A 109,243-nucleotide genomic window follows, 5' to 3' on the forward strand; every position below is an offset into this window, starting at 1 on the left:
TTACTAATTTACAAAGCGATTTATGGAGATGGACTCGGTGATGTTGTTCAAGGTCTATTTAAAATGATAGCCCCAAAAGCAATACCTGGGGAGATTGTGGTTATTTTTGTTGTCGTTCTATTTGTTGCTGCGGTTGAGGAATATTGATAGGAAGGTTCTTGCTGGAAAGAATCTAGTTCATCTTCAGTTATAATTTCTTGTTGTTTTAATTTTCTCAATTCCCTTTTAAATCTTTGAAAATCTGAATCATCATCCTTGAGAAAACTACGCTTAGTAGAGATGAGATACAGATTTCTCTCCCAATCATCTTCTGTTAAAGAATCAGTATATTTTAATCTCACATAACTACCCCCAACTTCTATATATTTAGCAATATCATACACTTTCTCCGGATCTGCATTCGCTATTTCTTTAAAGACCTTTTTTGTAAATTTATCTTGAAGAGAAGGTTATATAGGTTTAGATTGTTCTTTTAATTTTTGCTTAAGTAACAATATTTTACTTATTTCCGATTTATATACCATACAATCAATATCATCCCCTCTAGCTTGCTTACTTCCCCTGTATAATCGATATATCCAATTTTCCCAAGTGTCTCTTGAAACCGGTTTATCAGTATGTTCAGGCTTTAAAAATGTATCTCTGTTACTATTACTCGCAACAGCAAATTCAGCTAATTATCTTGGCATTTCCATTTTTCTTGCTGTACCAACAATGTCCTTATGAAATTTATCAAATAATTTATTCTTTTCTTTTATTTGGTTCTCCACCAACAGCACCTTCTTCTTTAAGTTAAGCCAGTGGTTGAACGTCTGGAAGATTTTCCAAAATAGCACTTGTTTGTCTAGTTCTTCTTGCTATCTTCTTAGTTTGCTCAGCAGTTTGTTTTACTGCTGGAAGAAGCCCTTCAGTTGCTTCTGCAACTCTTTCACTAACCTTTGTAATGGGTTTGAATAATTTGTCTGTACCTTCTGCATATCCAGCTTGTGCTTCTTGACGTTCTTTAAGTTTTTGTCTAAAAGAATCACGAATAGGCAAAACAAATTTGATTGCTTCTAATCTTTCTCGAGATGATCTAGCATTATAAGATTCTGTGCCAGGTGTCATTATTGATATAATAATGATCTAATTATAGCAACAGAGAAGGCGCGACCTCAGTGAGACGTCCGGCGGGTAAACAAAAACACATACAAATTTCGACAAAAATAAAGCAACCCAATTAGAGAAAATCTCGGTAAGTTAAAGGCTTTGGTTTAGCGTTAGTGACCTTATTTTTTATTTCATAGGAAGCTTGTATTTTAAGCAAATGACGTTTCAGCAAAAGGTCTGTTCGACTCCTCTGCTGCTACTTTCTACAACTGTGACACTTATCACAAGGTCAAAGATGAGAGCCTGTGTGTCCCGAAATGAAAGACCTTTGCTTAATAATGATTATTCCCTCGTATCCCGACTACACAGATATTAGTAATTAAGTATAGTACTGGTCTGACAGTTCAATACTCAACTAATCGAGTGTGCCTTCTTGTTCACGTTAGGGAATAACCATATCAACGTGCTTGAAGTATCTTCTGAAATTAATACTACATGCCTTGACGAGGATCAATTTTTGGGGTATTTTCTAGAAATTGTTACATCTAAATGAAGTGACTGAAAGTTTTAGTGTAGGTATATATCTGAACCGGCAGAATCAGAGTGGTTTGTTTCAGTATCGCACGCAAAATATAAGAATCTGAAACTGAATAAGCATTTCTGTTTGGGCTTTAAGGCATCTTTGCATAGAAAGCAGGTAACACTCTTTACTAATAAGCAAATAATCAGCAAAAATCTGAAAAATATGAATGATTTTCTTATTAATTACAATATGATTGCTCAATAATTTTATTAGCTCAGTTAGTGTAGTGATTCCTTAACATGGCTCCACCAGATAAGCACTCATGTGCTGTTGAAAGAACACATGTACACATGCATTGATGGGTAAAACCAAAACATATACACATGTACAAACTAGAAGACATCATTGAAAGTCAGAAATGCTGGACATAGTTACAGTTTGGAAGATTTATATGGAATACATCTAGATTCAACGAAGTCTTCATTCTGAAATACGTTATCATAATTAGCCACCACCAGTTGGTACATCCGGCTGACATCACAGCTATCCTCGTGATATAGATATGCATGTGGTGCCTCCTTGCCTCAGAAATAACGCAGCAAGAATACATGGAAAAATCTAAATTCAAATTAATAAACAAGATCCTGTGAACCGAAGTATAATATATCCACAGTGAACTACAAACATTTTTTCTCTAAAGGACAGGTGGCCTTAATACAGAAGTTACCAATAAATACAAAGGTAACCCGTATATGTCCTTTGTAAGCGGATGATCTCAACATTGAGGTTCAAAATGAATATGTGTGAGATAGGTGATGAACAAAACGTATTTATTAAAAGCATATGTACATACTACAGTAGTTGGAAATAATTATATAGAAGTGACTCAAGAATGTTGTTTTTATAAGCATGTGTCATTGCGATAGTGCATGATGTATGTCACGGAATTATATAAATTATTTTATTTATTAAATACATGTCCTCAGGTTTCGTATTTTTTGTGTGTACAATGATACCCGAGTTCGGTTCATCTTATGCCGCACGTGCAAACTGCTTTCGATGGGAAAAAAACGAATACTTCCAGCGCAAATATATGGCGGCATCGTCTTTGTATAAATTCCTCACCGTAAGACTAAATCTACACATTACGGAACGTCTTGTCAGTGAGCGGTCTACGTTAAGGACTTGCACATCTTCAGCTGTAGAGGAATGTGAGTTATTTATTAATTTCTTGTGTAAAAGTTATAACTATAGTACTACCACGTTCAGTTTTGTATATTTTCTATGTAGATTCGGCTTACGTAGTATAATGCAAATATTTTCTATTCTTGTGTGTGACTTAGCAAGAGATTTATATTAGCAATATAAAGTTACATTTTTAAGAAACGTTTAGTACCGTAGGATTAATATCGGGCACGGGTATGTTTACTTCTGAACTTGTGTATTGTTTTGTAATTATTGTGTCGATAATGTAATATGTATAACTTACTGTGTACATCGTCACTACGTTTTATGGTATATACAGCTACACATAATTTGAGCACATCCATGTAAAGTCCTAACGTCACATGTAAGCTAAGATGAATATAATTCATTGAACATTGTCATGAAACTCGATAGGAAAGTTTTGGTTTCAAGTGTACATGGACTACGTGACAAATAAAATCTATCAATTGTTACAAACTCCTTGTTTTTCCAGAGGATTGACCTTACCCGGGAATCTGTTTTGCGTTTTAGTTAGTGTGGAAGATTCATATCAAAGGCAAAAATCTTCCATCCCTCAATAAAATTCACGGCAGAAGTTTCCAACTCAAACCACGTTTTCCTGGACACAACAAACAGACTAGTAGAAAACAAACCCAATACAGACATCTACTCGACAAACACCAGTATATCCTCACAACCAGCTATCATCCAAGACACTGCATTGGGAACACCCCATATAGCCAGACACTCAGGATACGAGGAATTTGCTCCGATAATGAAATATTCCTAAAAAGGTCTGAAGAGCTATTTAAACATTTAAATTACCGATACTACGAAAAATACCTGATTGCGGAGTCAACCCAATGGGCTAAACAAACAAACCGCGATGACCTACTAAAATACGGAAAGAAGGAAAAGGTTGATAGGATACCATTTATCCAGACCTACCATCCAGACAACCCCAAAGTAGATAAAATCATCGAGAAACACCGGCCCATCGTGGAATCGTAGGATGCACTAAAGTTAAGCCTCCCTAACAAACCTGTATTAGCCTACCGGAGACTAAAATCCTCAAGGACATCTTAGTCAGGGAGAAGCAAACGCCAATCACTAATCAAGACCACCTTAGTCAATATGGCCCATGTGGCAATAAAAGGTGCTAAACCTGTCAACATATGACAGAGATCAGTACATTTTCTAGCACAATGACTAGCAAAAAAAAAAATAAACATACATGACCCAAACATAACATGCAAAACAGAGAATGCAATTTATCTTACCACATGTAAGATCTGTAGCCTTCGGTATGTCGGAGAAACTGAAAAGCGTCACAAAAGGATCGACCGTCATAGATCTAATTGGAAGACAAAGAAGCTGTACAGAAGCCGGGTCGCAGAACACTTCTCTTCCGCTGGCCACACTTTGATTGCTATAACACTTATTGCAATTGCTCGCAACCCCAACTAGAGTTCCGAAACTAGGAAAGATAAAGAATGTTACTGGATACGTCACCTTAGAACATTGAAACCAAGCGGTTTAAACCAAGAAGACTAGAAAAAGACAGTCATTCACAAATACAATTATCTCTTGAAGCCGGCACATTTTCTTTTAAATAATTCTCTAAATTTGCTTAATAGTCTATAATTACTAATATGACAATGAAATATCCGGGATATAATGTGAGCTTACATAAATTTACATAAAACAACAGATGTCGTTATGGCTCATCGATTTCTAGGTCAATAAAAATAACTTCTAGCATCCGCACTGAGTTGAAATAAACTAGTTGAAACATGATACATTTAAAGGTTTAATTCCTATAGAAACAGCCATGTAACGTTTTGCAAACACAACGGTTTTTGTGTTTTATTTGTTTGTCTTGTATTGTCTCTGTTTTGTATTTGCCTTTGAAAAAGACTCATTAAGAGTCGAAAGCGCTCAGGCTAGTTAGATACTAGTTGTGGGCTGTTCGTTGTCAGTTTATTTCATTTTTCTTAATCAATCTCCTTGCTGGATCCAGTGCTTTTGAAAAGACTGTTATTCGCCATATGATTTGTATATGATTTGTGTTCTTTATATAGCGTTATGGGAGCGGCATTCCCCTATTTTGCGCGATCTTTTTGTTTCTTGCTCTCGCCATTGTCCCCCGCATCTGTATAACATGTGTTCACTCGCTTTTTTATTAGCACTGCACCAATGTTTATACACACATATATAGAACAAATGCATAGTTCTATAATGTACAAACAGAATTTTAGACATTTTTTGTTCAGTGCAATTGAAATGTGTAAATTGTGCTACATTCAAACAGAATTTAGAACGCTTGTTGAGGGAATGGAAAATGTATATGCTTTAAGTCAATGACTGAAAAACATATATCCTGGTTCAAAACGTGAATAAATTGTTTCATTGTAGTCATACAAAAATAGTTTTTATGCATATGCATATTCTTGAAGAACATATTGCTTTTCAGTGTCTCAAAAGTACGTGATAAAAGAGTATAAAATAGAATATAATTACACTTTCAGAGCACAAATTAAACACTACTGATCCACTTTGCGGTAAATTTTTAACATTTAAATTGGAAAGAGTTTATGAACACAGTGCCTTCTCACAGCATGTTCAGTGTTAGAATATGTATCATATTATTTGATCAGCTGGTTTCTTGGGGTTTTAAACAAATATAATTATACACTAAACTTTCACTATGTTATGTGTATGGTTGTTGTTATGTAACTTTCGAATGTATTTGTAAGATTGTTGACATTTTTTGCATTATATGATATAACACCACAAGAGCGCGTTTTGATAAGAGTGATAGAATACGTGTTTCATATTTTGTACCCTTATGTCACTGTGGCGATCATGGTTAGAAGTTAATAACTTGACTGACTACCTTTTTTTCGCGCCTCCACGTAACCATAAATATTACACTGCGAGTCGACCAAGAATGTTAGTTTCCTTGTAAATCCAGCTAGTGTTTGATGATTAATGCCAACGCATACTTGTAAGTTAACCTTTCCTTTCCCTCCCGAACACGTACGGATACATCTTTCTATACTTATTGGAAAACACGTATTTTTATTGCTTTAAATGAGAAAACTGTACTCCAATTTACAACTACTATGTCAAAGTTTAGGTACATCTAAAGTCGAAGATGGGCGGGGATACATTTGATTAGATTCCTTTGCTGGTGTGATACGAAGGTCCTCTTTTGCTTAGCAATATTTTTTAGAGGTATAAATTAGTTTATTAGTTTATTTCACTCCTTCAATTAGCATTTTTCTAGACTACTCTTATAAACAAAAATCAAACGTGGCAATCATTACATGCTTGAAAGGATAAACCGTACAGGCGTAAACATAAACGTTCTCTCTGTAAGGGATTTTGTAGGATTAATTTCATATCACAAAATTAATACCATATAGCTATAAGAAAAACAATGGACCGCATAAGAATGAAATGTGTATTAATAAATGTATAATAAATGAAGAAATTGGACATAATCTCAATGGCAGACCTTTTAAATTGTAATAAGGGGATGAGTCCGGGTAATGTTTTATTTCGGCGCATCATCTTGGGGGCAGATCTTTTAAATGTCCCATGTTGGAGGAACGGACTTGGGAACTTTTTATCCCATGCAAAAGTATTTTAGTTTCCTTTCAGTCGTCTTCGTGACCTTTGGAAGCAGGGGTAGTAGGGTGAAGGACTCTGAATATTATGACCATGAAACCGAGTGCCAAATGCAGAATACCAATCTCATATAAACATTTCTGGTAGTTCAAATTATGTCTTCCAGGAGGCATACGTCAAATAAAAAAACCTTGTTTTGCCATTGACATTTTGTACTTTGTTAGGAATTGTTTTCAGCCCCCTTATAAGGACGGAGAAATATGGACTCTAATGACGATTACGGTATGATGTTTAAATTCTGTATGACTGGGGAAGGATCTATGTAATTTCTTGTCGCATGATAAGTATTGCTTCAATTGTGTTGCCCTGTAACGGATTCCTCAACGTGAATAATCAACCCCATTTCACTTTTTATTTACATTTGAGTAAATGTCCATAAAGCGGTACACAATTTCGAGATAAGCATCCTAAACCCAGATAGCTTGTCATAAAAGTACTGGATGAAGAAGAAATTATGTATTCGATGTTAATAAATGCACATATTTGTATTCAGATTAATGTACAGTACAAGTCGAGAATCTCGTAAACGTTTTAAATAAACGGGAATTGCATTGTGGTTTCATCAAGTGCACTGCAGCAAAATTCTTCAACGAATTTGCCTATTGCCCCGTTCAGATTTACAAATATGAAACAATATAGCAGAGAAATTGCTTACATTGGTACATTGTTCTTCAACAAATTCGTCTTTTCATTCTATTAACATTGCGCCGGTAAGAAACTACACAGGAATGGCAGTTCATTGATTTATGTTAAGACGTGTCTTACATTGATACCGAGACGTTGCAAACATTTTTATTTAAGTCTAAGGTTGCACGGTTCACATTTTCTACATGGACTTCTGGATGGACAAAAATAATATATCAACATTGACACGCCCTCTCCGTGTATCTCCACCGTTCCCGCCTATGGGCTCATAAAACTTGTCGATTTTAATACAGAAAGATGTAATTATCATCAAACGTTTTTTAGTCTTTAAGTCATGAAATCTATTATACACAGTGTTGACGCATCGCGATCCTTAACAACACAAACATACTGATATATTATCATACATGAAGTGTACGGATAGAAACAGGCTGGAGTACTTAAATACTTTACACATACGACATACATATATACATCACCTCTAAAAAGTGTAGAATCGTTTACACACTGTACATACATACTCTCATACTATTGCACACAAAAGAGTAGAAGTGCTAACACATGCACACACACACACACACACACACACACACACACACATATCTGGAGGTTTATTGTTTAACTGTGAGATATAAAAACAAAGACATAGAGACATAACAGATCTTTGGCAATAATTTGATTAGTATCTCATTTTAAAAGCGATCTGATTGGTTATAAAAAGGAAATTACAATGGGGTGTTGTATTGGGCAGTTGATGAAAGTGACATCAGAACAACCATTCTCCCGATCCAGGTTCGGCAACAAAGGCTCTACTACTCGACGTTTTTCAATCTGAGATATAATGTCAGAACTTATGATCATTTGCCTTCAACTCACAGTTTTCCACCTGGGGAGAAAGACGCAGCTCTTGCTTCTGCTGCCGAATTTAATGCCGCTGCTCCTTTCCTTGCTTCATCCTCCCATTGCTTCCATCTCTATTAAATTCCCTCATACAACTTTTTTTAAGGGACTGAAATTTAATCTCCCTCCTCTTTTGCTGCCACATCTTTGCTTTCAACCAAACCCTACTAAACCCTATTAATTTTGGCCGTCTCGGGGCTAAGGTTCCACAACCCCGCCAAATTATGTGCCCTACAGAAAGTGCCACAAAGTCGTAGCATCCCAATCGTAATTCTAAATTTCAATATTGTCTTCCATAACAACTGATGTTGTCCTAGCGAACTCATCAAGTGACGGAATTAGCAGATTTACAACGTTGCAACCCTGGGTTCATATTTAGTCTCATTAGCATATGTTGCAATAATGCTTGCTATTTAGAAGAGAAAAGAGGAACATTCAAAGAAGGTAACTTCTGGTAGTTCTATATTCTGGAGACTGTCAACTGAAGAGTTTCAAAATTGGTTCTATGTTAAGAAACTGCTTAAAATCACTGAGAACTGAAATGGATTCTTTTGGCTTTTGGTGTATCCACGTTACGGAAACTGCCAGAATACATTTGAAACTGAAAAGGATTCTTTAAGCTTTTGGTGGTGTATCCACACTACGAAAACTGCCTCAACACATTTTGAAACTTAAATGGATTCTTTTGGCTTTTAATGTATCAACGTTACGGAAACTGTCAGAGCACATATGGAACTGAAATGAATTCGTTGGGCTTTTGGTGTATCCACGTTATGGAAACTGCCAGAACACATTTGAAACTGAAAAGGATTTTTTTGGCTTTTGGTGTATGCACGTTACGGAAACTGCCAGAACACATGTGAAAACTGAAATATATTATTTTAGCTATTGGTGTATCCACGTTACGGAAATTGACAGAACACGTTTGAAACTGAAAGGGATTCTTGTGATTTATGGTGTTTGTGTCCTCCGAAATCTGGTAAAAGCTTTGGAAACTGGAACAGCTTCTTGTAGAAACTTAGAACGGATTTGTTTTGAATTTTGTCAGTTTCTTGACAATACACCAGGATGAATTTATATGGTTTCACACTGAAAATGGCAAACTGCCTCATGCAAATCTGTTTAGACTTTAAGTATGTACATATCAAAACGTTAGTTCACCCTTAACTTCACATTAACTGTCAAAACTCACGCACATTATTATTATTAATATTTTATATAGTTGTTTTAGAAAGAGGAGAAAAACATTTGTTGAGCGGACAAAGTTACCTGCAAAGTATGTTTTAGAAGACATTATAACATCTTCTTTACTGGAGTTGTTTTGTCACGCATTGGTATTTTGGGTATGCTTTTTTTTCTTGAATTAAAATAATCATTTCTTTTTGGACCGTCTTTTCTCATCTTATTACATTAACGTCCACAATAACACGATCAAATCGTTGACCGGGTACGCGCGATGTAAATATAATAATATTCCCGACAATATTGGACTGTCCGAAAACAAGCAGGATAGAATTTGACTAAAATAGGATGGAATTGAATTACACTGAATTACGTCAAGCAATCGTTTAACTGCAGTGTAATTGTTCCTACCAGCTTTGTAGTCATTTTGGAACTGTTTCGTTTATTAAATAAAACGGGATTTACTTATATAAGTAAGACTATTTGCATTATATATTAATTATATTTAATGTTCTGAATAATATTTATCAATGTGTATTTTACTATTTTGAATGTGTATCTATTTCACATTATCACAAAGTTTTTCAACATATCCATCTGAATGTGCATATTTTGCTTGCTTGTCTTTTTCATGTGTACTCCCTGCTGAGTTTACGACATACTTATAGAGTGACCTTGTCACTCAGCCTCTCTATGTGATCCATACAATGCAAATTTATGGCACATTAATTTTCTCATACATTCTTTTAAACCATTTCATAATGGCGGAACTTATTTCAAGTATATTTCTCGCTGTTTTCTATGTAGTGACAGTGAGTAGACAGTAAGATGGCTCTCTAATTGTACCTAAGGAAAATGTTAAACATATATATCTCATTTTTAGATCCAACCTCGTCCGTTGGTAACAAGGACCTTAATTATCAACACTGAAGAAATGTCTTTATACTAACTGGCTTGTCCTAAATTTAAAACAATTTATAAATATCACTATAGTTGTCTCCTGCACACACTCCTTTAAAACACTATAGTTTATTTCTTTTCAAAGATAAAATTGTAGCATTTCATTTCGGTTTCAAAACCAGCTGCTGTAAGATATTCTCTGATTTTACTATGCACAATACATTTTGAAATAATAGAAAGAAAAATAAATATGAAATGCAATAATATACTGCTTGCAATCATCTAACGCAATATTAATGTCTGGCTGATTGTTCAGGTGATTTACTATAGTTAAATATTTATGTTATTTCACAAAAGTAACAAGTTTGTATCTGCAACCACACTAAAAACTAAAATATTATTGCTAATTGTTTAGATTCCATTATATTTGTTAGGTGAACTAATGTCATGCTGCGGCTCTAAGTAATTCATATACCATTCATTATGAAAGACATTTCTCGTGTGTAGTCTGGCAAGTCGCCGAAAGCTAAAGATATTTATCTACAAAATCCCATTCAAATACGGTGCAGAATGTACTTGTACTTTAGTTTGATTGGTCTCGTAATTTTAACTTTTTTCAAATTACCCCATGGTTCTGTGGTTTTTAATTTGATTTTTAATATTTTCAAATACACAAATTAGAGACGAAATAAATATATTGATATAAAATGGCACATTTACACTACTGATGGTACCAGTTGTTGTTGGTTGGGTTTTCTACGTACCATTGGCTATATGATGCTGCGGACATGGGAGTAAGTGGTCTTCCCAGGAACACACAGAGGCAGCCTACCGTAACTTTGCTGACCAGGTAGCAAACTAGCGACTCTTTGATTACGAGTCCGAATGAACGCTTTATCTATGGGTAAAGCTATCAAGATTATCTCGATATAGCACGTATCCGCGTTTAGCACAATCGTTTAGATTTGACAATTTTGATCTTACAAACTCGAGCTAACCGCCTTCTAAATTGCTTGTTGTGTGCTATCCATCGAAATGAATATAGCATGACCATTTACTAGGTAGGGGATGACCATACTTTCTTCCTCGGAGGGTAAACTGATTAGAATCATTCCTTATCGGGTAAAGCAGGAACAGTTTAACTCCCATTTCAATAAAATATGAAAAATTTGTATTTTCATTTATGTATATATGAGTTGGTGATTTATGTATGTAATTGCACGTCATGCATTTGTGATTTTCTACCTTTTCTCTATTGTTATTAAAATGGGAATTAGGGATGAATGTATGACTAGTTGAATTAGCAACATTATTTCATCGGCCGGACTTTGGAACTAGCAGTAGAAATATTATTAGTACATATATGTGCGCTATAGTTCATTAGTAATAATAAGGATAATAATGAGGACTTTGTATAACGCCTAATCTTTAGAAGCTCTAAGCGCTTTAGAACATTCGACAACACACAGTGACATGATAACAAAATTTGGAAGTGGTGTATATTTGTTCCTTGACATCAGCTTTTTAGTAATCTCGAAGAGTTCTTTGCAGCTGGAACTTTCCGTGATCTTATTACTGAAGTGGGCTGATTTCACTGCATGGACTATGTTTGTGACATTCTTCTTAGCGGATTCGAAGATTTGCTTATGAATAGTGAGTCTGGTGGAAAGCCAGAGCCTCTCAGCTTTATGGCGGTCTCTTTTAGCAGTGCGAAGCTGGTCCCTAAAACTGCTATACCACGGAGAACACTTTTTAATTGAGACTTTTCACTTGGTTGCTGGGGCATGATTGTCAAGCAATGAACACAGGCAGTTATCAAGTTGATCTTCTGTAGGAGGTAACCCATTTGTTAGGTGTACTTGGATGTCATGCATTAGTTGGGTTCTATTTATCATACGGAAGTTTCTATTAGCAGCAGATAAAGGTGGTGTGTTCGGGACTGAAACGTCAAGATGGCATATAATGCAGAGGTGGTCTGATGCAAGTTCGTGGGACACCAGGGAGGACTGTAGAATATTATCATTAGGTCTATGAAGAACCCAGTCTAAAATGTGACTATGTTTATGAGTGGGTTAGGTAACTGACTGTTTGAGGTTGAAAATTTGAATTGAATCTATGAGTTTTTGTGTGTATGGGTTTCCCGGACAGTCTAAGTGAAAGTTGAAATCTCCAAGAATAATCAGGTTGCCACCTTTCGAATTTCCATACTCCAGGAGATTCGGAAAATGCTCCAAAATTAGAGATTCAGTCAGCTTGTTTTTTCTACTAGGAAGGGGGCGGTACAGGCAGAAAAAATGGATTGACGTTTGTTCCAGTGTGCGTGTGGTTTGGACTAGTTCCAACAATGTGTGGTGGAAATCGAAGGTTGTAGTGTGGTTTGGACTAGTTCCAACAATGTGTGGTGGAAATCGAAGGTTGTAGTGTGGTTTGGACTAGTTCCAACAATGTGTGGTGGAAATCGAAGGTTGTAGTGTGGTTTGGACTAGTTCCAACAATGTGTGGTGGAAATCGAAGGTTGTAGTGTGATTAAGATGGCTAGATGACAACAATTCCACCACCGCGAGAGTGGCGGGGGAATAACTTGATGGAGTAACCGGTGAGTGCTAGATCCGCGCACTTGGGCTCATCGCCAGATGTTTTTAGCCATATTTCTGTCAGAAAGAAAACTCGATATTCTGACCGTTGATAAAATTAACTATTTATGTGCGCTTTTCCGGTGGTCCTATTGGGTGAGCATTGACTAATGCGTTACGCAGTGGTATCTCTTGGATAGTTGACATAAAGGTTGACGATTTAATAGGGATTTGAATTAGGTTATCTAAAATAACGGCCGAGTTTTAAAATTGCTGTGCCGGAAAGGGCGAAAGGGAGATAACTGGAATTATTCCTGTTCTACGCCGGCAAGCTTTGAAAGAACGTTTCTTTTTTCGCTTCAGTTTTCATTTATCTTATGTTACGTGTTTAGGCTCGAATAAACAGTAACAGAAGAAAGGTTGAAAACATCAAGCCTTGAAAAAATATAACATTTAATTTTCCTGGAAAATTATGTAAAAATAAAAAAATATTAACTTACGGTTTTAAGAATCGAAGAAAATTAATCGAAGAATAAAATTTTAGGAGTCGTAAGAATAAAATGTTCTGATGATTTCAAGTTCGAGTCCCAACGAAGAATCCAAGATGGAAGACGATGACGTATGCTATAATCTGTAGTGTTGAAGTCTACAGTTCCTTGTAGAAACAAGAAATATCACTTCTGTTTTGGAAATCTGAATAAATTTGGTAAGAACTGTCTTTGCTCAGGAATTTCATTATGAACACACGTATTTTCCAGGATAAATAATTAATCCTTTTGAACCCAAGTAATTTTAAATAACTCCAAACAGCACAACATACAACTTCCAGTGTAACAGCCCAACTAACACTGAGAATATCTCTCCAAAACAAAGGTTATATCGTATTCTAAAACGCAAAAGGGGGTCACGTGATCATGTTTCAGAACCTAGTAGAAATTATGTACTTGTTAAAGATCACGTACACACAGTGTGGTCTTGACGAAAACTAATCATTTTACTCTAAGAAAATTGTTTACATCTTAAGTCAGTACACCCATCATGACCTCGACAACAACCAATCATTTTAAAATAAAAATTGAACTTATTTACGTTGTTGCTACTAATTTTGAATCTCTAGGTCAACACCTGATCTTTACTAAAACAGTCAAGGCCAAACTATTTTCTGGGAAAAGTATCATCTCCAATGGATACATTTACATTACAATAGCATGTAATGAAAAATATAAAAAAAAGATAAAACTGACAAACAATTAAATTGAAATACATATATATTAAATCAGATATAATTAAATCAAATATACATAACATTTAAGTAATGATGAATGTAGTCCCAGATCGTTTAGTCTAGAGTACAATGTAGTGTGGAGAGCCAAGGAGTGGTCATTTAAAGCAATTAATGACTTGCGAGTATCACGTGATGGCGGTTTATTCCACAAGAAAGGAAGTTGTAGCAGTGAAGCAAGATACCTGAGAAAAAGTCTAACTGTTCTCGTTTCCAAAACAAGAAGATGAAGAAACACTTATAACAGAACAGCCAATGCAGGATGAACACAATAAAGTAGACGAAGACAGACAACAAGCATATATATCGTGGAAAACATCACAAATATCCAGAAAAGCTGTCTCAAGCCAGTTAAGCGATAGCGACCATCTTTATAATAACAGCAGCAGCTGAAGTAACACTGATTGTTGGTATAGCAGCCCTTATTAGTACATGTCATATTAGTAGTAATAGTAGTAATAATACAGAAGAATGAGAAGTAACAACATTTTCTCGCGCAGACCCATTAGTAGATGTCACAGTAATAGTAGTAGTAGTTGTTGTAGTAGTATTAGTAGAAGCAGAAGTAGCAATAGTTATTTTTGCTGCAGACCTAGTAGTATTAGTAGTAGTTTGAGGTGGTAGAGGAATGTCAATAGCGGTAGGAGAATTTGATAGACTGACAAATAAATAAAAATATCGTGAATGATAGATAGACAATCATACCGACAGAGAGACAAAGGAATTGACCTAGGTTGCTACATTCAAAGATAAATGAATGCCACCATGGAGTTTTCCGTCATTATTTATTTTGTCAGCCATATTAAGTGCACAATTACACGCAATCATCGTAACTGCAGCTATTTAAAATTTCTCGAATAGTCATTGTGGGATTTGCTTCAACATGCCAGATAAAGTCAGCTATTAAACATTTGGCTTGTTGCCATCTTGACGAGGATTGTCGGCAATTATTGGTTAGTTGGTTTTTTTTTCTTTTTCTATAAGAATAATTCTGTGCGTAAGACAACCTGACTTTATATGAAGACGTCACAGTCAGAAAGAATACACTAGTTAACTTGGCAAATTTACATTTCGATGGATTTATAGATGTTCTGTAAGTATGAATCTACTATTTACGATGATAAAAATACGTGTGTTTTCTATAGTACAACACAAATACATATTTAGTTTACCGCTGCTCACAATTGTGTGAACTCCTGTTGAGTCAATGTTTAAAATTGTAATAACGTTATACTAAATGTTGAAGAGTCGTACGTTTACTCACATTAAGATTGCTGAAAGTGCCCAGAACGGTGCAGTTGATGATAAATCGGTAATTGAATTCAGAGAGTTTAACAGTTTATCACGATTAGGTTAGTGAATGAGCATAGAGTTGTCCAAGTTTAGAGAGATATTTACACATTAAAAGACAGTTATCTCATTCATAGGTTATTTAATGAAAAATAATTGTGTTCATTTTCAACTATCGCGGTTATGAGGAAGAAATATCATGTACATGTCGTTTCCAGTTACTGAGGTCAATTAGACTAGATGAAGCTTCTTTAGCAACAACCATCTACAGCATTTAGGCCCGCAATTAACCAACCACAGTATTTACACCCACTACTTACTCTCCATCCACAATATTTACACCCGCCACTAACCACTAAATCCACAGTATTTACACCCACCAATAATTTCTCATCAACAGCATTTACACCCACCCCTAATCTCCCCATGTACAGTATTTACACCCAACCCTAATCTCCTCATCTAAAGTATTTACACCCAACTCTAATCTCCCCAACCACAGTATTTACACCCACTACTTACTCTCCAACACAATATTTTCCCCGCCACTAACCACAAAATTCACAATATTTACACCCACCACTAATTTCTCATCAACAGCATTTACACCCAACCCTAACCTCCTCATCCACAGTATTTACACCCAACCCTAATCTCCCCAACCGCAGTATTTACACCCAATTCTAACCTCCCCATCCACAGTATTTGCACCCAACTCTAATCTTCCCATCCACAGTATTTACACCCAACCCTAATCTCCCCAACCACAGTATTTACACCCACTATTTACTCTCCATCCACAAAATTTACACCCGCCACTAACCACGCATCACATACTCCCCGAACAGAAACACCCACAGTGGTCAGTACTTTGGCCAATTATTGTGTACTGATATGGCATGTTAATGCTTTTAACTTTGTGGACGGTAAGGTTTCCATCACTCTGGACTAAAAAAAATTCTCTCTCTGTCTCTCTCCCTCTCTCTCTGTGTCTCTTTCTCTGGACTAAAAAAATTTTCTCTCTGTCTCTGTTTCTCTCTGTCTCTATCTCTCTCTGTCTCTCTCTCACTCATGCGCACACACAGTAATTGCAAATACATGTGCGTGACTGATTCCTGTGCTTAATATAACCTTTCCTTTCCTTAGTGTCTTTACTTTCCATTAGTTGCTGGTACACTGGATGAATCAAATAGAATGTTAAATTGTATTGCATTAATTATGGTAGTTCAACACTCTTGTCCCTTCTGCAAGTAAAACAATAGCACACAGGCTATCTCTTTGCAGATGCATGACGTAAATACCTTCATTTTCGTCAAGTTAGTTACGGAAAAGTTTTACTTAAAACCTTTTGGACATTTTATTTTACGAACAAACTGTTATCTATTTAATAACTTATGAATTTAATAGTGGTTATGTAAATGACATAGACATGGGTAGAATTCTTTTCTCTCTATTTTACAGCCCTGTCCACACGTTAACATTGTAGTAGGTTGACAAAACACTTCACTTAGAGCCAAGAACCACAAACCACTGTCTGTGAAAACAATAACATGACCACAGCAGAACAGAGAAAAGTTGGATGCAGTCTGGTCACAGCTGGGACTCTGACACTAGAAAACGGTAAGTAATGGATAAATGTGTTCTAGCAATACAACACAAAAACTGGTTAGGGAAAAGTATGTATGTATGTATGTATGTATGTGTGTATGTGTGTGTGTGTGTTTGTATGTATGTATGTATGTATGTATGTATGTATGTATGTATGTATGTATGTATGTATGTACGTATGTATGTATGCATGTTTCTAAAGCGTTCACCTTTACCGGTCACTGCCATGTAACCTCTGTCAGTGTGGGTTCGAGTCTCGGGCTCAGCCGATGTGGGTATGTGAGACAGCTTGCCAGTAATTACCAGCGGGTCGTTGGTTCTTCCTTGGGGTTTTTCCGGATTATTCTTCTAGTAGTTAGACTAGCTGCCATGTATTGCCTGTCATGTGCTGAAAACCTGCGCGTATGTTTTAGTGTTTTCTAGTGCCAATAAAAGGTTAAATTTCCAAAATGTAAAGATGAATTATACAAAGATTAAGGAAGAAATATCCTTCTAAAACACAATTAAAAACAAGATGAAATATAAAACGTAAAGATGTTAAAATTCTTTGAAATGTACATGACACAACAAATACAAGTAACACGTGTTAAATCATTAAAACACGATTCAGATCTGCTCTGTGAACCGCAGTCCCTTATAACCTCAAAGATTTTCTCGGGTTCAAAGGTTACGTACAAATTCCTTCAAGCAGTTCACGGCAAAATAATTCTGTCTCGCGTGCAGGAAACTGACACACGGAACAAGAATGTGATTCACTGACAGGGTACATGCTCCGTTTAAGGTGCATCCTTTGTAGATAAGCACGAATTAGGTATGTGTGTCTGATACTCGATCGGCACAATACACCTCATCTCTTGCGTTTGTTTTATATGATCAGTGTCATTCTCCAACAATGGGTTTGATGCCGTTCAGGTTTTTTGTGGAGTTTTCATTCCAAATATTCTGCAAAGTTTGACGAACATGATGGTTTATAGAATATTTTACGTCAGTTTATGAAACCATACGGATGACTGTAGGGCATCTTTGGCAGATTTATCTGACATTTCGTTACCTTTATGCCAGAGTGACTAGGAAACCAGCAGTACAGAATAATTGTAACAGATTGTATGAGAGAATCATGTTTCTCTAATATCTGGTAAATTAACGGGTAGTCACTTTTACGATTCAGGAAAACCTTCAATGTGGAAACGGAATCTAAATTTTAATGTAACTTGTTTTCATAGGTTTCAAAGTAGTTCAAAAATTTAGTTACGGCTGTAATTTCTGCAGTAAAATTTCAGGCTTTATCTGGTGTTATGGGGCATTGCAATGGCAACTCGAACTTTGTCTCCATCTATCCAACTGTCTGTATTGTTATTTAAGATCTGATTTCATTGAATTTACTCTGAAAAAATATGTATTGAAGAGGTTTGTTTATCCCCAAAGGTCAAATATTAGTTTTTGAGGTTTTGATCACCACTGCGGTGACTTGAAATGCGTACTTTTGCAATATTTCCTATGCATTTCTAAACGAGGACGAACTTATATGTCAAAAGATGGAATGAAGTTTGGTTTCTTAATGTGTAGGAAAACATATCAAGGCTGGCTACGAATAAATATGGAATTACTAAGCGATCTAAAAACTATAATATCATTTGTATTGTGTAATTGCTAAATCATAGGTACGGCTGAATTGAATCATTCTTTACCTGAATTTACGTCGTCATAATGCATAATCGATACGTCCATAGGCTGAACATATCTACAAGATGTCATTTGTTTGCAATTCGATATTCTAATTGGCCGCTTGGCAAATCTTTTTGTTGGAAATATGTGTATCATTTATTTGTATTAAACTTCTCAAAGATGACATGCTCTAATGACTATACAAAGAAGAGGAATTCATTCAGTTCATCTGGTCCTTAATTGTTAACAAAAGTCAGGAAAATATGGTATCAACAAATCAACGAAGCCATACATAGGGTTTGCGTCATACTAAATACATCCCCAAAGATATGCACATGTTCATTCACAATCCACATTTTTTGAGACGACCAAATTAATAAATAAAATTAAAAAACAAGCATATTTTATTGACTGAGATGGTTATTTAAAACAGCAAAATAAATATTATTTAAATTTACACATACACAAACACATATGTAACACATAATTCTGCAATTTATTCAACTCGTTTATTTGGTCTATTGGGTGGACATTCATATGTAAATGAGCCGGTCGATATTACCATATGTTAGGTTTTGTTTTTGCTGATTTTTTTACGTATGGTGCTAAAATGTGAGATCAGAAGAGATGTATTAGTTTGCTTTCTTTTATAAGGAAAAAATTGAATGTTCAAAGACATTTATTTTATTCACTCACGGTACGGTGTCGCGTTCAGACTACCTCGATATCCAAGCTGATTTTGGGGTCGGGGTGGGGAATATAGTAAATATAAACCCTAAAGAAGACTGTGATGACGATGACGACGATTGTGTTGCTGATAGAGCATCATCAGACAGAGGATATAAATGTCTCTGACATAAATGTTGCTGACATAAAATAGATTATAAAACATTTTAACATAAGTTCCATGTACGAAAGTTCTTAATAGTTTGGAAGCGAGATGTCACAAGAATAAAATATGTATTTTGATAGGTTATTTTTCCAATGCGAGTCCCCCTCCTCCAAAGTTGCGGGTGTTACTTGGATGGTTTCTACTATTTTTCTCCGGGTTATTTCTGCACCGTGTGTACCCGCAGCCATCAATAGCCTACCATGTGCTGAAAAATGGTATTAAGCCCTACAAAACTTAACCATTTCATCTTCACAGAACATCAGGATGCCATCCATTCCCTATTGATATGCAAAGGGTGCGCTTAGCACCTTTGACATGAACGGATAGGATAGGTAATTGAGACCTTTACATAAAACGACGCTGACGAATTTATCAAGTAACACAGTCAAGCTATGATATTATACATTATATTGATAGTATCGATTACATATTTTAAGATAATATGTGTTAAAATGTGTGGTATCATGCTTATATTTTGGATTTATGATATCAAAAATCGAATATCTGATATAAATTAATTTTGATCTCGTAAAATGATATCACAATTATATTAGTTGCTATAGTATAATAATTACACATCAGAAAAAAAATGAATCACAAAACAAGACACAAGGTAAAACGGCATCACATATTACGAAGATTTATATGGAATTTTGAACAAAATATTTGGCATGTGAATTTATATGGACTGATTATGTACGTGCTATTATACTGATATGTGTAGAAACTAGATGGAACAAGATTGAACTATCGCTCCAAACTAACCTAACAAAAGAAGGGGTTGGTATGCGCTAATGTTGGCTGGTCACATAATTTTGTGTAGCGCATTCAATGGTGCTCGAATACATATATCTCTGTTGATATCAATTCGAGCAGATCACATTCGTTTAGGGTCCATATATGGTGTCAGGATAATGTGGCTGGGAGGGAAACGTGCTACATGTCTGCGGCATGATGCCCTAGTGCTAAACATAACTATAAACTGCCACATTGCAGACATCGTAGCGATATGACTGAAAAAAGTTAAAGCTACGTTAAAAATCCAAAAATCACATCATTCATATATATATATATATATATATATATATATATATATATATATATATATATATATATATATATATATATATATATATATGTATATATGATACGTTATATTTCAAGTATCATAAAATTAATTTAAGTTAATATATATTTGAATTTGATTGTATTAGATTTATGATTAAAAAATCAAATATATGATGTAAATTAATTTCGATTCGCAAAGCAAGCAAGAAATTCAATTAGTTGCTATAAATAATTTTATATCTCATAATAAATATTACTACCTAAAAGAAGGAAAGAGGTAAAATGGCGTCTCATAATACAAGATCTGAAATCGATTGATGAACAAACTGTTTTGCTTTTAAATTACTATGCGCATATTATGGATATGCTATTATTATGTTATTCTGTCGAAGCTAGAATGAATATGTTTGAATTATTGCTCCACCACAACTCAACGTCAACCAGGGTTTGGACTGGTCACATAAGTTTGAGTAGTGTTCTTGAACAATTATAATGTGTCATAGTTTTGAGTTCAGCACATTATTTTAGGACCATATATGAGTGTATATTCACTAAAATACTGAAATATATGTCCTAAATCCCTAGACGAGCCGTTGCTTTGTTACGTGGTGGATTTGGTTATCGTTATCTGATCTTAGTTCATCCGTTGAGAAGACGAGGACCACTTTAGTCATCCGGTGCTTTTAAGGGGAACTTATCGGTCTGTGGGTGCGCGCTGAATGTTTTCATATGCGCCCTGAATGTTCTATGGCACTGTGCACTGAGGATGTTCTGTTGCAGCTGTCCCATTGGCCTGGCAAGCTGCAGCATCTTTTCCGACTGATAAGTGCCACACACTCCTGTCGTGGGCAGTCTGCTCCCATGTGTCAATGCCTATACCAAAAATGCTTCTAAAACGTCTTCACGCTGTCCTTCTAGGGTTTCCTCTGGCATCCTTTGGAGAGTGTTCCTTGCTGGAGCTCACCGTAATGGAGTTGTTTTGGAAGCCCCTGTTCTGGCAATTCTATTCAAACAAGTCCTTATATTTCCTGGATGAGGGCCTTATGATCTCTATAGTGGTGTTGTAGACAAGTCTGACTCCACGTTCTGGAGGAGTGGTTTGAAGAAAGTTTTCAAGAGTACTAACAAAGGACTGTTGGAGCTAGAGTACTTCAGTTGGAGATGTTCAGCCATTTTGGAATCTTCTTGCCTTGCTGGCGTCTCTTAGTTTGGATACCTATGTTTAGCTTGGAGACTAGACTTGGTCACACGTACATCCCGCCTGTCCGTCTCCTGTCTATCAAGTAGTCGATCAGACCCAGTTGATCCATGTGAACCTGTAGCTGTAAGGAAGATAGTGTTAGTGATCAGTTCATGCGAAGGTCTGAATTAATAGGAAACCATTGCAGTTTCAGCAACCGACATCATACTTTCCAATGGTACCTTCCCAGGAGATGTTGTCAGATCCAATTCTTGCATTCAGGTCACCAATGATGACGAGCTTGTCAGATTCGGGGACAGCGGTTATGATACTGTGGAGTTCAAAAACTTTGTCCTTTTATTATTCCGGGTTGGTCATAGTTGGCGCATCGGCACTGACGATCGTGAAGTGCTTTATTCCATTCGATCGGAGGTGTTTCATGGTCATAAACCTGTTGTTCACGTCCTTTGGAAGTTCAGTTAGCTTGCTAACAAATACTGACTTCACTGCAAAGCCTACTCCGGCCTCAGGTTGCTACTCACTTATTCTTCCTCTCCAAAAGGTGTAGCCAGCGCCCCCTTCAAAAAGTTCGCCCTCTCCTGCAAGCCGTGTTTCACTCAAAATTGCAATGTCGATACTGTATCTGACTATCCTCTGCCAATTAGGGCAGTTCTATCTTAGGTCTGTAGGCTTCACTTATGACCAAAAGTGTGCGTAAATTCCATGCAATGAGGGTACGAGGAATGATTCTCATCTTTTTCTTTGCAATGTTTCGATGTAGGGTGCCCGCCAGTTGTGGTTATCTGGTTAGTGAGAGAGGAATCATGCAATTTTAGGGCATCCTTTTTAGCCTCTTCATCATTCAATGGATGTGAGTGAATCCTGAAAAGGGTTGCTCTGTCACTCAGGGGCGTCCGAACTCCACTGCTGTTCTGTGCAAGTGAACAACGACAGATGGCCTGAGCTGCATGTGTGCATGTGTACCCACACCTGGCGTTTCGTCGATAGACCGTTGCCACAGGACCTCCTGGAGAAGGATGACCAAGTAACTTGTGCGATGACGTGGTTTAAAGTGAGGGACAGTTGCGCGTCGTCGACCTTACTCTCGTCCAAGACCATCTGGATCCAGTTGCAAGACAATGTCAAGACGGCTTGAGATTGAACCGAATGCAGTGGATGACCAGGACTACCTGCTCATGTTCTGTGCACTTCACAACGTGGTGTTAGGAATCTCATTCCTGCCCGTCGAACTAGCTATAGGTTTCCAATGCTCAAACCGCCTAATCCAGTCTTCACATGCTTGGGTAGGCATGGTTCTTGTTACCTTTAGAATCTGAGGGACCACGGTGTTATTGACCAGAATAAATAATAAAGCAAAATGACAAAATAATGGATGGAATAAACAGTGATAGGAACAGAGATTAAATTTGTTTCTGAATGAACTAAAACAGATATTTCGTGGACTGCCACATACCATCTGATTTGGCACATTCTGCGTAAAAAGTTTTGATACAATGTTTCAGATTTAAGCTAGCTATAGACGCCAGAAAGGGTCTTACAAATATGCAAGTGACAAGGGATAAACTGTCTTCTTTAGTTGGTTATGAGAATGGAAAAAATTATACTTACAGTTTTACATCCTGAAATTTCTCAAGATGTACTTTCTTAGTTCTGCAAATCCGAATTACATGAGCCATGGCATGGGTTCTCAAGATTGATTACACATTTCGAAATTGTATTTCATGTAGAATTGGCGCAGATAATCCAATCCATAATCACGAAATTTCGTAGAATCGACAAAACTACTAGACTCTATTCATTCCAGATCAAATTGTTGCAGTGCGCATTTATTCACAGTATGGCTCCAAATTTCAGTTTTAAGTAGAAAAAACGCCATTGTCTTTCGAAAGTGATGTCTAGCGCGCGACTAAGTTCAAATTTATCTGGGAGGAGTTATGTGCGCATTAATAATATTGTTGTGTAATGATGACTCTGCGCTTGTGTAATTGTGTATTTAATTTGGAATACGGTATATATTCAGTTACTTTATTTCTTGTAGCGTATTTTTCTTTAAATAATTAAGCCTTAGGTAGAACAAGAAGATAAGCATATAATAAAAAGGTTTAAGGTCATACTTACAAAACTAAATGTCATGTTGCTGCTCTAAGCAATTATTCTGTCATTCCAGATAATTTTGAAAGACTTCTCTGACCAGTATATATATATATATATATATATATATATATATATATATATATATATATATATATATATATATATATATATATATATATATATATATATACGTGAATGCAATAAACTAACAAAGAACACTGCAAAACTAGTTTATAATCAGCCTGAGCGCTTTCGACTGTTAATGAGTCTTTTTCAAAAGCATAGAAAAGACAACCAAATACAACTGCAATTCGTACCCCGGACGAGCCCCCATGTTTCTGTTACGATTCTATGATCACAAATTAAGCAACAAAAAAGAACAGAAAAGCCAACAAGTTTTGTAAAACTTAGCAAACAATTTAATTATTGACGTTATAATGAAAACGCGAGGGAGACATACAGTATAATGAAGGAATCCAAACTAATATTTATAACGGTGAATGAAACATCTAAATGCGTGAAAGTTCCTTATAAATTTCAAAACCCTAAATGTATTGGTCATCCATGAACGGTGTCGTTATCGAAAGGGCGTTGTCCAGAATTCCTTCGAATAATTTATAAGTTCCAGAAAACTTTTACAGTCCAAATAATAAGCAATTTCTATTTCTACTGAGCAGTCCAAACACGTTTTTACTTCCTCTCGAATAACATCCAAGTACAACGTAATACACGTCTGCCGACGTACAGCAGGAATACAATAAATGTGAATGATTCCAAAAATAACAATTAGTCTGATTGCTTGATTCTCTCCATACCTAGACTGTATTTTGCAATAAACCCCACGTGACAGGGTAAACTACTCATTTTGCGTCACTTTAGCACATCAATGCGACCTAGCCCTATCACAGGGAAGTTATAAAATTATTCTAGAAACGTCGAAACCCTATCAGTCATTGAGAAATTAAGACATAAGCACCATTTAGATTTAGGTATTAAGATGATTATTTGTCAACAAATACGTAAATATAGATCCTATGCAATATTATGATTTTAAGAGATTTAAGTCACGCACGCAAAACGTAAAATAATACTATGTGCACATTACATCCATGAATAAAAAATTAAAATGTTAGATAAAATCATGTTGCAGGAGTTACAAAAAAACATATATACATATATGACAGCATTCAGCACGAAAAAGACATTGCAACATTATGGACCCACTACTGAAGTTTCACGAAGGGAGGGAAGAGACGGCGAGGGCCTGGGATTGTTTTTAGATAGAAAAATCACTATGATGCATATCTTGTTCGTCATAAAGGATGAACTTTAATTTCCAAGACATTAAATATAACATTAAATAGAATATTAATACAAAGTCAAGAAAATAGTGGAAGTAAATATATTAAATACAGCAATAATTTCTCTCAAACCAAAGCCATTTTATAAATCTTTTGAATTAGTTATAAAATAATGTGTAATGTAATCTTTCTCCGCCGCCACATGCACAAAACCACTTTGGTTACCGTTGTTCTGTACATTTGGTTTTATTCTTTCTTATCCGCTGTTATAGCATCCGGCTTTTACTAATGAATAAAAATGTTTGTTCGACGTTTTCGTAATCATTTCTGATCAAGAAATACATCAACTGTTATTTTCTGGCAGGATCTTTGAATGCATGCCAGTCCTATCTATGAACGTAAGTTAACGTTTTGAATGGAAACGAAAATAGGTATCAAATTTTGCCAGCCACATTTAACGTAAATATACACATCATTTAAACGATGAAGCAAACAAATAAACAGACTTAGACATACAATGATTGAATATTACACATATTGTTTGCAAATGCATGATCTTAGATGTATCAATTTTGGTCACCAGCTTGAACTGGCTTTTTAGCCATAGTGTCTATATTCCACGCAAATAGGTGCCATAATGGCGGAGAAAGCCTATGGCTTCTTAATGTTCGCTTTTTCTTTATTACAAGCGGTCATGGAGAAGAAGCAAATACATATTTGACGAAAAGAGATCAACCTCTTTTATCTGTATGGGTTTCATCTGAATCGAATTGGAGCCAAAATCCCCCGTTGGATGCCTAAAATGATATTTCATCTCACAAGTGAATCATTCGTTAAAGAAACTCAACATAAGTTATTTTAGAATTGATTAGAATATATTTATATTTCTGTTCATCCTAATCAAATGTTTACCTATTAGCAGCTCAGCAAGTTTGGATAATTGTTTATAATAAAAAAAATGAGAAATCCGTTTGACTTTGCCGGGACCACACAACTCTTAAGCCTAGTCTTGTCTGTCAAAAGCTCTAAACAATCAATGCAGCTTGGTTTATATGTCATAATCTCATTCACCGTTTTCTTGGCTAAAACTTCCACTTTCAAAATATATATTATCATGCTAATGGTCCGACGAACAAAAAATAACATGAACACGAGTTAGTGTATAAACGTTGATATTATAACTCGAACTATACAATTTACATATTTTTACATTTATTTTGGAATGTGGGATCAGCTGTCTATTGAAAAGGTGGAAATCGTCGGCGTTTTGGTGTAGGGTAGACGCTTTCTACCAGGCCTAGCAAACTTTAAACGATTTTATCTCGAGTACTCCCTGGATGAAATCGATAGAAAGAAGACATGTCTTAGAAATTGCGTGCATAATATTCGTTTGACAGACAAGACTAGGCAACAGAGTTGAAGACACTTGAGTTAAAAGTCGACCGTTGCTCTTTAGTCACGAGGCTACTCACTACGTGCCGTCGCCAGAATACAATGCTCTAAGTCTACATCCCAATATAAATATCTAAAATGGGATTTAAGGGAGAGAGAAAACTTGGGCTAATGACTGCATTGACACACTTTATTAGTGTCTAAAGGGTGGTTCAAATGTTTCCTTTACTAGACTTTTCATTCCAGAACTTATGTTGAACGATACCCCTTGGTACACTTATTAAAGAATATTTTTATGATTGCAAACATTCATAATACCAAGTCTGAAAGTCTTTGTTTTTATTACTTTGATACACAAATAGTTCTAAGAAAATACACTAATAAAAGGAAGGAAATACCTTCTATTGTATAATACGTTTGTATTGATATTTTGGTCAGTATTCTAAGAACAATAAATTTAACTGCATACGTTCAGTGACATTATGTGGACTATTCATATCCTGTTCTAATTTGTAACAGCATTAGCCTGGTATATTGTCAACACAAGCGAAGAATTATGTCTTTTTCTTCTCCGTATTTGCCAAGTCTTCAAATTACGCGCTAAAATCATTCTAAATAAATGATCTCGGAAATTGTAATCTAACTTGAGAATGATACAGTTATTGAAGGATACGGTTTTCTCCATGTTACATCTTGCCGTCAGCATTCTTAGCAGTGGTGTTATCATAACGTAAGGGTGATAATACCGTTTGAAGAATATGTAGCAGATGGTACAAATGAAGAATGCAGAGGTTTACATATTTTTATTGATATACTCAGGGTAGTACATGCATTCAGGGATGCGACGATATGTCGACAAAAATATAAGCTGCATTTTTTATTATTTGTCATTGTTTCTTTGCAGTTATGTTGTGTTGTAATTGTTTTATTTGCTCTTTCTTATTTTCTTTGATTACGATGTTAGTGTTTTGCCTTTCCATGCAGAGTAAACGTGCATACGGACATCTGATGGGAGATTCAAAATATTATATTACCTGACCAAGGTACTAAGTACTTGGGGATAAGGATAGACCCAGGGTGATAGTCCTTCATTGATGATACATAGAGTTTAGACACGTGAGCTTTACAACTTTGGACAAATAAATAAATAGATTGATGTTGATTGTGAGATGAATAACATCTATACTATTGTTTAAGGCCAAAAGTAACACGAAATTCATCGTATGTAGATGTGTACAACCTATGTTGTATTTTAATGCAATAATACATGTTGGTATTTTTTATACATGTTATGATGTTTATATCACTTTATTCCACAGCGGACCGTATCGCCGGGTACACCGGTCTTGTAGTGTCTGGAGACATGATAATTGTGATAGACAATTCAGGGCATATCCGGCTCCACAGACTTCGGGATGGAAAACTGTTGGATGTAACAAACAAACTTGAGTCAGAGCCCCGTGTTATCTGTCTGATTAATGACTCGGAAATTTGTGTGCTTATGCTGAAAAGTCAGATCGAAATAATGTCAGTACAGTGTCGCAGTGATACAGGTGTCATAACACGGAGTAGGACATTACATGTGAAGGGCGGATTTGTCGACTGTCATAGTGCAGTGAAAGTCAAAGATAAAATTGTTATCTGTGGTAGAAAAAATGACAGCATAATATACTGGTGCACCGTGTCTCTTATTGATGGACATGTTGAAACATGTCATGTGCTCTGTAAAGGGAGCTCCCGTAGTCGGAGTTACTTGACCACAAAAGACGACATGATATATATCTTGTGTTATGCTGATGATGAAATAAATGAAAATACTGGTCTACATGCATATGATGTTAGGAATCCGATTGAAAGGAAATATATATACAGACATAGTGATCTGATGGATCCCAGAAGTATAACTATGGATAAACTGGGATTTATATTGGTGTGTAATGGATACCCTCCGTCTGTTCATCATCTCACAAATAAATGTGAACTACTTTCCATATACAATGAGAATATTCCAGTAACACCCCGTGCTATATTCTTTGACCTGCAACATGGGGAGTTGTACCTGACAAGATGGATGATTAAGGAGATCACTCGATACAAATTTGAGTATTCCGATCATCAAGGTAAGCCATGTTTATTTAACTGACTTATATTTTATTAGACAGAACAAAAATATTCTTCATTCATTTATGATTCTCAAGATTGTCATGTCATATTTTAAAAGCAAATGTTAAAAGGACATGCATATGTTCCTTTATTAGTCTGACCTAGAGTATAAACAAAATATAATTATTGTTATAAAATATGTAACTAATATAGTGTTCTCTAAGTCTGTTCATTATAGTGCGACATTCCATCCTGTTTACATTTGATGACACTTATTGGTTTTCCATGTCTAAAAGAAATGCAAACATACTCAAATGATAACTTTGTAGCGTGATAATGAATGTTTTAGATTATTTTCGATTTCGAATCATTGATATAGGTCAAGGCCTTCTATACCCAATGATTTTAATTATTTGTGTTGAGATTGTCACACTCGAGTGTAATGCTATGGGACAACACAAATAGAGCGCTAGTGTGAATGATTTTACGTACTAAAATCAGTCAGCGGTAAACTATGTAATTTTTGGGAAATAAAGTTGTTTTGGAGATCTACAGTTACAACATCGTTTGATTGCGTAAACGATTTTGCAAATCAAAATTAGTCTGGCCTATATTATTGATTGTGGATATACTATTTTGTGCGACCAAATTATCACAGGAATAAGATTTTTGATCACCACTACATTATGTATATTTTCTGCGGACGAGTTAGTCTGAGAATACTTTTTACTGGCAGTGAATATTTGATAATGGTAGAGAATATTTGTACCTTCAGTATTTATATTGCGCAAATACTGTGGTTTATATTAAAGTAAAAAATAATTCACAGACTGATGCATATAGTGTTTTGCAAGACTATATATATATAATTGTGTCATCATTATATCGGATCAGTGGAGTGTGTGTAACGTTATGCAAATTAATTAAATTCATTAATTTTGTATGCCTTTTCAAACACGTATGATAAAGTCATTATCTTAGGATTTATCTTGGATTAGCAATGATGTAAACTTGGTAAAACGCACAAGAAACAATGAATATATGTATATTGATAAATAATATTGGGAAATGGTAGAAGACATTATGAAATGTTGGAGTTTCTGTGAAATTAATTTGATATACAGAAAAAGAACCCATAGAGTCAATACTCTGGGATGGCACGATAATTATAGCGAATTGAACGTTCAAAGACACGAACCATAATACGCTTGAAATACTTGGATCTAAACGCACAGTCGATAGTAAGTTTCGAGCTGGAGTGGCGCATTACTGAAACGAGTAAAGGTGCAGTGATTTCACCAAATATCGGAGTGAAGAAATTTTTATTTGCACATGAAGATTGTTTTGATACCAAACTTAAGAGGCTACTTAGTGGTAAAAGATCTTGCTGTTATATTTTATAGGATTATTCACGCCCAGCTCCCTAATTAAAACTACAAGTGCAGGAGAGGTATATGTTCTTCTTTCATGTCAGTCTTTGCTGGAAATGTAGGGAAATATCCTACAAGATGACACCCTCGGCAACGATGATCCCGACAGTACTACAGCTGGATTTGTCAACAATGGTGTTAAGGCATTGTGCAACGGCGCAAATTATTCTGTCGACGAAAAGGAATTCAAAGACATTCTTGACAACGGTGACATTGCCACGACAATTATTGGGTTCACCAGCTAAAGAGACGATTATGCAAGATCCAATGGCCCAACTCTTATGTTCATCAAAGATACACCTGATAATGCAGATTTTCAACCTTAAAAAAACTTTGGCGACCTAGACTTCGAAGCACTCTGCTAATGATACAGATTTAGAACCCGTAGTCATACGCGCTAAGAATGGTTTTAAATGATGGTTTTAAGCACGGCTTCGTAGGTTTCATGCGTGATTCCTCTCAGTCATATATTTAGGTTTTGAAGAGTTGGTCACAAGTTTATTTTTTTAGTCAACACACACAATCACATTATTTCCTAAGAACATCTCGAACGATGCAATTTGTCGTGATGGATCTTCTGCTGCTGGTAAAGTTGCATTGTCAAAATTGACATTAACCTTTATGAAATCTGGAACCGTGTCAACCTTTGTTTTTCGCACACATCAAAGACACGCACCCAGTAATTAATATTGTATAAATAAGTACTCAAAATTTTCTTACGACACCAAAACGCGTGTTTGTTGAGTTTCAAAATACAAATTGAGACAATCATCCAGCCCGTAGCAAGATGATATTCGACGACTTAGAAGTGACTGAAGTATATTTGTGGTTAAATTGCCATCAGGAAACCTCTGCAGAAATTTCACTTAACTTCAGAGACAATCAAATCGCACGTGCATATTATTACCTGTGGTCGGTCGGACCTAGACCGACATCAAAACATTGGCGCGGGTCTGCAAATTTCTCAAAATGACTTCATTACCTCGGTAACATCAATGTTTTCAAAGTCAGATAAATGCAAAAGACGGTGGAATATTTCCATTCCTCATAACCATTCCTGCGCTGGTTACAGTTGCCGTTCATGCGGTTGCAAAAGCAGCTGCGTTATGGCAATCAAAACTGCATCCTGGTCGGCTCTGAAAAAAGTGATTGATGGGCGCATAAGAAAGGTATTCGATTATCCAGGCATGTGAACCTTGCATTCGATGGCCTTTTCCTTTATATGCGTCTACCATTGTTTTTTATCAGAGCGGAAATGTCTCCATTTGTGGCCACCCCATTAGCGGAGTCGTGTAAATTAAAGAATCTGCTACGTCTATTGCTTTTATCAAATATTACGTGGACAAAAGAGTTATAAAAGACCTGTGGTGAAATGAGCGGAGACCATATCATAAATGGAAACCGAATTTAACCGGAAATTGATGATTGTGGCGCAATACAACAATGCGTGAAATCAAGGCCTTGGTTGATAACACAAAATTATCAAAATTCTAAGGATATATGAGGCACCAAACCCACAATTTCAGGTATATAATCTAGCACATGCAAATAATAATGGCTTTTAGCCCAGTGGTGTATTTATATTTGATGCGGATAGATGAGGCTATTGTTTCTTATATTGTAATAATCTGATACCATATGGATGCCTACTGGTATTCACTTTTAGCTGCACAAAGGCAATCATTACAAGAAAATTATGATAGTCTTGAAGTTAAATCATGACAGTCTAAGGATTTATTATTCAGGTTAGATGCCAATGACAAGTTACTTAAAACAGTTTCGGTTGCAGGCTCGTTTAAAATTTAAAATAACGAATGAATAGAGAAACGCGAGTTAACTATTTTGGACGACGTTAACCCTCTTTGGCTTTTTTATTTAAAATTCGACTTTCATTGCATGAAAATGATGGATTCTTATTGCAGTTACCTTTGTTGTTGTTGAGTTTAATTATAGTAGTGTGCGCACAATTGTGCATGTGCCACTTTTTTCTGACTGCACCGCAGTCTGCTAGTTGTTTCTGGGGAAGGGGATGGTGCCACCTCCCCCAGGCTTTTATGGATTCAAGGAACCCTGATAGTTTGGCCTCAATCTGTGGGTCCATAAAGGTCCCTACAGTTGAATGGTTGGCTGTCATTATTGGGAAGGAGAGCTCGTGAACGGTCCTGCTTGCTTTACATCGCTGGTTTCTTGTTACATTTGCCTGGTGTTTCTTGCGATATTTTTATGTAATATTTTTTTTTCGATTTTTTTTCTTCTTCAAAATGTTCTAAAAGGAGGGAGGATGTTCTATGCTGTTTATAGAGGTTCTTAGTAGAAATCATGTATGACGAGAGATTTTCAAGGTTATTATGGTATTACTAGTCGAGGTGTTTAGGGTGTGTTTCCTATGTTATGTTATTTATAAGTTTTTAGAAATTACCTCTTTAAGTTATTTATTAATTAATGTTTTTAGAGATTGAATGTTATTTATACTTTATTTAGCAAGAGACCGGAGTCCTAGACGATTACACGGTTCGTTAAGGACATCTGGGACCGGAATCCTAGCTGATTACTCGGTTCGTTAAGGACATCTAGGACATCCGATTTTGCGGTTTCCTTAGTTTTTATAGGTGCTTCGTAAGTGAATTATTTATTAATACTTTTATAAAACTGAATGATATGTTATGGGTTTTTATGTGGTGGCTTCTAAATTTATTTAGCTAGATACTGGGTCTTTTGGTTTTTTGGGGATAGTAATTACATTTTGTTCCTAAGTCCTGCTGAGTCTATGAATTGATTTATATTTTTATATGCTGATTGTTTATTTTTATTAAAGTCCATAAGTAACTCTGGGTATGTGTGTGGTGATCCAATCTCGTTTTGGCTTTTGATAAATATTTTCCGAGCGGGTTGATATTTTGGGGATATATTGAATACGTGGTGTAGATCTTCGGTGGTGTGGCAGTTAAAGCAGTTAATGGTTGCTGGTTTGGGTCCTATAAACCTTCCAAAACTGCCTGCTAGTTTAGTTTTTCCAGTTATTATCCTGTTTATGGTTTTCTGTTCTAAATAGGTACCCTTAGGTAGCTGTATGTTCCTATCTACGTTACTTTGGGTTTCATGGTGCTTTTTACCTTTTGTGGAGGAGTTCCAAAAATCTTGCCATGTTTGGTCTATATATGTTTGTGCGAAGCTTATTGATTTTGTGGAGCTATAGTTAAGCTTGATAGAGTTTTGATCCCCTAGTTTGGTTTTTGCAACGTTGTCTGCTGTTTCGTTGCCAGAGATTCCAATGTGCGACGGTATCCACATGAGCTCGACTAATTGATGTGCTGTGGTGATATCGTCGATTAATTGGCATGCTCTGTCGAGGAATTGTTCCCTGAGTGTGTATTGCGATTTTGGATTGATTTGATAACGCTTAGTGTTTGTAGTTCTTCTAATAATGTTGAGGGGAGTGTTCCTGTGCATAATAGTAAGGCTTTTCTCTGGATAGTGTCAAGTTTTTGTAGTACAGGTTGCTTAGCCGAGTTATATGCTTGGCAACCGTGATCCACTTTTGATCTAATTAAGCTTTTATATATCGTGAGGAGGGTTTCCTGGTTGGATCCCCAGTCAGTCCCTGTGATGTTCCTGAGTAAATTGAGATCTTTGTTACAATTCTGGGTGAGTTGTTCAATGTGCTGTTTCCATGTGAGGTGGTTGTCAAAGAACATTCCTAGAAATTTTACTACTGTTACGTATTTGATTAATTGATTTTGTATATATAAGTTTGGATAGACTAGGTTGTTATTTTGTTTTGGGGTGAATATGATTGCCACAGTTTTTTCATGAGATATTTTGAAACCCCATTTGGCCGCCCATCTCCCTATGTTGTCTAGGCTCTGCTGGATTTCTTTAACTACTGTGTTATTGGCAGGATTTCCATTCCTCCATATGCCACTATCATCTGCAAATTGTGACAAGATTTTTTTTACGGAGGCTGCATTGAGGTCAAGGTCGTTTACCATTAGGTTAAATAGTAAGGGACTTATTACACTGCCTTGCGGTGTTCCATTTTCAAGCGAAAATTCTTCCGAATGGGTGTTGCCTATTCTTGTGGTAATTTTCCGGCCTGTGAGGAAATCACCAATCCATTTGAACAAGCGTCAAGTTATTCCAAATTGGTTTAATTTGGCCATTAGTCCATTGGTCCATACTAGGTCGAACGCTTTTTCTAGGTCTAAAAAAACCGCTTTGAGGTTGCGGTCGGTTTTCCTATGTTCGTCAAAAGCGAGTTTGATGTCTGTTTCCAATCTGTGAAGTTGGTCAGTGGTGGACCGTTTGTTCCGAAAGCCACATTGATTTATGGAGAGTAGGTTATTGGTTTCTAGGTGGTGTTTTAACCCGTTTGCGATTATTGTCTCCGTTATTTTGCAAATATTGTTTGTAAGGGAGATGGCTCGGTACGAATTTATGTTGTTGGGATCTTTGCCTAGCTTGGGGATTGGTATTACTATGGCCTGTTTCCATTTGGTGGGTAGTTGGCCTTTATCCCATATCCTATTAAAGAGTTTGATTATGGCTATTGTTATATTGATAGGTAGTTTTTTGTAGATAATGTAACTTAACTGATCCTTACCAGGGGATGTTTCGTTTTTGGATCGTAGGGCTATCTTCCATTTTTGTACTGTGATGTCGCTATTTAGGTGAGATTCTTTTGTTCCTTGGTCTTGAATCATTTGAGGTTGGGTTCCCTCCATTAGTTTTTTGTGTTCTTGAAAGTTTCTGGTGTGATTATTGTTGCTACTCATGTTCGAAAAATGCTTCGCCAAGAGGTCTGCCTTATCTTTATTTGTTATGGCATTTTTAATTTTTGGGGCTGAGGTAGTTGCTTTCCCTTTGATGGCTTTTATCTTGTCCCATATTTGTTTTGAGTTTGATTTTAGACTCAGTTTAGAGCAAAATGTTTGCCATAGATTAATTTTAGCAGTTTTTATAGTTTGTTTTAGTGCTTTTTCTTTATCTTTATATTGCGGAAGTAGATAGAATTTTTGGTGCGTTTATATTTATTTAAGGCCCTTTTTTGTCTTTATGTGCTATAGTGCACTGTTTAGTCCACCATGGTACAGGGCTTTTATTTTGGATATTAGTTGTCTTTGGTATGCATCGGTTAGCTGCTTCTATAATTGTGTCTGTTATGTTATCATAATACATGTCAATACTTGGGCTTTCTAAGTTATCTGGATTTACTCTAGCTAGTAATAATTGGAATTGGTCCCAGTCTGCCTGTTGGTACCTCCATTTAGGTGGGGTTTCGTTTGGAATGTGTTGAGTTTTGTTTGAATATTGATTGTGATGGGGAACATGGTCACTTCCTAACGTATCTTCCTGATCCACCCACCAATTTGTGATTTGAGCCAATTTTGGGGTAGTGATGGTTAGGTTTATGGCTGAAAGAGTGCCATCCTCAGGGTTTAATCTAGTGTTCGACCCGTCAATTAAGATGACCAGATTTTCCCTCTTTGATCTTTCTTTTTACCTCCCCATAATTCACTGTGTGCGTTGAAGTCGCCACAGATCATTAGATTGTTGTTGTTGTTATTAGTGATTGCCTTTAGTGAGATTAGGTTGGTAGGGCAGAAGGTACCCCCTCGGTCGTATGCATTTATTATTTGAATGTTTGTGGTTCCTATATTTATCATTACTGACATTATTTCGATGCTATTATTGATGTTTAGGTTAGGGGTACTTCTATTACTTCATAGTAGATTAGTGTATCTATTAAAAAATTGCTAGTCCACCCCCTTTCTGCCCCATGGGTCTGTTTTTAAAGATTCCCTGGGTATAGCCTTGTAGTTTGGGCAGGCGTTTGTGTTCTTGTGTTATGAGGGTTTCCTGTAGGCAGATTACGTCTGGTTTTACGGCCGTATTATTCAGTTTGTTCTGAAGTTCTGATAGGTTTTTAAAGATTCCTCTACAGTTCCATTGCCAGATGGTGATTTTATTTTTTTTTGTACTATTCATTTTTGACGTTGTCTTTATCTGTTAGTCTTGTGGTCCAATCAGCTAGTATGGTGAAAATGGTTTTGAGGGTTCTCATTATGCTACTGAGACCTTGCATTAGGGTTCCTGTTGTTAGGTTCATTACTTCCTGTATTAATTCTGTGTTGGGGTGTGTGTTAGGTTTGGGGATGTTTGGGGTGACAGTTTTGTTTGTATCTGGAGTGTTATCAAGGTGATCATGGTTTGTTACAATGTGGGTTGTAGTTTTTGGTTCTTTTGTTTCCTGATTCGAGGGTATGCTTTGCGGTGCAATGTTTTCCCTTCTGATTCTGCGTGGAGAGTTTTGGTGCTCATTGATTGTTTCAGAGGTAGATTTTGGTGTGTTGGGGTTGTTTCTACAAATAATGTTTTTGGCAGAATGGTAGGTGAGGTGTTTTTCGTTCATTAAGTCCACTATTTGTTTCTCTTTTATTGCAAATCTGCATTCTGCCGATCTAGGATAATGGTTTTCTTTACAGTTAGCATATTTTTGTTTAATTGTGTGGTATTCTCCTTTGTGTTGACCTCCGCAGTACTTACGTCTTGGTTTGAATCTACATCTGAGGGCATAGTGTCCCCAGTGCAGGCATTTGGTGCAAAATCGTGGCCTATTTATGTAGTTTTCCAGCTTATGGCACACTCCTGACTGTCCTAGTTCTATTATTGAGGGTATTGGCTCGGTAGCCTCTATAACTGCTTTGTTTGTTCCTTGCCTCTTGTGATTTTTAAGACGATATAATTTGTTGGTCTGTGTTCCATTTGCTGTGAGTTTATGAAGTAGGAGTTCAGTGCTTATGTCCTTGTTGTATCCGTTTAGTGCTATTACTTTTTTTAAAAATAGTGGTTTTAGTGGGTTCACCCAGATTATTTGTGGTTTCACTGTGTTGGAGTTCGAAGTTACCCGTGTTTTCCTCTGAGTGCTATGGTGTCTCTCTACTTTGATCTTCATTGGGCCTATAGTTTCAATTTGGATGAATTGTTCCACCTGTTGAATTGTGCTGCATTGGACAATCAGGTAGTTTCGCCTTGGTCTTATCAGTTTGAATTGTCCAGTGTGAACTTTGTCCAGTGCTGTCATAATACTATTGGTACTTAGACTAGTAATTATGTTGCACCTGCTGCTTATGTATATGGTGTGTTCGATGGAATGATAATTGTAAATTTTGTTTTTGGTGTTATGTTGTTGTTTTATTTCCTGTTTTGAGTTAACCTTACTTGTGTTTTTTTTATTGTTGTTGTTTTGGGGTTTTACAGGGCCCTTGCCATTACCTAGGTATGTGTTTTGGGTGTTTTGGGTTGTTTAGGGTCTTTGGGTTGCCATATTAGTGATGCTGCTGGGTAGTTTTGTAGTGTCTAATTCATTGGATTTGTTCCCATAGGTTTGTGGTTCCCTTGCTGTTATTATCCAGATGGTCCAGGAGTTTGGCTTGAGTGTATAGTTTCTTTCCTAATGTTTTGATTTATTGTTGTTTGCTTGATTTCCTGTTGTTGGTTTGTTTGCATGTTTCTAGAATTGATTATTTCATTTTTGGTGAATTTTGGGGTACTGTTTATGGTTATGTGGTCTAATTGTGGGGAGTTTAAGGTATGTCGGTTACTGTCAAATTCATTTGTTAGGTTTGGAATAGTGGTGTCTATATCTTCATTTGTGTTTGGTTTTTCCGCTTCCTTGAAGAGGACTGGCGATAGTATTGACATTGTATTTATATTGTTCCCTGGAGTGTAGTTTTGTATTTCTAGTAGTTTCAGTTGGTGGGTTGGGGGTGTGTTAGTTATGTCTGCTGGTTTGTGGTTTGTTTGGTCTGTGTTTGTGACCAGAATTTGGGGTCCCAGTGTGATGTTGGTTGAATTCGAGTTTGCTGTGGTTGGTACGACTTGCGTTAATCTTGCTTGTTTTACATGATTTATTGGTGCTGTTTGGAGTTCTGATACATCCAATATTTTTACTGATTTATTGAGAGGGTTGTTTGGTGATTTGTGTGTTTGCGTGTTTGGATTGAATAGAGCCATTTGTTTGGACCTAGTTTGCATTCTTCTACTTAAATTGCGTATAGCATTGAATGATGACTTATCTTTTGTTTTTGTCCTAACCCAGTCTGCTCCTACGCTAGAAGTCTCTCCTTTGTTCCTTTGTTTTCTGTTACGTGTTCCTATCGTTCCTTTGTTTGTGAGTTCTTTTGTTCTGTGCAATTCCTTTGTTCAAGGCTTGGCGGTTTGCTAATCGTTTCCTCTTCTTGGTATTATTTCTTTGCTCTTGTTTTCCTGTTCCTTTATTCCATTTTAATTGGTGATGGTGGTGGCCGCACTCAGTAGAACTTTTAAAATTATACACGAAGCCGGTTTTACACAGTAAACAAATCAAGCAAATTGAGAGATGAAATTGCAGTTACCGATAAAATGTTTGATCAGCGGACCAGAATGCTAATAATGATAGATTAGATTAAACCAAGATAAACCTAACTGAGGAAAGAAAGATCACTACTGTTATTCAGTAAGAACGTACTTTTCAGTTTAAACGTCACTGGGAACGATCGTTTCAGACAGCATTGAATGGTGTAATTAGTTTGGTATTATATGATCGCAATGACAGGCCTGAAAAACGCAATATCGCCATAAACTTAAAAATTCCCTATTTAGATATTTTTTATGATATCATGACTGTTACACCACACCAGGTAATTGGTTGGAATTGTGTGTGAGTGTTGAACTTAATCAAGGTCGGCCTGTCGAGCAAATATACTACACGATCATATTAGCAACAGAAGAACTATAATGGACCCTCAATGTTACCACTACGAAACAGCGGAACAACAACTGCTATATGAAATCACCAAGAGCCATGCTATTCGAGAAAAAGGGGATGGACGGAATCACAACTGATGAAACTATTATAGGTGCACCAGTCAGAGTTATTGTTAGAGCCGTAGCAAAAGTAACAGGCGTGACTGGTCACCATGGTAACATTATCTAATCAAGGCTGCATGCGCAAATACGTGGCTATTCAGAACATCTCACGGAGGTCCAAAGTAGCCTGAATACGATAAGTAGATAATATTCATTTGCTCTCGAGGATACAATAATTGGCATGGCCGAGTTCGACATTTTACATAATTTTACGTTAGCCAATTACACTAGGGTAAATCTTATAAACTAGCATTCTAATCATATTTTAATATTCCATAGCAAATACACTCACATGTGACAATCACGGTAAAAATAAGGTATATAAGAGGCGTTTACTTTTATCAATATCCCGAAATAGAAAAAATCTAAAACATAACTTATCAAACAACTTTTGCTGTATATATTTCTTATGGTGGTTAATTCTCCACGAGGAAACAAAATATCCTGAATTTTCACTATTTAAAGGTATGTTTACTGGAATTCTTAAAAAAAAATGTGGCAAAATGACAAATATAGCTGGAAGAGTCAATCAGCGTGATCTGTATTACTTGTTCTTTAGCCATGTACATAGGACAAGAGAGTTTGTTAAAAAGTGTTCAATAATTGCATATACGACATATCCATATAATACAAAAATGGTTTTGATGTTTCATCGTTTGGTTTAAAGTTTTTTATCACATAGTAGGTGTTGTTTTTCATTAGTATGTGCAGTTTCATATTTTTTATATTACCACATGTTAAAATATCACTTTATGTGATTCTGATTGGTCCAAATAAGCCCATAAAATTATTGTGCAGTATCCTCTTTACTGATTGGCTGGTATCGTGGGAAAACGTTTTTAACCCCGCCTTCTGGAATGTTTGGTTTTGAATGAACATTTTTGGCGGCCATTTTTGAACTCGCAAAAGGAAACTGAGGAAACATTATCTCGGCTGCCTGAACATGGAATGTGTTACCCCTACAGGGGTTTGTTATGTCATGTATAACAATATCATAATGAGAAAAATGGCGTAAAACTACAAGTCAAGAACAACAATAAGTAAAAATAAGGGTATTGCTTATTTGATGGCGGGATGGGGTGGGGGAACGGTATATACATAACATAGATATAGAATCCACCGTATATACAAGCATTGTTTAAATGTGAACTTACAAAATGGGTCTTCCTACTGACAGAACTTTATCCAACTACAGCATCGTTACGCAGTATATATCGGATGCAAATCCGACTCACAAAGAAATTTGTTTACATATTCTGTACAGTCTATTGTTCCAGTTAAATACTGTAAATATCCGGTCACAAATGCAATGGAGTAAATGTGGGATTTTCTGCATCCAGTAATCCTATTTTACATAAAAATTGCAACAATGTAAGGTTTAGTTCTGCAAGTGACATTTCAGGGTAAACATGTACTCTAGACCTACTGTTTACCTTATCAATGTGGCAACACATAGCATTAATCATTCTGTTTTGAAAAAAATATTTTGTCGTTATAAAATGTTCTGTTTATTCGGATGTAAGCTTTTACTTTGATTTATAGTTTATAAAAATGTACAATCTACTTTTACTAGTTCAACTTTGTTTAGGACTTTATTTTACGCACAACAAATGAAAGGTGCACCGTCTGTCGGAATGAACGAAATTATTCGTTCTTCTTTCTATCAACATAATTTCTACTGAAATAAAGACTATGTGATAAAAAGAATCTCAAATGGGTAATGATTTAATATTAAATTTATGAAACTTGTTGAATAGTGTCCAGCCCTTGTTCACCAAGGCTCGCAAAAGCTGGACATTATTCAACTCGTTTCATAAATTCAGTATTAAATGGTTACCCATTTGAGATCCCCTATATATTACCAGCTGCTTCATTACTCAGCATCCATATTACCTAACACAACAGAAACTATGCTTTGTATTTAATTATGACTCAAAGGAGTGCCAAAAGTAGATATAGCTAAAATATAATCATATGGTCCAAATACACGACGTGTTGTCTATAAATGAAGCAAAAAGCTTAAAACAACCTTCTCCCAGTGTCTCATATATATCTTGATGTCTCAGTGTCCTGGGAAAGAAATGAAAAGCAGTAACAAAATGAAGTAAACTCCGTCTTTTGCTGTTTGATATACATGGTCTTTCCTTAGTAGTATAGTTATGGTGGTGATTGGGACTCGAAAACCAATGGTACCCAGTTTTGTTACAAGACAGAAACTCCATTTTAAAGCTGAATTTACAACGGCACTAAAATTAACTGATTTGATATTAAACGTCCAAAAACAAAATATTTATCATTTTTTTGGATTGCAGAAACATGATTTGCTCAGCTCGAAAAATATTCTATGCGGTTGGTTTCATAGTCACATTGGTATTATGTGCAAAGCAAATGCAGATATTCTGCCAACACAGCCCTCCAGTCACATATTTCCTAATGTATTCTATATTCTCTTTCTCTTACACACAGATGCATTCATATATACCAAGAAACATGCATTCAAGGTTGAGTCGCAATGTGAACCGATTTCTCTCTCTCTCTCTCTCTCTCTCTCCCCAACATACATTAAAATTGTTATAGAATAACTTGATTTTTTAACAACTTTCATGTCTATACTGAAAATTACAATCCCCGAATTTGAATGTGTTTGTGATTTGGATTTTTAACGTAGCTTTAGCAAATTTTCAGTCAAATCGCTACCATATCTGCAGCGTGACAGTTTGTAGTGATGTCTAGCACTGCGGCATCATGTCGCAGACTTGTAGCCATGACGAACCACCCCTGTAGAATGATTACCATAACTCAATAAAGACCAATCCTAACACTTAACCTCTTTAATGCTGAGCGCCATTTTTATGTCTTTGGAATGAGTTGACCAGGGTTTGAACCCATGACTTCCCATATCCGAGGCGGACGCTATAATTTGAATTGGAATAGATGGAAGATAAATAATTGTATTATGGTCTAGTTTTATAATAGGAAGATATATATGACACTGCGTTTACACTGAATAATCCGTGTAGTATGTTCAGCTAAAATATGTAGCTAATTATTAAGCCAGTTCCTGGATTAACTTGCATAAGTAAGAAGAAGAAATGACTCCTAAAAATCCACACACAAATAATATCCCTAATAACTAACTTCGAATAATTACAACAAAAGCTATTATTAAAACAAACACCATTCATCGAAAATGAATCCGCTAACGCTGATTATATGTAAAACTAATACATTCTATTACGACAATTAAAACAGGCAATAAAAAAGTATGATAAACAACAAGCTTTGTAAAATTGAAAACAAAATGTATTTCCCAAAATACAAGATGAAAATGTAAAACGGAACTTACGGTATTGCAAACAACCAATATTACCTTTTAATATTAATTAAATTATGTATATAAATAGATTTAAATCGCTTACTCATTGACTTATAATGTATCATATTGAGCTTCATGTTGCAGTTAAAGTTTATATCTCTTTAATGTTTGGAATTTTAATATATATATATATATATATATATATATATATATATATATATATATATATATATATATATATATATATAGATAGATAGATAGATAGATAGATAGATATATAGATAGAGAGAGAGAGTGAGAGAGACAGAGACAGAGAGAGACAGACAGAGAGAGACAGAGAGACAGAGACAAAGAATCTTTTCTGAATGAAAAAGCAAATAAAGATATTACTATAGAAAGGTCAGTTGTTTCTGCTTAGATGAAATTTTGTTGCAGTCTTTAGTTTGTGCAGATATTAATTATTCAAAAAACTTTGTCTTTAGTAATAATGCTATACCGGGGATGATATTTTAAATTTTTGTTTTGTTTTCGTTTTTGTAGACGTTAGAGCTCCAGACGTCCTAGAAAGAGATGAAAGAAAACAACCTGTCAATGCACAGACATCATCAGGGACAGAGCATGGAACTGTAAGTAATCCATATAATGTATCCACCCTGGGTATTGATACATCACCTTCAGTATGATACATGTATCAATACACAAGTTTTATTGGATATTCAAACATTTGTTTACGTCAAGCAAGACTTTCAACATCTAGGGCAACATTATTAAAGGGAAGCGATGGCCTGAGGAAACTTTCCTTGCAGCTAAAGAAGAAACCAGGTCCAGTGAACAAGACTTATTGTGAGGTAGTATTTTATTTATTACTGGTAATTAATTCTGAGAGCAATCGTTGACTATATTGAGTTGACTGGCATGTTTTGTTGTCAACGACGAGTATCAAAACCTCCGAATACAACCTTTGCGAAAGATGACACAACACGGCGATCCATATGTGACGGTCTGCGTCCCCTGCCATAGGGCTTACCTCTCCTGATCATCATCGCTGTATGTGTGCGAGAACCAATTGTATCTGTATCACCGAAAGCTTCTAATCGTCAAGTCAGAAGATAGAATATTAAACTGGAATTATGACACAGTAGACGAAAAAATTCAATTCTGAAAATACCAGGTCAGCTTCTCAATCTGGTTCGCAACTACAATATATGACACCAGTTTTACCCTCTTCACGGTCACTACCAAGAAAAGACATGCCATATGTTTTGTCCACTTGCATTCCAGACAGGCTTGTATCCCATCTAAAACCGAAAATAGATATGGTTGTCTACGTGCAATCTTGCAACGAAATTTATGTGGACATAACCACTTCCTGGCGTCGCAAAACTTTTGGATACTACTATTTTCCGTCCATAGAAGAATCTGTTTAGAAACAGTCGGTTTCATGTCTGAAAAGATGACTTTTTATTACCTCAAATTTGACTGCTATTCACAACTGGGATTTTGTGGAGAAAATGGACGGGCAACAGCTTGACTTGATCAGTCGCAAGGATTCCACCAAAAGCATGGATGGTGCGATTCAGTGAAAATATATGTCGTACGTGGGAACGAATTTGGGTGCACAACCTCAAATTCTCGGTTTAGAAGTAGACCCTTAATATTCACAAGATATGACCGCTATCGCGGAAAATGCCAATGAACTGCTTCAGAAATAGCAGGACAAAGCTTTATTATCGCCACGAGGCTCAAGGTTGACACCTACGACGGATACAACAAGCTCCTCTTTGCTTAAGATACCACCTTTATCTTATGATCTTATCAGACCAAAGTAGCCAGTAACGTACCAAATATGCATTCGCAAATTTCTGAACAAGTACCCACAGTGCCAGCACAACAGTGGCAGTGTGAGGAGCATGACTTGGTTGATGTTGACTCACGCAGAACAATCTGAACAATAGCTCATACCAGCGTGATGCAAAAACATGCTTACTGCGAAAGAGTCCCAAGACCAAAAAACTCATGACACGACACCAGTCTTGGGTGGTATCGTGGTGGGACGTTGAGCCATATACTTTCTCATCTGAACGATTGCGGAATGCAGCTCACTAGCGTTTGGTGTGTCTGCGTCACCTAATGTTAGATTTGAAAATGGCAAAGAATGTGACCGTTACTGCGGCGACAAACACCATTATGTTTCCAGACAGAGAGCTGGTGACATTATCCGCGGTCCTTAGCAAGATCGGCCCAAATAATTAGAGGTAGCGCTAGTCTTTGAAGCATATCGACAAGTCGTTGTTTGACCCATATATGCGTTTGTTGGACACAGTCAAACTTGAGATGGTGTTGTGCCACCTTTACCTGTGATCCGAAAAAGTATCGTGAATACGAAAATTGAGCCCTGTGAGAATCAAGGCTTTAGTGATACCTTGTTCACAGAAGAATGTTAGGTGTTTGTTCTGTCTTCTCCAAGGATTTAGCTCATGGTCTCCCGAATTTGGGAAATATTTCTACGAAGGGTTGGTCTGCTAGCACTGGCAGCTAGTTTTCTAGGTTTCCTGTTTCGTTTATTCAATCTCGTATTATTGGGTTTATCTCTTCTTTTTTCTCCTTCCTTTGACTCATGTCACAAAAATTAACAAGTCAAGAAATGTCAGCAATCAAACTCACCCAGGTGTTGCCTGTACTTTCCTGTAGCTTGCTGGGTATAGAGCTGACATAAGTATCTAATTGAAACTGCGAAGAAAACATTTTTGCACGAATCTGACAGACCGTGGTGGAATGCACTTTAGTATTGGTCAGGATACATTCCTCGACCAAACCATTATCTGCGTTTGCTTTAACTGACGAAGACAAAAATCTTCACGAACTTTGCTAATAAGTACATCCTGTAATAGCAAAATCCAGTGTTAAATTCTCGAATATTTTTATAATTTTCTTTAAAATAGGGCACTAATCTAATATTGTTTGTAACATCAAAAATTGAACTTTCGTGACGGGAATGCATTTCGCTTGGTAGTTCTATTTCTTTTAATTCCAACTGCATTTCCATCTTTCTTTCTTCTTTTGTATTTGCAATTATGTTTGTATTTATCTTACTTCCTTTTGCATTTGCATCTTCATTTCCAGCTCTTCCCTTTCTCTTTCTATTTTGTTCCTGTATTTGCATTCGTCTTGTCTCTCCGTAGTTGCATTCGTCTTGTAATTTCCTTTTTAGAAAAGACGATTTTATGTCGGATAGAGAATACTGCTTGGCAAGCTACAGCGACTCATCTTTCCTTAAACAATCAAATCCTTCCTGGGTCGGATTGGAAACAAAACACTCCCCCATAGATGACAGTGTGAAAGCTTGTTGGTTTTAGTATGAAAAATCAAAAGACCAGGGACTAAGAAAATTCCTATATAAAATTACTGTAAATTTGACAATACCTTTGATTTCTCTGAAATATTTCTTAAATTAGTATCCCGGATGAGCCCCTGGTTTCTGTTACGACGCTATGGTCTTAAACTAAGTAACAGATAGACGATTTAACAAAGAATTTAATTTTCAGTGTTATAAAATGAAAATTTAAGAGAAACTTATAGCATTGTGACTTGAATAATAATAACCTTGAAAAGTTATATTTAAGTCCAAAAGAATGGAATGTTCCGTATAAATTTCAGATCCAAGAATGTAGTGGTCCACCAACAATCCTAACAGGTCAAAATGGTTTTGTCAAGGACTCTTTTGAAAAATTCTTAATAGTCCCTGAATATATTATAGTCCAATGAGCACGAATAATCCTAACAAATGTTTCCTCTCAAAATGTCTAAATACAACATTAAACACATTCTGCAGACTGAAAAAAGAATTCGAAAAGGAATTAATCTAAAATAGGAATGAATATGTTTGCTCAGTTCTCTCCTTATACCTTCAAGAGTATATTACGACTATATATGGATACATACACGATACAGATCTTACTATTCAATCTAATATTTCAAAATAATTATTTATTTGACCCAGACATTCTTCTATGAACCTACCTGACCTAAACCCGTCCAGTGGGAAAGAGCTCGATACTTGCCATCATGTTTACCACTTATATTGTTAGTAACTGACACAAGTTTACGTTCTTAATATCTTAAAATAAAACTATTGCACGTACGTAAACTCCAGCTATAGATCAACACCACAATTTACGGCCAGAAATAAAAGTTACAAATACTAAACAAAATCATGTTCAAGGAGTTGCAAATATTGTAGATAAACATAACATGACTTCAGAGAAAAAACTCAAATCTAGTCCATCAACCTGGTCCATTCACATTAGCTCTCATTTTTTATCCGGTCGCTGTCATCATTACCTCTGTTTAAAATACTTTGAAGACCCTTCGAGCAATACGTCGTGAAAATACAGTACTTCCATTATGTGCATCATTTTAACTATTTGAATTAGCCGTAAGACTGACTACTTTTCCTAGATAGAACTAGTTCTATCGAGAGATAATTGCATTTTTACTCACCCACAAGGGTGTCAGTGTAATTATTTTGTTTGAGAATTGTGTTAATCCCTTTACTAGCTCGGGTAGGTATTTTGTTATCCATATCCTTGCTGAGTTGGTCTTAGGACTCATCTTGATCCTGTTTTATTGTTAAAATATAGTAATGAATCATCGAAATTTATATTCCAGTGAATCTGAATTGTGCCATTGTGTTACTCAGAAGAGGTCGCACACCAGTCCGTACTTCCATTTATGTGGGTTTAGTGACTGAATATATTTCACTCTTCAGAGACTGTTTAGGGTTGGATTTTTCTTAATTTTACTGCTTTATTAGTTTCATCTTACCTAATGGATCATGTTTGTTTCTAATTTTCAATTCAGAATTTAGAATAAATGTTACTGATGTCATTGTAAGAAGCACTGCTAAATGTTTTGCATTTCAGTTTATGATTGTATATAAATCATTTATCAGATTTTTCTCATGATGCAAGGCCTGCGCCGAGTGAGGAGAGGAGAAGAAACAGGAAATCCTCTGGGATACACACACAAACTGCCTCACTTGTTATTTTTGTTCAAGAACAGATGCTTGTCTTTAGTTCAGTCCATATTCAGGAGACGTCTTTGACCTCGATGAAACTTAAACTTACATAAGGAGAAATTCAAGGTCTTCCTTTATTCATCAGACATGTTTTAGTTTTTTCTGACAATGAATCCCTTAATAGTGGCAACACCATCTTCCGCTCTCTAGGGCAAAAGAAAGTTGTGTTGGTTGAAACCGAATCCTACTTATCCCACTTCATGAAGGTGGAGCATAACCGTTTCAGTTTGTCAAGACCGTTTTTGGCAAAATGATCCAGCCACACAGTACATGTTCATAAGATCTGAAAAATAGTCTTCCTACGAATCTGAGTCGTCTGACTGGTTATTGATTGGTCCCAAGGCGCCTGTCGCCGGTCTATGAGTTCTGGTCACCAATTCACCACCTCACTAAGGGCATTTGAAAAGGATCGAGGCCGCTCTCTCTGTACAAGGTATTGTAAAGATCCGCGTTGGACGTGGGAATCAACGTATGCAAGCAAAATTAGGGTAGAGGATCGGATCGGCATTCTCTATTTCCTTAGGGATATTTGGCCTAAAGGAAGTGATTGGTTCATCGACTTCAGGATCGTGGCCCAAAGGGAGGGAGGTTCATGTTGTGGTATGTTGTGGTATGTGGGGTGTCATTGCCATCTTGCGAGGTGGAATCAAAAATAAGGTAGGATGCAGACTTTCTTCCACAAACATCCCAGGATAATTCAGAATCGCTCTTACCTGTCGTGTCTGCGACTTGGAATTGTCCTCTAGCTACGAGTGAGTAGTTATGGTTTATTGTTCCTCTTACTCGCAAGTCCCCCTGGTACAAAGAAACATTGGATCATAAAGTCCCGTTTTCCAGAACCGAGAGCAAGGCGAGGATGTCCTGTCGGTTCTCGTAGATTCTCACAACTTTGATGTAGAACGTGCTGAGTCAACAGATCCGTCTTTCATTTCCCTACCACCTCCAACACTATTTTGTTGAAGCGTAATTCAATCTCCTGGTGCAGGAATCACTCTCTGCTGCATGGAACCAATGCTCAAAACATCTAGGCAGGCATTCTCTGTATCCACATTCTCGTTTCGCTTGCCTTTAAAGATCTTCCCGCAAGAGCGTCATTTCGAGCAAAGTTACAAACAGCATCGTTCAGGCATAGAGATTATCAACATCTAAGGTCTATAATGCAAAGTGGAGAATCGCTTGAGATCGGTGCAGAATAAAACGTATTAATCCAAGCTGTCCCTCTCTGAGTACAGTGGTCCAATTTCTTCTCTTCGTTTAAGAGAGGTAATGCTGCTTTTCAACATCAATGGGCTATAAGGCACCCCTATCCAAAACATTCATATTTTCAAGAGGCACAATTATGGTCCATGAGGAAGCAATCCAACAGAAGTCAACACCTCGACAGTAAGGGTGAAAATATTCCTTCCTTTTTCATATAGCTTTACTCCACCTCTTATATATGTTTTTCAGCTGTGCATTGCTTATCTAGAACACTTCTTATGGTGTAAAAATGGTCTTCAACGAAACTGGTGCCAATCTGACATTAAATATGTCCACCACATCAGCTACTTTGTGAATCTTGTTCTCAATGAAGATGGTTTCAACACTCTTCAGCTAAAAGGACGTAAAGGTCCTAACTTGAATTCTTATAAATTTCAGCCAGTGGGGTGTCACTCAGTTTGAGGAACTGTTCTTTAAACTATTAGGTGTCAACCCTTTTGTATGACCGTAAATTGATGCTAATATATTGTTTCAATTCTTTAATTCAACATTATTTTTGTATAATTTAACTAATGTGTCACTCTAACAGATTTATATAATTGATATATTATATTGACTGTATCATTTATTGCAGCACCTGATGGAAAAGTGTTCTAAATATAAATTCATATTACCCAATTGAAAAAAATATTAATTGCAAAGTTGCAAAAATTGGCCTCTGCTCAGTTGACTCACCAGTATGTGTCATGATAATTTTCTTTTTAAGATATACCCAGAGATATCTCCGATCATATTGGAATCACTTTAAGTGCCAATGAATAGATGAAATATTCCTGACTAACCTATATTGAAACGTATCATTAGTTTAATTAAATGTTAAATTTGTTACAGCAAAATGTGTTTAAAGTTTTCTCATTTGTCTTAGCAATATATCTACACAAAATCAAACCAAAGACTAACATTTATCATAATTTCAAGCTAAACATTGTATTTGCATATTATATGCATAACGATATTTTAATGCATTCAGTTTGCAGTTATCCACATAAGCATAAGCATTTCATCCAACAGATTTCAGCATACAGTTGTTCCCATGAAAACTGTCTAAAATTTTGTGGTAAAATCCATCATTGCACATTGTGTTACAATAACAGGCAATGATGTTATGTGCACATTAGAATTGTTCAGTTTAGTTTGATGCTCTATGGTACAACGACACAAATAGGTTCTTTAGTTTTGAGGCACATGGATTTAAGTTACTTGTTCTAGTATATACAAATTTACGCAGTCCGGGTTGATCCAATGGTAGTAATCGAATCTGCCACACCTTGTGCACAAATCTGGCGTGCTAACTAGTGAATCACCATAACTCACAATATCTGATAGGATGAAGACTAATTCAATATCCTCGTGCCAAAAGAGGAATTGTTTACATTTGAAATGATCGACCTTGGTAACTGTGAGAAGATTTGTCAGGTAGAACCATTTCAAGGACATCGCGCAGAATAAGTCTTGGGAGTCTGACTGTTTGGCACATTGTAAAGGGCTAGATTAATATGTTGATAATTAACATTCAGGACGGTGTAATGTGCTCGTTTGAGACGTTCAAGACTACCCGTCCATACTAAGCAAAATACAGTCCCTTTCAGACCAGGAATTCAAATGCCCAGTTCATTAAATTATTGTCTTGAGATCTGAGATTTTATTTGCAGATTAACGGAAATAGTTTACCGTATAGTAGATGTTTTGGGGTAATGTAAAATGCAAGATTGTGGTAAAAACAGGTGTGTTTTAACTCACGTCGCCATGGACCAGGAGAGCTTTTGAGACGGGATGTATCCGTTGTCAGTCGTTCATCCGTGAGCACAAGCTTGTTATCCCTTTTTATTGTATTATGCCAGAAAACGTATTTTAGTGTCTAGTTGGCTTAAGATGAAACGTCCTATGATCTATATTATGTCCAATATGGCGGCCAAATAGGACATTATATGAGTTAAAAATAATTTGAATTACTGAGTTGAGAAAAAATTCTATTGATGAGTTGACAAAAATAGGAATTTCTGAACTGACAGAAAATACTATTACTGTGATAACAAATAAGTCTGAAATGCACCACACGACTGATGACTATGGTTTTCCGTCCAGAACACAACAGTATATGTCATGATATTTGTCTCATTCAGAACTTCTCAGAGACTACTCTTCTCGTGGACTTCGGAAGTATCTCTGATTCTCAGCAAAGAACTCCGAACACATATCCGACACCATTACACCCACAAAATGCACATTCATGTATTGCATGTCATGATACAGCAATGTCTGTAAGTGCCTAGATATAAATATTCTTACTAACCACACTGGTCAACAGTGAAATCATTACTGACTTGAAAAGGCCCTAATCTGTAGTATTTTGGTGTGCCGAACACGAATATAACCGTGAAAAATTTGTATTGGCTCTCGTTTTGAAGATATTCATATACCTCATTTTCTATGTTTCACTGTGTAAATTTCTCCAGTAGGACTGCAGCAACATCCGGAATAATGATGTAACATTGCATAATACCATCATGCTCACATCATCCACAGTTGATTGCATCATTTTCTGATGCAATGCAATACTAATGCCATGCGGCTGCTGAAGTAAGTTGACGTCAGCAGTGTACTATACATGTGTAGGCCTATTATACTAATGCCAGGCGGCTGCTGAAGCTGACGTAAGCAGTGTACTATATAAAGCCCAATCAGACAGGTTCAGCATTTAAAATATTTTAGACGTTGTGCGAGACAGTTCAAGCTACTGTTACATAAAACTTATTATTTTATCCATTTACGTACAATAAAGAACAGTAATGCCTCGAAAGTGTGTTAATACCGCGGACAATTTTTGCTATATTTGTGGGGAAGTGACATTTGCCAACCAGAAGAAAAGTATCAATTCTCAAGTGAAGAAGGCATATCATCTTTACTTCGGATGCAAGGTTGGTGACCAAGACAAGCCTTGGGCTCCGCATATATGCTGTGCTACATGTACAACACAGCTTTCACAGTGGTTGAATTGCAAAAGGTCATCAATGCCGTTTGCAGTCCCAATGGTGTGGAGAGAGCCAAGCAACCACCTAAATGACTGTTACTTCTGCTTGGTTCCTCCTCTTTCCGGCGGAATAACGAAGCGAAAGAAGTCGAGAATAGTCTACCCAATCATTCCGGCTGCATTGAGACCAGTTCCACATGGTGAGGGACTTCCTATTCCAGAACCTCCAGCAGAATATTCTCTTGATTCATCTGACGAAGACAAAGGTGAGTCGACCTGTTCTTCTCCTGGTCCATCAGCATGCAGTGATCCAGATTTTCACTGTGGTGCATCATCAACCCCACACAGAATAACACAGGAAGAACTAAATGACCTGATTCGTGATTTGGACTTATCAAAGAACAAGGCAGAATTGCTAGGATCAAGACTCCAACAATGGAATCTTCTAGAAGAAGATGTCACAATTACTGCATATCGAAAGCGCCACCAGCAATTGGAGCCTTTCTTCAGAAAGGAAAGTAATCTGATATTCTGTTCCGATATTGAGGGCCTCATGAATGCTTTAAAAATCACTCATGACCCACAAGAATGGAGACTATTTGTGGACTCTTCGAAACTGAGTCTCAAGGCTGTGCTTTTGCACAATGGAAACATTCTTCCATCTATTCCAGTAGCGTATGCTGTCCACATGAAAGAGACATACGATAACTTAAGGCAGCTACTGAATTCCATTGAGTATAACAAGTACAGCTGGCACCTCTGTGGTGATTTGAAGGTAGTTGCCCTTTTAATGGGACTGCAGCAAGGATATACAAAATACATGTGTTTCTTATGCGAGTGGGATAGCCGAACAAGGGAAATGCACTACATGAGGAAGGAATGGACTCACAGGCAGAATGTAGCCATTGGAGAGAAGAATATCCAACACCCAGCTCTGGTTGAGGCTCAGAAAATCTTGCTACCACCCCTTCACATCAAACTAGGTTTGATGAAGAACTTCGTGAAAGCCATTGACCGGACTTTGCCAGCATTCCGATACCTGCATGAAAAATTCCCTCGACTCAGCGAAGCAAAGATTAAAGATGGAGTTTTTGTGGGTCCTCAGATTCGAGAGCTTTTCAAAGATGACCGGTTCAACAACTTGCTGGAAGGTGACGCGAAACAAGCATGGAATGCTTTTCGCCTAGTTTCTACAAACTTCCTCGGAAATGTTAGGGCAGAAAACTATAAGGAACTAGTAGAAGACATGTTGATGAAGTATAAGAAACTTGGCTGCAATATGTCTCTAAAGATTCACTTCCTTCATTCCCATTTGGATTTCTTTCCTAGCAACTGTGGTATTGTTAGTGATGAACACGGCGAACGTTTTCATCAAGATATCGCAACAATGGAACAAAGATACCAGGGAAAATGGTCCACTACAATGCTGGCTGACTACTGCTGGACACTCCTCAGAGATGCTCCCGAACAGCTGTACAAGAGACAGGCGAAGAAATCTAAGATGTAGTCAATGACTTGATTTTTTATAGGTAGGCTATTACAGTTGACCTTTTACTATTGGAATGCATTTCGTTATGTAAACATTAATTTCTTGCAGATTACAAAAAAACTAGAGCCAATTTTGCAATTTGACTGTCATATTCGTGTTCAGCACATAAAAATTGATAAGAATTGACTAATTTTATTTCAGTAACATGACTTTTGTAAAAATTTGTTGTCCAGTGCCATTATTGTGACGTCTCGTTTGTTTGGTTAACTATCAATATTTGCCTCAGGGTAATTTCGATCGAAATAGTGTCTCTCAATCAAGAGAAAGTCTGACATTTCTCCAACTTAAAAACGCAGCAGTCGTCTTTGCATATTTTATACAAACATAATAAAATTGTTAATATTTACGTGAATCATTTTTATTCTGTGAAATAGATCTCAGATTGACCTTGTTGTAGTTATATCAAGAGTTAATAGTATTTTTGGTTACAATGTTTTCCTTCATAAACTTGCATTTAGCTTGCTCACCAACAAGGGTGTCAACGTAATAATTATTACCTTTGAGAATTATGTTATTCCTTTTTCAAGCTTTGATTACTATGTAGTTATCCATATCGTTGCTGATTTGGTTTGAATATTCTGTTCTATTGTTTTAGTACAGTAATGAATTACCGGAATTTATATCCCACTTAATCTGACTTGTACTATTGTATTATTCAGAAGGAGGTCACACACCAGTAATTACAGCCATTCATGTGGGTTTAGTCACTAAACACCATTCACTATGAAAAGTTTGCTATCATGGTACTCCTAATTATTATTATTATTGTTAATATTATTATTGTTATTATTATTATTATTATTATTATTATTATTATTATTGATAACAGTAATAGTAGTAGTTGTAGTGGTAGAAGTAGTTGTAGCATCTTACCTAACTATTTTTTTGCTGCAAAGTCTCGTCTCAGTACTTAGAATAATTGTTACTAATAACTTTAAAAAAACCAAAATAATTGTTGGCTTTATAATAATCAATCATCAGCTTGTAATAGTTTTAATTCACTTGATGCAAACGATATCAAAGAAAAGATAAGATTATGTTGCCTCATATTTGCATTCAGTTTTTCATGTTCTTTTTCAGATTCGTCTCTTGGAACAATAATTATTACTATAACACGGATATATACTTGTCCTTTTTGTAGTCTATGATCAGACGAATTCCGTGTCCTCGCTGAAAATATAGGAACGTACAAAAGGAGGCCGAAAGGGCCTTCATATTCTTCCTAAGATTTGTCTGCTTTTTCTGTCGATGAATCCCTCGGCAGTAGTACCCTCTTCACTACTGTAGGGTGAGAGTGAGTTGTTAAGCCGAACGCCGCCCCTACCAAGTTTTGGAGGAGCAGCTCATCTATTGGTCCACAGCTGTTGGCTGAAGCTGAATCATAATTCTCCCAAGTCATGAAGGAGGAGCATAAACGTTTGAATTGCTAGGGGCCCATGCTGGCAATAGGATCGAGCGGTCCAGAAACGGGAGAGCTTCAATACATGTTCATAAGATCTGAAAAAATCATGTTCCACCTGATCAGAGCCATCAGACTGGTCATTAAATGGTCAATCGGCACTGGTCACCGGTCTACGAATACTGGTCGCCAGTTCTTTGGAACCACCAGTACGGCGACAAGGATAGGGTAGAGACCCCCTCCTGTCTTTACTGGGTTCCGTTTAAATCTACTTCCGATAAGGAATCGACGTACAAATACAGAAGGGAGTCCTGTCGGTATCGTACCTTTCTTAAAATCCCGCTGAATCCCTATGAGATGTAGGGTCTTCCATCTCAAGGAAGTGATTGGTCCTTCCCGGCATGCAGCAATGGACTTCCAGGTTTTGGCCCCATGGAAGGGTGGTTGCGGTCTGCGATGTCACAAATGAGTGAGATGTCAAATGACAATGATTGTAGACGTGCTTATTCTCTCTCCGTGGTAACTTCAGAATGTATTACCCTCCAAAGTCATCACGTTCCTCAGAAAAATAGTGGCGGAGAGTATGTCCAGGAGGGACAAGAGTGTCCTCAAAGGATGGTCTCTACACCATTCCGTATAAGATTCCCTGTTCATACTGTGGGTTAGATCCTTGGCTACACTTAACATACGTAACTTGATCATGTTCTTTGACTTAACATAAATAACTTGATCATGTTCTTCGTACTGCAAAGACTGGTGTCTATCTCGCTAATGCATAGTTGTAATTTTGTCTCTCTTGTGGTCTTTAACTAAGCACCCACCATTGTCCTTTGGAATGGGCTTCTTTTCAGGACCTTAGACCAAAGACCATTATCTCGCTCTGCTTGGTGTCGATATGACGAAGGAGCAAGCTTATTTCCCTATCCATCTAACCAGTCTGTTCGCGCTTCAATGTGAACACTGTGAGTCAGATTTTCTTCATTGTCAAACAGGGATTTTTTTTTCCGCAAAAGGTCCCATTTCCAACAGCTGCTTCACTCAATATTGAGATTCCCAGTCTCAGTCATTCGAATCCTGTTATCAATATAACCTTTTATGCCCAGTTAGGTCTTTATGTTTTTACCTGGAGGTTTTAGTTCATGCACATTAATCTTTTTAAAACTGAAGCCAGATCAGACAGGTAGATTTATAAAACAATGACAGTATTTAGCCATTAATGCATCAGCGTGAGAATGCAGACACTGTTATCAATCTGGCTTTCACGAGAAGTTATTGGTTAATCTCGCTTGACAGAACAAGTCTATCAAACATTTTCTTATGCTTTTATATAATTCTAAAAAGCTTGCAATTTTGTAGAAAGTCAAATATTCTTTGTTTTAAAATTTCCAGATGTAAAACATTCTGTGCAGGTCACGTGCATTAAACCAGCAAAAAAAATCACATTTTTAAAATTACGTTTAGCGCAACGTTTCTATCCGAAATATTTTCTTGGTATGGATCTAAGAAATATGGTAAATCTTTCGACGTTTAAGACGTGGAAAATGATACAATCCAATCAAGAATGTAAATGCATATTAAACTTTTATCAAATTTAGGAAACATGCAGAACAGATCCCTACTTGGAGGTCAAAATAGTGTTCATTTGGTTATAGTATGTGCCTTCTTAAATACATTATAGTACACACATACCATAGTTTGCTGGCTTGTTTCGGCCCAGTTCAGGAACGCATGAATATTTCATAAGGTTATGCACACACACACACACACACACACACACACACACACATATATATATATATATATATATATATATATATATATATATATATATATATATATATATATATATATATATATATATATATATATATATATATATATATATATATATATATATATATATATATATATATTTGTTTAACTTAATTATTTTGAAAAATGTGAGTTACATTGTAATTAACTAGATTTATAATTCAAATATGAGCATATTTTAATTAGTTTCAAAGCCGACTGACATGATCATGGGGCATGGTATTATTAAAATAAATCATATATTCTTTGTCCCCAAAAGTTATTAATCGAGGAGAGACAAAAACACTCATGCAGAACATAAACCTTTTGAAAGCCTTCACAGTCCTAATATAGTTATAATAATAACTGGCATTCATGTTATTCTGAAGGATGCTTCTTCATGTTGTGTATAAAGTTCTTTACCTAAATGTTTTCAAAGATCTTGATACCAATTCAGGCAAACTTTGTGGCAATGGAAAGTGTCGTTTGGTGTTACATCACTGCCCCGCCAACCTCCTTATGCTGACAAACATTATTAACAGTGTGATTCTCAAGTATTTAGTTAGCTTGAAGACCATCGACGATTGCACCATCGTCAATATCCGAGTCTAATAAGCATTGAAATAGTTATCGTCCTCTCAGTTCAGTCCTGTGTCGATAAACTCACGAACGCCACTGCCTACAATATTAATTTGCCCAATAAAAGTGTCTATATTTTCATCAAGATCGGCATCCACATCACTTTGATCACCTGCTGCTTAAGTACTGCCCACCAGAGTAATCTCCATGTGTTAATATTTAGTTTTGAAGTCATGTATTAAATATGCCACTGAAATTGTGTCCCGTACGCAAATATAAACTTGGATTGGAATCGTACACAATATGAAATAAGTAAAAGCTCATTATTCTCAAGCCATTCCTACTTCCTATATTAATCATTTGTCTCTGAAAGCCGCGTTCTGGCGACCTCACACAACGTTCACCTCATTATATCGTCTCTCGTTGGCTTATCAAAACAAACGTACGTGTTCTTACGGCCCAGTGGAAGTACCACAAACTGTAGCCCATGTGGACACCATCCGATAGTAGTCTATACCTCAAAAGTAAGAGGAAATATTTCTTCCCTTTTCATTTAACAATTGGAATTATCAGTTTCCCATCGAACTTACAAATTCAGATACGCGGTCTATTCTTTACGCTTTCAATATATGTGACCAATTTTTCATTTATGCTCATGAAAGTTATCATTTTGGATCAACTGAGACAGGGTTGCTAAAAGACACCAAATTAAGCTAATTATCATAATTTCCCTACTTCATTGACTTGTATTTTTAGCAAGCTGTTCAAAGCACGATCAATATACGTGATCTTATTTGACTCACATGCAATAATATTTATAAGCACATTTCTCACATTGATACTAACTAAGCCATATCAAAAGACGGTCACTATGATCCAAATGTTAGCTTTACTGTTAATAGAGTAGAAGAGCTTCAGGAATGACCTGTTGTCTGTCGTCCTTCATATACACAGTACATATATATATATATATATATATATATATATATATATATATATATATATATATATATATATATATATATATATATATATATATATATATATATATATATATATATATCATGGTCTTTACACATATATCCACCTCATCTCAAGGTCATAAATGAAAATGGTGCTACTCAGTATCTTAAAGTCTTCAAATCGTTACTAGTTCTGAAAGGATATTCATGTCAATATGATGTTTCAGCATGAGACTTATTATTTTTAGTCGGTACCGATCAGACTCCCGCATGGCCACCGTTGCATCCATCTTCAAAATCTTTTTAACTCTACTCCTTCTTAGTAGAAAACGATATCAACATGTTTTTGCCTATATAACGTTTCTTATGATGTCTTGAGCGTTCTCAATGAGAAATGGTTTCTCTTGGTCACAACGGCTATCTTGAAAATATTGTTACTCCTCCGGTCTTGGAAATCCAAATAAAATTTTCCAGAAAAGTCTTTGTTCAAGAGTTCTGTATGAATGTTGTTGCTGTTGTTGGGTTTTAAGCCATTTTTCATCTTACGATAGGCTATACATGGAGGCCAGTATTAATGATGGAGGAGGCCCCAGGGAAGAAAAACGAAAAGAACCACCGACCCACGAGAAGCTACTGGCAAGCTTTCTCACATACCCACATTGGCCGAATCCTAGACTCGAACCCACGCAGTTCTGTATGAATACAATAATATTTCCAGAGAAACAAATTAATTTTCTAGAGTCCAAATATTCGGAAGAAAAATTAACATATAACTAAAAATCTAAAAACTTCAATGCTGTTCACAAAAGAAGAAAACAACTTAACATCAAGTGTTTAAAATCCCGGACTCTCTGATCTCTCGATCTCTCTCTCTCTCTAAACTTCACTATCAGTACTAAATATTTCGCAATTTCTGAAATGTCTCATTGAGAAATAGAGGATGTCGTGATCATGTTTACATGTAAACGTCACATAACTCCTGTCCGTCCTTGATAAGAACCAATCATTTTACTCCTAGAAAAAAGTTGTTTACTTCAGCCTCAACCAAAGAACTAAGCAAACAATAGAAACAATTGTTTCTATTATTAGGTATCTACGGGAAACTCAGTTCAATCTCTGAATTTTCTGGAAAATATCAAATTCTTAGTAAATACAATTACATTACATTGACATGTAAAGAAAATAAAACGATTCCAAAACCCACAAACAATCAGATCAAATCAAACACAAATTAAATATAAATTAAATCCAATATATGTAACACATTGGAACAATTTAAACAGAGCGTCACCTTAATAAAGTTATATAGCTGATACAATTACAATTGCCGAGTTGAAAGACATTGGAATTGACAAGATTTGCATATGCTAAGTTTACACAACCGTACATTTATTATATTTTTGCATTTTAGATGTCCTCTGAGCTTAATGAATTGTCTGATACAGAAAGCATGGCCGGGCACCCAGAAATTGATGTAAGTGCGAATGAATAGGTATTCCTCTCTAGCAAGTATTCAAATATATCATCTACTTGATTAAATGTCAAATTTTCCACAGTTCTGTTTGTTGGGAATAAAACCTAAATTGTGTAAGCATTATATGTATCCTCTGTCAAAAGAAATCCAAACATTCCTCATTATTTTAAGCTATACTTTGTATTTGAATATTTTATGCAGACATATTGACATTATGCGCAAAGATATTGTCATGCACTGCAGTATATGTCACGATAATTTTCTTTTTCAGAACTTCTCAGATACCACTACACTCGTTGACTTCGGAAGTATCTCTGATTCTCCGCAGAGCACTCCCAGCTCATCTCCTACACCATTACACCCACGAAATGCACATACAGGCATTGTCTCTGATGATACTGCAATGTCTGTAAGTGCCAAGATATAAATATTCTTACAAAACCATTATTGAAACGTCTTATTTGTTTTGTAAAATATCAATATTTGCCACATGATAATGTGATCGAAATAGTCTAGTAATGTTAAAATATGCAGCTGTCGTGGTCGCATATTTTATGTATAACATTAAAATTGTTATTCTATGCAACTCTCTCCCATGTCACCATATAATAGCATGTATCCTACAAAAAAAGTCTTGGTCAAGTGTTCGTTTGATACATTGGTTAATTAATGTGTTGATAATTCAGACTAAGTCCGGTATCATAACTTTGTGTATTGAGATATTCAAGAATACCCTTCAAAATAATTCCAAACATTTCTTAAAACTGTATGCAAAGCATTGTATTTATATATTGTACGCAAATGCAATGACAATTTGCACAAAATTATTTTAATGCATTCATGTTACCGTAACCAATATAAGTACAAGCAGTTCATCCAACAGATTTCAGCATACAGTTGTTCCCGTGAAAACTGTCTAAAATTGTGTGGTAAAATCGACCATTGCACACTGTGTTGCAATAACAGGCAATGATGTTATGTGCACATTAGAATTGTTCAGCTTAGTTTGATGCTCTATGGTACAACGACACAAAAAGGTTCTTTAGTTTTGAGGCACATGGATTAAAGTCACTCGCCCTAGTATATACAAATTTACCCAGTCCGGATTTATTCAATGGCATAAATCTAATCTGCCACACCTTGTGCACAAATCTGGCGTGCTGACCAGTGAATCACCATGACTCACAATATATGATAGGATGAAGACTAATTCAACATCCTCGTACCAAAAGAGGAATTGTTTACATTTGAAATGATCGTCCTTGGTAACTTTGAGAAAATTTGTCAGGTAGACCCATTTCAAGGACATCACGCAGATAAGTCTTGGGAGTCTGGCCGTTTGGCACATTGTAAAGGGCTAAATTAATATGTTGATAATTAACATTCAGGACGGTATGTTATGCTCGTGCTTTGAGATGTTCAAGACTACCCGTCCATACTAAGAAAAATACAGTTCCTTTCAGACCAGGAATTAAAATGCCCAGTTCATTAAATTATTGTCTTGAGATCTGAGATTTTATTTGCAGATTAAATGAAATGATTTACCGTATAGTAGGTGTTTTGGGATAATGTAAAATGCAAAGATTTTGTTAAAAAAATATGTGTGTTTTAACTCACATTGCCATGGACCAGGAGAGCTTTTAGGACGGGATGTATCCGTTGTCAGTCGTTCATCCGTGAGCACAAGCTTGTTATCCCTTATTATTATAGTATGCCAGAAAACGTCTTTTAGTGTCTCGTTGGCCCAGGATTAAACGTCCTATGATCTATAATATGTCCAATATGGCGGCCAAATAGGACATTATAAGAGTTCAAAACAATTTAGATTACAGAGTTCAGAAACAATTTTATTGATGAGTTGACAAAAATAGGAATTACTGAACTGACAGAAAATACTATTACTGTGATAACAAATGAGTCTGAATAGAAACACGACTGAGGACTATGGTTTTCCGTCCAGAACACAACAGTATATGTCATGATATTTTTCTCATTCAGAACTTCTCAGAGACTACTCTTCTCGTGGACTTCAGAAGTATCTCTGATTCTCAGCAAAGAACTCCGAGCACATATCCGTCACCATTACACCTACAAAATGCACATGCATGCATTGCATGTCAAGATATAGCAATGTCTGTAAGTGCCTAGATATAAATATTCTTACTAACCGTTATTTTAACGTCTCGTTTGTTTGGTTAAGTATCAATATTTGCCACAGGGTAATTTGATGGAAATAGTATCTCTCAATCAAGTGAAAGTCTGACATTTCTCCAACTTCTTAAATACGCAGCAGTCGTCTTTGCATATTTTACACAAACATATTAAAATTGTTAATATTTACGTGCATCATTTTTATTCTGTGAAATAGCTCTCAGACTGACCTTGATGGAATTAGTTCTATCGAGAGTTTACGGTATTTTTGGTTACAATATTTTCCTTCATAACCTTGCATTTAGCTTACTCAACAACAAGGGTGTCAACGTAACAATATTGCCTTTGAGAATTATGTTATTCCTTTTTCTAGCTTTGGTTGCTATGTAGTTATACATATCCTTGCCGGTTTTGATTTGAAGATTCTGTTATATTGTTTTAGTACAGTAATGAATCACCTGAATTTATACTCCACTTAATCTGACTTGTACTATTGTATTATTCAGAAGGAGGTCGAACACCAGTGATTACTGCCATTCATGTGGGTTTAGTCACTAAACATGATTCACTCTGAAAAGTTTGCTATCATGGTACTCCTAATTATTACTAGTATTATTATTATTAGTAGTAGTAGTAGTATTGATAACAGTAGCAGTAGTAGTTATAGTGGTAGTAGTAGTTGTAGCATCTTACCTAACAGGTTTGTTTTGTTGTTGCAAAGTCTCGTCTCAGTACTTAGAGTAATTGTTACCAATGACTTTTTAAAAACAAAATGATTGTTGTCTTTATACTAATTAATCATCAGCTTGTAATAGTTTTAATTCACTTGATGCAAACGATATCAAAGAAAAGATAAGATTCTGTTGCCTCATATTTGCATAGAAGTTTTTCAAGTTCTTTTTCAGATTTGTCTCTTGGAACAATAATTATTAGTATAACAAGGACATATAATTGTCCTTTTTGTGGTCTATGATCAGACGAGGTCGGTGTCCTCGCTGAAAATATAGGAACGTACAAAAGGAGGAAGAAATGGTCTTCATTTTCTTCCTCAGATTTTTCTGTCGATGAATCCTCGGCAGGGGTAGTACCCTCTTCAGTTCTGTAGGGTGAGAGCGATTTGATAACACTGGACAACAAATTTTTACAAAAGTCATGTTACTGAAATAAAATTAGTCAATTCTTATCAATTTTTATGTGCTGAACACGAATATGACAGTCAAATTGCAAAATTGGCTCTAGTTTTTTTGTAATCTGCAAGAAATTAATGTTTACATAACGAAATGCATTCCAATAGTAAAAGGTCAACTGTAATAGCCTACCTATAAAAAATCAAGTCATTGACTACATCTTAGATTTCTTCGCCTGTCTCTTGTACAGCTGTTCGGGAGCATCTCTGAGGAGTGTCCAGCAGTAGTCAGCCAGCATTGTAGTGGACCATTTTCCCTGGTATCTTTGTTCCATTGTTGCGATATCTTGATGAAAACGTTCGCCGTGTTCATCACTAACAATACCACAGTTGCTAGGAAAGAAATCCAAATGGGAATGAAGGAAGTGAATCTTTAGAGACATATTGCAGCCAAGTTTCTTATACTTCATCAACATGTCTTCTACTAGTTCCTTATAGTTTTCTGCCCTAACATTTCCGAGGAAGTTTGTAGAAACTAGGCGAAAAGCATTCCATGCTTGTTTCGCGTCACCTTCCAGCAAGTTGTTGAACCGGTCATCTTTGAAAAGCTCTCGAATCTGAGGACCCACAAAAACTCCATCTTTAATCTTTGCTTCGCTGAGTCGAGGGAATTTTTCATGCAGGTATCGGAATGCTGGCAAAGTCCGGTCAATGGCTTTCACGAAGTTCTTCATCAAACCTAGTTTGATGTGAAGGGGTGGTAGCAAGATTTTCTGAGCCTCAACCAGAGCTGGGTGTTGGATATTCTTCTCTCCAATGGCTACATTCTGCCTGTGAGTCCATTCCTTCCTCATGTAGTGCATTTCCCTTGTTCGGCTATCCCACTCGCATAAGAAACACATGTATTTTGTATATCCTTGCTGCAGTCCCATTAAAAGGGCAACTACCTTCAAATCACCACAGAGGTGCCAGCTGTACTTGTTATACTCAATGGAATTCAGTAGCTGCCTTAAGTTATCGTATGTCTCTTTCATGTGGACAGCATACGCTACTGGAATAGATGGAAGAATGTTTCCATTGTGCAAAAGCACAGCCTTGAGACTCAGTTTCGAAGAGTCCACAAATAGTCTCCATTCTTGTGGGTCATGAGTGATTTTTAAAGCATTCATGAGGCCCTCAATATCGGAACAGAATATCAGATTACTTTCCTTTCTGAAGAAAGGCTCCAATTGCTGGTGGCGCTTTCGATATGCAGTAATTGTGACATCTTCTTCTAGAAGATTCCATTGTTGGAGTCTTGATCCTAGCAATTCTGCCTTGTTCTTTGATAAGTCCAAATCACGAATCAGGTCATTTAGTTCTTCCTGTGTTATTCTGTGTGGGGTTGATGATGCACCACAGTGAAAATCTGGATCACTGCATGCTGATGGACCAGGAGAAGAACAGGTCGACTCACCTTTGTCTTCGTCAGATGAATCAAGAGAATATTCTGCTGGAGGTTCTGGAATAGGAAGTCCCTCACCATGTGGAACTGGTCTCAATGCAGACGGAATGTTTGGGTAGACTATTCTCGACTTCTTTCGCTTCGTTATTCCGCCGGAAAGAGGAGGAACCAAGCAGAAGTAACAGTCATTTAGGTGGTTGCTTGGCTCTCTCCACACCATTGGGACTGCAAACGGCATTGATGACCTTTTGCAATTCAACCACTGTGAAAGCTGTGTTGTACATGTAGCACAGCATATATGCGGAGCCCAAGGCTTGTCTTGGTCACCAACCTTGCATCCGAAGTAAAGATGATATGCCTTCTTCACTTGAGAATTGATACTTTTCTTCTGGTTGGCAAATGTCACTTCCCCACAAATATAGCAAAAATTGTCTGCGGTATTAACACACTTTCGAGGCATTACTGTTCTTTATTGTACGTAAATGGATAAAATAATAAGTTTTATGTAACAGTAGCTTGAACTGTCTCGCACAACGTCTAAAATATTTTAAATGCTGAACCTGTCTGATTGGGCTTTATATAGTACACTGCTTACGTCAGCTTCAGCAGCCGCCTGGCATTAGTATAATAGGCCTACACATGTATAGTACACTGCTGACGTCAACTTACTTCAGCAGCCGCATGGCATTAGTATTGCATTGCATCAGAAAATGATGCAATCAACTGTGGATGATGTGAGCATGATGGTATTATGCAATGTTACATCATTATTCCGGATGTTGCTGCAGTCCTACTGGAGAAATTTACACAGTGAAACATAGAAAATGAGGTATATGAATATCTTCAAAACGAGAGCCAATACAAATTTTTCACGGTTATATTCGTGTTCGGCACACCAAAATACTACAGATTAGGGCCTTTTCAAGTCAGTAATGATTTCACTGTTGACCAGTGTAAGCTTTGAAGGAGCAGCTCCTCTATTGGTCCACATTTGTTGGCTGAAGCTGAATGATAATTCTCCCAATTCATGAAGGAGGAACAGAAACTTTTCAATTGCCAATGGCCTATGCTTTCAATTGGATCAAGCGGTCCAGAACGGGAGAGCTTCAATACATGTTCATGAGATCTGAAAAAAAGCATTTTCCTACGGATCAGACAATCAGACTGGTCATTGATTGGTCATACGGTACCGGTCACCGGTCTACGAATACTGGTCGTCTGTTCTTTAGAACCCACCAGTACGGCGACTGGTATAGGGTAGAGAACCCCTTCTGTCTTTACTAGCTTCCGTTTAAAACTACTTCGGATAAAGAATCGACGTACAAATAGAAAAGGGAGTCCTGTCGGTATCGTCCCTTTCTTAAAATCCCGCTGAATCCCTATGAGATGTATGGTCTTCCGTCTCAAAGAAGTGATTGGTCCTTCCCGGCATGCAGCCATGGACTTTATGGAGGTTGCGGTCTGCGATGTAAAAAATGAGTGATATGTCAAATGACATTGATTGTAGACATGCTCATTCTCTCTGTGTGGTAACTTCAGAATGTATTACCCTCCAAATTCATCACGTTCCTCACAAAAACAGTGGCGGAGAGTATGTCCAGGAGGGACAAGAATGTCCTCAAAGAATGGTCCCTACACCATTCCTTATAAGATTCTCCGTTCAGACTGCGCTCTTTGTACTGCAAAGACCGGTGTCTCTCTCGCTGATGCGAAATTGTAATCTCGTCTGTCTTGTAGTCTTTAACTAAGCACCTACTATGGATCTTTGGAATGGGCTTCTTTTCAGGACCTTAGACCAAAGACCATTAAATCGCTCTGCATGGTGTTTATAAGAAAAATCCCATTTCCAACAGTTGCTGCACTCAATATTGAGACCCCCAGTCTCAGTCATTCCTATCCTGTGATAAATATAGACTTTTATGCCCAATTAAGTCTTTTCGTTTTTATCTGGAAGTTTTCCTTAATGTAGATTAACCTAAACGATAACAATATTTAGCTATTAATGCATCAGCGTGAGAATGCAGAAACATTGGTCAATGTGGCTTTCATGAGAATATATCGGTTATTCTCTCTTTACAAGACAAGTCTATCAAACATTTTTATATGCTTCAATATCATTTTAAAAAGCGTGAGTTTTTGAAGAAAGTCAAATATTGTTTGTTTTAAAAATTCCAGATGTAAAACATTCAGTGCAAGTCACGTACATTAAGCCAGTAACACATTTCACATTTCTAAAGTTACTTTTAGCGCAATGTTTATATCCGAAATATTTTCTTGGTATGGATTCCAAGAAATGTGATAAACTTTACAACGTTTAAGACATGAAAAATGATACAATCCAATCCAGAATGTAAATGCCTATTAAAATGTTTTCAAATTTAGGGAACATGCAGAACAGATCCCTACTTGGAAGTCAAAATAGTGTTCATTTGGTTATAGTATGTGCCTTCTTGAATACATTATAATACAGTAATGCTAGAGTTTTGTTGGGGTTGTTCGGTCCAGTTCAGGAACGCGATAAAATTTCATCAGCTTGTCCACACATATCTATATTTGTCTATCTTAGTTGTCTAAAACATGTGAGTTACAGTATAGTTGACTGGATTTATAATTCAAACATGTGTGACAGTTAATTAGTTCCAAAGTCGATTGACATAATCAAAGGGCAAAATATTGTTACAATAAATAATATATTCTTTGTCACCAACAGTTATTAATCGGGAAGAAATAAAAACACCCATGTAAAACATAAACCTATAAAATAAAAAAAAAACCTGCATAGTTCTAATATAGTTATAATAATAATTTGCGTTCATTTTATTATGAAGGGTGAGTGCCCCTCAATCCTCTTTATACTGAAAAACATCATTAACAGTGTAATTCTCAAGTATCTACTTAGCTTGAAGACCATCGACGAATGCATCATCGTCAATATCCGAGCCAGATATACAATGAAATAGATATCTTCCACTCAGTTCAGTCCGATATTGTTAAGATAAAAAAAAACACCACGGCCTACAATTATCCCAATGAAAATGTCTATATTTTTGTGAAGATCGGCATCCGCATCAGTGTCATCAATTGCTTCTTTATTACTGTCCACCAGTGTGATCTCCGTGCGTTATTATTCAGTTTTGAAATACTATGTTATACTAAGCACTTATATTCAGATGCGTTTATTGCGACAAAGTTAATAAGACAATCAGCACTGCCTAAAAGGAATATTTCCCACACAGAACTGTCTACATTTTCCCGAAATTTGATATCCGCATCATTGCCATTACTTCATCTGTGCAGGTTACACTTCGGGCTTCAAATCAAATATTCAAGTAACCAGTTATCATCAATTCAGTTCGTTTTGAAAAAGCAAGGAGGAAGATCCCCTTTCTCTAAGATGTAAATTTTACCACTGTATTATCTCTCAATTCAGGTTAATTTTTTATCAGATTTTTACCAGCTTAATAGATATTTGTAAATCATATTGTCACTGAATAATATAGCATTTGTGTACTGTTTTACCTTTGTTTCATTGCTTTCAAAGTATAAAAGCAAAATAATCACAAAATAGACGTCTAAATCCACGGTTTCGCCGACGGAATGTATTAAATTTGCCACTAGAATCGTATCTCGAACGCGGAGATAAACTCGGATTGGAATAATTCTCCATAAAAAATAAGTTAAAGATTATTAATTTCTAGCCAATCCTTCTTCGTCGACCTATATAACTCAATCGTCTCTGGAGGAAGTGATGAAAGCCACGTTTTGGCGATCACACACGTCGTTCATATTCTTCTACCGTCTCTCGTTGGCTCATCAGAACCAACGTACGTTTTCGTAGGGCCCAATGGAAGTAAGACAAACTGTAGCCCCTGCGGACACCATATGATAGTAGTCATACTTCTACAGCAAGGGTCAATATTTCTTCCTTTTTCATTTATCAATTTATGGGATTATCAGTTTCACACCGAATCAACAAATTCAGATGTGCAGTCTATTCTTTACACTTTCAATATATTTGACCAATTTGTTTATTTATACTCAAGAAAGTTATCATTTGGGATCAGCTGAGACAGGGTTGCTATAATACACAAAATTAAGCTAATTATCGTAAATGTTATGCTTGATTGATTTGTATTTTCAGCAATCTGTTATATGCACCATCAATAAACTTGATCTTCTTTTACTCACACTCAAGAACATTTGTATGTACATTTTCACATGGATACTAACTCAACCATATCAAAAGTATGTCACTGTGACCCAAATGTTAGCTTTACTGGTAATAGACCAGAAAATCATCAGGGATGACCTGCTGTCTGTCGTCCCTCTACACTGTTCATACATACATACATACATATATATATATATATATATATATATATATATATATATATATATATATATATATATATATATATATATATATATATATATATATATATATATATATATATATATATATATATATATATATATAGATAGATAGATAGATAGATATTCATATCAAGGTCTTTACACATATATCCACCGCATCTCAAGATCATAAATGAAAATGGTGCTATTCGGTATTTTAAAGTCTTCATATCGTTACTATTTTTGAAAGCATATTCATATCAATATGATGCTTTCAGCAGGAGACTTATTATAATTTTAGTCGGTCCTAAAGGGAAAAAGCTGCCTATCAAACATACAGTACGGTCACCACTGCATCCATCTTCAAAATCATTTTATCGCTACTCCTTCTTAATAGAAAATGATATCAACATGTTGTTGCCTATAGAACGTTTCTTATGATGTCTTGAGCGTTCTCAGTGAGAAATGGTTCCGCTCGGTCACAACGGCTATCTTGAAAATATTGAGACTGCTGCTCCTTCGAAATGGAATGTCATTTAGGCCTGAAGTTTAAACTGGGTGACTTCATTTAGTGTATAATTAAACCTGATTATAAATTGCGCCTATGTAATGTCCAATATGGCTGACACGGTGGTAATCTTAAGGATCTTAAACGGAGACATGGTGGACTTTTTATGGTGTCTAGTTGGTCCTAAAGAGCAACGGTACTGATCCAATATTTAATGTAGCCAGCACAGAGGTCACCTTGGAAATCCAGTTATCAGAATTCCTCCAATGAAAGTGCAATCAACATGGAAATTGCACTAGAACACCTCGTATAACGTCATGTTGGTCATACAGGAAGATGCCAAAATGATAGCCAATATGTCCAACACATCAGTAAATTTGTAAATCATGCTAGTACTCAAAAATATAAAAGATGATTTCAACACTCTGCAGTTATTAGAAATAGAAAGCCTTTGAGGCGATCTTGCTTTAAATAAATGTCAGTCCTTTGTATGAGTGTAAACTGATGCTGAATATTTTTCTTCTTCATTTGTTGAGTTGAATAATACATTGGAACAATTTAAACAGAGCGTCACCTTAATAAAGTTATATAGCTGATACAATTACAATTACCGAGTTGAAAGACATTGGAATTGACAAGATTTGCATATGCTAAGTTTACACAACCGTACATTTATTATATTTTTGCATTTTAGATGTCCTCTGAGCTTAATGAATTTTCTGATACAGAAAGCATGGCCGGGCACCCAGGAATTGATGTAAGTGCGAATGAATAGGTATTCCTGTCTAGCCAGTGTTCAAATATATCATCTACTTGATTAAATGTCAAATTTTCCACAGTTCAGTGTGTTGCGAATAAAGCCTAAATTGTGTTGGCATTATCCTACATCAAAAGATATCCAAACATTTCTCATTATTTTAGGCTAAGCATTGTATCTGCATATCTTATGCAAACACATTGGCAATGTGTCCAAAAATATTTTACTGCAATGATGTTATCGTACCTATTATAATTATAAGCAGTTCATCCAACAGATTTCAGTGTTTTATTGTTCTTTTGGATATAGTCCATATTATTATGGTAAATTCTACCACTGCACACGGAACGCCAGTAACAAGTAATGATGTTCTTCTGTACACTTTAGAATTGTTCAGTTTAGTTTGATGCTCTAAAATGCAACAACAGAAATATGTTCTTCAGTTTTGAGGCACTTGGATTAACGTCAATTACCCTAGTATACACAAATGTACCATCTCCGAGTTAATCCAATGGTAGTAATCGAATCTGCCCCACTCTGTGAACAAATCTGGCGAGCTAATTAGGGAACCACCATGACTCACAACATATGATAGGATGAAAACCACATCAACATCCTCGTGCCAAAAGAGGAATTGTTTACATTTAATATGATCGTCCTTGGTAACTGTCAGAAGATTTCTCAGACCCATAAAAAGGAGAACATGCTGAATAAATCTTGGGAATTTGGCCGCTTGGCACATTGCAAAGGGCTAGATTAATGTGCTGATAATTAACATTCAGGACGGTATCATATGCTATTGTTTTGAGATGTTCAAGACTACCCGTCCAAACAAAGCAAACTACAGTCCCTTGCAGGGGGATTAAAATATCAAGTTCATTATTATCTTGACATCTGAGTATTTAGTTGCAGAATAATGGAAATGGTTTACCGTATAGCAGGTCTTTTGGGGAATGTCAACTGCAAGGATTATTTTGAAAACCTGTGGTTTTTAACTCCCATGGTCATGAACCGCAAAAACGTTCTCGACGGTATGTTTTCCGTTGCCAATCGTCCCTTTATGCAATCATATTTTATGCAATCATTAAAATGGTTATTCTTTGCAACTGCCAAAAGATAGCTCCCATGCCACCATAGAATAGTATGTATCCTAAATAAGTCTTGGTCACGTGTTCGTTTGACACATTGGTTAATTAATGTGCTGATGATTCAGACTAAGACCGGTATCATAAGCTTGTGTTTTAAGATGTTCAAGAATATTATTCCAAACTGAACAAAATACAATCAGTTCTAAACCAGAGAGTACAATGCTAAGTTTGTTAACATCTTGTCCAAAGCTTGGAGTTTGTATTCGTAATGCCTTTTCAGATACTTTAAACATGTACAAACGACTGAGGATAGTTTACCGTATAACAGGTTTTAAGAGGAATGTAAATTTAAGGACTTTGTTGAATAAAACTGATTTTAGCTCTAGCACAATCGTTCCCAACGTGAAGGCCGCCGATCCCCCTGAGTCCATGGGTATATTCTAAGTTAGCATTAAATTGCACTATTAGCATGTGTGTTCCCAAAATTTTTCCTCAATTTAAGACAGGGTAATCATACTTCAAAAAGGTAAGTAACCACTGCTCTAGTGGTCATCAACCACATGAGCATATGAGATAGACTGAACATCCATCACCACATGCTTGTTATCACTGCTCCTCCTAAACTACCTAGAGGTTTACCACGAAACTATCTGTAACTATTCATCTCATGGTCATGGTTATCACTGCTCCTCCTAAACTACCTAGAGGTTTACCACGAAACTATCTGTAACTATTCATCTCATGGTCATGGTTATCACTGCTCCTCCTAAACTACCTAGAGGTTTACCACGAAACTATCTGTAACTATTCATCTCATGGTCATGGTTATCACTGCTCCTCCTAAACTACCTAGAGGTTTACCACGAAACTATCTGTAACTATTCATATCATGGTCATGGTTATCACTGCTCCTTCTAAACTACCTAGAGGTTTACCACGAAACTATCTGTAACTATTCATCTCATGGTCATGGTTATCACTGCTCCTCCTAAACTACCTAGAGGTTTACCACGAAACTATCTGTAACTATTCATCTCATGGTCATGGTTATCACTGCTCCTCCTAAACTACCTAGAGGTTTACCACGAAACTATCTGTAACTATTCATCTCATGGTCATGGTTATCACTGCTCCTCCTAAACTACCTAGAGGTTTACCACGAAACTATCTGTAACTATTCATATCATGGTCATGGTTATCACTGCTCCTTCTAAACTACCGAGAGGTTTACCACGAAACTATCTGTAACTATTCATCTCATGGTCATGGTTATCACTGCTCCTCCTAAACTACCTAGAGGTTTACCACGAAACTATCTGTAACTATTCATCTCATGGTCAAGATGGTTGTAAATAAAAATGAATGATGCTGTGTGGGAAAAAAATAGCTTTTGTTAGCGATGTGTTTCTATTTACATCTTCTGATGAATCTTGAGACTTTATACGTGTAGCTTCTATGAATGTGGAATCCACTGATTACTGAATATTGAACGAGGTCCGGGCCAAATGGACTCCAGACTCGTGCCTGTTGGCAATTTTTATATTTACATAACAAACAGTTTTGGGTAAACCATCGCTTGTTGGTTATCATTTATGATCATTATCTTCACTTTTATTTCCTTTTATTGGTTTTAATAGCACGTTTAGCCCAATGATCAGGTCATACTGATGACATGAATCTAAGTACTTTTCTGGCTGGCGTACCGATACAGACAACCCGGGTTTTCGGGGTGATTATCTTTTCAGTGGTCCTTGGATTATTATTCAGATGCTCTACCAAGTGATCCGGAGTGTCACCACTATAAGAAGAGTGTTTAAGTACAAGGAAGCTTAAATGGCGACTTGTAATCCGTCTGTCACACCGTGCACAACGAATTTTATGTCATTTTAGGCTTTATGATACTGTATAGCTTCCTTTTATGTTTCACAGCCTTGTAAATAGAAACTTTAAATTGGAATTCGACATAATTCAGTAATAAGTAGGAATCAAATGGGTTCAACAGCCTGCAAGTGAATAATAACTTGTATTATCCCACCACCAATGACGTTAGGAGGGGATATTATAGTGTTTTTCCTGGTTGCTCTAGTGTTGATTTGTTTTGCATTCATGATCCTCTCAATATAGTGATACGTGCTTAGTATATCATATCCTATTCCCTACACTTATCATAATTTGTACGATGATGCATCTGATAAGAGTAACTCTACCATATCAAAACGAGGTGAGCGTGACCAAATTTACATACTCGAGATACTTTATCATATTGTTTTTCATTTTAGCTGTGTGTTTATTACAGCATCAATTTCCTGGGTTCTGTTTCGCCTAGACCCATGAAAATCGGATTATTGATACATCGGGTTCAAAGCAAATCATCCACACCAAAACTAGATTAGAACAACCTAATTTGGACGTTTGAGTGAGTTTAATATCAGTAATACGGAGTATACTGCTATTGTGCAGCTTACATATTTCCAGACTGAATATATCCTTTATCGTCCGATTCAAATTCATTTTTCCATATGATGACTTTCGATCAAAATCTCAAATTAAACCCATCACCCTGGACCATAACCTTCATTTTTTATCCTTTCGTTGTGATCATTACAGCTGCGTGAAATACTCTGAAGTACCTTCAATACATACATCGTGAAAATGTCATTTCTTTACGTGCCTCAGTGTTACTGTGTGAAATAGCCCTCAGATTTATCTGTCTGGAATTAGTTCTATCGAAACGTAATGGTACTTTTGGTTACAATGTTTTTCTTCATAATCTTGTATTTAGCTTATTCACCCACAAGGGTGTTAGCGTAACAATTATTGCCATTGAGAATTAATTTATGGCCTTTTCTATCTCGGGCTGATATTTATTTATCCATATCCTTGCTGTTTTGGTTTGAAGATCTGTTCTGTTGTTTTAATTCAGTTAGGATTCATCGAAATTCGAAATGTATATTCCATATAATCTGACTTGTACTATTTTAATACTGGAAAGGAGGACGCACACCAGACCCTACTTTCAATCATGTGGGTGTAGTGACTAAACACCTTTTGCTCTTAAAATTTAGCTTATCTGCTATCATAGTGCTCCTTATTAATTATAGTAGTAGTGGTAGTAGAGGTAGCACTAGTATCTTACCTTGTTCTTCTGTTGCCACGTTTCGTCTCAGTAGTTAGAATAATTGTTACTAATGTCATTTTCAAATGCAAAAACATTGCTGACTTTATTATAATCAAGCATCAGTTTATAATTGTTTTAATTCACTTGATAGAAACGATACCTAAGAAAAGATAAGAAACTGCTCCCTCATATTTGCACAAAAGCTTATCTTGTTCTTTTACATATTGCTTGCTTGGAACAATACCTTAATTATTGTTATAACCATGACAGATACTTTTCCTTTTTGCTGTCTATCATCATTGAAGATAGACGAACATACAGAAAGGGTCCTTCTTTTCTTCATTAGATTTTTCTGCTTTTTCTGTCGATGAATCTCTCGGCAGGACTAGTACCCTATTCATTTCTGTAAGGCGATAGTTACTCGGTTCACCGGGCGCCGCCCTTTCCAAGTTTTGGTTAACAGTGTTGTTCCCTGAATCTGAGTAATAATTCTCCCAGTTCATGAAGGAGGAGCAGAAACTTGAGTTTGCAATATGGTCGAACGATCCAGAAACGGGTGAGTTTCAATATACGTTCATAAGATCGGAAAAAGGTCTTCCTACGGGTGAGTGTCGTCTGACTGGACATTGATTGGCCAGCGGGCGCACCTCACAGGTCTGCGAGTACTGCTCGTCAGTTCTATTGAGCCCCTCAGTACGGAGATAGGGATAGGATAGAGATCCCATTCTCTCTTTACTGACTACCGTTGAAATGTGCTCCGGATTTGGAATGGTCGTACATGCGCACAAATAGGGAAGGAGATCGTGTCCGTATCGTCACTTTCTTATAATCCCGCTAAATCACTATCTTTCTTTCACATTCCCATCTTGCCTCCTGAAAGGAAGTGCATCCGGTTTTGCAGGGATGGGAAAGTCTTCCAAATTTTCGTCTTGCCTAATCTCAAAACCCAGACTTTTCACCAAAGTCATGCGAGTGAGTAGTTGCTGTCTACCTAGGGTCACTGGAAATCCCTATACTCAAATATTTTGACCATAATTGATCCACAATACCCGTTTATAGTCCTTCAAATTAGAATCTGTTTAGATATTGCCATTGTAAAAAGGCTATGCATTTTGACCCACGTAGAGAGATCAGAGCTTTCTCCATCTTCAGATTTCGTCTACGTAGTGATAAATTTTATCACAAAAGGGAAAATTAGTCCACGACACGTGGACAGAGTAGACGTGATCGTGACCCTGTTGGAGGCACCGAGACCTAAGACCACATCGGCTCAACAATTTGTCTCTTTAGTGTGGACTTTGTATTCTGCAGCCAATATGGCTTCCCTATGCAGGTTGTCCTTATATCAAATTTCTATATCTAGCAAACTAGATACCGCACAGTGACACGATGACTGCTTAGGTTTCTCTGAGTATTGATTTCCAGCATTCTCTGATATTTTGAACGAATCATGACCTGTCTCTGGTCGAAGTTTCCATCATCCCCTCAGTCCTGCTCCTATATGTTTGCAAGACGCATTAGCTTCCAGCTGGGGCGCTCAACTCGTGCTTGAAGCTCATATTCGTCATAGATAGAACTATAACAAATCTTTGCTCCACATCATCAATATGGAAATGAGAGCAGTACTCTTACCCTTCAGTATCAGGTCGACAAAAAAGACATCAACACGCATGTGACAACTTGCCTCTAGTGACAAAGAGGAACGTATGCCCATTCTCTCTGCGTAGATGTTTAGACCCTCCTTAACGTGATAACTTCAGAAAATATTACCCTTCTAGTTCGCCATGTTCCTCACAGAACTATTGGCGGAGAATATGTCCAGGATGGACAAGAGTGTCCTCAAAGAATGGTCTCTACACCAATCCTTATCAGGTTCACTGTTCAGATTCTGGGCTATACCCTTGTGTAGACTAAGCATAGGTGATTTGATGATGTACCTTGAACTACAAGGACCGATATCTCGGTCGGTAATGCCTAGATCTAATCTCGTCTGTCTTGTGGTTTCAACTGACTACCGTGCATGAACCTTTGGTCGAAACGTTTTTTAAAGATCTCAGACTCAAGACTATTATCTCTCTCTACTTGGTTTCCACGCGACGAAGAAGCGAGCTTCTTACCCTATCCATAGGTCAAACTGTTCGCGGTTCAATGGGAACACTAGGAGTCAGTTTCTCTCCATTGCCAACCAGGGTTTGTTTCGCAAAACAAAAGTCCTATTTTCAACGGTTTCTGCACTCAATATTGAGATTTCCAGTCTCAGACGTTCATATCCCGTGCTAAATATATACTTTTATACCCAAGTAGGTCTTTACGTTTTTATCTGGCGGCTTTCAAAAGGAGATGAACGTGCAAGAAGCATCTCTTACTCACATTAACGATCGGCGGATATTTCGGCTTCCACCATTTCGAGGTGGATTACCATAATTTGAAAAGAGCGATGATCAGTTCTTCGCCGAGAGGGATCTTGGATTTAAGCAGATTAACCAATTTAATACTGAAGTCCGATCAAACAGGAATATTTATAAAACTCAGACAATTTTTAGTCTTTAGTGCGTGAGTGTGAGAATGCAGCATCTTTGGTCAATCTGGCTTCATAGGACAAGTTATTGGTCAATCTCGCTTAACAGGAGGAGTCTTTCTAATAGTTTTCTATACTACATATCTTTTCAAAAAGCGTGCAATTTTGTAGAACGTTTGCTTTAAAATTTCCAGCTGTAAAACATTCAGTGCTAGGCACTTTCATTAAACCAGCAACAAAGTTTACAATTTTAAAATGCCTTCAACGCAACTTTTCTATCCAAAATATTTACCTCCCATGGTTCTCTTAAAGTTTGTGAATTATACAACGTTTAAGACGTGGAAAATGATACAATCCAATCAAGAATATGAATGGTGATTAAAGTTCTATCATATTTTCTCGCAAGAAATATAGGGAACATGCAGAACAGATCCCGAATGGGAAGTCAAAAAATGTTCATTTTTTACAGTATGTGTATTCTATCGTAAATTATAATACAAAAATTCCAGAGTTTTCTTGCTAGAAGTCGGGGGATCGAACCCCGGCCGAGTAATTCCAAAGACCTATAAAAATGGTACTTTAAGCTGCATCGCTAAGCGCTCAGCAATAACAGGTTAGTGTTAGGACTTTTCAGCCTGTTGTCATGATAATGTGTCTGGGTTGGACATCGTGCTACATGTCTGCGGCATGATGCCACAGTGCTAGACATCACTTTAAACTAGCACACTGTTTACATCGTAGCGACATGACTGGAAAATTGTTAAAGCTACGTTAAAAAAAATCACACAAACACTCACACTTACACATATAATGTTATGTACACATCTTTATATTTGTCTAACTTAAGTGTTAGAAAAATATGAGTTCCAGTGTAATTCTTCACAGGATTTATAATTCACATATGTGTAAACGTTAAGTTGTTCCAAAGTCGGTTGACATGATCATGGCACATAATAATATTAAAGTCATCCTTTCTTAGTCCCCAACACTTATTACCCGAGGAGAGACAAAAACGCCCATGTAAAACATAAACCTATAAAAGCTTTCTTAGCTATAATATAGTTGTAATAATAATTGGTATTCATTTTATTGTGAAGAGTGGATGTTCATGTTATATATAAAGTTTGCTTCTCTACCTTAAATGTTTCCAAAGATCATGATCCCGTTTCAGGCAAACTTAGCGGCAATGTAAAACTTCGTCCGGGTTTTGGATCATTGCCACTCCAACCTCCTTATACGGGCTAAGCAGTGAATTTATCAAACATCTAGTTACCTTGAAGACCATCGACGAATGCATCATCGTCAATATTGGAGTCACATAAACTAGTGATAGTCCGCTCAGTTCAGTCCGATATAGTTAAGATCATGAACACAACTGCCTATAATAGCAATTAGCCCGATACAATTGTCTATATTTTCATCAAGATTGGCATCCACATCACTGCCATCAGTTGCCGCTTTAGCATTACCCACCACTGCGATCTCCATACGTTAATATTCAGTGTTGAAATCATATTTTCAACTACCTTGTTTTCATTTTCTCGAAACTTGCTATCGACATCATTGCCATTACTTTATCTGTACAGGTTACAACTCGAGTTTCAAATCCAATATTCAAGGAACCAGTTATCATCATTTCAATTCGTTTTGTTGAAGCAGACGGGATTATCCCCATTCCCAAAGATGTAAATCTTACCACGATAGTATCTACATAATCAGCTAAATTGGCATGCACGTCGTTGTTATCACTTGCCTCTTCATTACCGTTCGTCGGTTTGATCTCAGCACGTTAAAACACAAATAATTTTTAATCTAATTTTTACCAATTTATGAGGTCTGTGTAAATCATGATGTCACTGCATAATGTAGAATTTGTGTACTTGTTCACCTTTGTTTCATTCGTTTCAAACGTATTCAAGCACAATAATCACACATTCAACGGTTGAATGCACTTTGCGGGCGATATGACAGGCGGAATGTAGTACACATGCCAATGGTATATATCCCGAACGCAAAGATAAAATATGATTGCAATCGTACCCCATATGAAATAGGTTAAAGCCCATTAGTTTCTACCCATCTACCCATCCCATTGCTACTCCGTAGACCTATATAACTCATTCGTCTCTGGAGGATGTTATGAAAGCCGCGTTTGGACGATCTCACACGACGTTCACTTCCTTCTTCCATCTCACGATGGCTCATCAAAACGAAGGTACGTGTCCTTATGGGCCAATGGAAGTAGAACAAAATGTAGCCCATGCGGACACCATACGATAATAGTCAACACGTCTACAGTAAGGGTGAATATTTCTTCCTATTTCCTATATCAATTTGTGTGATTATAAGTTTCCCACCGAACTGACAAATTCAGATACACGGTCTATTATTTACACTTTCATTATATTTGACCATATTTCATTTACACCCATAAAAGTTATTATTTGGGATCAGCTGAGGCAGGTTGCTAAAATACACCAAATTATGCTCATTATCATAATTTTCATACTCCAGTGACTTGTATTTTCAGCAATTTGTTCAAAGCACCATCAATATACTCGATCTTATTTTACTCACACTCAAGAACTTTTAGATGTACATTTATCTCACGGATACTGACTCAGCCATATCAATAGTCGGCCACTGTGACTCAGATGTTAGCTTTACTGGTAATAGACCAGAAGATCATCAGGGATGACCTGTTATATGTCGTCCCTCATATGGACTGTACATATATATTCACATCAAGGTCTTTACACATATATCAACCTCATCTCAAGGTAGTAAATTAAAATGGTGTTGCTCAGTATTTTAAAAGTCTTGTTATCCTTACTAGATCTAAATGGATATTCGTATCATTATGTTGTTTTCAGAAGAATACTTCTTATAATTTATAGTCGGTTCTAAAAGATAAAAGCTGCCGATCAAACGTCTAGTGTGGCCACCACATCAGCCATCTTGAAAATCTTGTTTGTGCTACTCCTTCTTAGTAGAAAGTTATATCAACATGGTAGTCCTTACGGGACGCTTCTTATGATGTCTTGTTGGTTCTCAATGAGAAATGGTTTCGCTTGGTCACAACGGCTATCTTGAAAATATCATTGAATGTCATTTGGCCTGGAGTTTAAACTGGAGGACTTCATTTAGTGTATAATTAAACCTGAGTACAAAATACGCCTAATTAATGTCCGATATTACTGCGACGGCGGTAATCTTTAAAACCTAAAATATGTTTCTCCTAGGTGTCAAGTCGTCTGATGTTTTATCGTTCATACATCTATGAGCTAAATATTTTGTCGCTACTGTTTATGTACTACTTCAAGGGTTCCAAGGGAACGTCGCACACACATTCATTCCGCTAGCTGATCCTACTTGAAACTGGCTTCACTGGGACATACAGTATGGCTGCCATAGTGACCATCTTCAAACATCTTGTTATCTCTACTTTCCCGGAATGGATGCTCATGTAAACATGGGGTTCTCGCTAAAATACGTCTTATGATTTCTAGCTGCTTAAAAATGAAAAGGATGCGGTCTGAAGTTCAATAATTCCACCACAGCAATCATCTTATACAACTTGTAGTCGCTAAATCTCCTAAACGGAGTCAGGTGGACCTTTTATGATGTCGAGTTGGTCCTAGAGGACAATGGTACTGATCCAATGTTTAATGTAGCAACCACAGATGCCACCTTGGAAATCCAGTTATTAGTATTCCTCCAAAGAAAGTAAAATCGACATGTAAATTGCACCAGAACACTTCTTATGGCGTTATCTTGGTCCTAAATGAACATGGTGCCGACACAATACCCAATATATCCACCATATCAGTTAATTTGTAAATCTTGCTATCGCTAAAGAATATCAAAGATGGTTTCAACACTCTAGTAGGCCTTATCGTGAATTCCTAGGATTTTTTTTCAGGCAGTATAAAGTAAGTCCCTTTGACGCAGTCTTGTTTTCACTAAATGTCTGTCCCTTGATTGATTGTCAACTGATATTGACTTCGTCAGTTGCTTAGTTTAATATTACATTGGTATAATTTCAATACTGTGTCACTATAATAAGGTTATATAAATGATACAATTACATGTACCGAATGGAAAAACACTGGAATTGCAGAGTTCCCAAAGATTTGCATCGGCTGAGTTTACACAACCGTACATTTTATATTTTTGCATTTTAGATGTCCTCTGGGCCTAATGAATTTTCTGATGTAGACAGTGTGTCCGGAGACTCAGAAATTACTGTAAGTGCCAAGGAATAGATATCCTTTACTAACTAGTATTCAAATATAGCATCTACTTGATTAAATGTCAAATTTTCCACAGTACAATGTGTTGCCAATAGAGACTACTTTGTGTAAGCATTAAATATATACTGCATGAAAAGAAATCCAAACATTTCTCATACGTTTGACCTAAGCATTGTATTTGCATATTTTGTGCAAACACGTTAACAATACGCACAAATGTATTTTAATGCATTCAGGTTACCGTAACCCATATAATTATAAGCAGATCATCCAACAGATTTCAGCGTATTGTTGTTTCTTTGGATATAGTCCATAGTTCTGTGGTAAATTCGACCATAGCACACTGTGCTACAGTAAAAGGAGATGATGTTCTGTGCACAGCTGAATTGTTCAGTTTAGTTTAATGTTCATTCATACAGAAACACAAATATTTTCTTTCTTGCCGAGGCACTTGGAATAAAGTGACTTGCTCTAGTCCACACCAATTTATTCAGTTTGGGTTAATCCAACGGTAGTATTTAAATCTTTCCCATTTTTACACAAATCTGGCATGCTAATTATTGAGTCACTACGTCAGTTTGGGAGATGATGCAGGCTAATTCTACGTTCTCGTGCCCACACGGGCTTATTTATATTTATAATGATCGCCCTTGATAAGTGTAAAAAGATTTGTTCCGTTAGATTCATAAACTTGAATAGAATCTGAATAAGTATTGGTCATTTGGACGTTTGTCACATTTTAAAGGCTTGATTAATGTGTTGATAATTAACATTCAACCCGATGAGATACGCTCGTACTTTGAGATGTTCTAGACTACCCGTCCAATCTAACCATAATGCAGTCCCTTCCAGACCAGGGATTAAAATGACCAGTTAAAAACTTCTTTTCTAGAGATCAGAGTTTTTACTTGCTGATTAAGGGAAATGGTTTATTGTATAGCAGGCATTTTGGGGGAATATAAAATATAAGGATTTTTTTGAAAACATATGAAGTTTTAACTCCTGTGGTCATGGACCAGGAGAGCTTTTGGGACAGTATGTTTTCCGTTGTCAGTCGTCCATTCGTGATCACCATTTTATTATCCCTTATTCTGGCATTATACCGTAAAACGTCTTTTAATGTATCGTTCGCTCAAGATGAAATATCCAATGGTATATCAAATGTCAAATATGGCCGCCTAAGAGACCATATTACAAATATTCTTATCGCTGCTAGTCATGAATGGATGTTCGTGAAAACAAAGATTTTGTGTGATGTCTAACTGGTCATAAATGGGGAAAAAACAACACAAGATCTGATGTTCAATATAGATATCACAGAAGCCACCTTGAATAACTTCATATTACTAATCCTGCTCAACCAAAGGTAATATTTACAAGGATTTTTAACTAAAAGACGTCTAGCGATGTCTAGTTAAATCTAAATGAAAATGGTGTGTGTTGTTCATCCAGTAAGGCTATCAGAGCATTCATCTCTAAAAATCTTGTTATCGTTATTCCTCTTGAATCGATGATCTTATCAATATGTGGTAATTAATAAATGACTTCTCAATACCGCCAAATTTTAAATCTTATTACTCTTAACTAATGGTTATCGCGGCATATAGCTTTTACAAGAGGACTTGTAATGCTGGTTGTATTGTTCATCTGACGTCTAGTATGACCCACACGGCCATTTTGTAAGTGTTTACTATTGTTACTAATTTAAGGAAATTAAGTCATATCACCAGAAGACGTCTTAAGATATATTGATAATCCTAAATAGAAAAAGTGCTAAAATGTCATTCAATAGCAGCATATTATTATGAGCATATTGTTATTGCTTGAAAATGTTGGAGTTGGTTGCAGCACTCAGGAGTTAATAAGAGGAAATGGTCTTATCGTGTATTCCTATAAACAAAAATAAAAGGTAAGGTGTCAGTCCGTTTGAGGAATTCTTGTTTTAACGTTTAAATCGGACAACAAATGGGTCTGAATTGCATCACACGACTGAGGATTATGGATGTTCGTCTTGAACACACCTATGTATGTCATGATAATTTTCTCTTACAGGACATCTCAGAGACTTCTACTATTGTGGACTTACGAAGTATGTCTGATTCTCCGCAAAGCACTCCAAGCAAATCTCCGACACCGTTACACCCACAAAATCTACCTACAGACACTGAGTGCCACGATTCTTCAATTTTTGTAAGTGTTTGGGTGTAAAATTGTTATAAAACGAATGTTATAACGTCGCATGTGTTTGATTGAGGTTCAGATTTGCCACAGAAAAGCAAACAAATACATTGGAATAAGTCTTACTTGTTTAATCCTTTCATTCTGGCTTAAACAAGAGAAAGTCGGACATTTCTCGTGATGTCAAGATATGCAGCCGTCGTGTTTGCATATTTTGTGCAAGCATATTAAAATGCTTATTTTATTTAACTGAGATGATACGCTCTCGTAGAACTATATGATGTGTTTTGATATATTAAAGAATACCCATCCAATCTGAACAATATACAGTTAGGTCTAACTCAGAGTGTAAAATGTTCTGTTTGTGAATTATTTTAAAGAGCTCTTAGTTTTCACTTGCATTGTCTCTTCAGACATTTTGAAAAGTACTCAAGACTAGGGAAAGATTTACGTATATGACGTATTTAGGGGAAATGTAAAATTTAAGGACTTTGTTGAACAAAATTGATGTTTAGCTCTAGTGCTGTGATTCCTAACATGTGGACCACGGAGCCCCGTGGGTATGCGGGATTATCCAAAAGGAGCCTAATACAACTATTAGCATGTGTGGTCTGCGATAACGTTTGGGAAGTTAAGAAGGGGTACTTATACTCGAAAGGTTGGGAACCACTGCTCTCGTGGTCTTAGACCAGGAGAGCATATGGGATGAAGTTCTTTCCATCTTTCATCGATCCATCAATAAAAGTGTGTTATAATTGCTCCTCCTAAACTACCCGGAACGTTAGCAACAAATGTTTCAACACACAGTACATCCCATGGTCAAGACGATTCTAAATACGAACTTATGCCGCTCTGATATCCATATGGCTGCTAAAGCAATCAACCTGACAATCGTGTTATTTCTTCTCCTCCTGAACGGAGTTTTCTCCAGAGGTCATCTTATGCTTTCGAGTTTGTCCTCAATGAAATTGTTGCTGTTTGGACATCTAATATAGCTACCAGAATAGCCACCTTCAAAGTCTTGTTATCGCAATTTCTGCTAAATGGATAATAATAAGTTTTTACTATGCGACTTCTTATGAGGTCTGTTTGGTCCTAAATGAAATAATACTGATCAGACATCCAGTATTGCTACCATTATGTTCATCTTGGACATCTTGTATGACTACTTCTGCGTGAATGCTAATATCAGCACGGTTTTGCACTGAAAGACTTCTTATGATGTTTAGTTAGTTGCAAATGAAACGGGTCACAATTTGATTTATTTTTGTAAAATGGTCACCAAAATGACCATCTTGAAAATCTTCTTATGGCCACGTCTTCTAGATGACTGGTCATCTCAATATTGTACTTGTCAAAATGTATTTTTGGTCTGGATGGAATCGTTTCCATCCTGATATACAGCATGGTCATCATGGCAGCCATCTTGAAAATCAAATTTTACTCCTCTAGAACGCAAACACTATTCAGCATGGGGTTTCCACCAGGTAACTTGTTAGAAAGTTTTGTTGGTCCTAAATGAAACTATTTCCGCTCTGACATCTAATGCATCTACAAAGCAGTAGCTAATTTGATAATCTTTTTAATGGTGAGTAATGTCTGAGATGGTTTCAACACTCGGCAATTTAAAGGAAGAACCGATCTTAATGTGAATTCCTTGAAATTAGTTTCGGTCAGTAGAGAATGAGTGCCTCCAAGTGACTCTAATTGTTTCCAGTGTCTTCCCCATGCAATCACACAACCTCTAAACGAAAAAATGAAAAATGCATTTATGATGTCTTATCCAAAACAGCTAGGACAGCTTTTACCACAAATTTTGCGTTGATGTTCATTTCAGTACATGCCACCAAGTTATTTCGTTTATTTATTGACCTCATTTACACTTTGTTCCTTCAAAAAAACCTGGTGGAAAACTGTATTTGTTCTTCTTTACTGATTTTTGTGGACAATTGGAAGAACACTGTGTGCACACATTTCAATATAACATGTTTTGCCAGTTTTACTAAGATCTAGTATCTGGCATCAGTTGTGTCCTCTTGGCCATAAGTACTAAATTTCATAGCCATTAGGTCTTGTGCATAATATTGGTTTGTACACTTGTGAGAGACAGTCGAGCAATCTCACCGTTGTTTAGTTCTCGTGTTGTTAAATACTTTTGTATACATATGCAAATGTTTTCTCCGTGGAAGGAAGAACATACATGTAAACTGCCTGCGTTCATTATACATATAATACTAGCTTTTTAATTAAAACATAAAAACCAGTTCTTTGAAAATGACATAACCATTATATGTGGATAAAATATGCATTTCAACTATTGACAGTGCTACACATACAGATCATAAACTTTTCGTGTCTCTGTGCGTTATTGTGGGGAGTTAAATCCATTACACGCTTATTCTGTGCTGTAGAGGTAAAAACTACACATCACCATCGTAAAGAAGCAGACACCTGCTGTACAAATGAATTTCAGAGGCGGCTGATACACATTTATGATTCATGTATGAATAACCGATGTATGAAAACCGCCCATGAACTGAATGAGACTTCAGAGTGATATGCAAAGTGATACCAGTTGAAGAATTTAAACCCCAGCTTGTATTCACAAAGTGAACCGTTCCTATTATATAGACTTATGTTGCAAGACTCATCCCATAGTCACTTGTAAGGAATGCATCTGTCTGCGTGCTAAATGTGTTTTTAAGGTCAGCTTTTATTAGCTCGTAGCAGACAGTTATCATGTTTTAAAAGTGTTGCTGTTCCTTGCACTTTGTGTGGGGCGATTACGTCGGCACCAAAACTTTTGAATATACTCCCTCAATTATAACAAATAGTCCGAGATCACAAGTACACATGAAGACTAGCCTTTCTCTACACCACTGCCACGTATATGAGGACATAGTGGATCATGCTTATCATTTGAATAATAAAACAAATAGCTGTTGGCTAAGTACTTTTTCCAGGGTTTTCCAGGGACAGCATGCTCATTAACCACACTTTGAAGAGATTTGTTTATGTTTCAAGTGGTTGTTCACTGCGTCGTTGCAACCACATTGTATGAAATCTCTGTAGGGAATAGTTTGGCACTGCATTTAGCTTTCCATTTGCCACTGGCATCAGCATTTGTTAAATACTTTCGAAATGGAGATTTTTGTCATGCATTTTAGTCATTTTCAGTATGACGTAGGTATAGTGCTACTTCATATTGACATGCACTTTATATATTGTTTAAAATGAGGGTGTGTGTGTGATTTTGATTTTTAATATAGATCTAACAATTGTTCAGTCATATTGCTACGACGTCTGCAGTATGGCAGTTTGTAGTGATGTCTAGCAGTGGGGCATCATTTCACATGCATTTAACATGATGCCCCAGTCACATTATCCTGACACTAGCCTCAAAATGCAGAGCGTCTAGCGAGACATCTGTTAGTACCATTTTTATGTCTTTTTATGACTCGGCCGGGAATCGAACCCGCGACCTCCCGCATCCGAGACGGACGCTCTAACCACTAGGCCACCGGATCGGTCTTTAGGCTGAGGGCAGATATTATAATCATTTACAGGACTAATACGAAACAACGTCTTGTCCACGTGTTAATGTGATAGCCTTAGTTGGTTCTTATATATTATCAAAATGGCACCAGCCAAATAACAACAGATAAATAGTTCAGAAAGTTGAGTGAAAATAATCGGTAATCTGGATGATCCGGATCATGCGATATCAGCGCTAAGTCCTGACTGATTTTTTGTTGTTGTATGCAGCTACTAACTCACAATTTCTTTTTTAAAGAACCAGAATGAGAGATCGGGCACAAAATAGCTGAAGATCACTGATATCTACACGTGGTTGTTATTAGGTATTTGATACACCGGATCGTACAATAATGAACTTTATTCAGGCACCTGCAGTCAAGATTACTCCATATCCACCGATGCTGATTCAAAGTATGGGGTTGTTTTTTTTTTTTTTGTTTGTTTTTTGTTTGTTGTTTCAAACTTCCCAGATTTCCAATCAGGAAGAAACTGCTCTCATGAATACGTTCTTTGACGGTGTTGTGATGGACCCTGAACATTGTAAATCAGAGAGGACTAACGAGTTGGTTTATAACATGCTCAATCCTTTTCAAATTTCCCTCGATGTGGCCCGGTTAAAAGAACAAACTAGAACAAATTCAGTGAAGCATACAAATATTTCAAGGACTGCAGTAACTCTCATCTTTTTTATTAATGGTGAAGAATCTGTCGTTATCAATGACATTTATGTGGATGTGTTGTCCGCTATGTCAGTAAGTCAGAGAGTGGCTGTACATTCACTAAGACAATACCATATAGAATTACAAAATGACCATAATCAGACAATACACAGCCCATATTTACTTACAGTTATATAACCTTGACAATTTCCATACACAAACGAGTCAGTACCTAATCCAGTCTTGAAACATTTATCAGTATATGTCATGGAAATTTGGTCAAATGTAGTTGCCCATAATTGCATGTGCTCTGAGTCCATGATAGTATTTTAGAGCATTGTTTTTGTGTGGATTTAAGTTGCACTCTAGATTACAACTGTTTCCTTCTCTTTGTTATCCAGTTAGATAAAAGGCAGTCAAGTGTAGAGACATATCTGCTTCGATCTGCACAGGAACCAAAGTATTCTGAAGATGGCAAACCAGGTAATGTCAACTCTGTGATATCGTAAGATATATATGACTTAGAGTCTCATCACCATAGTTGTTTGTAATAAATTTATAATTGGACAAATTTGTTCCAAACAGGTATATCAAATAGATATGCTGATATACAAAAGTACTGATTGTTACATAAGAGCACATCATGAAATTTAAAGTAGAAATACGGCATTAAAACATTTACACATCCATTAATTCATCCCAGTTCGTATTTTAAAATACGTACTATAATATATAATCCCCTCTTTGGTGCCCACAGGATGCATAACATTCCCCCAAAATAAAATAAAAGTTCATAACTTTTGATTTTAAACCCATTCAATCGAGAGCATTACAAGCTTACAGAACACAATGCCCTTCTTCGCAAATAAGCATCAGCCAGTAAAGTTCATTAGTTGAGTATAAATGACTTTGATTCATAAACGACATTGTACAAGATTAATTATAGATGATGCTAACCTAGATTTTCTAAATGCTGACACAACGAAGAGAAATGTTTATAAGTCGAGAAACAGTTTTCTTGCCAAATGTAACTAAATAGTGAGTTATACTGATGGTGAGTCACCGCAGTTTACTCGTTTAAGATCTTCAATGATTGCATATGTTTTGATAAATTTATTATCAATGATAAACACATTTTCTGAATTTGCCGTTAGAGTTGCTACAGAGTCATTTTATATCAATAAAACACATGCAGATTGTTAGAAAAATTACATATAGGCGCTTATGCATCATGGGGCGAATGGAGATTAAAACAAGAAAATATATTTAATTATTCTGAATCTGTCGCCGTTAAAATCAAGGATATTTATTACAAAAATAATCAGATATCAAAATTATCATCAGCACCATCGATATATGATACAGGCGCAAGACATAAGACTGTTTATCTTAATGGACCGAGAGGTTCTGGTAAAACAGCATGTGTGATTGAGTTATTTCGTCAGAGTTCTTCAAACTATGTCGATATGGTTGTTTTCACACTAACACATAGACTCGCCAGAGAAATGAACGAATGAAGAGTTAAATCTCATACTTATCATAGCTTCTTTCGAATGTAGGGAGATACACAGACTCCTGAACGAATGGATGAAAGATATATTCCACTGAATGTTATTTGTGATGAAATATGTACAGTGCCGCTAGAAACGTTAAAAATATTTCTTGATTGGTTGTTGAAAAAAAAATGTTGTAATAATGTGCGGTGATCATAGTCAACCGCCACCTTTTGTTGGATTGTCTCCACATAAATGGCTGAGGAATTTTGTAGATTATTATGAGGAAATAAATGATGATCATAGAGCACTTGATCCAGAATTAAGAGAGTTTAAGAAATTAATCAGACTTCAACCAAATAAAATTCAGTGTGAAATAATGCGTGAAATAATTTCAGAAACTCCTACTAACAATGTTTGGATTTTATGGAGACCAGATGATTTGATAGTTGCAAGCAGAAAGATAGTTCCTGATACACCTCAACAAAAATTATTTATATTACATAAAGAAAAATGTTCGAATCTGCCCGTACTTTTACGTTATTACCAGCAGATATGCGACGAAAGAATATTGAAGTTGATATAACCAGGATCATCAGAGAAATAAAATCTAGTACTAAATGATACTGTTTTAGTTCCTGTCAGTGCTGTTGACAGCGCGTTAACGATGGACAAAACTCCTTGGACTCTAGTATATGCTATAACTATTCATTCTTCTCAAGGATTAATTATTTCTGATAGTAATATTTGGATTGTTGATGATCGAATCGAATGGTCAAATTTAGTTTATCTCGCAGTGTTTTGAGTCAAAAGAATATCTCAGCTGGGGAGGGTTATTATAGACTTTACAGAAACTGCTGGTAATAGCGATAATGTTATTGATAATGATGTAGTAAGAACAAACTTGGTTGGTTACAAACAATGTGACAAAAATATAAACGTTACTTTGATCTCGATGTTGAATTTATCACGACGCTGAAACAACAGCAAAATAATCATTGTTCGAGCTGTAACACAGTAGTGTTGTGGCTATATTCAAATAATAATCCAAGACAGATTACTGTAGACAGAATTAATATAAATGTTTGGGTCATACACGCAAAAATGTCATGGTGACATGTCTTGAGTGTAATCGACGTCTAGGTGCAAGTTTACAAAAGTGAATGCGGTGGTAATTGTGTGTCTTCAGGAATTACTTCTAATTGCTCGCTTACAAATACAAGCTGAGGAGCAGTTGAACCTAATCTGTAGATTGCAGATCTGCCCTTGGATCTTACCACGCTCGAAATGTTATGTGTTGTAATACTCCAAATAGGATCAATCGCTCTTTTTTGCCACCTTCAAGTTCACCAGGTTCGAATAAATATTTCACAGTCACATTACCTAGTCCTGGTTGTTTTGCAAAATCATGTCGTTATTGGTATATGTTTTTGTAACTGCCTTGATTGGTTTCATAGAAATTGCAGGAGTAATTTCATTATTTAATGCAGCTATCACACTTGGCAGTCTTGCAACCCATTCACGAGATCTCATATCTTTCTGAATTATTTCCTTCGCATACTGATATCCAAATAACCACGCAGCAGGTGTTCAATTAAATCGTTCAAAAATTCCCTGATCACGATGAATTGCAGTATGTCCTCGTTTCATTTTGACGTTATGTTTTTTCATCAGAGATGCCACTGCTCCAAGAAATTCCTTGCCAGGATCAACCTGTAGTAATTGTGGCTATAGCATACTACCTTGTCTTCCGAATCCTCGTTGATAAATTCGTTCAAACGCATATGCAACTTCAGTTGCTGCTTTAGTTGAGAGTGGTTCTGCTTCTTTATACCAATTTGCAACGTCAACGACAGTCAATGCGTATTTATATATAACGTAATTGACGTCTACCAATTTTAATAGTATCGTGTGGTGAAAATAAAATATCTGCCTGATGAACTTCATTACGAGTGCTCACATCAAAATGTGCATACTGAATTTTTTAGGTGGTGATAGATAAATTTACCATATTGCCTGTCGTGCTAACCAATTTGCAGCAACAGAACGTGTAACATTTACTGCATCAGTGAGTGTACTAATCGCTGCTATACCCCTCCAGTATCCTCTTGGGTTGTAATAAATCGATTTCACTATAATAATAATGATAATCGGTTGATTAATTACCGGCCCCTAATACCAGTTTACCTTTCATGGCAGATCTTACCAACCAGTTAGCTAATGATTCTCTGAGAGATTTATTTTTTATGGAATTTAACGAGTGAATCAACTTCACATCTGCAATATGTCGTTATTGTAAATCCTTATTTTTATACGCTACATCATGAACGTGACATGCTTGGTCAATTGCATTTATTGGATACTCTCCAGGTCTTGGTTGATCTCGCTCGTCAAGTCAAATATCAAGCCGAGTTCCAGGACCACAATACTTATATCCATGAAGATGTTTTTCTCCTGGATATTTAGTCCATGGAGCTCATGGTAATATTCCTAATGAAGCAGCGATATCACCACCTGTTTTCCTTGACATGTCAAGGGAGATAAATTTGTATTTGCTTGTACCACATTTTACACACTTACCTGTAAGTGTACGCTTTTTATTATTTTTTTACCTGTAAGTACACGCTTTTTATTTTTTGTTATTTTTGTTGTTAATCCACTGTTGGTGGTGGATGCTTTGCATCGGACGCAATATGAATTCATATTATTTATTATATTTGTACAACAAGGAAGTCATTGATTTCTCAGCGACACGAAAGCAAGAGCTAGTAAAACATATTTCAGCATTACCGAATTTCATCCGAATGATAATAATAGGTCCATCCGGATCGGGTAAAACACAGTTACTGCTTAATTTGATAATGAGATGGCTCAAGTGGGATAAATCATATATAGCGGCGCCATCGATATATTATCAGAGATGCTACGATGTGCTTAAAGATTTTTATGAAAATGCAAAATTGTTGGACGAGGACGGCAATGATATTATTGATTTTATCTCCGATATTGATGATACCCAATCTGTAGATGACCTCGATGGATTTAGTAATAATCTCGTAGTATACGACGATGTGATGCTGGACAAACAATCTAATCCAGCACGGATATTTTCTCGAGGCAGACACAAAAACACCGATGTTATATATGTTATTCATCGATATACACAAATACCTAAAGTGATCAGAGATAACTGTAATAATTTAGTTGTGTTTAATGGAGTTGATACACATACTTTAAGAAATATTCATCAGACTTGGTTTAGTTCAAAAACGTCTTTTCAAAAGCACAATCTACCCCACACGGATTTATCACGATAAATTTACATGATCCTCGATCGCAATATCGTATAGGTCTTGATAAAATCTTTGGTTGAGAGACTGATATAATAATGATTTATTTACTCCACACCCACACAGCAGCAGGGAGGGTGCGACAAAAAATGAGTGTCCAGCGGGTAAACAAAACACGCTTTAAAATTTAGAAAAACACGAACGACAAAAATGAAGTAACAAAATGAGCTAACCAATTACAGAAACTCTCGATTTTTAGTTACAGACTTCGGTTTTACGTTATTAAGCTTATATTTTTCTTTTTTTTTTTCGTATGAAGTTTTATTTTTCATAAATAAACCTTTCAGCAAGTGGTCTGTTCACCCTCCCTGCTGCTCAGCAACAAGTGTTGCGTACATTGCTGAAACGCAGAATGCCTCCTTAGGCAGGATATCAACCAGCTATTTCAGTCTGCTGTTCGTCTTCTTACGACTTATATTAAAACTGCAGCACACAGTCCTCCCAATTAGTAGTTGATGTAAGAGTATATATTATTCTCTATATACAGAATGCTCGGCACTTTCGATGCATCTGCTTGTAGCCTATTGTAGTATTGTGCTAGGTGTGGTGTTGAATATCGCTTCCATCTAATTTGAGAGGATTGTTTAATAATTGTTTTTATTTAACTGATTGTTCCATCAATTTGGATTAGCAAGAGGTTGTCCTCAAGGAAAGTTTATTTTCTTTGTTTATAGTTTATTGATGGCCTCTAAAGTAAAATCTATCTGCCAGCATTTATTATAAAGCTTGAATTAGTTTAGTGCTGCATTACACAGTATCAAAGTTTATCTGTTCATTTTGCAGCCTTGGATTAATGGATTAAAATCAGATAGGGTAAGATAATGGGATACATTTGGTGATATCAGTAGGGATTACCACAATGACATAGAAAATCAAGCTATGGTTAAGCTAGTGAGATACCGAAAAGAGTAGGGAGTACTAATACTTTGACATGATAGTGAAATGGGCAAAAAGGAACAAAAAAGAATGAAGGGAGTATGCAGGCTAACATGAGCTAGATATTCGCTACTTATAAGATGGCGTGGGATGAGGATTTACTATGAGTCATGAGAGTGTGTAATATGATGAATATGTTAAAGATTTAAACTGCCCACTTGACGGCCTTGAGCTAAAAGAGAACCCTTTTATTTACTCAGTTTAATAAAATACAAATTGAACCCAGTTCAAAAGGAGTATCTGTTCATTCTTTGTAAATGTATTTCACTTCCTTGTTCCATTTCCCTTCCTGGTTTCATTTCACTTCCTAGTTTCACTTTATCTACAATGTTCGTTTGCAACTGGAAGTGTCATTATGTTAATAAATTGAATATGCTTTTTTGATAACATAATCCTACGCGCTAGCAATGGTTTCTTATTTACCCTCATTTGTTTTAATTCAAGTATTCGTTTTGTAATTCTCCTGTTTGTCTCTCTGCTCGTACATTCATTTATTCATTCTCATGTCTACTCTTTCATTTACCCACTAATTCTCATGTATATATGTTTGTTCATCCATTGCTTTCACCTTTAACAATGACTGGTGAAACTGCAAACCTTAGATTATTCACAGTAGTCTCAGTCATAATTAGTTAGAAACTAAATCTACAAAAATCTTAAGGCAAAGGAATGTAATTAAAATGGTAGAAACATCAATGAAAAGAATTTGGGGGATCTCAAACTGTTTTTTTTATGTAATAATACTCTCTCTCCAATATACAATATCTGTCGTAAGCAACTATGTCTTACGTACACAATAATGTCTCTCCCTATGATATACATCTATTTTAGCCAACTGTCTTTTTTACACAGTAATCTCTCTCCAATATATATTGGTTACTCTCCAGTACACAGTGTCTATCCTAGTCAATTATGCCTTATGTACACAAGATTCTTTCTCAAGAAGATTGTCTACCCTAACCAATACTAACTTACAATTCATCAGAAAGTACACGATCTAAAGGCTTTGTCTTACTATGTCTTTTTCTCTAGATGAGAATTGCTCGCGATAGTGTTATGTATATTTTTCTTGTATTATGTGATTAACCTATGTCCATAATTGATGGTAGAGTTTGGGCCTGCCTGACTAATGTCTTTTTTTCTAAACAACTTCACTACCTTTTGTCTATGATTGTAGATTATATATTAAGATTATTTATATTTGTAGGTAAACATGTTTATTTGGATTTGAGTCTAGGACAATTGTTTTCCGCTCAGGAATTCGTGTTGTCCCTGATGTTTGCCATGTTCTTTATCAAAATTTAAGTATAGGACCTGATCGTGTTGTCAACTTATAATGTTCTGCAAATGAACTTTGATTCTCTTCCTGGTCCTCTTCTTGTGAATTATAATGTTATAGTAGGGTTGTTTATATTAGACATCTGACATGTGGAATCATTTCTTTAATTTCGTTCAGTTTTAATTTGAGAGGATTTATTTATTCGTTGGAATTATAAAGTGCTTTTTGACTTACCAACAAATCACAGCTTTGGATTATTGTCAATTCATTTAAAGACATTTTGGATTATATCATTATGATACATCAAGACTGCTAGCACATGAACACTATTCCAGGTTATTGGTATATCAGCACATTCAAAATCTGAATTAATTGGGAGTAATCTATGTTTGGACTTTTGAATAGAATTTAAAGACTTTTGGAATTTAATTCACAATACTGTACGTTCTTTTTAAATTTTCACTTTGTATTATAGGGAAATAAAGTATTTGTTGAATTTTACAAAACTCTTTGCATTTAGCTTAGAGTCGTAACAATAGTGAAATATGTTTATAGGCCATACAGAAGTTCAAAAAATTCATTGTACCCGGTAGTTAATGTTCTCTATCAATGTTATTATTATAATGCAATATAACGTTAGCGATACCCTCCTTACTTAAAGAAGATAGGGGTGAAATGTTCCAGGTCTGGGAAATATTTAAACAAAAAGGCAGCATGGGCACGCTGCCTTTACAAGTACGTTTTAAATTAATAATAGCACTGAAAATGCAAGCAGCATTCATTGCAACATTTTACATGAAACAATAACCTGACAAATTTGACTCAGTTCATAAAAATTATGTAATTGGAATGTGAAACCTCTGCTTGTTCTTAAAGTGATCAAGTTATTCTGTTTAAAATATAACTTATCTTGAGCTTTTTAAGATACTGTACTTATATGTTTTTGTCTGCAAGTCTATTTACAAATAAAAGACAATTTCCTTTCGTATGAAATATTTATTCAATCACTGTGTTCATTCAGTCAAGAGGATTCATTGTTCCCATGTCCCTGAATTCCCGATGCAATCATCGGACAGAAAGAGTAATCATGAGAGATATGTACTCTATTTGATACAAACTACAGACAACATGCTGACACAGATTTAAAAAGTTTTATTTGCTTATAAAACAAAATTTCATACATTAGTCATTATAATGTGACATTTATATACTGTAGATTAATACATTCACACTGAACATATACACGCTGTCAAAAAAAAGATTCAGATTGTTATATTCCATTTTCCAGCAAGATTTATTAACATTAAGAAAGTAAAATGCGATATCAACTGCATAAAATGCATAAAAAGCCATAATAAAGGAAAATACATTATAAATTCATAATAAAGGAAAATACATTATAAATTCGCAAACATTCCTCAATTTGAATCCATATTTTCATTTAGAAAAGTAGAGAAAACAAATATTATTCCACTCTTTTGAATACTTCGAATAATATTTACGAATTCACAAAAATTCCGTATATATATATATATATATATATATATATATATATATATATATATATATATATATATATATATATATATATATATATATATATGAAAAAAATATTATGAACACATCCTAGAATCAACATATTTCAATTTGCTATAAATGACGCCCATTAATGCCAATGTGCCATCCAATTGTACCATTTGATTGCTGCTAAAAGTATTAAAAAATTTAATTACGTGTTTTGTGGCATGAATAACTTTCAAAGTTGTACAAATATACAACCAGCACGGTTTATCATCGAATACGGTTGCCACTGCATACAATAGAGAAACATTTAAATACGGTTTTCTCATTCACTACTAAAGAAACTTTGACCAAGTTCGGCAAAAAAATTCCTGTATAATGGTATGTAAGTGTTGGACAAATGATGCAGATTTGTCATCAAATATCGAGGAAAGATAAACAAAATTTGAGAACTTGTGAAACAGTTGCTTTCTTAACATATTTGGCCAACAGCATTAGAATAAAACATCCTTCTGAAATTCTTACCCATAATATCGATCTCAGATCCAATATTGTCGCTTGTTTCTAATTTTCGGTTTATTGTGTTCGTAATCAGAATTCAATATGAAAAATTCCTTTCTTACCAAAAGTAGCAACGTGTGCCTGAAACTGACAAATATATTTCTTCAATAAAAATTTAATGACAAAATGTTTTGACTTTTATTGTACTGCCTGCACAGTGCTTTAGATTTTACTATGCGAATTCATCCAAGGCAAAGGGCAGAGCCAAAAAAAGCTTTTTCAAGACTACTGGTCCATTAATTGCAGATATCATTGCATATTTAACAATCCTAGCATTTAATATGGGCTGTGCCGCAACATGGGCGAGTTAGCTAAGTTTTCTACATTTTAAAAATGGATCAAAGAGTGATATTAAGTTTATACTTATTTCAATTATACCTACAGTTTCCAAATTAGTGTGATAACAACGTTACAGTCTTTTCCGCCACAATCAGAGTTCAGGTCAAACCAATCATGCTAAACCTTTTAATTTTAATGATAGATAAATGGGTAAAGGTCTGAGATGAAGATAAACTAGTAGACACAGTCTTGTTAAATTTCATGATAGTTTTTCACCTGGTAGCGCACAAAAAGCTTCTGTATAAAATAAACTTTGCTGACTGGGGTACAAAAATGTAAAGTCATTTAAATCGTATCATAGTGGAATATACGTAACCAAGTATTCTCCGTTGCGTACCTTGTGCAATACTTTATTCCACAAGGAGATATCCTAGTGACTCTTTTGGTCTCTACTACATTACTGAGAAAACACATAACTTGTTCTGCATCATTCTCATCAATGGTTTTGGTTAAATTTTTAATTTGCATATATTTCCTACAATCACTAATATATTCGCATTACCCTAATACAGCTTATTCTCTGACAATTTTGCTTACCTTTGAATCTTTGAGTCAAGGCCATACTTTTGTCATTAAGGTTTTGACTAAAGTTGTTTAACTAGATTATGTTCCAAACATTCCTTGGTGGATTCGTACATACTTTGGTTCAATCATTATGAAGCAAAAGAAACACTATCTGCAAAGTGCTTGCTGGTCCTTTTAATATTGTGGTCAAGATCACAGTCAGAGAAAGTTCGCATTCATATTTTGGTTCACACTTTTTCATTTATATAGTATGTATCCCATTATGAAGATTGTGTTGATACTGTGAATAGATCATCACAAAGCAAACAATTCTTTCTATGACAATTACTTTCACTCCATTGCCCTTAGGTTATTGTCACAATCAACGGAAACTGGCATTACAGTGTTTTTTATTAATAATTTGCTTATATTTCCTAAACACCTTGAATGTTGTTTTTTAGGCTGAAACATTATGAACTTCAGACATTTCGTTCTTCAACATGCCTTTTCAAGTTTTTAACCATGAGGTCATGGTCACATTTTACAGCACTGTTCAATCATGGACCTGGCTTTCATGTATTTATGGTCTATCTTTTTATATCCATATATGACATTAGATCCAAACATCTCTATGCTGATGACATAGAATTCTCCCTAACTCAGCTACAAAGTAATTTATCGTATGTCCTATTTGTTTTAAAAATCTCAATGTACAATTTTTCGTTTGGTATCATGTTCATTTATTTGATGTTTGGTACAAACCTGGAATTTAAGAATCAAAAAATAATGATCCTTATATGAAACAATAGGAACCCTTCCTCAATCCAACAAGTTAAATACCCATGAAAATGTGGTTATTTGCAAAAGAATGAAAATTGTTTCCCACAAAAATGAATGAATTCATAATATTCGTCTAAATGGAATGGAATGAATCTTAATACATGAAAAAGTAATGCAGGCTTGGGTCTACTGCCTAAATTAGTTGCAGGAAGAACGAAATTGCCTTATATTACCAGCTCTCTGAAGTGTAAGTGTCACACATGACAGAGTCATTGGAGAAGATGTTGACAACAGTCAACAAGATTTTCAGATGAAGTAGCTCGTGACGTTCTAAATTTAAATTGAAAGTCTTTCATAAATATGTTAGTCCTGAGTTTGAGACTGTGCAGTAAGTATATTCAGTATGTTTCAACGATTGTATGCAACTAGATCCTTGAATCAAATAAAATCAAGATTTATGGGAATAATACAATTTTACTTCTGAAGACCTTTTCCGGCTTCATTGAGTTATGGATGAAATGTATAGCTTACTGGAGTCACACATTTATGCATTGATGAAGGCCTATTTCACCTAGTCACTATTAGTTTCTAAATCTCTAAAGATATAATATCGGTACAAATTTTGTGACTTCACTGGTTTCTGTGTTGTTGGCTTTAAAGACCCAACAGGCGCTTATACCTCTATGGAAACAAAAGAACACATTGCCTAAACCATGAATTTAAGTACCAGATAAAAGCATGTTCCACAAAACTACAAATAAATGACTCTCATGAAAATAGATGAATTCAACACATTGCTCTTTTACTTCATATTTAATGTGTTTCTTTAGTATTTTTGAATTATAGCTTCATATATAACGTTTGTTAGAGCATTTATAAAGTGTTGATTTATCATCATACAGAAGAGATGGATAGCTCGATAGATAGACTGATGAATAGAGAGAGAGATATATGGACAAATTGCATGAAAATAAAGTAAGAGAGTTTCATGCAGAAAAACTTTACATGTCCTAGACCTGCCTAAATAGACCATTGTGTGCTATTGTAACCAACGTACCTTTTCATTTCAGACTTGCAAGATGAAGATAACATTCTCGAGGCTATCAAAAGCAATGTTCAGGAGGTAGTAGAAATGATAAGAAACACAATTATTCCAAAACGAAGAATCATAGAGGCAGCAATGAAACAAGATATATATTACAAGGGTCTAAAGCTGATCCTAAATGAAATGTCCAATCTGCTATGGAGAGAGACGTCTGAGTCTGTAGGCGTCTGGTGCGGATATAGACCAGAACATCCTCACACTCCTGTCTTTGTTGTCACTCTTAAACACCAGAAATGCACAATGAAGGAGGAAGAAATGACAAAATATTTTACTGATTACGAAATTGTCATTCGACACAAGTATGTACCTAACGATGAAGAAAGAACTATTTTTGAAAATCATGGTACCAAAAGTGTCAGGTCGGAGGATATCGCTCATGTGAATAACTGTATTGAGACACACGCTGAAAGTCTTATGAAGAAACATAGTAACCTGAGCATAATTAGACCATGCTCCATTAAAGCACGCGGTTACGCAAGGAAAGAAATGAAAGTTGAAATGGACACATGTATAGTTTTCTATGTTCCAGTGAAAGGAATCATACCGGTAGGGGAAGATATGTTCCCAAAAGATATTGATGGAATAGTTACGGATGTCAGAGAAGGAGAATTTTTATATTTTGGAGGTCACGATGCAATGGAATACCACCAAAAACTAAGGATGGGCTGTTGCATAGCAACACAATACAAGATTGGGAGTCTGGGCGGATTTGTAGATCTGCCTGATGGGAAAATCGGATGCCTAACAGCTGCTCATGTTGTCGTACCAGATATTTGGATTCAAAATTACACAGGCAGTGATAGAGAGAAGAGGACGTTTGAAGATGACCATCCACAAGGAAATATACAAATAGAAATATACCAGCCTATTCCAGTACAGGGTTCCAAACCTTTTGGGAGAGTACATGCTATAGCTCTGGATGCTGGAGACAATACTACACCGTCTGTTGATGCAGCTCTCATCGAAATTACTGATGATGAAAGAAATCCGATTACAGGAGGTTTTCCTAAGGGTGATTTTGAAGATGTTGGTAAGTAAACAAAATGTATAAAACATCCTTGAAAGTATTATCAACCTTAATTGCAACATTTGCATATCAACACATAAACAATTTATATCTCTGTCGTCAATGCCACTTATGTTCCTCTAGTAGAGGTTTGTCCAACCCGATGTCCACGGGCTGAATGCTTTATACTCTAAATTGTTTGGGGTTTTTTTCCATTCTTTATCTTTGCACATTTAGAACTTAACTTTCGATTAGCACTATCAATCCAGTATTGTATTCACATGTCATTAGATCTAGCATATAAATATTTTAAATACATTTAGGACCCATTCCTCTCTCTTTCTCATATGTTCAATGCAAACACTGTCAGGATCCCCTTTACTGTTTTTGGTGTTCATGTCAGATTTGGAGTAAAATCTGCACTCTGTTTAATACGGTATTTTGCATCTAGAAACTAGGGTTATCTGGAACGCTTAAATTGTTCATATTTAACGAACCAACCATGCCTTCATCAGACTTTTCATCAATCATCCATATATTTATGGTCATCTTGATTTAAGAAATTCTTTTAAAGGATGGTCTACAATATGGTATGGGATTTTAATATAATAAATAGGCGTAAATCAGTCTAAGTTAACAATATAAAAGTAGCAACTATGCTATAAATCAGTTAAACTATTTTGCTAATCAGGCAAAAGGAAAGAAATTAAAAATATTCCTCATATCGAATACCATTTCAAATATTTGGGATAGATGTGAATGATGGGAATGCCTCCAGCATTTATGTCATGACTTTAAATGAAAAAAAATGTTCTAATTGTAAATAACAATATGAGGGCAAATATATACTACGTTATGAATGTGATGAGATATATTTCTTATTCGGAACAAACCAGTCAGGTCAAATAAATTATTTATAATTATAGGTTTCACAGAGGAAAATCCCATGCTCTTCAACAGTGGAGACATTCTGCACGACATAGAGCCTCGTCATAGGAAATATCACGTGATCAAGTTTGGGTGCACAACAGGCATAACACAAGGCTATCTTGATTGGAAGGGGGGATGTGTTCGACAGATCAATACATGGGGCAATTACTGCTTTCCGGTCATGCTAGGTCAGATGGGAGTGAACATGTTTAACTTTGCATTCGAGGGTGACTCGGGGGCATTGGTTTTCCTTTGTGTAGGTGGAAACACTCGACATCTAAAAGCAGTTGGAATGATTATCGGCGGATCCTCTACAGGATGTACCTGTTTCATCACTCCTATCGAACCTATCTTGGAGAAACTTGGATTAGCAATGAAAAGGTTCAAATGTTTTCCTCCTAGACAGTTGCCACAGCAGGACACAACGTTTGAGGAAATCTATCGACGGCAGGAAACAGCATCCGAAGCAGTTAAACAATGTATCAACAGTCATGCAGAGGTACTTTTGCAGCACGGATCATACTTAGGCGAACTGCAAGTGAAGGTCAACACCTTAGAGAATGTGAATGATCGCTTAATAAGGGTAGAGCAGAACATGGACGAAAACATGAACAAACGCTTAACGAGGAGTGAAGAAAACACGAACAAGCAAATTACAAACGTTGAGCAAAACACGAACGAACACATTACAAGGGTTGAACAAAACCTGAACGAACACATTACAAGGGTTGAACAAAACATGAACGAACGCATGACAAGGGTTGAACAAAACATGAACGAACGCATTACAAGCGTTGAACAAAACACGAACGAAATTATTGCAAGCGTTGAACGCAACCTGAATACGAACATTAAGGATGGTTTTAATAGGATGGAAGAGTTATTACAGCGTTTGAGTGACAAATCCTAAATTTAAGTATTTGTTCTGGACCAAATCTTTCAATACGCTTCATTTTTAAAATGAAATTGAGTGATGATTGTGATTATTGAACAACTCATGCAGACCATGTAACCTTTACTTCCGACTATTTCAGTAATGGGTGTCATTTTATTCGAATCTGATTATACATATTTTTACAATGTGATTATTCCCTTTATTTTGGATTCTCGTACATTCATATTTATTCGAAGATCACTATTCAGACGCTCCAAGAAATACATACGGCAAAATCAATGATAAAGTATATGGACATTTTTGGACGAGGTCGGCCTAAAAGTGTAATCCATTATAAACCGAAAGCGAACATGCTCAAAACCTCATAGGGCTTAATAGACTTTGGTTAAGCTGTATTACTATTAAATTGTAGAACAACAATTAATGTTTATTTTAATTTTAGTAAATGAGCCCACATCAACCCGTTGTCTTTAGATATACAACATACTGATTTCTCTTGTAATATCGGCAAATAGGTTTTCATTTCATCAATAATTAATGGTGTGTACGAATGGCAAGTTTCCAATTTGGAGAAAACTAAAGTGGTAGGGAAATGTTTTCTTGTCCAATTTTTACAAAGGTGTTAATCTGAAGTTAAATTTGTCTTTATTAGGTGTACCATGACCATTTTTCAAGAACTCCTTTCTTCATATCTTATGTTTCTGTATAGACTGTCTTTATACATGTGCCAAAACCATCAAGTGCAGTATTTGATAAGCTGCAGAAGTATCACCAGTACACCGATTTAACCCGGTATTGTTATGGTATGTACCAAAACTACTCTTTCACTGAACTAGTACTTCGGTAGTTTCTGTGGCAAGAAATGTATGGAAGTTCCTGACTAATCTTGTAAAGAACTTAATGATATAAAAATGATATTTTCATTTTTCATGACAAAGTAATTTCAAAAAGTATTAATGTATTTAAACAATAATTGTATTTATCACAGATCAGTTTCTAATATTACAAATATAATTATATTTATGAACCTTTAATCACATGTTTGACACGTCTCATGTATGCCAGTATGGTGACCAAATGGGAGGTTGTCAATATCATTCTGACCAATGCCGCTTTGTAAAATATTTGGATTAAAAAGAAGAAACAAAAATGTAATTCCTTTGGTTATTTACAAGAATATGTTATTGTATTACGTATGTTTGTATTACTTTGTAAGACTGAGAATCATTTGAAGATTTTCAGAAGATCATTTGTTTTATGTTCAAAATTTACGTAATTTCTTAACTTAAATCAACAAGATATTTTCTCGTTTCTTCAGTCGGTGTGTTTTATATTTACACGTCTTCCTTGATTTTCTTTCGCTCAAAGAGAATGTTCCTCCATTTTAAAAAAGATCATCATAAATATTTTTTAGAACCAAGATGATACCAGTTTCTTTTCCGATTCCATACTTCAACACTGTCTCTACTTGCTCATTTACTGACTGTGCAATATTGCTCAAAAGAATTACCAGAATGATGAAGAAATTATCACAATATGTGTGACTCCAAAATTTAATGTTGACACTACTAAAATTAGCTCTCTAGAAATCCCGATTTCTTTTCAACTCGTTAACGCTTCGCGACGACTTTACGTGGCAGGAGGTAGTAGCCTACTGCCAAGCTCTATAGCGTCAAGGTCATGTAAGATACACTAAAGTGGGTGATATTATAGAAAGGTAGACAGATGTAGCTCTACAATGATATCAATTAATCTGGAAGTTCTAGGTGCACTACAAAATACAGAAGGGAAAATCTCATTTTTAGACCCGATTTTTTTTCCACCCAAAATTCACCCCGTTGTCGGAATCCGATTTTGTTTCGGATTTTAGACTTTTTGGTCTCAGATCTAAGGCAGATCGGTATGTACTGCAAACAGAAACTTTCCAGTGGAGATGCATGTTCTTTACTTATTCAATGGTTCTGCCTACAAAATTATTTCAGCTGCCGATTATATCATTTCCTTTTTACTTCTCTGCATCTTAAATAGCCTCAATAATCTAGAAAATTAGCTGCTGCTTTGAGGGAATTGGGTTTTATTGTTGTCTCCTCGCCAGCCTCCAAGGCTGAAACGATTTTGGAAATCTGGTCTTTCGTTTAGGTTGACCATTTTTCCACGAGCATTCCCTTGAATGGTTTATTTAAATACACGTTTAGCGGCCACAGTTTGCTTGTGCATCCACTGGGGACAACTGCCATTGTAGTTCACGGTTTTTCTTTGATTGTTATAACTGCATCACGGAATTCATCTAACACTAGAACGTGTGTGGTTTCCAAACTTCATCCATATATTCCAGTATGATGTGTCGCCAATCAAGTATGTTTCCTGGATTTCACTGTAGCTTCCTTTGGGATCATTAGATTCTTTAATACTCGTTTTCTCGAAAATATTATCACGGCTGGTAACAAACTGCCAGACTCCAGACATGTCAATACGCTAGTTAAATGGCGCTTGCCCCTAACCCAAACCTCTTGTCCCGACTCTTTCAATAATCTTCTGATATAGTAATTCGAAATTCCTCCTCCTCCAGCGTAATTCCCGTACATTTTGTGCAACAGTGTTTCCTCCAGGTCTCGCTGTACTTTTTGAGATATAGAGATTCTAATTCTCGGTGCCAGTACATTTTGCTTGAGAAAGAAAACAATCAGTAAAGCCTCTTGTGCCCTTAAACTTTGGGTTTTCCTCCTCAGTAACAGTAGTGGGATAATCCCTTAATTTCTCAATTGCAACATATACACGATAACCGTGATAAAATCAAACCGTGATAAAATCTCCTTCATCTTCTAATGTTAATACGTAAATGGTCAACTTGAAGGGATTCTTTCTTTGTCCACAGAATATTTTTGGAAAATTCCATTTTCATCCAGCTGGACAACGCATTAGCTGTAAAATACTACTTAGCAGCTATAGGCTTATAAATTTAACATTTATTTTATTTTCTTTTCACTAGTGACATGGTAGTGCCAGCAAACTGGTTCTTTTCTCTCCAATCTTACTGTAGTGTAGCTTGTCTACCGCAGTTTTAAGTGCATTATAATTATCAATGGACCCCGTTTCACAAGCAGTTTTTGTAACGTCTATTGTATCTTCTGCGCCTGTGTTTGACTTGTGCGGCTCAGCATCCTTGTCTTTTTCTATGTAAATTTTTGCAAAATCGGGAACAGATGAGTGAGGAGGTTCACCGCTGTCTTTTCTAGACCATCACAGTCCTCACTTTTTTCCTTTTGTAGATGGCGGCGGAGCAAGTTCTCTCCTTTTGGCAATGTTTGAACAAAAACCTTGATTAGCAAGACATCTTCAGTCAAATACAGAAAAACCGCGCTTGCAAAGTTTGTTTTTGTGCTAAGGGCATTATTATAATGAAACAAAATTAATTGGCCAGTGGTCTGTGGTTTTCTGAGTACTTCGGTGAAAAAAGGTTTCTGCTCTTTACGACCAGATAAATTACAAAATAATCTCTGCAACTTGACCAGCGATTGTCCCAGAAAATGGCATTACTCAAACCAGTCAAGTCAATCAAACGTAGTCGTTAACTGTGAAGGAAAGGAACAGAACTACCCCATGGTCCGTTTCCAGATGGCCTTGTTGGAAATCAAAATTTGGAAATTCGAATGAGAAACAAAAGTCCAACAAGGACAGGAGACACGGACTACGTGGGCCGAATTGTGTATATGAATCGGTTGGGGTTTCTAATCGATTTCATTCAAGATTCTGATGCAGCGGCAATAAAAGATGATATAGAACTGAATATACCCAACAGTGCAGTGTTTGCTTAAGTTTCATGTATTTAGATCCTAATAAAATCAATACTGGGAACAATGTCTTCCCTTGCGCATGTGTAATTGTTGTCATAGAGAACTGGCACTAAAAGCTGTTGCGTAATAAAACTGGATACTAATGCTCACAGTGGCACAGTTATGTCGGTCAGCGAGATAAGACAATGGTTGTAGTCTGACGACGAGAGATTCTAACTGCAAATATATGTATGTAATAAATTGACAACGAATAGTGCAGAACTAGTTTATATTTACCTTAAGCGAATTCGACTCTAAATGAGTATTTTTTCAATGGAAAACTCAAAACAGATACAAAACAATCAAACAAACAGAAAATCAAAAAAAGCGTTGAGGGACAAAATTTTGCACGACTATTCTACAGGAATAAAAGCTGGAATTCTTTTTTTTTGTTTCAATTAGTTGGTTTTTACTTGATTCGGATACTGAAAATTATATTCGGTCCAACTATTTACTGGAACAACCCGATACAAACTGAAAATTCCGGAACAAAACGAAAATACCGGAGCAAAAATGGATAAATGGTCGAAATACTCAAAGTAGTTTTGCGAGATGTTTTATTATTTGTTCGTAACAGGCATACGTTTAAAATAAAACTGACCACAGATTCATGGGATTTTTTCTTCAAGGAAAATATAATTTTATAAACTGATCTCTTGATTGAGTATTAATTTCTGTATGAAATTGGATAAATTATCACTATCCAACTATCCAAGTAAGTGATCACTTTTAGATATTATGAAACAAACATATGCAACATATAGACTAGCGAATAGTTATAGACATTGTCTAATATCTAAAGCAGTGTGGGTAGCAAAAACAAACTTGAAAAAGGGTAGTACTAAAATGCGGAAAGAAGAAATAAGTCCGAAAAATTTTTTATTTATTTATTTATTTATCAAATTTCATATTTTTAAAAATGAACGATAATGAACTCCTGGACAGAGTAACTATCATCATCAATAGCAATGAAAGACTCGTACAAATATAGAAATGCCTAATCATGTGTGCATAAGTCCAAGAATGGTAACTCTGCATAATTCACAATCTATATGTTCATATATTAATAAGGCAAGTACAAGTTCTAACACAATTCACTAACAAATTCAGTGATGCATTACGATGCAACATAGTAAATTACACAATTCTCTTCGATTTCAGTCTAACAACCTACATCCGTTAATCTTGCATGTGAATAATTCGCTATACACCACTTTATAGACATTGTCTAATATCTAAAGCATTGTGGATAGCAAAAACAATGTACATAATAATGTATCAATCTTACAACACCTAATTATGAAAGTAAGACAAATTCGGGCGAAGATATGTTACCTGAAGAAGCTTTTGTTGGCAAATCCAAACTTAGAATTTCACTAGAATTCCTTCTGAACTTTCAACGAGCTCACAACTCGGAATACAGTCTAATGTCTCTCTATTTGTATATGATCCACCTTTGGCGACGTTCACACATGAACTTTTTATTTAAAAGGATTTGGTCTGAATCCAAGCAGTTGCTTATTATTGACACTCCGCCTAGATTTGAATCTCTCAGTTTTTATTGGATACGGTCTGGTCTCTTTGAAAATTGTCCTTGGGTAATTTATTATTTGCTTGTTAATCTCGGGTTTCCGGTTCCCAAAAGCCCGAACTTTCTGCAAGTTGGTTGTGACATCACTGGCTGATTGCATAACAAACTTATGAGTCTCTACCTGGTCGGCCTGGTGGTAGAATTGCCTCTGAATTGACCTTCAAACGGGTGCTTGCGTAATGATTAAACAACAGACAGACAGTTTCTTTGTGTCCATAATTGGGTTTATAGTCGTAATCTTACATAATACATACTGACATTATCCCAGGTGTTCTTAACTAGGAATTAACTATAACAAGATGTGTGAAGCATAAAGCATCAGCAAAATTTTCCCTACAACGTGACAACCATCCTCTTGAATCTGGCCGCTGTGGTGAGAAAAGTTGCAAAACATGTCAACATATGATAGAGACCAGTACATTCTCTAGCACAGCAACTAGCGAAAGACTGAACATACATGGTCAAAAGGATCAATCGTCAAAGAGTTGACTGGATGACAAAGAAGCAGTACAGAAGTCCAGTTGCAGAACACTTCTCTTCCCGTGACCACACTTTCAGTGATGTAACACTTATTGCAATTGCTCACAACCCCAACTGGAATTCCGTAACCAGGAAAGATGTGATGTGATTTGGATTTTAACGTACCTTTAACAATTTTTCAGTCATATCGCTACGATGTCTGCAGTGTGGCAGTTTATAGTGATGTCTAGCATTGGGGCATCATGCCGCAGACATGTAGCATGATGTCCCACCCAGGTCACATTATTCTGACACCAGGCCGACCAGTCCTAAAACTAACCTCTTAATGCTGAACACCAAGTGAGGCAGCTGTTAGTGCCATTTTTATAAGTCTTTGGTATGGCTCGGCCGGGCATCGAATCCACCACCTCCCGCATCCGAGGCGGACGTTTTTACCACTAGGCCACCGAAGCGGTCGTAACCAGGAAAGAAAAGGGATATTCCTAGATACGCCTACTTAGGATATTGAAACCAAGCGGTTTAAACCAAGAAGACTAGTAAAAGACAGCCACGCACATATAAAATCAACTATATGCATGTGAAGCATCAAAACTTTCAGGTTTGTATAGAAATAGTCATGCAAAATGTGTCCTTCAGATTTTTATTATTTTTTAAATGTTTGTGCCTTGGATCTGTTTTTTATTTGTCTTTGAAAAGGACTCATTTAAGCGAAAGCACTTAAGCTAGTTAGACACTAGTTTGCACTGTTCGTTGTCTGTTTATTGCATATATCTTAATCAGTGCTTGACACACGCGATCCCTTGCTGGATCCAGTGCGCATAAAAGGACTGTTATTCGCCATATGATTTGTATTCAGATGATATTATCATTTTCATTTTTATTTTACCAAATCAATCATGATTACAAATACAAATATAAATAACATTCGGGCGATATATATATTCTTTCTGTGAAAAGTGTGGACATTCTTGTGAAAGAAAACGATTTACACGAGTCATAAACAGATGGTAAATAAACGTTCCTTTGAAATCTTATTTTAAAATCTAATGAAAAATCATAAAGTCATCCATAACTTTCATTTCAAACAATAAAACGTGAGTTCTTATAGAACATATATAGGGGTCACGTGATCTCTTTCGCCCACTGACAAAATCACCTTTTCAGACTTAGAAAAATCAATATTTTAAATAGTTCAACAGTTCAATTACATTTACATGTACATTCATATAGCTTGGTACCTTGTAAAAACGTTTTTTGACAAGCGAGACTAATTACTTGTACACATCAGAGCCCATGTAACTGCAGTCAGCGTTAAGTCCTCTGTTCTTGTTGAAGAATAGAGACATACTACTCAGTTCACTGACCTTTGACCTGGTTATGACATAATATTATAGAAAGTGATTTATCACACATCACCCATGTAAAGTGCAATACGTGCTGATATGAATTAAAAACAACTCGTAGTTAAAAGAATTCATTTTACTCCCTAAAAGTATTTTGGTAGTAAAGTACAAATATGAAACAGCAGTTGAAAAAGTTCAATGACCATTACGTGTACATTAATATAAGACACAACTCGGTACCTCAAAAAATTGTTTTGACAAGCGAAACTAAAATTGAAAATGCGT

The 109,243-nt window shown here is 36.1% G+C and overlaps 1 protein-coding gene across 1 annotated transcript; it reads left to right on the plus strand.

Moving 5' to 3' along the window:
- Nucleotides 1-16,833: 16,833 nt before the first annotated feature.
- LOC149799955 (uncharacterized) lies at nucleotides 16,834-102,828 on the plus strand. Its single transcript, XM_089958321.1, has 11 exons — nucleotides 16,834-16,903; nucleotides 27,824-28,624; nucleotides 42,801-42,886; nucleotides 59,260-59,322; nucleotides 59,594-59,731; nucleotides 69,599-69,661; nucleotides 80,570-80,632; nucleotides 82,691-82,828; nucleotides 87,414-87,495; nucleotides 98,846-99,910; nucleotides 100,813-102,828. The coding sequence occupies exons 1-11, from the start codon at nucleotides 16,834-16,836 to the stop codon at nucleotides 101,724-101,726; spliced, it is 3,483 nt and encodes a 1,160-aa protein (XP_089814447.1). The 3' UTR covers nucleotides 101,727-102,828.
- The last annotated feature ends 6,415 nt before the right edge of the window (nucleotides 102,829-109,243 follow it).

The sequence above is a fragment of the Sinohyriopsis cumingii genome, chromosome 5, assembly GCF_028554795.1.
Source record: "Sinohyriopsis cumingii isolate HCF-2022 chromosome 5, ASM2855479v2, whole genome shotgun sequence".
In the NCBI taxonomy this organism is placed as follows: domain Eukaryota; kingdom Metazoa; phylum Mollusca; class Bivalvia; order Unionida; family Unionidae; genus Sinohyriopsis; species Sinohyriopsis cumingii.

Excerpts from the sequence above, each read along its gene's own strand:
- LOC149799955 (XM_089958321.1), top strand. The coding sequence starts at position 16,834 with ATGACCACAGCAGAACAGAGAAAAGTTGGATGCAGTCTGGTCACAGCT. Across the intron at positions 28,625-42,800 it reads TGAGTATTCCGATCATCAAG|ACGTTAGAGCTCCAGACGTC; the intron begins GTAAGCCATGTT and ends TCGTTTTTGTAG. Across the intron at positions 59,732-69,598 it reads CTGATGATACTGCAATGTCT|ATGTCCTCTGAGCTTAATGA; the intron begins GTAAGTGCCAAG and ends TTTGCATTTTAG.